Raw genomic sequence first — 138,603 nt, forward strand, 5'->3', positions numbered from 1 at the left:
CAGAAAGCAAAAGAAAAATAAGACAAACCAAACACACTCCCTTTTCAGCACAGTGCTTTTTTTTGCAGGCTCATCTCTCTTTGGAGTCGTGCTTCAGGATTTTTGTATTTATTTTCACCAGAAGACAGCAATTCCTGCACTCCAGTACTCATAAAAGAATAAACCCAGCTGATCTCAAACTGCTCATGGAAAACTATGGCAGGGAGAATGATTTGCCAAAATCTACAACAATAAAAAGAATAAACCTCAGATGTCCTGGTTCCCAGTGCCTACAGACAATCACAGTCCAAATGCTCGAGGGTTTGGTTGGAGTTTCCACTGTCATTGTTTTCTTGCATAAAATAAAAAAAAATTTCTTTCTTGCTATATCCAATGCCCCAATGCCCCACCAGGGACAGGAGGCCAAGAGCTCCCACTGACAACATCCCTCCTTCTCCCACTCATGTTCCAGCACCAAAGAGTGGCCAATGTTCAAGACAAAGCTCAAGCCACAGCCCTCTTGCAGGGCTCCTGAGGGTCATCCCCCCTCAAATGCAGACCCTGCACGTCACCCCTTGGGTCTTGGGTTGACACCTCCATGATGGACATGCTAATTGTTATTGTTAATGAGCCCCTCTGCCACAGTGAAGCAGCAGGAGATCATCAGGCATTGGTGTGAGAGTGGTTTTCTTTAAGCATGAAGAGGTGGCCGCTTCCTCTCTGCACCCCATTGCTGGCCATATCAGGTCACCAGATTCCTCATAAGTGTCAGGATGTTTTTGCAAAGATCCCTAGAGAAGCCACTGCGTCACTGGGGCAGCTCAGCTGAGTGGGAAGCATTGTCCCATGGACATTCCAGGATATCATCCAGCGCTTCACTGGGCAGCTTGAAGGTAATTATGGCTACCCTGGGAAGTGTGGCCCCACACTGACCAGCTACCAACTAGAGCTGATGGCCCTTGGGGGCTGTTTTCTGCTCCTGGGGGCACTTCCAGCAAGCCATCCAGCCTCCCTGTGTCCCAGCTCCTTCCCCTGAAAGGGAGGACACGTTTGCTGCACTCGGAGAAGTGCCGCAGCCTGCGGCTCAAACCCAGCAGAACTTCAAACCACCCTTCCACCTCTCACCTCTGTGCTATCTCCCAGTGGAATGAATCACTCCCATCTGCCCAGTGCAGCATCTTCATCCCAGCAGAGACAATCTCAGCCCTCCTCCCTGGCCCCTTTCCCTGCGACGTGCTCGTGCAGACGCGTGTGCGCGGGAGGAGCGCCCGTGGCACCGGAGGGGAGCGAGACGTGCAGGGAGAGCATTAGGTGGAATGAGAGATAGCAAAAGCACAGGCATATCAGACGTCTCCAGGCAAGATAACACGATAAATAATCAATCAATCCCTACAAAATCCTTAAGTGCTTGATGTATCCTCCTGCAAATTGAATCACTTCTTCTACCAGGAAGTTCTCTCTTGTAAATAAATGAGAGCAGAAATGGCCCATATTGAAAAATAATGTTGTTAAAACCACTGATTAAGTTTTACACAAGCATATGAGAGCAAACTAAAAGGTTTTAGCTTTTTAATTTAAGAAATGAGGAATATGATATAATTTCAATTTGTGATGAGATAAGATGTTCTCGATATTGTGGCTTCAATTGGATTATATCCTAATGTACTTTTATAAAGTGTCAGGCTAGCTGCAGATTAAGGTATGTGTGTAATATTCTTTATTAACAATTTAATGGACTTGCTTTCACTCTATCCATCTTAATCAGTGTTTCCAGTCCACCTGGGAGATCTAGTTAGTGCAGAACCTGAAACTCCAACCTGATGAAAGAGGGAACTCAGTGATCTGTCAGTGTCAAAAAACAAGAGGGAAGTACTGATAAAAGACTGCTGAGGATCATCTTTAACCTCCTGTCATCAGCATCACTCCAAAAGCTCTCAACAACTCCTCTTGGAGTCACTCGAAGAGACATATGCACCTCCTCAGATCTGCATCCTTCCCCTGCCAGAATAATAAAGGGGCTTTTGGCAACAGGCAGAACTTCCCAGATCACAAAATGTAGTTGCCTGATCTCAAGGGACGTGCTCCTGTAATCCTGTTTTACAGTCAAACGCCAGTGCAAGAACAGCCTGGTTGTGTGGACTCTCCAGAGCTCATCCATAGTCTCTGCTCTGGTGCTTAGACACTTCCATCTCATTTCCCTATGAAATTTATTCATGACTAGTTTGTATCTGCATGTTCTGGTATCAACATTGGCCTTTAGCTTAACTAGCTCCTCTCCCTCTCTTGTGTTTATCTGCCTGTGCAATCACATCTCTCAGCCTTCCTTTCATCAGGCCAAATAAGCTGTGCTCGTTTAAGTCATCTCTCATAAAGGGGCTTCCCAACACCTTCCCCACTCTCATGACCTGGCTCTGCACCTCTTCCAATTTTCCAGACTGCACATAAGCGTGCAGTCCCCCCGTGCAAATGTGCTTCCCCATCCCTCGGGAATGCCTTTTCTCCAGACAGCTCCAAGAACCAAGGTGCTACCCCAGCCAGCTCCTGCTCTCTAAGCACCCACCCCTGCTCTGCCACCCTCAGGCACCCCAGGAGAGTTAAATCCTCCACCCCAACCAGGAGCTTTCCTACTGCAGCTGTTTGGTGAGAAATTGGCATTTCACACACACACCAGCCCACCACAGGGTGACCGGGCTGGCTCGTGACGCGCCGCGCGAGGTCTCACCGCTGGCTGGCTCCCCACCTCCCCCTCCCCGCCACCCAGACTGCCATGAGCATGCACAAACAGGGGCTTGATGCACACAACTGGGAGCAGCAGTCTCGTAAATAATGGCCAATCGGGGAGGAAAAAAAAAAAGTTTATACATCTCATCTCCTTTAATTCCCTTGCAATGCGATGATTCTGCGAGGGTGGGTCGGTCGTAGCTGCAGGTGCTCCCGGACGGGGGAGGAGCACAAGAATGAAGTTGTTTGCGGCTTTTGATTCCATCCCTGGAATTATTTACAGCTGCAGGCAATATTAAACTATGTAGAGCAAGTGTCCTCATTTACATGCTAATTCATTTATACCCTCTGGATTGATTTCTCCAATTCATTTTCAGCCCACTAACTCTTCTGATATGAATTATATTATCACCTCCAGAACAGCAGCAGGGAAATGTGACGAAGCCACCCCAGCTCTTCTGATCTCTAATTGCCCTCGCTGTTCGGAGCCGGCATGGCCAGCTGCAGCTTTGCCTCCTGGCTACCAGCACCCAGCTTCCTTCCATCTCCTGGAGACAAACCAGCGGTGTGGCTCGGAGAGGGAATCATCCCACTGCCATCGCTCATCTTATTCTGGGGAAGACCCAAGCAAGAGGAACTTGGGCTCACTTTGGAAATCATTCCCTCTCTCTGCCCAGGAGGAGGAACCACCACATTTCAGAGTCCATCTGTGTTCTGCAGAGGGAAGTCCTGGAGTAGTAAAGAAATTGAATTAATCCTCGATTTCCCAAGGGACTTTCGGAGGCTTCTCAGCTTTTCACAGCAGCCTCACACTGCACTGGACAGACAAGACACCTTCCCAGCTTTCCCTGCCTTGGAATGAGATACCAGTGGAAAGGACACAGTGCCCAGAGCATGGAGAAGGGCAAGGAAGTCTGTTCACAGGTAGAAGTAGCTGGAAGCAGTAGGGCTTTACTCCCACCACTGTCACTGACAAGGTTTAGTCATCCTTTTCCAGAAGGCACATCCAAGTGTGCAAATGCCTGTCTGGAATCCCTGGTTGAGGTCTGCCAAGGTAACAGCAAAGACCCATCTCCTGCACTACACCTAAGCAAAAGGGTGGGTCTCCAGGCCACCAGATGGGCTGCAGGGAGGGGAGAGAAGCCACCAGCAAATGAAGGAGGGCACATGCAACGATGCAGGTGCAGTGCAGGGCTGCCCATCTCCCTCAAAATAACTGTGAAGTTGGGCAGGTTAATCCAGGTGCAAACCCAAGTGCAGCACCTGTGTGAGGCAGCAGCTGAAGAGCCCATCACCAGGAAGATGCTCAGCTGGACAAGCACCTGAATCTGGGCCACTGTGGTTCATCCTGGCCAGACACTTCCCTCTCCCTTCAGCTCAAAGTGTCATTCAGCACAGGAACCCAACTCGTGAGAGAGACACCAACACTGTGCTACATATAGACACATCCAAATTGGATAGACAGACATGGCATTCAGTATTTCAAAGACTTCCAGAAGCCTTTCTACAGCCTGACTCATTCCTCGCTCATACCCAGCATCTTGTTTGTCAGAGGGACAGGATGGTCCAGGACTGATGGAAGTTAAATGGGACCACTCCCCATCCAAACATCTGAGCATAATGAAAGCTATAGGGAAATAAAGAGGTTTTGTGGTTGGTGTTTTTGTTGGGTTGTTTTTTGGTTTTGAGGGTTTTTTGGTGGTTTTTTTTTTTTTTTTGGATGGCAGAGAAAGGGCAGCTCTGTGCTCCTGATATACATCATCTGAAACAATTAATTTGTGAAATCCACAGTACCATTCCCCTTGACATCCAGTGTTTATTATGCTTCAGACCATTTCAAATGAGCACTTGAAAAGGAGAGCGAGCCCCTCTGCTTCCTGATCACTGGAGGGAAGGAGAGCATTGTCCTAAACAGAACAACAGACTGTCCCTTCTTAATGGCACTTCAAAGCTCCTTGGACAGGAAAATTGATAATTGTGTCAAGTACAGTTTTTCTAAACTTCATCATTTAGCACTGAAAACTGAGCTATTGAATTCACATAGTTCTTTGATCAAGACCAGTTAATTAAGTTATTCCCTTGATATGACTCTTATCACTTTAGTGCCAGACCTACATCACACTTGTGCAATTTACATCCTGGCTTTGATATGCATCATTTAAGCTTCCCAGACCAAAATCACTGGGTTTCTGTAGATTCCCTGCTACCTTGCCAGCTTCACCATTAGGATGGGCTACAGGTCAGTTATTAACAGAGAGCCTGTGCACACCAGAAGGCTCCTGGGTTTCTCTACTTTTGGTGACTCCTGTCCTTCCTGTTTCCTTCCCACCTGATACTTCCTGACCCTTCATCTTCACAGCCATCCTCCATTCACCCTCTGTTTCTGACCAACCATCCAGGGCCTCTTTCAGCAAATCCTCTTCCTCCTCCACACTTCTGCTTTCCACAGGAGAGTGACAAGCTCCAATTTAGGTCTCCACAGTTTTTCTTGGGCTTATCCCCTTAAACCGGATTAGCTAACGTCTTAATGCCAGTGACACCAGTCACAGCTCACCATCTGATCCTGCCTTTCAGGATTTGCTGCATCTATGCACTTTCCATTGCTAAACCAGATCCTCTGATCTTTCCTTCCAAGGCCCCCCAACTCCCCATCACCCATCACCCTGCCACCGGGGCCTGCTCATTTTACTCCTCGTATCTGAGAGTTGCCCAGATCTCCTTTCTTCACCCAGCACCTCCAGGGTCTGAACTCTTCCAACTCACTGACAGCCTGTGCACTTACCGTTTTCACAGTTAGGACTATCTTTTCCAGACTGTTTGGTTCCCTTTGAGACGCTGCAAAACTCACAGCACCCTTTCCTCGGGCCTCCCTTTTCTTCTGTATCAGGTACAAGATCTCGAGGCTTTTTTCCCCACCACCATCTACACACAAACCAGCCCCCCATGGCGATTCCTCTGTGCCTTTTAAACCTCCTTTACAGGCCCACGTCCTTTCCAAGCATTCCTTCATTCTCCACCCATCTTCACTGCGAGGTGGAGATGCTGCTGCTGTAGCTGTCTCCATGCAGCTGTGCTGAGTCCTTTTCCTCCCACCTCCACCCCTTTGCCCTAGACCAGCTCTTAAACACCTTAGGGTCAAACCAAGTATGTCATCAAGCTGTCTGTCCTGACCATCTCTGTGTTCCTGAATTTTAGCTACTCTTCTGCTCTCTGGGTGGAGGGGAGGGACTGTTTTGGCTCAGTAAAAGAATTATTAGAGGGCAAGGACCAGCCTGTGTCTCCTAAAGAGGTTCTGCAGCTGACACCCACTTGTGACCAAGACAGGAGATGTGTGATCTGCAGCTGTCCATCATGGCTCTTCCTTTCTGGAATGTGATGGAGGAACCACTGAGAGAAGTGTGAAGGAAACACAGGCGGTGGGGAGCCCAGGGCTTGGCCTGCTCAGTCCCACCCTGCCTCTGGGTGCTCCCCAGCATCCCCACCATGGCTCATTCTGGTTCCCAGCTCACGGCACGATGTAAAAAGCAGCCACATTCTCTGTATCGATCAGGCTGTCCCTCCACACACATGTTCCCTTTGTCTCCCCTAAAATAAAACCCCGACTGAGTAGAGTCACCAGCTGGAGTTTAATTTCAGACTCCAAGGCATATCTGGAGCCAATTTGCAATGCGCTTACTCCGAAAATCGCCCTCCCCTGTGACGCTTGACAGCTCCAGACCACAGTCCTGCTCTCAGCTCCGAAGGAAAAATGTTTTAATTTGTCACAAACCAATTATAGCGTCTCATCTATCCCTGAATTACTCATCTTGGCTACAGTCTAGGACAAAGGGCCCCTCTGAGAGGAGATTAGACATGGATATTAACAAGAGAAAAAGTGTCCACTGTCTCACCTTGCTGGGGACGCGGCTTCCAACGAGACAGGAAAAGGAAACCCCTCCTGACTGACAGCCAGAGGGAGGGCTCCCATCCCACAGCAAATCCCTCGTTTCACGCGGAAGAATAGTCACGACAAACTCCGTATTCAAATAATATTCATGCATGGCAGATAACAGAGGCACGGCTGGCAGAGCTGCAGCATGAATATAAATAATCTTCGCTCCCTCGGCTGCTGCCGCAGATGCTTTGCCACTGTGCTGGAGCGTGGCTGAAGGAAGGGGCTGTCAGAGCAGGGCAGGGGTAGGGATGCTCCAGCAGAGGCACTGCCTGCTCTGAGCTCCATGTGCCACCCCTCTAACGAGGCCCCTTTCCCTTGAGCCCTGCACTAGGTTGGAATGCTCTCCTATCCAGCTAAGCAGTCCTCTCCAGCCACCTCCTCCCGCTGCCAGGTGTGTTTGTGGCTCTCAGCATCCCTGTGAGTTCCTGCTTTGGAGCAGACTTAGTTTCCTGGGCTCCAAGTTCTTCTGTGGCAGTGCTCCTTCCTTCCCTCCCCAACCCTGCACTCCCTCCATATCAGTGCTCCTTCTTTCTTTCATTAAATCCACACTGGTCTCAGGAACTACCCTTCAACCCAACAGCCACGACCAGGGTGTCACCTTCCAAGCTGAGACACAGCCTTGAGGATGCTTTTGCACTGTCCCATCTCCTGAGCAGCTCACGTTCTGATTCATCCAGCTGGAAACAAGAGGTGAACACTCAAAGGCAGCACCCAAAGCTCTCGGGGCAAGAAGCAGTTCGCATGTACAGCTGCAGTGGTGACGAGTCCCAGCCCCTTTGCTCAGCAGTGGGGACAAAAAGCTGTGGGCAGAATTGGCCTCAGTCAGCTGGAAAAGCTGGATGTGTTGCTGCCCTGTCTCAAAGAGACTCCAAGCATCAGAGGGCAGTCACAACATCCCCATGCTCACTGCAGATCAGCTTCTTACTTGGATGAAGAGGGAGACGATGAAAGTCGATTTCCCTTTGTGCTCATGGCAAATAATTTGGAGAATTCCCCTTGTTTACTCAGAACTGTTAATGATGCGTCAGAAATTACCTCGGAGATTGTAATTAAAGAAAACAGCAGAAGAGAGAGACACACACACACACACACACACACACAGAGAGCCTAATCACTGCTTCATCTGCAAGTCTGGAAGTCACAGAGCCTACAGCACCCCGAATCTGCAGAAGGATCCCCAAGAGCCCCCAAAATGGCAGAGGCTCAGGGGTGCAGCCCCCAGGCCCTGTGCAGCCCCCACACTCCTCTTCAGCCACAAAGAAAGCAGCAGCAGCACTCCAGCTATCCAGGAGCTGGTGAGGCCACGAACCCGACTGGAGGCCATCAGGAAATGAGCAGGAAGCTCAGCCCCCTTAAAACCATTTTGGAAGTGGAGCAGCTGACCTAGAAGAGTAATTAAGCCCTCAGTCATCACCGACACGCAGACACCCACATGCACACAGCAATGTATCTGTCAACCCCCTGCCAGCCTGACCTCGGGGCTCGGCGGCTGGTGGGGCTGGAGCAGAGCACAAACAGCCCTTTCTCATGGAGAAGGGAGAGGAATTTGATTCCCACCCGGCTATAGGAGGGTGCCTGGATTGCCTAATTACTCAGGAGTGACCACTGTGGAGAGGCAGTCGAGAGCTGGTTTCCCAACACCTCCCTTGCTGCTCAGTCCGAAGGCCAAATCCTCTTGGTTTGCCTTCTGGAGCACTTCCACGGGGCGAGCAAAGCTGCTCGTGCCAGGAGAGCAAACAGGGGTCAGGCAGGGGAATCAGCTCAGCTAAAAGCAGCCAGCTGGAGAAAAGCCATTCCTTTTCTCCACCTTAGCCAACAGCTTAGTTCTTCTAGGGCTCGTTTCAAGCATTGGATTAGGAGAATGGTGGAATTGCAAATCCTATGAGTCCCAAATTCAAGGCAGAGGAAGGAGGAACAGCTGGGCTGTTCTCATGGTCACCATCAGCATTTGTCAGGGTGTGCAAGAGCTGTGGGACAGGCTGTAGAGCTTGATTTTGGTATACCCTGGCCACAGCCAGACAGCATTCCAGCCATACAGACAAGAGTGTGGGACTCAGAGCAGGATGTGTTTGGATCACTGCTCCACTATTTACCCTCCCATCTTTGGTGAAGAAATAACTGAGGTTACTCTTGCAGTCAGCCTCACACCAGCAGCATGGTGAGGCAGGCTGGGTTCTGTATCCCCTCCCTCTTAGTATTTTTCTACCTAGAAACTTAAACCTAAACCCACACAGCAATTCCAGGTGAACCTCATATCCCTTAGACCATGGCTACCATCTCACACAGCTCCAGATGGGAGAAGGAGCAGTTTTCCCTTCAAAACCTGCTCTTGGAGCAGGTAGCTAGCAGGTGTACCCCTGCCTGCTGTGTGGCAGCAGCCTGGCCTCCTCACAAAAGCAAACCCTACAGCAGGTCCAACCATTGCCACCACAGGGCCCTGGGGGTGTTGTTCAAGCACTTTGTTATCACACTCCTGCAGAGATCCATTTCCTGCCTGTTTTCAAGGTGGGTGAAGGCTGGAGAGGGAAGCATTGGATGAGTTTGGATGGTGCTGCCACCATCCTCCAAATCCATGCAGACTAAACTTCTTGAGGCTGGAGAATCAGAGCCTGAAAAGATGAAAGCCCAGCACTAATGACAGCCTGGGATAGCTCATCAGGAAAGGTATTTCTCTCCTTCAGCAGAGATGGTTTCTGCTCCCTTCCTCTCAGCTGGCAGCCCACAAAGGCAGGTTTAGTTCTGGGGATTTGCTGCCACTGCCCAGGTCTGCAAGAGGAGCCCTCCTCCCTCCCCTCATGTTCACACACCAGGGAAGAGCGAGCTTCCTGACAAGCAGACCAGGATGGCAAGGCACAGCATGCCAGCCCCTGTGGTCAGCATGTCCCCCCAGATCAGTTTGTCTTCCCCTGTGGGTGAGCACAGGCCCTCAGGGGCAGAGGGGTGGCAGAGCTTTTCACCGGTGACACCGCGGCTCTGCCACCCAGGCACCAACGCCACGGTCCAGCTGTGCAGAACAAGCTCTGCCTCTTGCCTCTCCCACATCTGCTGGCCAGGCTGGGACCCCACGGGCTTTGGGACGTGTGTGATGCTAAAGCAGCAAGGGGGGAATTGTATTTACCTGAGAGCAGGGGTGAGTTTGACACCTAAGCAAAGTCGGTGAAAAACCCGTTGGTGCCACTGCTCCCTCAGGATGTGCAGCTGTGGGCAAGGATTGCTCCACCACAGGTACACCAAGCTCCAGAGAGGGACTATCAGTGCTCCCAGGACAGCCACATCCACAGTATCCCCAAATCACACCGGGATGCTGAGATTTGCTCCAGTAATTCTTTATTGGGTGAAAGCATATGCAGGCTCGGGGTGTCCCAGCACTTGCACACACATGGTCCCCCCTGTGGGCTGCAGGAAGCCCCTGGGGCACTGGTGTCACCCCTGCACATCCCTGCCCGGAGAGTCCCAGTGCCACCTCGTGGGAAAGGGACGCATCGCCTCTGCTCTGCCGCCGGCACAGCACAGCACACCTCCTCCGGCTGAACCCCCGCTCCTGCAGGGCAGCAGCACCCGCAGAGACCTCGAGGAGCTGCCGTGGAGGGAGGAGGTCCACACAGACCAGAGGCATCATGAATTAATCGGATCGTTCCATGGCTGTCTCCAGCCGTGCTCCCCAGGCTGGCTGGGAACAGAGGGTGCACCCAGGGCGTGTGTCTGGCTGCACTGAGGGAAGAGTGGAAAAGCTCCCTGCAACAGCCCAGAACCTGCTCCTAACTCCTGCTCTCACCAAGGTGACCCACAACACCCCTTGAGGGCACTGGCTGTCCAGGGATGGAGCTCAGGAACTGAAATATTGGTCCCATGCAGAAGACTCAGGGGTGAGGCAAACCCTGAATTCCCTTGTGCTCCCAAGTTAGCACCAGGTTATTAAAATAATAGTTCTGTTCATTTTCCTCAGGATAGGCCACAGACAATGAAAACACTGCTTCACTGAGCAGTCAGAGAAATAAGGAGGCTACAAATCTCCCCCACAGAGGGAATGAAGCAGTGAGCAGCCTCTCATGGCTTTGAGAAATCAGCCTACAGCAACTTCCAAAAGAGGTGTGGAAACAAATCACTATTGCTGAAACTGCTGTGGGTCAAGAACATCCCACACCAGACACAGAGCTGGTTCTGCTCTCTGCTCCCCCCAGACATGGAGGCTCCAGTTTGCACTGGTGTGATAAGAGGGAAACCATCAATCCCTCCTGCCCTCTCTGCATCTCTGATCCTGGCCAAAGAGCCACAGCACAAGCAGAGATGGAGGAAGGGAGGGACAATGGCCCTTCCACAGCCCTGTGCAGTGTCCTGGGTGCAGCCCTGGGGACAGGTATGGGACACTGTGGGGTGCCAGCAGGGCCATGCTCCTGCTTTCAGGACTGTACTGACCCGAGCACTGGGTGGGCAACCTGAGCTCTGCCCTCCTGAGCTGCCAAAAAGGCTGAACCAGCTCTGACCCAGAGCCAGAGAAGGAAAACAGTCTGTAAAGTCCCTGTGCTGGCAAAGGTATCTCTGGGCCCCATACCAGGGCCAGAGGGGATTCACACTGTCCCTTTGGCCAGCAAACCTGCAGCCTCCACATCAGGGAGCACAGGAGCCTCTCACAGCCCAAGAGCTCCAGGAAAGCAGCACTCAGGAAGGACCACACCTTTGATAGGCCTCTTGGGGCCTCTCACAGTCCTGCACAGCTCCAAGAACACAGCACTGAGGAAGGACCACGCCTTTGATGGGTCTCTCTGGACCACTGGGAAAAGGAACATCAAGCTCCTGAGCTTTACTCTTGTTTTTTCTGCTTCCATATTTTGGACAAGCGGAACTTGTTCTTCTTCCTCTCTGGCTCCTGGCTCTCAAGAGATCCATCTGCAGGAGAGGGAGCAGACACAGAGCAGGTTGAGACCCACAGCCCCAGTGAGCCCCAGTGCTGCTCTGTAAGAGGAGAAAGGGCCCTTACCCAACCTCTGTATCATGTCTGCCAACATCTGGTCTTCCTCTTTCTCTCTGTAATGGAACACCATGGCATTAGAAAACTTTGCTGTGTTCATGACAAGCTGGTAGATACCAAAGCCCATGCAAATACTGCTCTTATTCCCCAGTAAGAAATTACCAACCTCCACAGCATACCCTGAGAAGGCTGCAGGAAAAAAACCAACAAAATTAAAGTCTTTGTCATTAGCAAATTCCATCTGGTTTCCTTGAAGGCAAAGGCCTGTGTGGGGATTTCCAGACCTTCTCCCAGCTGGCTGATGAATCATCCAAGTTCATGGAGTGGTGAGACACCAGCACACCCCAGGAGATGAATGAAGCTGGGACACAGTAGCCTGGGGTGCTACAGAGGTGCTCACTGCCATCAGGGACAAGCACACTGCTGTCACCACCTTGTTCTGGGCAGTACCAGAATCCACAAGCAGGAGCTGGTGCTCTGAGGTCAAGAAATGAAGGCTGTTCCCAGCATCAGGAGGCACAAATCCAGCTACTTGACACAGCTGTTTTCCTTTGAACTTGGGAAGGATCCAGCTCTTGGCTACAGTTGTTCTTCCACTTGCTGCAGCAGATGAGCACATTCCTGACTTCGTGTTCCCAGATTCCTCCTGCATCTCCCATACTGCCTGCAGCCTCCCCATCTCCAGCCTCTCCCTTCTCCTCCCCTGCATTCCACATCTCCACAGCCCTGTTCTCACAGCAGCTTTAGCTTCAGAGAGAAGAGGGCTGTGGTCCTGATCTCTTCCCAACAGCTGCCAAGGATGCAAAGACAGCAGCATTTAGGACGAGATGGTTGATGACAGGTGACCACCCACCTCTCATGGAGCAGAAGTCTGGACTACAGCCACTCATCCAGCCCTGCAGCCTGGGCAGCAGTGGAAGTACAGTAGTGTTGGCTCATTTCCCACCATCTGAGCACCCTCACCTGAGTCTGTCCTCATCCAGGCAATCCACAATATTGTTCCGATCATTGACCGTGTTCAGGTACGACTCCAGCAGCTCCTTCTCCTGCTCCTTCTCCCTGGGAGTCTTCAGTTCCTCTGCACAAGACAAGGGAAGCCCATCTCACAGCTACAAGCAGTACCTCCCCACAGTGGCTCCTGCCTCCACCCTGCTCCAGCAGGGCTAATTTTACAATCCTCACACTCAGGGGCACATCCTACATCCCCTCACAAAGCAGAGGTGGGCTGGATGTCACAGGGAGTCTGCACCTGACAGGGGACACCTACAGTGCAGTCCCTGCAGTGCCTTCAGATCTGGAGGACATCCCAGGGCTGGCACACAGAGGGCAGGCCCCTGGGGCCAGCAGGACTCCCAGTGTGGCCAGTCCTTACCTGGCTTGCTCATGAGGCTTCGCAGCTCCATCTCAATATTCCACTGCTGCTCCTCCAGGTTCTGCTGCTTCATCCTGGAAGGAATGACAGAAGTGATGAGTTACTGCCCTGCCATGCCCCAGGTTGGATCCTTCTCCTGTCATGCTAAAGCCTCATCCCTGTGTTGCCCACCACCTGGGCAGGGGCTGCTGGGTCAGGGGAAATCTTCCTCCATCACATTTCTGAAGTTTCCCCCCTCGTGAGCTCTTCACAGACCCTGGGTGCTGAAAGCCCACCAGCTAACACATCATGATGCTGGCAGTTCTCCCAGAGACACCCTCAACTCTTCTTGTCCCAACAGGCATGTGATTTTTTTGGGCTGCCACACTCCTTGTCCTTCACTGCTCACAGGAACTGCACAAGCTGACAGGAGAATTTCTGGTTGTACTCACTTGTACATCAGCTCTGATTCCTGCCTGAGCAGCAGCTGTTTCTCATGGATCAGTTTGAACCAATCCACCATAAGGGCATCCTCAGACTCATCTGCAGAGGAGACAAAGGGCAAGAAGCTGCATCAGTTCAGCCCCCCTGGCTCAAACACACAATCTCTTGAGGGAGAGCCTAGGATGACTTATGTGACCCTCAGGCAACCTCAAGTGAAAGCAGGCAATCTTTGGAGCTCCTGGGCACAAGGGATACAGGTCACCCCATGTGGATTCAAGGAAGCTGCTTATGGACTCTGCTACAGGACTCCCAAAACTCTAATCCTCAGCCAAATTAACACAAAACCTTGCTCAAAAAATATGTTACACAACAGCCAGAGAAGGTTCAAAATTCCCCAAGCTTTATCTTTGTATACCAGGTACCTCTGGCAACCTGGTGACTCACATGTAGCCTGAGCTCCTAAAAATGGAGCCAAGAGTGCCCAGGGGTAGGACATGAGCCCCACACCTCCCCAGCAGAGCAGAGCTGGCACCAGGGCTCCCTTACCTCCCTCGCAGGCACGCAGCTGCTTCTCCAGATCCACTCCTTTCAATTCCAGCTCGTCCAGCTGCTTCTCGATGTCACAAACCTTCTCCTGGATTTTCTCCTCAGGGAGGTAGTCTGGGTGCAGCTAGGGAAAAAAAAATGTAGGACCAAATGCAGCTCAGGAACCCTCAGACTGCCTGCTGAGGTCACGACAGAGATGGGAAAGGGCATAAGGAGGCCAGCTACAGAGCCACAGCCTGGGAAGGCCAGGTCAGCAGAGGGGCAGAGCTGGCTGCTCACAACAGAGCAGTGGCCACTGCAAGGCTGTGACACATCTGCTGCCAGGGGTAGCTCCCCCACACCTGACAGTCTGCAGACATTCTCCCTCTGCTGTGGGGAACGCCATCTCTACCATAGTTTTGTTTGGCTGTGTCTGACTGCAGCTCTGATTGTCTCCTTGCATGGAAGATAACCAGCAACTTCTCCACCTGGGCTCTTCCCCAGAGCCCTTCACCCTTTCCCTGGCTATCCAAATAAACCCTCCCAATAAGACAAACTTAGATATATCTGGACAAGCACTCCAGAAGGATATTTAACCACCCCAGCCTGCTCCCCTTACACCTGGTTTCCAGCCATACCTTGGTTGGGGACACCACCTGAAGCTTCTCTTTGCTTTTTGGAACAGGGAGTTTAACTAGAAGAGAGAAAAAAAAAATCACAACAACCTTTAAATAATTTTATGGTGTGGGACAGTGCCTACACCACCAGAGCACAACCCGTCCCAGCTACCCAACAGAGGTCACAGATGGTACACATGCATCCACGTGCCTGACCAAAGTAAGAGACATATCCTCACAGCCTGATTTACTCCTTGTGGCTTGTCACTCAGGTCACAGGTTGCTGCTTTCGTCCCCAGGGTACAGACAGTCACCTAATTCAGGTGTGACTTTGGAACTTCCACCCAAGAATACTGACTTGCATGTTCATTCACTATCTTGTTAAAACCCACAAATATTTGTTGTGGCAAAATCCATTCCTTATTAAGCTTCCAAAGGATAGCACAGAAAGACAGGGTTACTGTCACAGCAAACACCAAGACACACTGAAAATGTCCCTCTTGTGCTCTTTTACAAAGGAATATCAGTAAATACTGATGAAACAAAGATGGTCTAGGGGACCTCAGTGTAGATCTCAGGAAACTAAGGTTCAATTCCTCCCACAAAACACTTCCTAGGTGAGAAGTCCCTTAGGCCCCGCTGCACAGCATTATTTAGGCTCTGGACACCTATTAAAATCAATCCTTAAGCAATGTGTATTTGTTCCACTGTGCCTCAGCTTCCTCTGCCCAACTGTGCTGCAAGGATAACTACAGAAGAGTGTGAGGTATTTGGATACCCGAGGGGCTGGGCTGGATAATTACCACAGAGAGAGAACAGAGGCGTGAGTGGATGATGTGATAAGGGAGGAAAACTCTGCTATCAAAAGAGCAGGGCTGTAACAAAGGCAGCAGCGATGCAGGCTCAGCACGCACAAGCAGAAAGGCAGGACAGACAGACTAGGGGAGCCTCCTGAGAGTCTCTGGAGATTGAGGAAGAACTCAAGGACAGCTCTCCAGCTGCCCAGCCCTTGCTCTATTGTGCTTTCTAGAAGGAGTGCAAAGGGAGAAGATGCTGGATGTGGCTGTGTTGTTCCTGCACTGCTGGGCTCTGTCAGGGATCTCTTCCCTCTGGATGCTGCTGGTTTGCTGCCTGTGCACTGCCTGCAACTCACACTTCTCTAAAAGATTCCTCCAAGAGGGACTTGTCCTGCCTCGAGCTGCCTGCCTAAACAACACTTCCCTCTCCCAGCTCAGTCCTGCACCTGAGCTCCTTCCAGGTGGCCTCTGCAGCACCTCCAACCACGGCAGAAAGCTGCACCCCTGATGGAGAGAAGGCCAGGGTCACTGCAGGGGAAGAGCATGTAAAGTGACACCCTGTGACCAGCTCAGGATCTGATATCCCCTGATACCCTCAGGTTGTGGCTTGACTGACACAGGATGGGTTGGCTGCTTGCCAGCAAGGTGGAAGTAGGACAGTTGGCAGGAAACCCCTGGAGCCTCTTTTCTCAACAGAAAACACCACCGACCACCAAAGAGAATGAATGATCTCCAGAAATGCTCCCCATCCACAGCTCAACACAAGCCCAGGACTGAGGGCAGGAACAGCAGCTGACTGTTCACAGCTCTCTCTGAGTGCTGAGGTAAAAATCTACACAGAGGAGCAACAGCTCTGTCCCTAACCCACAGCCTGCCCCGTGACAGCAGCAGGAGCCAGCCTTTCAGCTGGGGAAAAGTGGGGGGAGACTGCCAGGAAAATTTCCCCATGGCAATCATCAACCTTTAGAAAGACAGATATAAACCCAGCCTCCCTTACCTTAACAGCTCACTTCTTGGGAGAGACTAGTGCTGAACCCTGGGGCTGAGTCTGAGGAAACAGGAGGTGGGAAGTTTTGGGAAAATGCTGGCAAAGGAGGCACACCAAACTTTTAAAAAAGACAACACAGCTGGAGACTGAATATTTGGTTGCTGTCAAAGGTGCTGGCTAAGGACAATGCTGAAACCAGCTGACAAAAAATAAAGCATGAGGCTATTGACATCAGGACCCATCCTGCTTGCTCCAAGACAAACATCAGGGCAGGACTGAGCCCTGCTGTGTCAATCTTTTACTCCAGACAGGTAAGACACAGCAAGATGGGGTAAGGAAAGGGGAGACAAAGAAGCTGAGCAAACAGGACAGCAGCAAACAGTAGGTTAGTTCCAGAAAATTTCCTCAGCATTGTGGTGGGATATGTCAGAGCAAGGATAACTGGGCATTGGAGGAGAGGTGCACAGTAAAGCTGTGGCTGAACAAACAGGGGTAAGAAACTGGATTAAGAGTAGGGACAAACTGGTCAGGACATCTTTGAATATCAAAGAAACAGCAGCCTTGGCTCCTTCTTCTGTGGGTCCTGCCAGCTGGAGTTTCTGGATGACAGTTCTCTGCATTCCTTTTATTTCCTAAAGCCACTCAGCTGAAGGAGAACAGAGACATCAACTAGATCCCAGTTCCCCAAATTAGGAGATGGACCTCTTCATAGCACTAAGTCCAAAGAATGACAGGGCAGTGACCTTGAAAAATTCCTATTTCAATTTCTTCCTTTCCCACTGAATTCTCTGGCCTTGCTGCTTCCAGCTCAGGCCAAGCTGGCTAATAAAAATCAATTACACAGACTCTGCCCCTATGACAGCAGCCACAGTTTTCTGTTAGTCACAGAAAACTCTGGGACACATACCCCATACTGACCACTCAGGCTGTTCCCTGACAGTGCAGGGGAGAGAGTGACTTTAGTAGGCAGAAGAGATCTTACATGTTGCAGTGCTTGTTTTCAACTGGTTGCCATCTTCCTCCTTCCTGGCAGACCCTCCAGGATCTTTCCAGTCTTGCTTTGAATTCTGACAGCTCTTGATAAGATCTGAGCTGGGAATCAACAACTTCTTTGTGAATCCACCAGATGATGCTGGATTAAGAAGCACAGACAGGTTTTGGGTAAGAAATTTCAACCCTTATCTCATAAAAATCCCTTTAATGCCCAATGTCTCTGGCAGTCACCACTACCAAACTCCATTTCTAGTCCTAGTCCTCCTCTCTTGATGACAATGAAGGGCATAAGCCCAAAATAAACAGAGAAAAAACCACTCATTACCAGGCCAGAGTAAAAGGAGAATAAACATTTGGGAGGAGAATAAACAGCTGGGAACCATCACTAATATTTCTCAACATCACACAATCATGCAAGAGAGAGTAAGTGGAATCTTGCTGGCTGTCTTGCAGAAGAAGGGAACCCTATGGATACTGAGTCCCTCTCCCTGGGGAAGGATGGGAGGCCACCCATCAAAGGCACAAAATAAAGGCACCACATGGCTAAAGCAGGTGCAGGGAGCAAAGATCCCTGAAAGCAAGGCACCAACACATTCCTGACATGAGCCTTGCAGTACCAGTGCCTGGCCCCTTCCTGATGAGCAAAATGAAGGCAAAGCTTCTATCCTTCATACCAGAGTCCTGCTTTGCTGGTGGGACAACTAATGGGCTTGGCTTTGGCTCCTTCTGTGCTGGGCTCCCTGTTGCCACCTGGGAGCTATCAGTAGGTTTCTTAGAGCCATCTTGGTCCCTGCAAAGAAAAAAGACAAAGGTAGGAAAAATCCCTCATGCAGAATGGTCCACAGGAAAAGTTCTGGACATCCTGGTGTGGATCTCCACCTGGGATGGTCACATTTGTCATGGAAACCCACCAGCTGCAAAGACACTCACTTGTTGGCCACAGGCTTCAACCGCGATCTCCACCCTTCTGGGCTCTCAGACTTGTTGTCAGCAACATTTGTGCTTCCTGAAGAAAAGAACATAGCAAGGTAAATAAAAATACACAAGAACAAAAACATCCAATAACAAGAAACAAGCCAGATTTGAGTCTCAGGAGAATCCTAGGAGATAAGGCATGCACTGGGGCAGGTACTATGATGTTATTGCAGCAAACCAGCACCAGCTCAACAAGTTTAACATGAACAGATTCAGATACAATAGGTAGTAAGTAATCTAAGTGGCATTTTGTCACTTTCAGATCAATCACAGTTACAGAAATTCAGCCACAGAGTGTGTGAACAGGCACATTCAACAGCAATACAACACAAACAGCTCAAATCTCAGAGGCCAAAAGCTGGGGCAGGAAGAGGGAGAGACAAAAAAGCCCCACCAAGTCACAGCAAACTGCAGACAGACAGTTCTTCTGACCCAAAAAATACAAGCCACCTGAAAGTGCCTGGGACACTGGGAACCCCCAGATATCATCCCCTGGCCTACTGCTAAGTCACCATGATGGAAGCTTGGTAGAAAACAGACAAGCCTGGGTGACCTGCAACTGCAATCAAAAACCATCCCAAAGTTCTAGCAAGGTCTCCCATCTGGGAAACCCTAAGCCTTTGAAAGCCACCACGATCCCAATGTTTGATGCCAGCAAGTACAACTTCAAATACCTGGAGATGCTCAGAGTAGTAGAGCTCACCATGCTAGAGGGAGCAATTGCACAGGGAGAGGGCACACAGGGAGGTGTGCTGAGCCCCACAGCTCAGAAAACACTTACAGACACAAAGGACAGGAGTCATGGACACATTTGCTGTACTGGTCCAAGAGGAAGGCATAAAGTTGGAGTGCTGTGTCCAGGCAGAACTGTGTGAATCATTCATCCTCACCTTTGATGCCTTTTGGCTCTGGCTTGTGCAAAGAGTCAACAGGTTTGCTGGCAGCCTGGCTCTTGGGCACAGGGTCTGTAATCTTTTCCTGCTTCGGTGCTGGGTACCCTGTTTTGCTGGACTGTGGTTTTGGAGCTGGACTCTGAGAACTGGTGGGAGAAAACTTGCCACTGCAAAAAAGAACAACTTGGTGAGTCTTTTTGAAAGGATGGACCTTTTTATTTGCCTCTGTTCCAAGGATTTGTGTCCCTTTACATGCCTTTAAAACTGAGCCACAAGAGCAGTCAGGACAAAGCAAAGAAAGATGCAGGGGCTTCTCAAATTATTCCAAGGAACATCTTGGCAGTAAAAAGGGAAAGAGAAATAGTGCTTACCTGCCAGGTGCTGAGGAGCCAGTGGAACTGAGTCCTCCTGGCCGGCTTGGAGAAGTGCCTGATGCAGACAGAGCCTTTATGATATGGTTACGTGCCTGATCCTTCCCAGCATTCACCTCAGCAGTGCTTCTGGCAGGGGCAATTTTATCAGGGCCATGAGGAGACTGGCCTTGGTTTTGAGTCTCAGAAGATTTATTGCTGGAGGACTCCAAAGACCGAAAAAAGTTTTCTCGGGCTTGCTGTGTTTTTGTTGTGGAGGATGTCCAAGGAGGCTTTGATGGGGTGCCTTCATGGGGATCTGTTTTACTCCCCAACAAGGCACCTTTGCAGTCATCTGATTTATTTACAGCTGAGGAGGACCACGGAGTATTTACACTTTTGAAGCCAGAGCTTCCAGAAGATGAAACAGATGGCTTGGTTGAATTAGGAAGGCCTTCCTGGCTGGGTTTCTTCAACACCTGCTCTGGTTTCTTGGGTTCTGCTGCTTTCTGGAACGCCCTGGCAGCAGCAGGGGCTGGGGTACTGTCAGGCTTTTTCCCAGTACTGTGGAAACCAGAGATCTGGACATTGTCTGGCTGCTGGTGGCTGGTACAGATGAACGTACCGGGCTCAGGCCCAGCTTTGTAGCTTCCAGGAAGGAGCAAGTTCCAACACTGCCTGCACCTGTGGATACAAAAGCCTCAGGAAACATCCTCCAGAGTGCTGGGAGACACGCACAGCTGGGAGCGCAGGCACGACTCCACCATCCACAGGAGGGTGAAGGCACCACACTCGCAGTGGGCAGACCCTGTGTGCACACTCCTCAGGCACCAGGACAAGAGCTGCTGATAGCACAGCCTAAAGCAGGAAAGGCGTAGATGAAAACAGACCTGTGGAGATGGTTTCCCTTACACACAGGTCAAGAGCAAGCCCAGATTGCCTCCACTCTGAATAAAATGTGCCACACCACTCTCTCCAGTCCCAAAGAACCAGGCTGGCCCTCTGTGACCCCTAGGGCTGTGCCCCTGCTGTGAAGAGCTGCTCTACCTGAAGCAGTTCCTGTGATAGAGCTTCCCATCGACCAAGTAGCGCTGCACCAGGTGCACGTGCTTGCCACAGACCCCACAGCTGCTGCTGGGGACATTCCCACTCTCTGCCAGGACCCTTTTCTGTGGGGAGAAGCAGAGGGTGAGCAGACAAGACCATGGCCCTGGACACAGCTCCAAATATCCCAAGAAGGTGAGTGTTTGGCACGCACAGCCAGGACAGAGAAGTGACATCCAGGAAATCCCCTCTCCCTCTAATCTCTTGGTCACAGAAGTCATGGAAGTGGGACAGCCCTCTGAAGGACAGAGCTTGGGGAATATGTTCCCACAAAGCCAGAGGATCAGGATGCTCTGTCTGCCTACAGGCAAAGGTCTCTATTTAAATTAGCTGGGAAAGGGCTTCTACCCTGTTTTCATCCCTATTCTGCTTTCAAGCTGTATCCAGTAATTGGATCAATGTTTTCTAGCAAAAATAACACGACATCCTGTAAAAATCTCCATCCCCAATATTTAGGAACAGCATATCCATGTCCTAAGACACCCACATCCTGTTCAGGAAGTATCCAGGCTGGATAGTTTTCCAGTGACTCCCACCTCAATCTGCACCAGAATCAGACCTCTGGATTAAATCACTCACAGTGAACAGAAAATTTAGGGACTAAGTCCTTACCAGCAGAAGCCTTGAACCAGCCCAGTACTCTCTATCTCACTGGACAGATTTAAGGTATAAGGAACACCCAAACCCACATTTCTTACTGTGGTAACTGGGGAGGTTTCCTTTGGCTTAGCTCTGGCTGGTGGGTGGGCAGGAGGCAGTTTTGGTGGCACTGGCTTAGGAGGCTCTGGAGCAGTTTTCTTCCCAGGATGCTGCTCTGGAGATTCAGAGGAAGGACGCTTGATTCCAGCCATGCCTCCAACTGGAAGAATGGAAGAAGGGAATATTTTTAAGGAAATATACGGAAAACTCACAGGTTTAGCAATAATTTACAAAATAAGAATATCCAGAGGTGCCTGATGGGTAACATGAAAAGCACACAAGGAGACACAGACTTCCTTCATGAGCAGCTCTGTACTGGACTGAGGGGCAAGAGGCAACAGGTGAATTGTAACTACATTCTGAAAGTGATGATTTTTCTCTTCTCAGGGAATTTCATGATGAGAAATGCAAAAGTGAAGAAATGCAATTAGGGAATTTCGTGCACAGAAACACAAAAGTGAAGAAATGCAAATTGCCATCCATCAATGGTGAGAAGAAGACCTTGGGTTTTCAATTCCAGCCCATGGTTTGGCTGGAACTGATCCCAACTGAACCAGGCCCTGCTGCAACAGGCAGAGGTGTTACGGCTAAGGAGCTGAAGGGTCTGCAAACAGAGGGTTTGCTTCATTCAAGTTCTTGTGCTCCAGACTTCCTACACAGTCTGAACATTCACTGCTGCAAGTGTCCACCCCACATCCCAGCTGGGACTCCTACAAAGCAAACAGCCTTGTTGAATGTGGAAATGACCACAAAAATGGGTAATTCTGCAAAGACTTGGAGGTGCCATAGAGGCGCTGGTGTGGAAACCAAGAGTTGCCACAAGCAGCCTGAAAATGCCCAATTCCCTTTCCTGTGCAGATGAAACAGAACCCCTCAAAATGCACTACAAGTGGAGAAAGGAGAATCTCCAACACACTTCAGTCAAGCAGGCACTTCCCTGTGCCCTGGGAAGTGCAGGGAACCTTCCCTGGGAAATAAGGCTTTGTGCAAAGTTCTTACAGACACAAACCCCAAGTGTCTCACAGGGATGTTATTCTTGCACCACTTCCTATTCTGAATGACATGTCTCTGTGTTCCTTGTGGGATATTTGAGCCACAGCTTCACTTTCCAAGTGACACTTCAATGGCCACTCATCTGAAAAGAGATTATACCCTGCTCAGTAAACACAGAAAGGGCAGGGAGCAGAGAGGAGGGAGCCCAGTTCCCAGCAGCCTGCCCTCAAGAAAGCCAACTCTCCAAATAAACACCCAGGACTCCTGCTGCAGGGCCCAGGGGACTGACCCAGCACACAGCTCAGGCTCACATGCCCCTCACTTCCCACTTGTGCCATTTATTAATTCCCAAAGCCCAGCACAAAGATGGGCGGCTTCAACTCTGCTCGTCCACAAAAGCATGACCTCACTAAAACCTTGTCTGCTCAGCCTCTCTGCCCTCCTGTGTCCTGCTTGTTTCAGGGTCCTGCTGGAACCCATCTGAAGGGCACGACTGTGAGTCCATGACTCTGCTTGGTGTCAGAGGGCACATTCCAGGCTGGGCTCATTTTCAGACTTTCACATTCACCCCAGCAACAGGAATGCAACCAAAGTGTTTTGAGGGACACTTGTGGGAGTATAAAAATGTGCTGTGCTTGACAACGTGGTAGACAAGATGCAGGGGGGAGGGGGCAAAGACCCCAGCCTGACCCAGATTCTCACCACTTGGCACGAACATGATGGAATTTGTTTGATTTCAATCAGAACAGTTTTAAAATAAGAAATAAAAAATGAAGAGGGGGAGGGAAGAAGTTGTGGAGGGAGAGAAAAAGCATGCTTAAATGTGCAAAGAGGTGGAGAAGTAGGAAGAGTTTAAACATTAAAGGCAGCTCTGAGTGAATTGTGCTTTCTTTCCAAGATGTAGGACATTTTCAATACATATCTCTCCATTTACATTCACCTTAACCACTTCAGTCATTCATGTCCCACTTTAGAAAGTTTCCTCTGGAGGAACCTGTAAAATTGGTTTATCATATTACTTCATTTTGTGTGAGCTTAAAGCCAAATATAAACCAAGACTACAATAATGCTCCTGTGAGCCCAGCTAAACTCTCTGGTACGTGAATAAAATGCCTTGGCTGCTCTGTTTTATGTTTGACAGAATTTCTATCACAATTATGTCAGTTAGGGTGATAATTTTCTTCTCCTTCCTTCCATCAGAGCTGCTGAGCTGTACAAGCCCTACCACTGATGCTGCCACGTTGGCACAGCCTCACAGACAAGCTCAGCCTTGTTCTGCTCCATGTTCTCACCAGCCCTCAGGAGTGCCAAAGACTGAAACGGGGGTGGAGGTGCTCAAGAATGGAAAGCCGAGGTGGGGACCATGGAGAGGAACCTTCAGTGTTCCTCTCTGGCTGGACCATAAGAAATTTTAGACTGTATTTTAAATTTTAAGGCTGTAGTTTCAAAGAAAAGACATGGCCCTGTACCCTTCCAAAAGCACTGCTGCTGGTGTGCAAAGAGTTCAGCCCCCCCCAGTGAAACAGTTCTGGTACCAAAAAGGCCTCTGTGCAGTTTATTTTGCTTTTTTCAAGCTTGTCAGGAGGCAAGGGAAAGCATGAAATGAAGCCCTGATCCTTCCCAGCCCTCCAGGGAATATGGTACTTACTAGGAGACCGTCCATGGAAGTAGTTATAATACTGGGAAACATAGGTGAGGATGCTCAGCCTGTCTGGTACCTTCAGAGCAACCATATCCTCTGCATCCAGCAAGGCTGGGATCCCCAGCTCCTCCTCTGCCACCCGAAATGCCTGGAGAAGGGGGAAAAATAAAAATAAAAGTTGAGGGGTCTTATCGACGGCAGGCAGCAGTGCTGCTCCTCATCATAAGTAAGAAAGTGCACTGCAAACAGCCCCACTCAAATAAAAATAACTCTACTGGGGAACAGCTGCACCAGTTTAACTCCTACATCATAGGAACCAACAGAGTCATGGCTTCCAGCCACTGCCTTGAGAAATCCAGGCAAGGAGCCAAAAATCTGGCCTGGCAAGCTGGCCATAGCTCAGCGCACAGTAACTCACCTGGGCTTGCCTTGCTCTTCCTCCAGCCTGCCTGTGTGTGTGAGTGCACAGCTGCAGAGAGCCAGGCTGGCAGAAGGGGATGTGTCAGTCCAGGCTGGCAGAGCTGTTTCCAGGCTCCCAGCCCAACCTGGAGCTCTCCCCAATTAATGGTGGGCTGGTGGGTGCTTGCAGGCAGCTTTCATCTCTTTCAGCCTCCTACTGCCTGCTCTTCTCCATCTGAAAATTGGGCTGCAGGAGGGACCCTGCTCTCCCAGAGCAGGAAGGGGGAAAAGAGGTGTAATGCAGAAAAATTCCTGATACATAGTTTAACTGTTTCCATGCTGCCTAACATGTACCGGGGGTAAATATTCCTCTTTGTGGTGTCCTCTGCTTTGAAACTGCAGGTAAAGGAGGAAAAAGCTATTTTCTCTTGCCTCTGAAAAAAAGCCTTTAATAGAATACAAAAAAAAAAAAAAAAAAAATACAACAACCAAACTTCACCCTTGCCCAGCTCAGTTTAGGGCTTTTACTAAGGACCTTCTCCAGCCTTGTTCCTTCCCAACTTACGGGACAAAATCCTTTTTCTCCTCCTTTGGAGCATCCCTGATGAAATGCCAATACAGCAAAGGAAAACAGCACTTTTAGGACCAGAGGCACAAGGAAGGCTGCTGCTAAAGTCCACAGTGAAAGGGTTAAAAAAACCCCTTGAATATATTAAACCCCTCCGCATCTGACCTCTGGCACGGACACACACAGTGTTGGTGTACAAGCCAACCATTCCTGCTTAGAAGAAACAAACAGCCACTATTTTTCAGCAAGATAATTACCATTTTTTTTCCATTGGGTATCCCAGTAAAAATGTAACAGAGCTGACATTAAAAATGCTTTCAGCCAGTTACCACCGGCTGTGTCACCCCAGCTGCCAGCCCAGCCTGGCACTTTCCTGTCTGGTAAACTGGTACTTAATGCATTCTTTGGAGTGCTCCCCACAGCACTGGCTGCACAACTGGTCTGACCAGTCAAGTTTGCTTGCTGGACATTGCTGGTGTGAGGTTTAGTGGGAACACAGGTCACGCCACCTCCTGCCACACTGTGCCACGGGTGACACCAGCCACGGGCACGGAACGCGAGCGAGGAGCTGCCTGGACCACAGAGAGGAGGATGCTCTGTGCACCCACCTGCTTTGGCCAGAGCCAGGTGAGCACTGCAGAGAGCACCACTGGGCCATGGTGTCCCCTGTGCCTGCAGCACCCTCGTGTTCCTGGGAGCTGCTCTTGCCTGGAGAGCCAACAGGGTCAGCACCTAACAGGACCCAGTCACCCTCCTCCTCTGCCTGCCTGCCCAGGCTGCCCTTGAAAGGACCAACGGGTTGTTTTTGCATCATGGTTTTCATCAGTGCAGCTCCAAGGGCTTTCCAGGGGAAGAAAGTGCCACTGCTGTCCATGCAAATAGGAAAGTGATATGCTTGAGGCCACCTGAGCTGGCCTGGCACAGGTTCCCTCTGGCACAGGCTCCACCTGCTACACCACACCACCATCCACCACCCAAGGCCTCTAGAAACTTTCCTCCTCTTTATATAATCTTAAATCTCTAGCAAAAATGTGCCACCAACTGAAATTTTTCTATGGTTTGGGGCTGGTCTTGTGGCGCATGAGAAATGACACATTCTTCCTTGACAGATGACCTTATGTGGCAAATTGCAGCTCAAACAAGGCTTTTTTACATGCACAATACAGCCCTTGAACAGAAGCCTCTGATGAGCAAGGCATCAGGGAGGGTCTGGACAATAGCAGAGCAATAATGCTGGGAGAAATCAGACCCAAATGTATCCCGAGGACAGCCGAGAGAGCAAGGCAGTGTAGGAGCAAGGATGGAGAGCAGCCTGAGGGGGAGGCCAGCCCAGGAAGCACAGAGAGGTGCAGGGGCAGTCCCACAGACAGCACAGCCAGGGCAGCAGGACACCAGCAGGGAAAGGACAACACAGACAAGTCATCCCACAGCAGGTGGAGCGAGGAAGAGAGAGCAAAACAAAGGACATAAAAGAAACTCAGAAAGGGGGAGGAGGGGACACACGGACTGCAACAAAGGAGGGGAGCAACTCTTTATGAGAAGCACAAAGAAGCTTTTCATTAATAAAAGCAGCAGAGGCAGCTCACAAAGCTCATTTCCCAGACACAAGCAGCCACCATCAGCCCAGCTGGACAAGGAGCAACACTCAGGCATCCCCAGCACTTCAGCCAAGATATGCTTCCATGGAGAAGAGGCCCCAGCTCCTGCCAAACACCAAAGCTCCAGGGCAAAATGCATGGTCTGAATCTCCCCTTGAGGAGAGGAGCACATGGGGCTGAGCCCCAGAGTGTCACTAACTCCTCACAGGCTGCAGCCCCAGCCTGGGCACAGAGGGTCCCTGATGGGAGCTGTGGACATGGCCAGGGATGAAGGGGAGCAGAAGCTGAGCAGCCATGGGGGCACAAGTTTAGCTCTTCCAGAGGCAAGAAGCACTTCAGCCAGCTCCCTGCCTGACAGCATGTCACTCCTCCAGCCCAGACAAGGGTAAGCTGCCATGGTTTGTTCATATCCCCAGCTCCTGCCAAGCAGCCATGAAACTGCATGGAGCAATGCCAAGGGAAGAGAAGCGTTATAATCCACTGCCTCTCCTTTTGCAATGGAGAGAGGCAGAGGAAAATCCTTCCTTGGATCACTAAGACCATGCTAGAATCCAGTGCAGGAGGGGGTTGGCCTGCCTAACTTCTATTTTCTCTGTGGAAAGAGCACGAGAAACTCCAATACCAGGCTGGAGTGAAGTGTCCAGGCAGCATCCAGACAGGTTTTAGGATGTGTCCATCTTGCTCCCCTGCACCAGGAAGGAACACATGTGGGAGGACACTCCCTGTGCTTCCCCTCTCACACTAGATTTTTCCCAGCTCCTGCTTCACCCCTCAGGAGCATCTCACACTCAACATGTCCATGTTTTGAGCTCTAGCAGCTCTGTCTGAGCTCCTGCTGCCACAGGACACACTGGGAACAGGCATCACTGTGTGGCCAGCTAAGAAGAGTGAACAGTCTGAAGGTGCTTTCAAGCAGCCAGCCAGGCTGGATATTGCTGTTCAGAGAAGGCTGGAGGGTGCAGAATAAGGCAAAGGATTGGAGCACAGCACAACGGGCACCCTGTGTCTGCAGGGTTTAAATCACATGAGCAAAGTGCCAGGTCATAGACTAGACCAAAAGTAAACATCAAAAGTCACTTACCAGCTTGTTGTTCTCGTACACATTTTCTTTTCTGAGTGAGTCAAAGTTTCTGAAATACAGAAAGAGGAAAAATCTCAGGTTGGTGATGTAGAGTGTGCTGCTCCACTTCCAGCTCTGGCTCAGGGGACAGAGCACCCCATCCACCCCTGGACAGCTCCAGAGAGGGCAGCATGGCAGATCCCACCTGAGAGTCACAGACCTGCTGTGCCCAGGACAGAGATGTGCAGCAGGCACAGCATCTGCCCACAGGCAGCACAAGACAATTTTGGCACATCTGCCTTTGCAGGGACAGATGCCTGTGGACAGGACATGTTGATGCAAAAACATCCCAGGCAGATTGAGGGGTTCTGCTGAGACAGCCAGGAGCAACCTCTAATTCCTGGGGTGGTTTCTTGTCCCCCAGAAAAGTTTTGCTTCCCTCCCACCTCAAAGAGACACACCAATACCTGCTGGCCAGGTATGAAGACTCTCTTTCCATGTTCTTCTCCTGTCTTGAAAGTTGTCTCCACACAGAGAGAGCTCAGCTCCAAGGAGGGCTCTCATGGATCCCTCACACACTGCATGTATCACATGCTTTTCCAACACACCCATAGCCTCTGATCTCAGAAGCTCCTGGGTCCAGCAGCACATGAATTCTGGCTTCAAATCCTCTTTTTTCCTCTGGCAGAACTCCACAAAAACAGCACCAGGGATCTGCCTGGGAAAACCTCTGCCCACACCATCTCGCATCTGATAACACCAAAGCTGCCAGTAGAAATTTTTGTCTGCTTTCCCTAGGGCTGTAACTTTTGATTTGTGCTCATAATCAGTAACTGAGAAGGAAGTGACAATTACTGTTCACAAACGCAAGCCAAAGTCAACAACTCCTTTCTGCTGTCTCCAGACATCACTTCCTTCTTCACCCCTCCCCAAATTTGCTTTCCCTCTCCTGGTCCAGCCCAGATGCCACACTCCCTGCACTGTGCTGGGAGCTGAGAACCTGGGATGTGCTGGGACAGGGATGAAAGCACAGGGGAGGGTTTGTGCTGCTGCAAGTAGAGCCTTCTGGAAGTGTTCCCCCAGCCACAGCAGAGCGTGTCCCTTGCTTAGGAGACAGCATCATCAGCTTTGTTTTAAACTGACTGCCACTTGCTAAACTTGCTAAAGGGAATACAAAACTGGCTGCTGGCTGGCAGCCCTGCTCTCCAAAACTGCTTCCTTCTGCCCAGGGAAGCTGGCAGGGTCAATTCCTTTCTGATAACCCCGTTTCACCTTCCAATCCTTGTGTCTGCTGGCACAGAGCTGAGCGAGAGGCTGACACCTGAGAGGGGAATTCTCACTGATAAACAGAAAACAGCACCAACTTTGCATTCCTTGTATGCAGCACCTTTATACCCTGCGTGGACCCACCTTCTTAGCCCATCCCTCTCCTCTGGGATGAGCCAGGGTAACTCTGAGAGCCAGGGCAAAGCTGGCTCACAGCACCCTATTCATGAGAGAAACACATGATCTGTATCACAGCAGGGGAACTTTTTCCACTGCTTGTAACAGCAAGGAGCAAGCCAGGTCCTTTATCTACTCAGCACAGAAAGTGGAGCATTACATCATAAATAAGAGAGGAACCTTCAACAGGCTTGCTCATCATGCCACAGCCTGTGCCTCCACCCTGCTTGCCACATCTGGTATTGCTATGTGGGATAAGGAGAGAAGGAATGGCAGATAAGACCCTGAGGTTAAACTCCCCCAAAGAGCACCTGAAGACAAGGCACATCCCACCTCTAAAGCACAGAGTCCTTCCTGTGCAAAGTCAAAGGGAATTGCAGAGGTTTTTCTTCAAGCAGTGCTCCTGCCCAAAGATTTCCCTTCCCTGAGACAATGATTAAAAAGAGCAACAAAAATAATCGTGCACAACAAAAAGTCTCAGTGAAACAATAGATACAACTATCCTTGGGTTAAGTCAGGCCAGAAAATTGGCTTTTTTTAAGACCTAGCTGAAGGAGGTGATATCAGCTCTTTGCCTCACTCCCAGTTCTACTCCCAAACAGTCTCTGTAGCATGGAAATGCAGCAAAACACTACAAGAACAAAGAGGAGCTCCAGCTTCCTTGGTCATTCCGACACGTAATTCTTACTGGAATTACTATTTATTGTCAGTCAGGGGCCTTAGCCACACTCAACACTGTTTGCTGTGGTGGTGTGTGCACTCCCTGGCATGCAGCAGAGACCCAAAAACCCCAATCTTTTCATGGTGAATGTCTCAAATCCCCTTCTGTTCCTCAAAAGAAAGTGCAAACAACCAGGTTATTTGGTCATTTCAAGAGTCCCCTGACCTCAGCGTCGTTCTTTCCCTGGCTAGGGAGGTGAACTGCTTACATCTAATATTTCTTTTGGAAATTGATCTTGCTGGTGCATCTCCTATCTTGGAATATCAAAGCTCTCTGCACCAATGTAATCCTAAGACAGCAAAAGGTAATACAAACAGAGAAGTAGGAGTTCTCCACTGAGAAAACACAGGCAACTGAATTAATTGGAAAATGTGAAAAAATATAAATGTGACCCAAGAGAGGCCTCCAGTGTTGGAAACAAATCAGAGTGGAGTTCACAAGCAAAAGAATAGTTTTATTCCTGTTTTAAAACAGGAGAAGTTTTTAGCTCTGAAAAAAAAATTCTTCCCTTAGCAAATAAGTGGCTGAGCATTTCTCATGCTCACAAATCTCTGTGAGCACCCCCTGCTCCAGCTGCACAGACCCAGCACTCACAAACATGCCACAGTCCTCTGCAAGCTCATGTGCTTCCACAGGAGGAATCCCTGCTGCTGCAAGCACTAACTTGATTGGAAACTTGACCTTGGAGCAGACCAAGAAAAAAAATAAAAAAAATCCCAGAGCCTCAATGGCACCAAAAACGTTTCTGCTTTTTGGCACTCTTGTGCTACTCTCTCTACAGACAATAAGATGTGCAGTCAAAAGGATCACTGTAAAAGAGTGAGGCACCCTTTGCCAGCTCACAGCCTTGGACAGGGGGCTCCAATCCAGCATGCTCTGCTGGGAACAGGACCTTTCACCTGTGCTCTTTCTGGAGATGCAAAGCTGGGGATGTGGGACAAGGCTGGGAATTCCAGGAGGGAGATGTGCCCCATGTGCTCATCCTCCTCTGAGGAATGCCTGCTCCACACTGCCATGCTCTGGCTGGCAAGTGACAGAATGCTGCCAAAATGAGCCCCAGCCATCCTCCCCCGCCTACGCCTGTCACACAAACCACAAACCCACCAAGCCAAGCAGGCAGCTCTGCTTCACCCCAGCCTTCTGCTGGCAACCCATCCCCAGCAGGGCCAGCGTGACCTCATCCTGCCCTGCTGAGCTGCCACTGACCTGGAAATGCTGCTGGGGGAAAGAGCACTGCTGCTGCTCAGCTGCCAAGGGGGATTTCACCACCAGCCCGTTCCCAGAACACCAGCCTGCAGTCTGGGAAAGAGCAAGATCCTGGATGAAGAGAAGGATCTTAATCAAAACCTTTCCTTGACATCTGGCATTAATATCTGAGTGAGTGTGCACAGCTCCCCTGCCTCTTCTAACCCATTTATCAGGACAAGGCAGCTAAAATCCTGGCTGAAGCTGGCACAGCCTTCACCACCACATGTGGCAGCTGCTGACCTCAGCCTCCTACCACAGTGCCATGAGTTTTCATGTTCCTCTGACAAGAGATGTCCCCAGGCTCTACAACCATCCCAGAAAATGGGCTGGAGCCTGCCTGAAACAGCGTGTGTGCCCAGCTGGGACTGACTCTGAAGCACTCTTTATCTGGGACAAAAAAGAGGATTCCCATGGTAATTCAGCGTGGATCTTCACTCCCCCAAGCATCCTTGCATGAGTGGGAAGTGAGTGGGAAATGCATTTCTAATTTTACACAGCTTGCCCTGTTCACTGGTAACACACAAGCCAACACTGGCTAAGTTTGAGAGAAGTTATCATATTTTCCATATGTTTTCCAGCAAGAAAACAGGAAGGAAGGAGAGACCCACACCAGCCTGTCCTCTGAGCCACATACTTCACAAGAGAAGCCCATGTTTACATCCATATTTTGAGCTTGAAGTTTTCCTGGTAATTTTTCAGGCTCCTGCAGGAGAAATCCCCTGCACTCAGCCCAAGAATGTAATTTGTTTAAACCAAGACAGAAAACACACTGTTGCAAAACTGATGCTGTGACTGAATCATGCTCTGCAAGTGATCTATGCAGCAGAGCTGCTGCAAACACACCAGGAGCTCCAAACACCCCTTTCTAGTTTTACTTTCAGTCTGGTGTTTTTAATCTTTAACTAGGTCCTTGGCAGAAGCAAGGACAGGAGCCCAGGATGGACCCCTGGGAAGTAGAAGTGACAGACACACGCGTACCCAGCTGCACTTCTCCACCTTTGTACCCTGCACCAAGAACACTCAGAGGAGCTTTTTGGGATACACAGAGAATCTGCACAAGTATTCTGCCCCAGGATCTGACACATGGCATCAGGCAAGTCCTGGCCACCAAGCCGGGCCACCAAGCACCAAGAGCACCATTTCCTTCCAGCAGGACTTTGCCCAGTCAGTAGTACACGTGGTGCTTTCCTGTATTACAGCACTGACACGGATAAAGGAGGTGACACATAAAGGCTTCTCTTACTTTAACCTTCAGGCAGCCCTTGCTGAGCTGGCCTGAGTCAGAAAGAGCTTCTGTGATGTCCCAAATAAAGTCAGGCAGAATGTCCACCATAAAAGAAAATGAATGGCAACAGAGAGATGCCTCAAGGAACATCTTCCCTCTCCAGCACAGGAAAATTTATTTAAGAGATGTCTATCCACAACCCTTTTTGCACAGTTCAAGGATTATAAACAACTCACTAAACTGGGCAACAGGATTATTCCAGCTCCCACCTCGCTGAGCCCCTGTGTACAGCCGTGTCCGGATGGGCCAGCTGCAGGAAGCTGTCACAGCTCCTCCACGAGAACACCTCAACCCTTCTGCCCCGGTGTTTTGTATTTTTGGGACTGTGAATCAAAGGAAGGAAAGGAAGTATTTGGAGTCACATGGACATGACAACATGTCAGGAAGTCATACATGGCAACACCACGGTGACGGCGCAAGCACTGGGACAATAAAGTGTGCCTGGAGCTCCTGAGCCAACCCCTGCCGCCCAAGCCTGCTCCAGCTTCTGTCAAGTTTCAAGGTAACAGAGGAGAGAAAACAAGAGGTCTTCTCTTGGGTTCAACCAGAAGCAAGACACCTGCAAGAGGGATGGTTGCACACAAACCCATGCGGCAGGCTGTCCTGGGAGCATGAAGAAAAAGGGAGAAGACACAGGACAGGAGGAAAACTGCAGACCACCCAATCTGTTCCTCACCCAGCTGGGCACGTCTGACCAGGAAAGACCTAATGCTTAAATTAATATTCCTGGGCACTCTTTCCAGGGCTTGCCTTCATCTTGCCCCTCAATCCCACCATCACAAACAGCCCAGAAGAAAAAAGAAAAAAAAAAAAGAAACTCAAAAACCCCCAGCTATGAAGCAGGATCTATGGCTCTCCATGGCCATTCACCTTCCCAGATGTCAACATTTGGGCAGAGACAGTTCAAAACCCACAGGGCACCAGAAATGGCCCCAGCAAGGCATGAAAAGCACTTAAGCTCCCACAGACAGAGCTCTAGATGGGAAAAACAAGGATGTGCAGGAATCCAGAGGCTGTGGGGCCCTGCCCTTTTACTGCATTTTGTTTAAATATCCCTTGCCTCACGACTTGTGAGTGCTGTGCTGCTGTTGGGCTGAGCGAGAGCCCAGCCAGAGCAAACACAACAGCAAAGAAGGAAATGCTGCCCCAAAGATCAGTGCCTGAACTTGTTCTGCAATGGAAAGGACGCATTTGGAACATTTATAATCCGGCTACTGAAGGAAGAAAAGGGAAAAAGGAAAAATGTATGGAAAAAACCAGCACGTAGGCTGGGAGAGTGGAGCTTTTCTCTTGGAGATTCTCAGCGTGGGCGTGAGCAGAATGCTGCTGGTGATGTGCCCACAGGGAGGGCAAGAGCCCAGGGAAGGTGGAAGACCAGGGTCCACAGCTCGATGGACAGCAGGACAGCCACAGCCCATCCACAACTTGATGGATGGTGGCAGGGCCACAGCCCGGAGAGGGCTCTTGGGTGGATGGAGAACCTGAGGTCTGCAGCTCGATGGATGGCGGGATGGGCACAGCACATGCACAGCTCGATGGATAGCAGGATGGGCACAGCTCAATGGATGATGGTGGGATGGGCACAGCACATCCACAGCTCGATGGACGGCGGGATGGGCACAGCCCATCCACAGCTCAGTGGAAGGCGGGATGGGCACAGCCCATCCACAGCTCGATGGATAGCAGGATGGGCACAGCACATGCCCAGCTCGATGGACGGCGGGATGGGCACAGCACATGCACAGCTCGATGGACGGCGGGATGGGCACAGCACATGCACAGCTCGATGGATGATGGTGGGATGGGCACAGCACATGCACAGCTCGATGGATGGCAGGATGGGCACAGCCCATCCACAGCTCGATGGATAGCAGGATGGGCACAGCACATGCCCAGCTCGATGGACGGGGGGATGGGCACAGCACATGCACAGCTCGATGGACGGCGGGATGGGCACAGCACATGCACAGCTCGATGGATGATGGTGGGATGGGCACAGCACATGCACAGCTCGATGGATGATGGTGGGATGGGCACAGCACATGCACAGCTCGATGGATGATGGTGGGATGGGCACAGCACATGCCCAGCTCGATGGATGATGGCGGGATGGGCACAGCACATGCACAGCTCGATGGACGGCGGGATGGGCACAGCACATGCCCAGCTCGATGGATGATGGCGGGATGGGCACAGCACATGCACAGCTCGATGGACGGCGGGATGGGCACAGCACATGCACAGCTCGATGGATGATGGTGGGATGGGCACAGCACATGCCCAGCTCGATGGACGGCGGGATGGGCACAGCCCAGCGCCGGTCCCGGCCCCGCCGCCCCGCAGCCCTGGCGCGGCCCTCACGGCCGGCTCGGTACTCACATGAGGTCGGGGCGGTGTCGGTGCAGGATGGCGCAGAAGGCGAGGCCGTCGCGGAACGAGGTGGTCATGTTGGTGATGCTGACATCGCGGTAGCCCTCGCACTGCTGCCGGCACCAGAGCTGCAGGTTCTGGATGGCCGCCATGGCCCGCGGGGAGCCGCAGGGCACCGCGGCCGGGGCTCGGCGGGGCCGGGCAGGGCCGGCACCCTCCGCGCCGCGCCGTGCCCAGCCGGGCCGAGCAGCCCGCGGGTGGCGGCCGGACCGGCGGCGGTAGGCGGGGAGAGAGGAGGGCCAGGGGCGGAGAATCGGCGGAGGAGGCGCCGCCTCGCCTCGGGGACCGGGCAGCGGCACCCCCGGCAGCCGCGGCGCAAGGGAGCCCGCACTAAGGGCAAGGGAAATCTCCTCTGCTCCCGCACCAAAACTCAAAACGTCCTACCCGAAGGGGCGGCGTGACTCATATTTGGTCACTGGGAGGGATGTTTTCTCCACATTTGGAGGAGAAAAAGTTGAAAAGCACCATAAAGCGCCTAAATGTAAGTGTCCGCTGGATTATCCTGAGCTGGGGGGGCGGACACATCCCCAGCATCACCGGGTAACACCGCGTGCGAGCGGCGCCGGAGCCGCCAGAGCCCCTCTGGAGAGAGAGAACGGGGAGGAGGAGGAGGGAGGACGAAGGTCGGCTGCCAGAACCTGCCCAGACCCTGCCCAGACCCTGCTCAGACCCTGCTCAGAACCTGCCCAGACCCTGCCCAGACCCTGCTCAGAACCTGCCCAGACCCTGCCCAGACCCTGCTCAGAACCTTCCCAGACCCTGCCCAGTCCCTGCCCAGTCCCTGCTCAGACCCTGCTCAGACCCTGCCCAGACCCTGCCCAGACCCTGCCCAGAAGTCTCGTCGTGGCGAGGCAGGGAGGCCAGCCGGGAGCAGGGGGTCTGTCCCTGCTGGGGCAGCGCATCAGGCATCGGCAGTGCCATGAAATCATGGAATTTTCAGGCTGGAAAAGACCCGCGGGTTCCTCCCCGCTGCCGTCCTGCCCCGCCGGGCTCGCTCCAGCCCTGTGATGGCCAGCAAGCAACAGCTGCCCCGCAGCACACGCATCCCATAAAATAACTCAGCAGACCTCATGCAGCTGGCAAAACATGAGAAGAGACAAGGTAACACTTAAACAGCTGCCTATAAATTAGGGGAAAATAATCAATAATACATATAATACATTAACGGCATTTCTGTGACATGATATGGATAATATACATTAATATATAAATACCTCACAAATAATTCAGAGTGTTTCCATTTCATCAACAATCACTGGCCAATGTATTTACTTTATGGTAAGGATTATACATTTCATTATAAATGGCTTGCTGGGCATGTCAGCAACTTTTACATCTCCATTCACTTTATTATTAATGGTTTCCTGAACAGTAATGGCATAATAATGCACACAATGCAGCATGAATATTTGATGTGGCATCTATAGTCTCCCATTTATCATTTATAACAGGCTACAAAAACATTATAAAACATTTATTACAAATTTATAGATCACTTTATACTAAAAAAAAGTTGTGTTATAAATACATTATTAATCCTTTATGCCATTTATAGGAATCCCTTGTAATAAGGCCTTAGCATATGTTGCTGCACAACCATAACAAGAGTGGTGTGGTGAGGGGGAAATACGGCACTGTGAGGCTGCTCCCAGGTCCTGGGTGTATTCTGTGGTGGAAAGCAGAAACATCTGCACTCAAAATTAATCACACTACCAAGGGACTGATCAAAAAAAATGCTGGATTAACTCAAAGTTGGGTTTTTACCCCTCTCTTCCCTCAAAAAAGACACTTGCTGGAACCCTGAAAGATGAGCTGCCCCACATTTCCACAACAACTTAATAAAATAGTATAATTTACAAAAAGCCTAGCTAACAATGAGCAGCCCCTCCCATCCTCAGGTATCTTAGGGCTTGGTAAGAAATAAAGAGGAAGTGCTAGGTTTAGGAAATGTGTCTGTGGAGTTTCTGTTTAGCAGTGTGCATCCCCTGCTGTGCTTCCAATCGACACAGTGCAGCTCTGGGAAAGGAAGAGAAGGAAATGAGGTTTGGAAATGGAGTGGTTACAAGTTGCCAGTCATACAAACAGTGAAAATCAGCTCCTGAGTGCAGCTTTGATACAGCTGTATTTCCCCTTTCAGATTTAATGGCCCAGATGGGGCATGGCCCAGGAATGAGCCAGTTTTTTTAAAGTATATTTGTTTAACATGACAATGTCTTCTAACAAACCCAGCTCAATGAGTCAGTGCAGTCAGTCCCTTCTCACTTCCTCCTGCTTTGGGAAGGGGCAGTTGGGGCTGGGTGGCAGGGGACACAGACCCACAGAGTGGAAAGCCAGGCTGGGCTCAGAGCAGCTGTGATTTTCTGTGTGTCACAGGCCACCACGTCTCACCTCATCCCTCCCTGCACTGAGCCCTGTTTTTCACCGGGACGGTCAGATCACAAATCCAGGCTTGCAGGCACCAGAAGAAACTATTAGTTGCTGGCTCCAAGCTGTGCAGCCCAAGAGAGAGTTAGTCTGGAGGTACAGCCCTTGGTACACCAGACGAATCAGGTCCACATTTTCCACTAAGGTGATTAAAATGCCATTGCTGAAGGAGTTTGCTAATACAGTAAGGGTATGACTGCTGGCCCAATAATGGCTTTCCAAAGTACAGGCAGCAGAGACTTGTGCAACCTCTGGGGGAGAGCTCTGTGGGAGTTTGCAGCTCTGATGAGCCTTTAATGCACCAACAGGTAAACCAACACACACTGAGAGAGGAAAGGGCAGGAAGGGGGCAGAGCTGCCTGTGCAACTGCCTATTACCCACAGCTGCTGTTCTCTGAGGCTGTTCCTCAGGAGATGATGCTTACAAATCCTTACTCTGGATTGTGCCTCTCCTTTCTACATCTTTTCGTTTGAGGGAGCCTTATAGGTCCATATCCTGTTTTGCAGACCTTGCCCCTGCTCACTGAGCTTTTCCCAGAGCTGCTGGGTGAGGTTTCCCACCTGTGATGCACAGCTGGCTCATGGAGCAAAGTGTGTCCTGCAGCACAGTGCCTGCTCCCCTAGCTCCCTTCCCAAGGTGTGTTTGGAAGCCTGCTGGAGCAGCAATCCACAGACATGGACTGATTTATTCTTCTCTTCTTATAGACACTCTTCTTTCTCTTCCTCAGTCCTTTTCAGTTCTCTTCTTAGATACCAGGCTGCACCAAAGAAATGTTGGTGCTTCCTGACAGTTGCTATGACTATGACTAGTGGGGATTACTCTGCCACCACCTCTTAAATTTATCCAGCAACCAATGGATTTTACCATTAGTAGAGAAAAAACTTAAATATCTGACTCGGCCACCCTAAAGCCCAAAGAAACCCAACCAGCATTTGTCACCTTGAAGACTCAAGAGGGTGAAGGGCCAATTCCTTGTATCAGGAAATGTGGGGCCTTGTGAAGCTGAGAAGCAAGAGATGCTTATTTTTTTTTTCTCATAGGAGAGTGTAACATCATAGAAAAAATCACATCTTTTAACTATTGTGAGGAATCAGCTGATCAAATTGAGCTACTTCATAATTTTGCCTCAGGCTGTGTGCAGGGCTGTTCACTCCCAACAATAGGAAGTGTGTGTCGTAGCCAAGAGCTCTCATACATCCCCGTGCCAATGGCTTGAATTAAATGGAGGGATTTAAAACAAGAAGGAAAAAGCATTTGTCTCATCAGTAACATGCCTCGTCAGCTCTCTCTTCCCAGAAGGCAGCCAGGCTGACTCCACAGAGAGGGAAAGGCCCCAAACAGGGAAAAGAAAGCCCCAACAATTTCACAGCTACTCACGCAGAAATGCTTCCACATGATACCTGCCTCCCCTCAGAGTCTGACTAGTCTGACCTGTAAAAGTGGCAGAAAAAAAGTTATTATGAAATTCAAGTCTGAACAAGAATTTCCATTTGTTCCATTCTTCCAAGAAGATGAAAGAGAAATGTGAAGTTACAGGAAAAGGCACTTTGGTAAATCTCTCTGCAACACATCCCCCCCCCGAGAAGCTCATAAATGGTAAACACATTATCCTAAAATCTTAAAGGACCAAAACCAGTGAGCATCAGAAAAAAGTGTGTCCTATCACCTAGGTGTAACACAGTATCACATCAAAACAGAAAGAAGTCTCTCTCCCTTGTCCCTCCTACCCACCAGCCAAATGTCCTGCTGGCTTTTGTGTCCCCCAGTGCAGTGAAATGAGGGGCAGGCTAGAGGGTGATTTCAGAAAGTTGTTTCCAGGCAACAAAGATAAGAGATTACTCACACCCTGCATCCTACACACCAGGTGATGGGAAAAATGAAAAGGGCATAAACAGCAGCTTGGTGGGTCACAAGTCCCAGGGAGCTGAAAGGAGCACTCCAAGAGGGTTGGAGGTGGTCCTTATTTCGTAAGGTGATCTCCCCTTGTCTTCCAAGGAGGGGAAACAGATGATGGTGACCCCCAGTCTTTTCAGCACCATGGCAGAACACTCTCTCTGGTCCTCCAGGAGCTGCAAACATCCCCATTCTTATCAGAAAGTGAAAGCAAAGGTGTGTTTTGCAGACCAAAACCTGTTTGGATCATGCAAGTGGGTGAAGTGACCCCAGGTTTATCAAGGCACCTCCATGGGAGCAGAACACACCCTGGAGCAGGAACTGGCTTGGGCACTTTGAAATGCTGTGTCTTATCAGTAAAGCAGAATTTAAAGCCTGTAAAACCAATAAAATTTGTTAGTGATTAACAGTGTGAACGTGCTGAAGCAAAAAAGCACCTCATGTTTTCCAGGCCCATTGTAGACATGAGCAAGTGAAGTTTCCTTTCTCTGGTAGTGAGGGTAAGTCAGGTCTTGTTGTTGTTTCAAGGAACACAAAACCACTTGCTCATCATTCAGCTTATTCCTGTACCCTGAAATCCAGCTGGAACCTCACCTGAGAAGAAGCCAGCTCTTACCTCAGGTTATGAACTTCACAGGAATAAAATCCTTGAGACAGCAACTCCAAAGGCCAGAACTTTCCACTTCTGCACTGAATTGACAGAAAAACTACAAATTGCTTTGTTTTCACCCAGACCAAACCTGAAGCACTCTGTGCTTTATTAGGAGGAGAACAGGGACTCCCCTAGAATATCTAATGCAGTACAAAATTGTGACTCTCCAGTCCTGGCCACCCTGTGTCCCTGTGTGGGTGCTTTGCTGGGTGCAGAACCAGGGGATGTCCTGGTGTGGGGCACTAGAAGCTCTGCAAGAGAACTCATGGTAGATGTGTTTTGGGATGCCCCAGAAGGGCTGAGCACCCTTAGAGGTCTCACTCCTCTCCAAAGACACTCACAATAAAACCATATGCATCGCTTTCAATTTTGAATATCATTATTGGTTTTTAAAAATAGAGAGAGAGAAAGGGAGGTAATTTTATTACTCTTATGGTATGTTTTCCATTATTTGCATAATTGCTTAATGCTAATAAGACAATTAGCAATTCTTACAGCTTAATAATTACCAGCAATGACTGGGCTACTGTAGCTTAATTAATTTTTTAATTGTTGCTGGGGGTCTTGACATTTTTTGTCAGTATCTTGTGTTAGAGATGGTGTTCCTGCAAACAGGCTGATACCAAAACACCACCGGCAACATGGGACAGGCAGATATGTTGTTATAGAGGTCTTCTGATATTAAAATGATGGGAAATTTCAAACTCTATATTCTGCCAGTGTAGGGGCAAATAATGTAAATACAAGGACAGGCAACACAGAGAACAGTCAACCTCAGGCAAATGCTACCCCTAGAGCAGCCAGGCTACTTAGCTGGCATGGGGCTGGCTTTGACACTCCTGAAGTTAACAAAAGTCTTACCATTTCTAGCTTTTAGCAAACCAGTCCTCAAGTTAAGTGTGAACCATACTGTCCTGAACTGTGCTATGGCCAGAAGGAAGTTAATTGAGGGCAGGCAGGGCCAGGATTGCATTTGTCACTGATGGAGATCACAGATGAGGTTGGCTGGAGGAAGTGGATGGCAGGGCCCCAGGGAGCAGTCCTGGGAACAGGCTCCACTCACAGACCCACTTGTGTGCTGCTCCTTGCAAGGTGAGGCTTCTCTTTACCCTTTCTCATTTCTCATGGCTGGCACAACATCAGCCTTTAGCCATGAAATCCCAGTTAGTGGCTGTTACCTGCACACCTCTCCCTGTGCTTCTGCTGTTGGCACAGCAGGTTGGGCAGATTTTCCTCTGAGTTCAGTAGTGGGACTTGTCCAGCTCCCCAATGCCAAGCATGTCCCAGAGGCAGCAGCCACTGAGGCAGGAACAGGCAGGCACCTCCCTGCTTAGTCACACTCTGCTCAGAACCAAATTTACATGCTCTCCAGGATACCCCTCACAGTTCCTGGGATGCACAACCTTGCCCAGAGCTGTGCCAAAAAGCCACGAACCTCCAGGACATTGGCACATGTGAGGGGCCACAACTGCAGCCACACAGGGCCTGGCAGGTGCGTGGCATGGCCAGCTTAGAGGTGCCCACCTGTGCCCAGCCAAGCAGTGGAGGTCCATCATGTGCATGCTGGACAAGAGCCAGCCTTGCCCTGAGCTGGGTGCAGCCACAGGATGGGAAACAAACCTGTGGCCAGTTTTTTCTTCCCCACCACGCCTCCCCCTACAGCTGGCAAGGAATTCTCAGTGTATCTGAGAAGACAAAAAGCCTCCCCACGAGCCAGTGTTAAGCACATTCCCCAGCCCCAGACAGCAGCTCTGGCAGCCCAGTTCTCTTTAGAAAGCTCTTGACTACAGGAGATGATGGTAAAAAAGTGTCTAAAACGAGCATTTTGCACCAGTTTGGGATGTGCTGCCTGTAAGGCAGATGGGAGCAGTGACTTGCACTGGGTGGGTCATGGAGCCCCATGAGCTTGGCCAGAAAGACCCTGCAAACCTCCTCACCATTCCTCTTCTGAACAAGGCACCACAGAAGATGGCCCCAGCCCCAGGTGGGGTTGGGATGAGCTGTGAAGGGTGACACTGTCAGCTCAGCCAGGATGGGAGGAGAGGAGGTGTTCAGCCAGGCAGAGATGGAAATTACAGAGCAAGACTACAGGCAGGCAAGCATCAGGGCATCAGTACCACTGTCACCAACCACTTGAGACGTGTCACAGCTGCCTTCCCCAACAGCAGGGATGGAGCCCTGCCCTGAGCAGTCTTCACACAGCCAGGCACCCTCTGACAGCCCTGTTTTCAGCACTGATCTGGTTTTGATGATGTGCTTCAAGCCAAGGCAACCTGCTTAGCTCCACTGGGTCCAAGCAGAGGATGGCAGCAGAGAAAATGCATTGTGGGAACCTTCAACACAGCAAAAGGGAGAGATCAACAAATCACAAGATGATTTTTGTACCGGGAGACCTATGGGAAGTCTCAGTTCTGCAGAGTAACTTCCACCCACAGCATCTCCATTTGACTTCATTTCCTGATTTCCCAAAAGGAGATTCCTGCTGCTGCTAAAGAGATGCTCCTTCCACATTCCCAGACATATCTCCTTCCACACAGCTCTGCAAAACCTGTCTGCTCTGGACTGAGGGGTCCTGAAGTAGTTCTGCCAACATCCAAGCGTGCCCTGCTCCTGTGACCCAGGCATCCTGGAGCACGTCTGCTCACCACAGCCATTGCAAAACTGACACAGGATAATTTGGGACCAACCACATTGTTTGGTTTTGCCTGTAAATGTTTCTAGTTGCAGTGCCAGAGTGGAATTTCTGGAAAGCCCCAGCTGCAGAGAAATTTACCAAAGCACCACTATCATGTTTGACTCACTGTCCTTGCACAATAACAGTCTTGAGACATCTTCCTTGCTCCTTGACTCAGTCCTTAAAAGCCCTTTTCCAGGAAGCCCCACAAGCTCCCAGCTGCTCTAGGCCCACAGCAGCACCAACAGAACTACCTCCCTGCCCTGACAAACTGAGCAGTGCCTTAATGATGTGTGATAAGGGACTAAAGTAAGGGCTCCCAGTGAGATCACTGGCTCCCCTTGGACAGGCATTAATCCTGCTGTCACTGAGCCCCTCAGGAAACCCATTCCACTGACTTGATCTCCTTCAGCTGTTCCTCCACTTAATTTATATGGAGCTAATTGCCACAGTAGTGGCTCTGGATGCAAAGCAGATGCTGCTGAGGAAAAGAGCATGTTGCATCCATAACTGATGGCTCTAATCTCTATTTAAAGACAAGGCTACTTAAGAGTTGGTGGGAGGTTCAGTTCTCCCCCTTTTCTTCTCCATTTCTTTGCAAAGCCAGCTGGACATTCATTCATATTTTGACACATCAGCTAAAGTGCTCAGCTGTGGTATTCCTCATGTGCAAGAATAGCCAATATTTCCCCACCCAGCCACCTATGAGGTCACAACTGTCCCTGCCACCAGCAAGGAGATATAGATAAAATTCCTCCAGGATGTTTGTCATTACTATACTACAGTGTTTCTCTACTAACAAATGGAGCACCAGAGGAATAGAGACAAATGACAAGAGAACAAACTGGTGATTAGAATTAAGTGGGGCTGGAGAACAAGCACAAGGAGCAGTAATTTCTCTGCAGCAGGGGAAAGGAAGATTTCCTGTCCCCAAACGACAGCTGGCAAATAAACCCTCACCCCAATCAGCAGGCAAGGACCAGAGAGCAGTGGTCAGAAGAGTCACAGGGAGGAACTGGCAGATCCCAACAAGGAAACCCAGCTGCTGGTTCAAAGCCTCCACTGTGACAGTGGCCAGCTGCTGGGATGTTTGCAGATGTACCAAGAAGTTTGTTTTATTTGTTTTTAAACAAAAGTTTTCCAAGGAACCTTTTAAAAGTTGTCCTGTCAGCAGCTGGTACTGACCCAACTCATCCATGGTACCTCACTGACCCTTCCAAATCTGTTCCATTTCTTGCATATCCTGCAAAAGGCCTAGACAGCCCTGTGAGCACTTGGCCACAGAGACAGGTCTTCCAGAGATGCTTTGTCTAGAGCAACAAGAGACTGAAGAACAGGGTGAGAGGGATGTCAAGCTATGCCCAAGGGAGCAGAGAAAGGCACAATGGAAACAAAGAGAATTTTAATTATAAAATAAAAAAACCACCCGCCCCCAGAAACCAAAGTGGTCTCTCCCCCTGCACAAATCTGCATGTTCTCTCCAACACAGAGAGTGCAGACACTTCAATTGCAAGGGCCATCACTCACTCCCTTCTGCTCTCCGAGCAGCTCTGCCTTCTTGGAGAGACAAAAAACCCCAAACAACAAACCAACAGCCGCTGCCCCAAGACCCCAAGAAGGAAGTGGTCCCTGTTTGGCACAATGTTTAGGAGATTTTTCTCCCACAATAATGGCATCTTAGCCAGCCAGATTGATCCTTGCCCTTTTCTGATCTTCAGGCAGCACCGTCTTCTTTTCCAGCACAGTCTGGCCTGCCACATCCCCTCTTTGATCCTCCAGCACATGGGTTGCAATACACTGTTCTTCTTAAAGGGCTGTAATGCAGCTGATGAGTCCATTAAATTAATTCCTCTGGAAGTGGAACTCCCAGAACCACGTTCATATCATGGCCTCCATGTGCAGGATCTTCAAGGCCTCTGAGATCTGAGAGCTGGTGTCGATCTGGCCGTACATGCCCACCAGGAAGGCCCTGTGCAGCAGCACTGCTGCATGTTCTGGGAAAGGGAAAGGCAGAATGAGGACTGGCCCCAGGGCTCCATGTGCAAGAGCAATCCACCAACAACCACTGGGTGAGCATTTGCAGCTGCACAAGAGATCTCCCCTTCCATAAGAACGTGGCACAATCCCCCCTCTAACAGTTCTGTGGCTTTGTGATCATGTGAGAGGTCACAACTCATAGAAAACCATAAGGGAGCAAATCTGCTTCAAGGAAGCCCCCCTTGTCTCTATGACAAATCCCCCTTGTGAAGCTCAGCCCAAAGCCACTATTGGTATTGACAGCCTGGTCTAAGCAACAGCAATCCCTGGCAACTTCCCAGGGGAGCACAGCACCCCAGCTTTGACCCTTGTGAGGCCAACCATGGCCCAAAGGTGGCTGATCTCCAGGTACCTTGGCAGAGGAGGGTGTATTCAGGCAGGTTCCTCAGTGCTGTCTGCACCACCTCGAAGTCTCGGCTGCCAAGGCAGTACATGTAGGTGGGCAGGAAATCTGCAGCAATGCTGGGAGTGAAACATGACAGGGTCAGTACATGTAGGTGGGCAGGAAATCTGCAGCAATGCTGGGAGTGAAACATGACAGGGTCAGTAGAGCCCCAGATCAGCCAGCACAGCCTCAGTTGCAGTGCTGCTCACCTGGGGTTGTTCTGGATGGAGCGCAAAGCCAGGCTGAAGGCCAGGTTTCGGCAGGAATCCTCTGATGAACTCATCAGCTTCTGCAGGTTTGTCTGAAAGATGGACAAATGTGGATCACAGGGCCATTCAGGGAGCACAAACTCCTCAGACTGGCATTACTCCCCCTCCACACCAATCCAGCCCAACACAAATCCAGCAGGTACTGGCTGACCCTAGAAATCCCTCTTTGTAAGACAGATTATCCTGGTTTTGAATACTTTAAAGTACCCTTCTGTAATCTTATTTCATGTGGGACAGCTGAGTTTTCCCTAGTTTCCAGCTTATTCAACAGAGCTGTTCTGTTCTCTCCTTGCCCTGGGAAGAGGACAGAGGTTTAATTCTTCCTCTGACATACAGTAGATGATAGTTGAGGCAGTATGCAATGGAGGGAAATACTGTCTGCCCTCAGCAGGGCTAACTGAGGACACTTTACTCCTGAAGTGCTGCAACAACCAAAAAGCAGAGGAAGGGTAGTGCTTAAGCTGGCTGTGCAACAGACTCTGGTGAAAAGAATCCCTTCCAGTTGCAGTTTGAGACACCTATACTCACAGCAAAAAAGGCAAGAATTTCTGGCCTCCGTCTGGACATCTCATCGATGTCTGTCAGCACCTCCAGGATGTCTGGGAAAAGACACAGGTTGAAAAGGTGAGTGAAATTCACTGATCCAGCAAAGAATCTTTTCTTTTTCCACACAAAACAAATCTCCCAAGCCATCAAGTTTTCCCACTTGCACACAGAGGTAGTGTAATAAAGGCAGTTCTTCATAAAGGGATGTGCCAGATCAACACATCCCAACCTGTCTAGGCAGAGGAAGGAATGCAATGGGGTGAGAAGTTTCAGTTTCAGAACACCTTCTTCTGTAACTAAAGACCTTCAGAGTGTCTCTTTAAAACACAGGGTACAGGCAGGACTTTTTTGTCCTATTCTACCTTGGAAGGAAAACTGTCACAACTTACAACAAACTTAGGTTTGAACACAGGACACCTGTAACTTCAGAAGACCTTTGGAGAATATTGTTCCCATATGCCAGATTAAGATGTTTTTCTTCCATGAAGGCCATTTGGGGATTTCTAGCAAATCCTGCTTCTCCTCAGTTTGGTATTTCATTCCTATCAGCACTTCAGACCTGGCTCGAACTGCAGCATTCCTTGATTTATTCATACTATCTCCCAAAACGCTTGAAGATTCTTGAAGAGCCTCAAAGGGGCCATCAAATGGCTCAGAAGGGCCAATCTCAAATGGCCTAGAAGGGCCATTGAAGTACTGCTGAGCTCAGGGATAACAGAATCATAGGAAGCCTCTGTCACAGAATCACAGGAGGCTATGGACAAGTTAATCCAAAAATGGAACAACATCCTAACTGCTGGTGACTTCCAAACACAAGACTGAAACAGGAAACCAGGCTGCTGCTGACAGATAAATAACAAGGTTGACAAACGTCTGCATTTGCTCTGTGTCACTACACAGCAGGTCCTCACTCACCCTCCACTGTCTGGCCTCTGGAGAGCCTCTTCATATAGGGAGCCATTTCAGCCGGCGTGAGGGGAGTGAAGAGGGACACGCTGACCAGGGGGAGAGAGCCAGCAGCTGCTTCATCTGGGGGGAGAGAGACAGAGCAGGGCACTCCTGACAGCCCGTGGACTGGCCAGTGTTCCCCACCAGTGCAGGGGTGTATCATGAGCCACCAGCAATGCTGAGATACAATTGTCTCACACTGTCTCTAATCTCACTGCACCTCCTGTAACCCCATCAGCTGACGCTGAGGAGGAAGCTTTGCAAGCTCTTTTAATGCTGAATAATTTTCCCATGCAGGCTGTGCAAGCTGTCAACAATGGAAGAATGGATGTACCCTTAGAGTCCCCCCAACAGGTCAATCCTTAAGTGTGGATTAAAAGGGCAAAATCCACGACCAGGAAACTCACCCTTGTTAAGAGCTGTTCTGCTCCAGTAGTGATACCACTGGCAGGAAAGCAAATTAACCCATCCCAAATACTGTTTCCCAACTGCTGAGCATAGCAGTGCCATTCTCCACTCTAAACACATTGAGCTGCTACAAGAACAAGCACAGTATACACCCCACAAAACACCTATTCTCCAAAACAGAGTGCAGGTTCACCAGCTGGAATAACTCTTCTCCCATCCAGACTCACCATCCTTCTCTTCATCAGAGCCCCTGTCCAAGCTGCCACTCTTACTAGGCAGACTCAGCCCAGCCAGGAGGGACTTCAGCATTGCTAGGTCACTGTTGTCTGATGAGAGGTCACTGGGAAAAAGAGGTGGAGTGTTTGGCTTTCAATAGCAATAAGGTGAGCACAGATACGTACACTGAAACAAAGAGCTTCTCAGAAGCAGAAACAAGATTTTTCCTTTCTTCATAACTGCAACTCAAATGCATTTTCCCACCTTATCTGTAGGTGGGACCCTGCAGCCACTGCTCTAGGCAAAGACTCTCCAGCTGCCTCTCTGGAAAGGTTGTAGGGGCACCATAATACCTCAATATAACATTTAGGCCATTATGTGAGTTAAAGTCATTATGGGACTTCCTTGGGCTCAGTTTTCACCTATAAAGAAGAGATATGCTGCTCATTTCAGTGGAGACTTAAGGGAGCCAAGGGTAAAAATGTGCCATATTAGCAGCTACTCTGTCACATCCTCTTGCTATCTTCTGTCTGATTAGCTTCTGGCAATCTGACTGTGCATGGCTAACAGGCATAAGGAAGCTTACTGGAGTGGATCCGAGTGCTTCTGCAAGAAGGAGACAGCTGCCTGGGCATTGCACGTGATGTACTTGTGGATAAACTGCACAAACTTGCTGATGAAGGCAGCCAGGTGCCGTGAGGATTTTCTGTAGTTCTGGGAAAGGGTCAAAAAGGTGAGAGTTAGAGAGTTAACCAAAAAATAGCAGCAATGCACTGCCCCATCCTGCACCTCTGGGTACCAGGGAGCAGTTTCTTGATCTGCTACCTCCTTTTCAAGCTCTCCAAGGTACTTAATGCACTTTTCTGTTCTTAGACATTTAGGAAGGCTTTCCCTTCAAATGAGAAGCACCAAGGTTGGCCCTGTGTTACACGAGCTTCCCCATCTAGCGGCCAGCAGCCGGCACAGGGAGGGAAGCAGGGATTTTCCTACCAGCAGCAGACGGATGAAGGACAGGAGACAGTCCCAGAGTGCCGCCTGGTGCTCGTTCTGGAAGACCTGCGGCTGGAGCAGCTCCAGGATCCCCAGGACATGGATGAAGAAGGTCAAGTGGTTCTGCTGCCTGAATTCCTGGAAATTGAGGTGAACGCGGCCGTGCAGCAGTGCTGCAATCATTGGCAAGTGCCTGAAACACAAAACAAGAAAATCTAGGCCTAGATCTTTCAAAGGTACATGTTACCTCAGTTCCTGGAAGGCAAAATCCCGTATCCTCTCTCAGAGTTCTTGTCTTGATCCCTGTACAGAAAGACTCAGTCTCCCCATTTCCCACCCATACTCTGTTCCCTAGTCTCCAATTCCAAGATTATTTCCTGACAGACGCAAGGTGGTGCCTCACTGTAAAAGATGTCACTTTGCCGCCTTTTCTCCTGACTTCTGTACATGAAGGTGAATTCTCTCACCACTACTGCGATTGCTGCAAGTTTGTTCCCTTTCTAGGACAAGGGTGGATGCTTTTCAATAAGCCCCAGCCACACACAGGGAGAGAGAGGTACCTAAGGAGGAGGATGGGATGAGCCACAGCCAACTTCCTGCAGGCCATATTGGCATCCCACACGCGGCTTTCCGATGACTTGGAGTCACTGGTGTCTGCGAGGAGGTTAATGAATCTGTGAACCAGGGCATCAAGCTGGAAGAAAAATAATGAGCAAACTGTTAAGAAGTTTAATGTACAAACCAGCCCCTGGCTCTCCAGCAGTGCTTCCCAATTCCTTTCCAGCTACACAGGGGGGTTAACAGAAATTATTTTCAGGTAGAATCTGTGAGCAGATGCAGTGATCCAGCTGGCATGGGATCTGAAGTCCACAGTCCCTACAGACATCAAAGCAGGATCAGATGCCTGCACACTTGTGCCTTACAGAAGCCTTTGGCACACAGAAGCTTGTGGAGCTTATACTATTTTATAGAAGGACACTGCAAAATAAACCACAACAGAACTCTCTGCTCTAGAGAGTGCAGGCAGGGAAGGGGTAACAGAAAAGCAAAATAAAGAAACCAAAGTCACCCAGGAAGCTTTTGCCAGCCCTCACCTTCTAAACTGGGCATCAAGGTAGCATCCATTGTGCAAACACAACTGGAAAGGGGCTTTCCTATGCCTCTAACTTTACCTTGCAAGTGCTGCTGTCTCTGGCTCCTTCACTGGTAAGAAGCATCTCTGGCATAGGCACAAGGAGCTCAGGTAGTTGCAGGTATATCTGCAGCAGAAGGTCCTGGCAGCATTTCCCCACAGAGCTAAAGGAAAAAGGGAGAGGTCAGACACTGGACACTACATTAGTTCAACCAGCAAACATCCAAGACCCATCAGATTAGTAACGCCCTTCCTGCACGTGGTAAACAGAGCATGTGAAAACACGGATATCAATAATTTCAACCAGTGTTTTTTAAGTCTTTGCTTCTTTTGAATGGCTCAAATCATTCACTTTCTACAGAGATCCATCCACAGTCTATGGGGATCCACCACGAGGCCATCTGGAGTTCAAAGGGCATAGGAGAAGAAAGCCCTGCTTACATCTCCAGTGCAGAGTTCCTGCATGAGGTACTCACAGTAAGCCCCATCCCAACTGGAAAAGAAGTCAGAACCACAATTATTCAGACTAAAACCAGCATGTTCTCTACACACCTGAAACCCCTGTAGATCCCTGGCATAGTCTGTACTGGGAGGCAGTAGAAAGCAACAGTTACTTAGAATCTTTCTTAGTATCACATAAGCAAGGTTGGAATTAGGTCAGTTCCTTTCACTGCCACAAAAACATCATCTTCCTGTTCTTTCTACAGTCTTAAAATAGCTGTTAGGAAACAATTTGGTCTCCATTCAGCTTTGAAAGCAAGTCAGAAGCAGGATGTATTACAAGCAGTGACTCAAGGGATGAGTAGACAAGAAATCCCACGTTAGGAACTAGTAATTAAAAATAACCACTGCCTTAAAGAACAAAAGAAAAAACTCAAGCATGTCAAGAATTTCATTCTAAAGTCCTAAAAGCAAGAAGGTCCTTAAATTTCACTTTTGCAGTCAGCTTCCTGGGCTGAGTACCACTTAAAACCACTTGTTATTTCCTCAAACCTCGGGAAGGATAGTGTGCATTTTCATAGAGGCTCTGGAACATGATATTCTTAATGAAGACATACTGGCAAGTCATATCATTACCTGCCTGCCTGTGCCCAGGAGCTACAATTCCAGCAGACAATGCTCCTCATTTGAACCCTCACCTGCTTCCCCACTGCTGGATGCAGCTGGTCAAATATTCTGTTACTTTTTTGACGTTCTCAAGGTCTCCATGAGAACAACTGAGCAACAACGGCAGTCGAGACTGGATGAGTGTGCAGGAGGCCTGGTCAGTGTTCTGGTATCTGGTCTCTGCTTCAGCCAGGATCAGCTCCACCATGCTGATCAGTTCTGATGCCTTCAGGTGGAGCACAAATTCCTCACGGCGCTTCTGTAATGCAAGAGAACACCCCAAATAATTCCACACCAAATCCCAAGATCCTTAGTTCCTTCTAGTCACACCTTCCCCCACTGGAATGGAACATCTTAGAACCAGACTTAAGAATGGCTCCATATCTAGAGCTCTGAAAGAATCACAGCCCCAAATAAAATCTCTTTATCCCTACTCCTTCATTTACTTCCGTCTCAGCATGTGTGATGGGTCAGAAAGCATAACTCAGTCACCAGTTCTGTGGAGAAGAGACACAGCCTCCTTTTCTTTGTAAAATGGCAATTATCCCATGCTGAGTTTTAGCTTGCTTGCCACTCTCTTGTGCCTTTACCAGATATTGTGGCAACTTCTGCAGGGGAAATGCCAAGTGGGCAAACTTTATGTGTTCCTATCAGCTTTTTGGACTCTAAATTGCCACTGTAATATGTAACAGCAGAGCAACTAAGTAATCAGCTGAGGTACAGACAGCAAACTTGGCACACTGCACCTGAATCACTCCAGCCACCTCTTGGCCATGGAAAAATCAGGCACTGTGAAAACACTGCCTCTCACTCCATCCAGATAGGAATCTTGGAAGAACTGAACCGATACCTGAGGAGTTCTCTGGTCCCTTCCCTGCCAGATCCGAGGAATGTGAATACAGGCCCACAAGAAATCCAAGGATGCAGTTGGGTCAAACCTGCCAGAAGACAAAAGAAGACAGATTTGCAATTAGAGTTAACACAACCCTCAGGCAGCACACAAACACATGGAAGCATCACTAAACATGATGAGTGCTGTGAAGAAAGAAACATCTGCAAATGTAAAAATAGGACCTATTAAGTCCCAAGAAGGGGTTGGTTCTGTTCCCAGATTATGACTAAATAGTTGTTGCAGTAAGCACAGCACAGGGTACAGAACAGAACAAATGGCATTCAGCAAGTGTGGGGGCTACATGGAGCCTTCCACCAAGGCCAGGAGCTGGTCATCAACACAAACAGCTGGTACAATCAGATCAATGACCTTACTGTTCCCATCACAGCAGTTACGTTGAACTGAGAAAGTAATTTAATTTTGAGCAAGAAATTAAGAATAAAATAATAAACTGAAATACTCCCAGTTTTACAAGTCTTGCTGTTACTAGTTTTTAGCATAGCCTGGTCCATAACTGTAACAATACTACTACACTGGAACTTCAGTATTTGAAAGCTGTGTATAGAAGCTGAGAGCTAGGGCTGCTGCAGAGATCAAAACTGGGAGGCTGATGCCATGAAAGGGTTAGAAAAAAGACTGGAAATGGAGTTTAGTATAACCAAAAGATCCATCAGAGCCTGTCCAATACAGAGAGAGCCCTCAGTTTGCTATCCAAGCCACCTTGCAAACCCTGTGTTCATAAAGACTACCAACAAGGGCAATGCAAGATGGATTATCCACAATTAGCACTTCCTGTTTAGAACACAGCCAAATCTTTATGTGCTGCTTCCATCAAACAGTAGGTAATATTTATATCAAGGTACACAAATCAGCAGGACTGAAATCTGCATCCTTCTCACAAAGTCTATTTTTGGCTGACTTACATCTTCTGGCAGACACACCATGAAGATGGAAGAGGTCTTGTTCTCTCTCAGACAGAGCTGCCCAACTCAACCCCTTGGCTAGGCCAAACAAGACTCACCTTTGCTCCCTGTTCCTGCCAAGCAGAAGCCGGATGCACTGGTGCAGTGTGGTCCAGCTGGACTGGTGAGTCAGAAGAGCCAAGAGGTATGGGCGGAAGGAGGGCACCTGGGACCCTGCCTGCAAGCACCGAGAGAGGAAGAGATGTAATGAACAGATCATGGTATCAAGGTGGCTGTAGAAGATGCCAAGTGCATTGCAGAAGGATGACAGCCCAGGAGGGCAGACAGCACAGACAGCACGAGGATTTAGGACAGCACTTTCTGAGAGAACATCGCATCAGATGTGAAATTCAGTTTCAGCCTTAACTTTGGCATGGCACTTTGGGCAAGCTATTGATCTGTCTGCAAAAATACCAACCAAAACACAGCTGGCTGGGTTGTTATGGGACTGTGCTGTGTCTGTAAAGCACTCTGAAGTCCTTAAAAGAACATAGCTGAGGAAATATAAAGATAAGAGGAAACATAAGCCCTGCACTGAGAAATGCGAGCCTTGCACAGAACTGTCCTAGTCATCCTGTACTGCTTTGGAACTCACACAGTAACCTGTGGCAGAATATAAAAATAGCCCTTGCCCTGTTTCCAGGCGCAGGTCAGTACCCCAGAAAGTTGTTTCAGCACAGCAGTCCCTCTGCCCAACAACTCTTACTTTGTTCCAGGAGAACAGCAGCTTCTGCTGTAGATCAGGGCAGCTGCTGATGACCTCAGGGTCCAACATCTCCAGCCAGTCATTGAGAAGGCCAGAGGCAGGCCCTGGCCAAGCTGATTCAGCACTGTGAACAAAGCAAGGCCAGTGTCACTGGTGATACCATGCACCCAGACCTACCTGTGAATTCCCATCATTGCCTTGGCTCACCTGCAACTCTCCACCTCCTTCTTTACTGGTGTTTCTTCTTTGTCCTGGAGCAACAAGGAGCACACCACAGCAATTGGTTTCACGGCAGGACACCTGGTCTCAACAGTAGCTGAGAAGAGGACAGTCAGGAGCTCCTCCAGGTACGGAGAGTGGGCTTCAATCAGACCTTGAAGGACTAGCAGAGGGAGAAAGATGCCACTCATTAACTCCAGGATGTGGTGAAAGGTATAGAACCTTGCAAGTATTATTCCTGATAGCCAGGCCCAGTGAGGAAGAGGGAAGCCATTTTTGTCTGGGATAGTAGGCTTCCATTTCTTTTTGTTAGTGGAAACCAACAGTTTGCTCAGAGACTTAATCTGAGCCCCAGATCACAGTTTATAAACCCACATACAGTGGGGGAAAGGAGGTGATACAAGACAGGACCAAGCTTAGATCAGTTCACATTTTCTGGTCCAGGCAGATTCCCACAGCCTGCACAGTAGGCACTGCCTTGCTGGGCTGGAAGTTCAAGCTGCTGCTACAAAGAAGGAGAGGAGAAGGACATCCATACCTTTGCTGATGAGCTCTGGCTCCACATTACACTTCTCTCCTGATTTCAGGGTTGCAATGATGGCACAGACTGTGGAGCTGATCAAGTCCGGGTCACGACGGAAAGAAAGAGCTTCTGTGAGGTGCAAGAAGCCACCTCGAACTGTAACAAAATCACAGCACTGGCATCACAGGGACAAGCCAGCCCCCACATCAGACTTCCCTCCTACAGATTCCCCATGTGGCTCCAGGGCACAACTACTCAAACATACAAATATACATTCTACTGCCACTTATGGCCACCACAATCCTTGACAGCTCTCCTTCATGTTACAGGGACATGTGGCTAAGAAGCTCTCTAACCACAAACCCATTTCCACGCCCAAGCTCTTGGTTAGACTCCTGCTCCCATGGGATGGCAGATGATAAACAACTCTCTAAGTCATGATGTGACCTTGTTCCAGAGGCATTCCTGCATGCTCATCTACCAAAACTATAGCTCACACAGAATTCCCAACCTGAGAAATTATAAGTTTTCCCTGAGAGATCTGCTGTGCTTGGTGAGATGCTACCAGGTGTCTACTGCAAGCCCTCAGAGCTAAGGCACTGGTTCACAGCCTCAAAGAGTTTCTGCAGCACAATGTGCTACTTTCGTAATTCCTTATGACACCTGTCTAAAAGGCTGCCCGTGACACTTCCTGCTCCAGCTGCAGTTTTGTCTCTTTCTTGTCCCACTTTGTCCCCTCTGAGTCCCATAAGCTGCCCAGTGCCAGTACCATCACTGATCCTGTGCCTTGAGGAGTATTGCACAGCAAAGGCCTTCAGCTGAGCTCGCAGGGGACCATCTTCCACGGCAGGGTTCTCCAGCCACTGCAGCATCTGCATGAGCACTTTGAAGAAGAGCGAGGAGAAGGCAGTGTCCTGTGGCATGGAGCGCTGGGAAGAAATTCTTTACAGTGAGGGTGGTGAGACATTGGCAGAGGTTGCCCAGAGGCTCTGGACTCCCCATCCCTGGAAATGTTCAAAGCCAGGTAGGATGGGCTTGGAGCAACCTGGTCTAGTAAAAGGTGCTCCCCCGGCCCACAGCAGGGGAATTGCAGCCAGGTGATCTTTAAGGTCCCTTCCAACCCAAACCATTTTATGACTCTATGAATTAGACTTCTGCTCTCAAACTGTCTGCAAATGCCCTGGCTTGCAAGACATGTCCAACACTACAGAACACCACAGAATACAGACCCCAAAACCAGCAGAGACCTACAGCTGTAAATCCAAAAAATAGTTACCAGGCTAGGTAAGGTACACTAACTCTGCAGGTAATCTCAGCAGTGCCAGGCTAATGCCGCCAGCCCACATCCACATGCCCATGGCCAGGCAACCTGAGCTGAGCATTATGAAGTGTGCACACAGCAGAGCAGATGCCCTGCAGATTTCCCGTTTCTCCCTCACCCCTCTCTATGAAATGCTCCCAGATTTCCCGTTTCTCCCTCACCCCTCTCTATGAAATGCTCCCAAAGGCACTCACGTGGTACTGGTAGAGCTGGCGCATGAGCGGGCAGGAGATGAAGTGGTGGTGGTGCATGGCCATGACCAGGGCGCCGCCGTGCGCGGAGTTGAGCAGCGCAGCCAAGGCCTGCAGCAGCCGTGCCGCGACCCCGCTGGCCGTGACCCCGCTGGCCGTGACCCCGCTGGCCGTGACCCCACTGGCTGTGACCCCACTCTCTGGCACAGCTCCTTGGCGGATGTGGGCCAGCTCCTGCCCCAGCGACTGCTGCAGTGCCAGGGCCAGCGGCCGCAGGCTGGAGTTCTGCCACCGCGGGTCCGGGGTCAGTGGGAAAAGCTGGGGAGATACAACAGGGAGTACGTTTAGGACAGACAATGAAAGGATTGCTGTACCATGAACACCCCGAGGCAGAGGAGTGATTTACCTTGTACAGTTATACTGACTGTAGGCTAACAGGAACCTTCTGATACAGCTTTCTCTATATTCTAGTGCCTGGCACATGAACATAAGCAGCATCTCTGCAACCCCAACACGATTATCAACACTGACACTGCAGGGGAATCCTACTACCCAAACACCAACAACCGACTTGGCCAATTAATTCCCTGTAGGCTCCTTCTGGAGTCGATGGAGGGAGGGAAGCTCTGTAAGCAGACAAGCCAGAGTACAAATGCTGTTTGCACACAGCTTTGCTGCCAGGGCCCTGTGAGCATTTCACAAATCCTGCATCCACTGCTGAGAGGAAAGGCACTATGCACAGAACAAACAAGGTGCAGAGACAGCAACATGCTAGTAGGTACTGACAGTACCAGGCATGATCAAAAGCCACATCACGTTCCAACTACAAGAGAAAATTCCTGCCAGTATCAACTCCACCAGGCTGCAATGGCACAGTCTCATTGCATCAGGGCTTTCATATTTATTGCCTGCAAACACTGCAGGATAAGGAGTCACAAGATGCAAGTATAGGAGAAATGGATTTCATGAAGCTGCTGCAGGGAAGCAGCTACTCAGCTGGAGGTTATAACAGTACCTGCAGCAAGATGCCTGCCAGATCATCTTCTGGGCCCAGAACACGGACCTGGCTCAAGGCCCGGATCCGACTCTGACTTTGAGAGTTTTCAGGACTAGATTTTGACCTTGCAGTCTCAGCGCTGTCTGCAAGAGGAATAAAAGGAAAGAAAGGAAAATGCTGTTATGGTAGATAGCATCTGGATCCCCAACACCAGATCACCTTCAGCTTTACAGTCTCTAACCACTGAGGAATTCAGCAGCTTTTCTCTTAATTCCAAGCAAGACCTACTTTTCCATATGACTCAGAAAAACTCACTGTAATAAACTCCAAAAATACTGGAATTTCTCTCTTTGCCAGAAGCAAAAAAACTCTAGCAAAGGACTGGTGTCTAACTGTAGCTTGCTGGTTTATTACAACATGTCTGCTTTTTAAGACATCTCTGCCTGTTCCTCTCAACAGCAACAAAAGAGGGAAGTTTGGAAGATGATTTTGATATTCAGGCTATCCTGGGCAGTACCTCGGCGGGCTGGTAGGGAGGCAGTAAGCAGGGAGTGGAAAGTCTGGCCTCCTGTCGCTCCTCTCTCATGTTGAACCTCCACAAGATGAGCCATGTAGTCTGAAAAAAGAAGGAAATAAGAGCACATCATCATCTTGCTCTCTTCATTAAAGCAGGACAGAATTGGCTGTTTGTACAGCTCCTACAGACAAGAGAATCTGCTGTTCCCACAGGCTTTGTAAACATGATGCCTTGAAAGCTTTGTTTCTTTTACAAAGTACCTTCCAAAGTACTTTTTGACTCTGTACATTCCAATCCAAAAAATCATCCTCTATTTTGGGAAATACAGCCAAGGGCCACCCAGGTGTCTACAGTGACAACAAGCTGCCAAAGCAGCCTATGCACAAAGTTTGCTGAACTAGCTTGGATTTTTCCAAGGAAGTCACAGGAGATACTCATGGAAACCATTCAAGAAAAAGTTAAATGCCTAGTCAGCCTCCTCTGTAACTCTTACTTTTGTCCATGATATTCTGCTCCAGCGTCTGTGGGTCATGAGATACTGCCTGATCCAGGTACTGCAGAAGTTTGCTCATGCTGGAAACTGGGATTCCAAAGGACTGAACAAAGAGAAGCAGCTGCTGTGGCTCCAGGTCCTGCAGGGCTGCAATAGACAAACACTGAGTCCTCAGACCTCTGAACTGTCCATGGAGGTAATCTTTATTACCTGATCTTTATGCTTTTGTCTGGACCAACAGTGACACATTAATGACAGGGCTGCAGAGAGCCTAAAGCCAGAAGTCTGACAGCTGCCTACTATATTTTCTTTCCTCTGCAAATCATTGCTGCCTTATTGCATCTTCCAGTTAATTCACTCACTGGCTAATCTGATCTTCTGTTTAATTTTATTAGAACCTCAGTAATGCAATCATTCGTATTAAAAAATAACTTCCACCCTATCTCTTGATGGCTGCAGGCAGGAATTATTGAATAATTCAATCACTGGCTATAGACAGCTGCCATTTAATTAGTAAAATGGGATGAAAGCTCTGAATACCAAGAAGAAAGAGAGCCCTGACGAGTGGTACAAGGACCAGAGTAACCAGAGCTTTAGCTTACATACTATAGGCACAGCTTTCCACAGTGCTGTGCCTGTTGTCTGGTGATTGCATAGCTTAGTTCCATCTGCATTGTTGTAAAAGAGATGAGACCTCAATTCAGAGTCTCCCATTCCTTTAAAATACACAGAAAGGGGAATATCCATTCAGACTCACTCCCCTCTTTAAAAGTAACGGTGACAGATGGCTACATCCAAAGGCATCCAAATAGGACGGCTGGGCACACTTGAGCAAGGAAGCCTCTCCCTTTCCTTTCTGCAGGGTTTGAAACACCAGCAGCCACAGCACAGGCTCACCTGCATCCACGAGCCGCGGGACCTCGGAGCGGATCATCCGCAGCTTCAGCCAGTCGGGGAGCAGCAGAGCCTCCTCGGAGGTGTCAACCAGAAAAGCAGTAGGAAGGGGCTTTTTCTCCGGGAACCATATGTCCAGTAAGGTGTAAAAATCACCATCCCCTGCTTAAGAGTGGATAAAAAATTATTTGCCATGTTCACAATCACCTAGAACCCCCCTCTCTGTCAATACACCAGAACACACCATTGTTTTGGCATTTCCTGCTGTCTGCAGAAAGAAAAAAAAAAGCAAAAAAAACCAAAACCAGCCTGCAAATCCTTCACTCTTTGCAGCAATATTCTGATAAATCTTACAGCTACAGACAAGTACTGCAAGGGTCAAGCCTGTGAGTAGAAGGATTAACACCAGTCTGACCTGTTAGGAGGCAGCAGACAGAGAAAAGCCGTCCTGTATTGACCATTATGCCCCAAAAAAATCCGAGCATACTTCACTGACCTTGAGGTGGCCCCAGTGTCAGGAGAATAACCATGGCATGGACCACAAGGATGTGCATGGTGGCTGTTTCCCCACTAGTCCAACGAAGGAACACCTGATCCTGAGACTCTGACTGGAAAAAGGCAGGATAAGACAGGATGAGCAAAGGTGGGTACATAAAGGAGAACATGAGAATGGACAAATTTATTCAGACCATAGTTCCCCACAACTCCAACAGTGGCAACAAAAGATACTTGGGGAAAAGTCTAAAAGGCATTTTACAAACACATAGGCTTGGCTCTGATATTATGTCACAATCAGATTATTTTCAGATCAGGGAATTCTTGAGCTAGACTTGGTTTATTCAAGTTGAGTAACCCACAAAGGGCTTCTGTTCTGTTAAGCTGCCCAGTGTCTGTGAGCTGCTGGGGCAAGGCAGGAGGCACTCACCCAGCTGTACACCTCCTCGCCCTCCTTGCTCTGCCGCATGCGCTTGATGTAGCGGGAGAAGATGGAGAGCAGAGCCACGAGCACTGCATCTGACTCAGCACTGTAGGAGAGCTTGGAGAACAGGTGGGACATGATGGTGGAGCGCTCCACGATCAGTCGGGCGACATCCTGCAGGGAGAAAACATCCAGCAGGTCTTTACTGCAAAACACAGCCAGGTCCCACTGTTTCACTGCATCATGTTCTGCAGCTCCCATCATCAGCCCAGTACAAACCACTCTGGAGATCAGCTTGTGGAATCAAGAGTAGAACTGACACAGGAGGGAAAAGGCCAGTGCTTTGCATGCATCTTACAGAGCCCCAGTGGAGCACAGATGCATTCTGATGCACCCCATTACAAAACAAGCATTTACATAGCATTTCTCTGAAGAGAAAGGTCTCCTGATGCTTATCACTCAACCTCCTCTGTGTATCCAAACAGAGGCAATATCACCACATGAGTCTTAAAAGCAACAAAAAAATACCCAGGGAGAAAAAAGAAAAAAAATCCTTTAAAAAAATTACCAAAAGCTTTTCTAAAAAGAAAAAAACTCACACAAACAAATCAACCTAGAAATCTAGTTTTGGTTATAGGGGAGTACATATCCCACCACTGAAGTTCCTGACTTTCCATTCTCTCCCCAGACACATAAGACTGCAGGTTTAGCACCTGCTTATTTATGAAACACTGCCAGGTGGTGGGATTTCCATCAAAACACTATCCATTCTTGTACTCCCCATTCCAGCTGATGGGCTGCTGCACTGAAGGCTATTGCTCTGACTACCATTTCATTATATAAACCAAAGATACAGGTTTGCCTTTCAACCCATCACAGACATGAACATGCAGCTATTGGAGTAACACACTCCCCAAAACTCATCCTGCTGGTAGAGCAAGTCCCATGCCTACCACTGTCCTGGAACGTGCCATGTGTCCCCCACACAATCCCTCCTCTCACCAGAGCAAGGTCGTTGTGCTGTCCCTGCTCCTCCACTGGGGCGTGCTGGGAGAGGTACACCAGGTAAGCACTGATGGTCTGGGGATCTGTCTCCATGTGGATGGCCTAGAATGAGAATTCCTCTCGTTAGAAATCAGGATGTAATAAAAACAAGCACCAGCATAAGCAAAATTCTTCTGCAAGCACACAAACATGCCAATATCATAGCCAGATCCAGTTTGTTTAGATCTGTTTCAGCACTCATAGAAAAAGAACAAGCCTGACACTCCTCCCTTCAGCTGCTTCCACCCACCTGCTGCAAGGCCAGAGCTGTCGTGGCTCTCACACTGTCAAACAGTGGCAGCCTCGGGAGGTCTCTCAGCAGCCACTGGTATCCCTGCAGCAGCTCAGAATCACCAGAGTCTTCTTCCATGGGGTGATCCTTCTCCTCCCCATCACGCATTCCTCCTTCCGACAGCACCAAGGACAGGCCCTGCACGAGTCACACACATACAGCTGGTGCATAGCTGGACTGCTTGTTTCATACTAGTGAGTATAACAGAAACATGCTTCAAACACCACAGAAGGATCCAAATGCAGCACACAACAGGTTTCATTTCATAGAATGTGTTTTCTTGACAGATAGCCTGCTTGAAGTTTCAGTCTGAGCATGATCTTTGTCGGGCTTCCTGCAATTCTCTTTGCCTTGTCTATGCTCCAGAGCACCACGCACTCACTCACTAACAACAGCCTCTGCCAATTACTCCACATGGCACGCAATCTCCTGAGCCTACACCTGAACTCCACGGGAAACAAAGTAAAATCCAGCTCTATCTTCAGTACGACTTAGCTGTTGAACAATAACTTCTGAGCAGCAGGGAGAAGTGTATTTGATGAGTTTTGGAGATTGAGACAAGTCACTGAAGGAAGATGACATGGAACAATTTCACTGTGCTGGCTCTGGACTCAAGATAACCTAGGGCTCTGCCCTGGGCTTCCGACAGACCCTAGTCAAGATGATTTCCATTCTGCTCACCTTCATGGCCAGGACCCTGGAAGCCACCTGGGAGGAGCTCAGGCGCCGCAGGAAGTAGTCAAGCACCTCGCAGGTTGTCTGTTCATCTGCTTTGGGTCCCAACAGCAAGTCTTGCAAGCGTCCAAGCAACTGCCTTTGTTTCTGCTGTCTCTGTGGGATAAGTTGGTCTGTCCAGTGAAATCAAGTCTGGGATGCACAGAAAGTAGGTAACAGAAGGGATTCCCAAGAGAATGCTCACCTGGCGTTTCTTGGCACGCTGGTCCTTACTCTCACCCTCCTCTTCTTCTTCACCTGAGGTAGACTCATCAGCAGCATCATGAAGCAGGAACTCACAAAGACACTGCACGGGCAGGACGTCCAAGGAGCCCTCACTGGACTGAACCAGATCTGCCAGCCATGGCATTGACTGTGATGAGGCCTGGGAAGGATGAGACTTAACAAGGTCAGCAGAACATAGATGCATTACACTGATCATTTAATTCCTGAGCAGCAAACCACCTTCCCCTGAATCTCACTTAGCTTCCTTTTGCCCCTCATTCTGCTCAAGTTTCAGAGGCAAAGGATCCAGTCCCACCACAGCTCACCTGTCTTTGGATGATGTTGAGAAGAAAGTCAGGATGGCGACTGCGACACAGAAGGTGGCCCAAGCGAAGAGACTGGTTCAGGCTTTTCACCTGCTCCAGGACGTGTGGTGGAGGTCTGCGAGGGGGGCCCCTGGCACAGAAACAGCAAGTTACAGGCTGACAGAGCTTCACTCTGATGTGAGGAGGATCAGCCAGTTCTGTAGTGCATGAGGGGTTTGTAGGAAGGTGGCAGGCACGTTGGAACCAGATGATCTTCCAACCAAAACCATTCTATGATTCTGTGATCCCATGGGCTACCACACCACAGAGCTCTTCTTCCCCACATCAACCATCCTGTGGGGGAGCAGGGTTTCCTGACCTGTTAACCAGGATTTCATAATGATATTAGAATGCAGAAGGCCACTTACTGAGGGTCCAGACTTGTCAGCTGGGACAGCAAGAGGCTGCTGCTTTCTGTAATTGTTTGTTTTGTGGATGCAGCTGCCAGATGACCCTCAAATGCAAGAATCTCCTGTTTTTCTCTCTGGGAGATTTGAAGTTCACGATTAATCATCTCTGTGCGTGTCTCCTCATCCGTCAAGGTACATTGAGGATAAGAATAATTACTGAGGAAAAAAAAAGTTTAGAAAAGAAAATGGTTATCTTGTTCTATTCAAAATTCATGAACCACAGTCAGAAAGAACACAGCACCTCAGCTCTGACAGACAACATAGAAAAAACCAAGTAGTTTCTCAGTGGAGCCAGGAGACTGAGACCTTCTCAGCAAGGCACAGCAGTCATCCCCCCTCCCCCTTTTTCTCAGCTTTATTCCCTTGCTTATAATATTCTTGTTGAGGGAAGGCACTTTTCCCACTCCAACTGCAGTGTTGATGCCAGTTTATTTTACACAAGTCCCACTGGAAAGGAAGGAGTTGCATGGCACAAACTTAATTCAGAAATGTGTGTTTTCGGTGGTCTGTTTGATATACATAGGGATTTAACCATACTAACTTGGTCATGACCATTTCCATGAGCATCTTTAGAGAGGGGTACTCCTCCCATGCAGCCAGACCTGCAGCAGAGAAGAGAAAAACAATAAGGAATACAGGAAAAAAAAACAGCCTTTAAATATACTCTAACACATTGCAAGGTGGGGAAACACAAGCTCACTTGAGAACAGCTCCTAACACTCAGAGCACAAACAAGGCAACTCCAGCCACATGCTGGTCCAAATCCCACCTGCACACATTTTTCACCCACAGGGGATACACAGTTATTTAACTGCAGTTACCTCACTAACCCAGCACAGGCCTTGCACACAAGCAATCAGACTTCTGCAGAAAGCACCTTGGCCAATTTTTGTAGCAAAAATGGTATCCTAAGAAATGTCCAAACTCACCAATATTTTCAGGATTGAACGCAGCCACTACCAGCAGGAGAGGCCAGGCTTTCCAGTAGAGAGTAGAAATAGCTAGATTTGGAGGCTGGTACCTGCAAAAGCCATCAATAGAGATACGTGGTCAAGTTTGGTTCCTTAGCCCACGTCAAGTCTGCTTTTCTCCATAATCATGCACTGTTTAGATTCAGTCATGCCAGTTCAATGCTTTTCCCAACAAAAAGACACCCACACACACACAAAAATCCTTTCAGGAGGGAAAGCAGGATTCAGCTGAAAATTTCTAGGGCAGAAATGTCAGTGTTTGCAGACCAAAGTACATTCCATGACTCAGGTCTTCACTGCTCTAGAGAAATACTCACCTGAATATGACCCTGAAAATCCTTGTCATTTTGTTACTAAAAAATTTAATAGAGAAAAGCATCTAAAATCTGTGAGCTAGGAATGTTAGTCACAAGGTGAAACTGAGCTAGATCACAGCAAGATTATCTATGTGATAAGTCTTACCCTGGAGGTAGCTGGATATTCTCTGGATGGTGATAAGTGCAGAGATTTAAGACTGCATCGATCAGCTGGATTCTTTCTACCCTCAGGACCTCAACATCTGGAAGAAAAGAAAAGACTGAACAAGTTATTGACCTGTCTACCTGCCTGAAAGTCCTTCAAGGAAAGCATCACAGCATAAAAAAATTTTACTTCAAGCGACTATGTTATTGTGGGCTTGCTCTTGTGATATTACAAAAACTAAAAATCAACATTTAAAGAGCAACAACACTCAAAAAATCCTATAAGTCAATATATAAGGATATGGAGCTTTTCAGCAGCAATCTGGTTTAAATTCTTAAGGGTACTTTTTTTTTCCCAAATGCATCCAATATGATACTTGTAACTTTTTCAGAACTTGGATACACTCCTTCAGGTAAGCAACAAATCTGCTCAGAACTTCTGGGGCTTGGAGGAACTAAAAATGCATTTCAACTTTGTTGCAAGTTTTCAGATTCACTCTGAGTCTTCCAGTGCATGAAATGGGGCAGGATTTAAAATCCTATATGAGAAGCTGGAAACATACTGAACAGCAACAAAGCAAATAAAGTCTAGATCCTTCCACAAGCACTCTTTGCCATTAACCAGTCAGCACTAAGAGCATGTAAGATGCTTTAGAATCAAACTCTGACAACGCCCTCGATTCTGCCACAAAAACATACAGCTCAGCTGAATGCATGTGTTTACCAGCAATGCAGGAATTTAGACAAATGCTAAATGAATTCATAAAAGGAGTAAGAGTAAAGATTGCTTTTGTAACTGCTATTCTGTAAGTGTCCCAATAATGGACTTGAGAAGAGCACACAATTGGTTAATTAATTTAACTTCCAATCCTTCCATTTTTGCATAGCCTACAAATTTCATTTTACAATACGTACAAAGGATTAAAATGAATTTAAAAACGCTGACTCGAAACTCTGGGTGGTTGTTCACAGTCCTTCATTCTCCACACAACCAATAATTTCCCAAACACTCCACAATACAAAATTAGTAACAGAGAGAAACAGTAAGAAAAAATAAGAAGCTCCTCTAGTGAGAAAGCAACAGCAGCACAGCTGGCTTTGAGCCAAATGTTTAGCCATCACGACTAAAATATGCTTAAAGTGATGCAAAGGCTCTTTGGTAGGTGGTAGGAGCTGTCTCAGCCCTGGGTGGCAATAGGAGGACGTGGAGACAGAAGCCAGCACTTGCTGGTGGGAGCTGTGTGCAGCCTCACCATCTGCTTGCACAGCTGCAGCCCTCTTCACCAAGTGGTCGGCGAGCTCCATGGCATCGGCGGGGCCCAGGGGCAGGTCCCGCGACAGCCCGATCACGAGGATGCGCATCAGCGTGTCCTCCAGGATGGGCACCTCGGAGCACAGCCGAAGGAAGAAGCTGCAGGAGACACGAGACGTCAGTCACACCTTGGACAGCAGCGTGAGGGCTCCCGGAACCCTCCACAGACCTCACAACTCATCTGAGCAGAAGATACATCGCAGCTTCTTTCCCTGATCCCCAGCTCCAAATGCAACTATTTGCAACAAATTATTTTCTGAGTATCACTTGCAGTGCCTTGTACCTCTAGGCTTCAGCCACCTTGAGTCTGAGCTCCTTAACCTTACCCCAGTTACCCACACACTGTGGGGCTGCTCTCCTTACAACTACAGTGTCAAGATACAGAACAGCTTGGCACAGGGAACAGGAATGAAGGAGGAAGAGGAACAGATGGAGAGTGGAACAACACCCCCCAGTTTTATGGCAGTGTAACAGATGAAGAAAATCTGAGCACAGTTCCAAGCCTTTCCAACACAGAGCTATATAAGGATCACCAGAAAACACCCATTCCTCTGCCTCCAGCTAGAGCAGCTCCCCACCTGCACCCACCACACACTCACACACTCACTTGCGGTCACTCTCAGGGGGCCAGTTGTCCCATTTGTAGTAGGTTTCTGGCTGTTCTGTGAAGAGCACCTTGTGGAGGCTGTAGAGATGAAGAGGACAGTAAACACCATCTGTGAGGCTTAAGGACACATACAACAGTCCAGTCTCCCTCAAATCCTGCCAAAGCTTCCCATCCCGCACATGAAAGAGCCCCCTCAGAGAAGTGAGTCTAGCAACAGTAACAACATGATTCAGAACAGAGAGGACTCTGCAAGCAATACGGCCCTGGGCTCTGGGCTTTTATACTTTCAGTAACCTATCTTGCTTACTATTAATTCTGGCTTGAACTGCCTCAGTAATGCCTTGTGTCAAGACCCCAGGATACCACCTGTGTTCCAGAAGACAGAACTACCTGTGAAGCCCTCAGCCACACAGCCTTAAAAAGGATGTCAATCAAAAAAACAAGGAGTCCACAGGGAATTTGTTTGGTCAGACAGCTAAAAATCCCCAACTGAGTGGACCCAAATAATATAAGTCAGAAATATTTTCCATTATCATGTATTTCTGGTACAAGGATGCATCTGAAGGAATTTCCGCTAAAACTGTTTCTGCTTCCTGTCTGAAAATGGGAGAGAAATCTAACCAAACCCTGGTGTATACCTGGCTTTTCATAATATATCGGTGTTGGGGAAGGGACTGGTTATGCACAGACATGAGCAGGCTGACTCTCACCAGTGCACATAGTCCTTTGGAGCCAGCTTGCTGATAGATGGAACAACTGTATGCAGCCACCAGACAGCATCACGCTGGATAGCAGCAATCTGGTTCTGGAAAGAGCGCAGCACTTCCAGGTCTGAAAAACACAAAATACACACATGGGCCTCATCAGAACTGTGGTGGTTTCAAGACAGTAAACAGAACTCTGAGGCATCAACAGAGCAAATCACAGAATTACAGAATGGTTTGAATTGGAAGGAACCCTAAAGATAATTTTGTTTCAATTCCTGCACCACAGGCAGGGACTCTTTCCACTAGAGAAGGGGAATCAGAGGAGTGTATGAGAAGGACTTTAGTCCCCCAGCTCTGGCAGAACATGTTCTTTGCTTTCTGAAACGTGCTGCAGCAAAACTCCCAACACAAAGCACAAATGGGTTAGTTTTGTGAGAAGGTGGCACGTGGGCAGTCATGTCAGTGCCACACCAAAGGCCTGTCTTCCCAGCCCCTTGATCCTTACAGCTGCCCCTTGAGGCCTGAGGCCCCTCCACCCACAGCTCCCTCTCCCCAGCCTCTCAGCCACTGCTTCCACAGATTCAAGAAGCACTGGCCATGCAAATGCCACATCTCCAATCTCTGTCAGCCCCAGGATGACAGCAGGCTCCCAACCCCAGCTGATGGTCTCCCAACATCAGGGGCAGATATCTACTAAAATGCTCATTGTCAGAGAGAACCTAGGTTCTTCTGCTTACTCTTTTTCTCTCCTTTGTCCCAAGCAATTCCAGCCTCCTTCACCTGGGCAGTGATACCAAGCATCATGGAGACAGCTAGCAGGTCGGTGATGTGGATGACAAACCGCTCCTTAAAACAGAAAAGAAAACAAAAGAGTTGAATAGCAACACCCGGAGCTGCCTTCCGGAAGTGTTTTGTCATCAAAAATTATGAACATGGATGTTTGGAAATAAGATATGGAGTGCTGCTATGAGAGACACAAATAATGACTCACTCAGACTGCAAAGAGCAAAAGAATGGCCAGGAAAGCAGCCACAGAAGAGCTCAGTGCATCACTGGCACACCCAGCAGCACAAGGGTCAAGGTACCTTGAATTCCATCTCTGCATACAGGGCCTCCTTCCGTTCCTGCATGAGACCCAGGCAGAAGGCCTGGAAGTTGATCTCATGCTTGGTCTGTTTGATGATCTCTCTCAGCAGAGCCCGTGAAGCCCGCAGGTAATCGTCCTTGGTGGTCAACAGGTCCTGGAACACCATTGCCAGGTACTGGGGCAACACAGAGAGAAAACTTTCAGTGCACTGTAATGGGTCTGCATCCACGAAATGAAGAGACACAAGGAAACCGTGCTGGAGCTATCCTGTCCTTCAGACCCCTGGGGAGCTGTAATAATGTTTCTCTCGTGAAACTGCAATATCACCCAGAATGTGGGAGCTGGAAAATGCCCATTTATGTTTATTCCTACCAAGAATAATTATATAATATTCAAAATATTATGATACAGATCAGACAGCTGTCTGTGAAAAGATTCATCTGGGCCTCAAAACAACTAAATCTGTCAGGTGGGGTTCTGGGGTTACCATCAGTCATCCAAGACACTGCACCTACCTTTGGAGCTTGCTCTGAGCTGTGCTGAAGCACAGTATACAGGATCTGCATGTTGTTGGGATTTCTTGCATTTGATAGTTCATTGAAAATCACAAACTTAATGGTGGTGCCCAGGTTATCCCTGTGTGCATTCAGCAGCTCCCTGCAAGGGAAGACCAGGGATACCTGAACTGACATTTCATTGCAGCTGGACACATTCTTTTCATTTCTCCTTGAAGTATTCAACATACAAAAAGTGAAAAGAATGCAACAGCATATATCAAAGGACAATATCAAAGGACTACTGAAAGACTTCTAGGACAATGAAATTAATTTAAATGAACACAAGACACTCCATGCCCCACGCTGGTATTTAAAACCACTGTGCAAAGACATTGAGACAGTCAATCCCTAGGCACATCTCCCACAGTGCTATCCCTTCCTGTCACAGACCCAGTCACTCACCTGACACACAGCATGTAGTGGTTGAGAAGGACTTTTGGCTTGAGACGAATTTTGATGAGGTTGGAGATAACTTCCATGTCCTCTGAGCTGTGGGTGTTACAGTTCATACACACTGACATCAGCAAATCCTGAGCTGGCTTGGTCAACTGCAGAAACAAAGCAGAAAGACTCCAGCCACTCACCATTACAGACCAGAAACGTAACTGGAGTACAGCATGCAGCCCTCCTGGCTGGATTCCAGACCAGGGCTGTGCTTCAGCAGCTCCTCTCCTTACCTTTGGATTCTGCAGCCACATCTCCAGCCTCTGCACAGCCATCTGGCGCACCTCTTTGTAGCCACAGGTTGCTGTCAGCAGCCGCAGGAGGTTCCTGGAGACGTTGTCCATGGGCTGGCGCCGGTTCAGCTGGTCCCGAAGCATGTCTAGCACATACTCCTCCACACTCTCTGCAAGGTCTTCATACCTGGGCCACAGAAACTCAACTTTACTCATTTCCACAAAAGCCAGTCCAGAGATCAGCACTCTTTCTTGTTTGTGGTATGACTTGCAAACCAAGAAAATCCCCTCTTTTCTCCTGGAACCAGTTTTATCTTTTGCTTAACATCCCCCAGCAGATGCCAGAGGAGCTTCCTGCCACAGCTCTGCAGGGTGGGTGAGCACAGACACATCCACAGACACACCTGCACACAACTGTGTTAGGAGAGGAAGAGGCATTGTACCTGGGCATGAGCTGGCCCGCCTGCTCCGGGCTCATCTTCTCCTCTGCAATCAGCAGCTCACTCTGGCTGTCCTCCTCCTCTGTCATGGAAGGGTGTGGGCTACTCCCTAAGAGAGACCAGGACACGGCACACTCCATGAGACAACTCCTCTCCCTAGAGGTCAATCACTTGTGCTCTGGTTTGTTCAGCTTCTTTCAGGGATCCCTTTCAGCAGGACCACAGCCTCTCACACTGCATCCCATACAGGCCCATTTTTCACGACCCTCAAATATCTCCTGGACATGAAAGAGCCCCCAAAAGAAGAAAAGCAATGCCTGGAACTCAAAGGCTGGTCTATATGACTCCATCTAATACAAAACTATTCTCACAGTCAATAGGCACTGCAGGCTCCATCCTCTCCCTAAACCTTTGCTCCTGGTTCCCAAACATCTCCTTACCAGCACTAAGGTCCCCTCCACTACGTCCAACTTCTCCATGCAAGAGCATGGTCTTAGGAGGCATCTTTGTGTTAAAAGCTGTCTGGATGTTATCCACAAATGTCTTGCAGTGAGGGCTGTCCACCCAGATGCGCTCTCCAAGGGAGTCCTCAATGTACACCTGCAGCAGGGAGCACAATTCATTCTCACGGGGTTAATTAAAGGAGTATTTGTGAGGTTTTATGAATTTCCAATACACAGAGTAGGAACATAGCATAACCAGTGCATGGATGAAAACCAGACCAGATGGTCATAAAAGAGCAAAAATATACACCACCACATCCCAAGCTCTACTGGGCACCTTCTCAAGAGAGACTTTACAACAACTTCTGCCATCAAAATATAGAAGCTGGTCAGCTAAGCCTTTTTAAGTTAATGAGCTATTTTAATCCCTACACACCAAAGAGAAAGCAAGGAGTCTCTGCAACACTTACATCAATACAGACCCTCAAAGACATCTCAGAAAAGAGCAGAGTTAAGGCAACAAAAGGCAATGGAGGCTACATTCCAGAAACCCATGGAGACTTTTCTTTACAAGGATGGGCCCAGACTCCAATTTTGGCCTCCTCCAGCTGCATTCCCACAGTAGACAAGAGGACACTAGCCACCCCCTTCCCTACAGCTGTAATAAATCCTGTGCTGCTCTCCTACTCCAACACATCCACATGTCCCAAACCAGTCTTCCCACCACTGCCTCAGTCAGCAGAAATTTCCTCAGTTCACCAACCTTGACAAAGATCTCTGGCCAGTTCTCATCCTCTTCGTAGGCTGCCATGAGAAGGTTGCATGCCAAGACAGACACAAGACTATTCCCTTTGGCTTTGAAATTGATGGAGGCATCTCTTCGGAGTAGGCTGCACAGTGCCTGGAATAACGTCCACAAAAAATAAAATAATAAACAAGTCTATTGTTTCTATTGAGAAAGCATGCAGAGAAGCTGCAGAAAGAGAAATACAAATTGCAGCAGCTTGCCACAGAGCTCTGGTATTTACAAAGCCATGCAGACCACGCTCTGGCCTGAGCAGAGAAAGTGAAACTCTGCTCAGTTTGGCAGGAATGATTTGTTGGTGACTTTGTGAGTCCTCACCTCGATAACCCCTTCGGTGGCAAATATGTTGGGTTTGATTTTTGCCAGGTACATGAGGCTCAGGTAGAGAGTGGTGTCAGGTTTGGCTCTGTTCATCTTCAGCTGCTTCACAGCTCCACACAGCACCCCCTCAATTCGGTCATCGTTGCCTTCTGCCTCTGCTGCCTCAATCTCATCCAGCAGCACCGTGGGGACAACTGCAACCACCAACACACAGGCATCAGCATTTACCCTCATGCCAAATGACCACCCTGAGGTGCTGCAGGACAGTCACAAGGGACAGCAAAGCACAGACCAGCTCACTTCTAGCCCCTGCAATAGCTTTTCCCTACTCAATTGCCATTAAAAGTTCTGTTTCACAACTGATAATGCCCCTTCATCGTTTTACCATGCTAGCACACTCCTCTGCAAATGTATCCAATATCAGAAACGGAATGACAATTCAAAAGGCAACATCCAGACCCAGAGTTTGCTGAAGAAGTATGTGAATAAAATACCACAACCCAGACTTTGAGATTTCCTCAGAGTATTTCACGTACAGCTACTAAACAGCTGTCAGACACAATGAACACAACCCAATGCCAACTGAAAACCTTGACTTCAGCCCCATATCGAGGGAAGGAAACTCTCGAAGGCAGCACATCATTAAAGTGTGGGCTTCAAGAAAGACTCCTGGGATGAGACTCCAGAGAAAGTTTCCCCGAGGCTTCCGTGTGACGGCAGAGCGCAGCGAGGCCTCACCTTCGATGGGGATGACAGACGGCTCCTTGATGGACGGCGAGATGGCTCTTTTTTCCGCCACGGCCGCCTCTGCCAGGCGTCCCAGGGCGCTGAGGGGCGGCGTGGAGGAGAGCTTGGGCCGCTTGGTCAGCCCGGGCAGCCCCGCCGGGCCCGCCAAGGCGGCGGCCGCGTCCCGCTTGCGCTCCGAGGGCAGCCCGGGCGGCGCCGGCTTCAGCAGCGTGACGGCGGCCTTGCCCTCGCCGCTCTGCCCCTTGGAGCCCAGCGCGATGAAGTCTCCGGGCGGCGGGTGCGCTGCGAGGGGAGACACAGCCACAGTGAGGGACAGCGAGGGACAGCGCCCGCAGCCCCCCGCCCGCCCGCCTGCCTGGCCCCGCGGGACTCACCGGAGGGCTTGGGCACGGCGCTGGGCCGCCGCACGGCCGCCGCCTTCGGCCGGTTCATGGCGCCGCCGAGCACCGGCCCAGAGACGGACCGAGCGGCGGCCGGGACGGACAGACAGACACCGGGCACCGACGGACGGCCGCGGCCACACGGAAGCGGAACCGCCGCCACAGCGGCACCGCCCGGCCCGGGCAGCCCCGCCGGGCAGCGCCGCCTGGCGGGCGGGAGGCGGAACGGCACCGCCGGGGATCGCGGCTCCGGGGCAGCCCGAGGGCGGAGCGGCTGCGAGATGCGGAATGTGGAAACACCTTCTTAAGAAAAGATGTTCTTCAGTGCTTGATTCGTCTCTGCTCCCGCGCCGCTAGCAGCAGGACAAGAGGACATAGTCTCAGGCAGCACCCGGGGGTGTTAAGACAGACATCAGGAGGAATTTCTTCGTGGAGAGGGGGATAACATATTGGAATGGGCTGCCCAGAGTGGTGATGGAGTCTCTAGAGGTGTTCAAGACATGACTGGACGTGGCACTCAGCGCCATGCTGTATGAAAAAGTGATTAGTCCACGGCTGGACTTGATCTTGAAGGTCCTAAATGACTCTGTGATTGGGGGATCTGGGATCAAAGAGGGGAATCAAGGAGGTGGGATTGGAGGCTGGAGTCAGGGGCTGAAATTGGGGAGCTGAAAGTACTGGCTGAAATTGGAAGGGTGGATGTGGGGCTGGAATTGGGGGTGTTGGACTGGGGCTAAAATTGAGCAGCTGAAACCAGGGTGATGGAGTCAGGAGAACTGAGATCAAGGACTAACAGCAGCAACTGGCTGCCCACCCCCTCTCCCTATGCCATCCCTTCTGTCCCCATACCATGCTCCCAGGACAAGTTCTCCACATGCCTTTATTGCACTGGGGACCACAGGTACCCACACCTCCACCCACACCACCCACCCACCCAGGACCATGCAGGGGGCACCCAGCAGCCAAGCCCCCATCCCACGCCCCCTGTCCCCAGCTGTGCTGGAGGGGGACGAGCAGCAGCAGGTGACAGTTCCCAGTGCCCCTCCGTGGCAGCATCCCGGCTTCAGGGGCTGGAGCATGGATCATCTCCCAGCAGGGTGTCCTGGTGAGGTGGGGGTGACCCCACAGCCCCCTGCTCACAGCCACTGCAGGGAGAAGCCCTGGCTGAGGCTCATGCCAAGGTCACTCACGCTGAGAATCTGTGGGGGGAGAGGAGACATTTTGGGGTACAGCCTTGACAGGAGGGAAGTGGAGAATGCTTTCCCCTAAACCCTGGCACGGCAGGAGAGCCACAGAGAGTCCTCACCCCCTCTTTGGTCACACTGTGACCCTGGAGGAGGAGGGGTGGAGACCCTCAGGATGGGGACCCCCACCCAGCAAAGGGCACTCTGAAATGGGGCCATACCTGGTTGTCCAGGTAGGAAAAGGGCTTCTCCTGGCCATTCAGGAGGACCTTGCTGGGCGGCTTTTGCACCCCAAAGATGCTCAGTGTGCCAACGGTGACCTTGGTGGCCTCGGTGCTGGCATGGAGGACGGTGGAGGTGAAGATGTTCTGTAGGAGGGGACAGCATGAGTTCAAGGTGACCAGGCACCATGGGACCCCCCCACTCCTGCCCTCCCCACCACATCCCACCTGTGTGACATTGAACACCACATAGGAGTAGGTGCCCTTCTCAAAGGTGTCCAGGCTCTCGCCATCATCCCAAAAAAGGTCACCCCAGGCAGTGGCATGCGAGGACAAGGCCACGATGAGACGCAGGGGATTCCCTCGGGTCGCCTCTGTGGTGGTTCCTGGTTTCTGGGGTTCAGAGACATGGGTTCTGTAGGGCCATGACCACTGGGTCCAGGAGTTGAGGTGCTGGGGGACACACACACTGTGGGCAGCACCCAGGGAGGTGATGGGTGGGCACTCACCTGGGTGGGCAGGATAGAACCTTCCCGGATGTGCAGGTTGAGATGCTCCAGAGGGGCCGACATCTTCAACATCTCCCCACTGCTGTTCACCGAGGAGCCCTGGGCAGGCGGCGAGAGACATGGGTGTGAGGGACCAGGGGGCTCAGGCACGGGTCTGCAGAGCAGCCATCCCAACCCTCCCTCCATTAGGGCTCACTGGTCTCAGCCAGGGCTTCCCACCCACAGCCCCAAGAGGGTCAAGCAGGGATCACCCAGGCCTTGGCCAAATGCTGTGATGCTCCTCACCGTGTAGAAGTCATACCACGTGCCTTGGGGGACATAACCTGTGACTGAGTCCACCCCGGGCTCCAGCACTGGGGTGACCAGCAGGCTCTGGCCCCACAGGAACTGCCTGTCCAGCTCCCACGTGGCCACATCCCAAGGGAACCTGCGGCGGGATGGAGATGCCGCTCGATCTCCCTGGTTCAGTCCAAGCATTTCCCCAGCTCCCAGTGGGGATGGCCTTACTCAAAGAACAAGGGCCGGGCCACGGTGTCCCCTTGCAGGTGGGCACGGTGGAAAAGGGTGTAGAGGAAGGGCAGGAGGGAATAGCGGGTCAGCAGCACATCCTTCATGGCTGTCCTGGCTGCGGGGCTGAACGCTGTTGGGTCCTGGGCCTGGGGGAGACACGGGCAGTCAGCAGCTGTCCCACCCCTGACCCCACCTCCTGCATCCCCCATTCCCTATCCCATATCCTGCATCCCCCATTCCACATCCCACATCCTGCATCCCCCATTCCACATCCCATATCCTGCATCCCACATCCCATATCCCGCGTCTCCCATCCCATATCCTGCATCCCAGCCCTAGGATGCCTCCCACTGGGCACGCTGCCCTCGACCTTCTCGTTCTGGGTGTTGTGGTTGCGAGCGAAGGGGTAGAAGGCCCCGAGCTGCATCCAGCGGGTGCACAGCTCCTCCGAGGTGCTGCCGGAGAAGCCGCAGATGTCTGCCCCGACCAGAGGGATGCCAAAGAGGCTGAAGCTCAGCAGCCCTGAGGGCAGGGACAGTCAACAGGGCACAGTTTTGGAGACATCTCCAAACAAGCAGAAAGCTCTAGGAGTGCTGGTAGGGGCTCTGTGCCACCCACCTGGAATCGAGTAACGCATGTCCTTCCACTGGCTCCGGTTGTCACCCAGCCAGTGCCCCGAGTAGCGGCCCTGGCTGGGGAAGGTGGAGCGGGAGATGACGAAGGGGCGCTTCCCCCGGATCTTGATCAAGGCGCTGGAAAACAACAGCAGAGCTGGGGGCAGAAGGTAAGAGCAGCCCGCCAGGTGTTTGCCTTATCCCACAACAGCTGAGGGAAAATTGCAGCCCCCTGGCAGAGACTCAGGGTGGAGACTCAGTCCAAGCAGTATGGCAAAGGCTTCCAGCAGGACCAGCCTCATTCACCCATTCCTCCCAGAGCAGTGTCAGCTCCCCTCTTCTCCTGGGTTATTCCCATCCCAGAGGCTGTGAGCAGTCAGAGCTTCTCTGCTTCAGATCACACTCAAATCCCCATCCTTATCCTATTCACCTCTGAGAAGGATTTTGTCCCAACCCATTCCCAGGCTGTCAGGAAGTGGGATGCTCAGGTACCTTGCTGTGGCTTTGGCTTCCATCAGCCCATAGAGGTTGTGGAGGTTGTAGTGCACTGAGACTTTCTGCTTTGCTGAGGCACACACCGTCTTTGCAGAGAGGGAATCGCCCAGCACAGCTGCCAGGAGGGAGAGCCCAGTTGGACTCAGTTGGGGTACAGGGGACATGGACTCCCCACACTTGCTGGCTCTGGGTCAGCCCTCCCACAGCCAGCTGTCACTGCCAACCCAGTGCCAAAAGCTCATGCAAGTGGCCCCATCCTGCATCCTGACATGGCTCTAACAAGTGTGCATGGATACTGGCACATGAAGGTAGGGGTGGAGGCATTCAGGGTGTAAAAGAGACACAATGTCTCTTAGAAATGGTTTTCCTTCACCACACTCAGTTGGCAGCCATCTCAAAGCACACAGTACCCACGAGCACAGCCTCGTTCCTCATCTCCCTCCTTACCTGGAGTGTAGGGTGGGTTGTCCAGCTCTCCTGGGGGACAGCCATCTTCAGACCCATCCATGAAGTTGGATGGCTCATTCATGTCCTAAGCAAAGAAAATTCCGCTGCAATTCCAGGTGTCTGTTTTTGGGATTAGTCATAAACCTGGAAAAGCTGCACTTGAGGCACAGTCCTGCCAGGACACACACTGGGCATGAGCTGAGCTGCTGGCAGGGAGCAACCCACGGGCAAGGAAGGACTTACGATCCAGAGGCCATCAAAGGGCACGTGGGCGTAGAAGTGCTGCAGGTTCTCGAGCCACCACTGGTGTGTGTCTGGGTTGGAGAAGTCTGCAAAGGCAGTGAAACCAGGCCAGACCTGTGGAGACACCACAAATGCATGGGTTCAGCGAGCAGGTGATTTGTGGGGAGCCACCATGAGGAACAGGGTACCACAGCACGCCAGGGATTTCAACTGGGGGTGAAACAGGCAATGAGACACAAGATAAACCCAGCCAATGCTTTGAGTCCTGGGTGCTACACACACAGAGCATCCCTCCTACCTCCATGGTACCAGGAGTACCAGGTGCTGAGTCCCCACAGTCTGTGGGCAGTGGCAGCTGATGGAGGTGCTCTGCCCTCACTCACACAAGACCTGATACCACCTCACCAAGAACATGTCAGGGAAAAGCCATGATTTCTCTCTGCTTTGCCTCATTCCAGGAATTTTATCCAATTCATTTCCCTCCATGTTTTCAGGCTGCATCAAAAGCTCCCTCCTTGGAGATGGTGAGAGAGAGCAGGTGGGAGAAAACAGCCAGAGGGGTCAAAGTGGGAGGGAACAGCTGCAGAGCAGGTCTCGAGGCACACTGTTCATCACAGACAACCTCCCCTCACCCCAGAAACAGGAAGGGAGAGAAATCAGATGATCAGCCTCAGGCAGCGCTGCTGACTCTGTTAAGCTCATATGACTTCCAGAGGCTCCTCTGCTGAGCAGAGGCTGGTCCCCAGGCTGGTGAAGACACCAGGAGGTGACACACGAGGAGGACAAGGGCTGAGCCAGGCTCTGGCAATTATCCCAGAGAAGTCACTTGGTCACTTGGCTTTCCCTCTGTTGTGGTGAAATCCCAACCCTGGTATTGCACAGCCCACTGGGCTGGGATTTCCCCCTGGAGCTCCTCACCTGCCCGATGAGTGGATGCCCTTGGGTGGTGTTGAGGAACAAGCCCCGTCTCAAGCCTTCATCAAAAGGCCAGTAGGAGCCGTGGGGGCTGGTGCTGCTGATGCCAGGATCCTGGGGATGGAGCAGAGGGTTAGTGATATTCCAGGCAGAGCATGGCTCCTTCCCCTGGCCAGACCAGTGTGATTCACAGAAGAGAACCCAGACAGGGTCAGCCAGAGCCCACACACGGCAGCTGTTTCCCCCCAAGGGGAAGAGAAACTTGTGTTCAACGCTTCCAGGCATGTTCTCTAAAATGCCACTTCTGCAAGTCCCCAGGACCCGTTACGGTGTTTTGGGAAGGAGGTGACAAATACAAGAACTCTTGCTCTTATGCAAGAAATGTCAGGTCATGGACAGGGCTACTACAGAGAGTTCAATGAGGAGGAAATCCAACTTCCCCCTGCAAGGATCTGATGGTCCCCACTGCCTCCAGCAAGCAGAACCCACACCCCAACCCCTTGCAGAGGGAAGAAGGGACATCACCGCCAGGTCACAAGATGCCAGCACTTGTGGGGATGTGAGGGCACCTGAGCTGAACAAGTGAAACTGCCTGACCCACAGTTCCTCCATTCCTTCTCCCACAGGGATTGGGGCCATCCTTGTACCCACAGAAAGACAGGAGCACAGCACAAGAACCTGGCTGTGTCCCCAGGGTCCCTGCATTAGGGGGATTTCCAGTCACAGTTTACAGCTGCCTGACCAGCACTGGGAACTGGCCTCCTACAAAAATCCCCAGAGCCAGGAATGACCAGCTGGGACCAGGAGCATCTATTATGCCCTTGTCTGACATCCCTGCAGCAAAGACAGCACAGCGGGAGAGGAGGGGGAATACCAAGATCATAACGTAGCGCTGCCCGTGTTTGTGGAGGTCTTCCACCAGGGAGGGCAGGGAGGCAAACTTCTGGGAATCCAAGGTGAAGTCCCGGTACCCATCCATGTAATCGATGTCATTCCACTGCCCATCCTGCAGGAAAGAGGCTCAGGAATGGGTGACGGAGACTGCACTCCCTGCCCCACAGGCCTGGGGATTACCTGGGGGATCTGGTAGTTCCTCATGGCTCTCACGGTCTGCCAGGTGTCATTGCTGGATCCGTAGCCCCAGCGGCAGAGGTGGAAGCCAAGAGCCCAGATGGGTGGCATGGCTGGGAAACCTGCAGTGGGACATTGGGAGCGTGGATGGGGCTTCCCAAGATGACAGCAGCATCTCAAAAGGATGGGAAGGTAAGGGCAGAGGGAGGATAAAAGGTGATCACCAACCGCAGTGTGCTGGAAGGGCTGGGGATGGGACAGCTGGGGGATGCTGATCCCTCCCCAGATGAGAGGGATGGGCATGGTGGTAAAGACAGGGTGAGACAGGGATGTGGGCAGGAAGGAGGTGCCTGTAGAGAGCTGTGTTGGGGTGTGGGCACTTACCTATCACCTGCTGGTACTGCTGGATGACCATGTTGGGATCAGGCCCCAGGAAGACGTAAAAATCCAGCACCCCTCCAATGGTCCTCCAGGTCAGGCCTGGAGCAGGCTGCAGAGCCACCTCTTTGAGTGGGAAAACAGAAAGGGGGAGAAGAGAAGAGAAGAGAAGAGAAGAGAAGAGAAGAGAAGAGAAGAGAAGAGAAGAGAAGAGAAGAGAAGAGAAGAGAAGAGAAGAGAAGAGAAGAGAAGAGAAAAAGGTAGTGACAACTGGGGAGCAGCCCCCAGACCTTAGCCCCTACGATGGGGCCCAGGCAGCACCACAGGCAATGCTCAGGGGAATAGGGAAATCCCTGTCTTGCACTCAGCAGATTGCACTTGCACTTGCACTTGCACTTCAGGCTGGAAGCTTAAATTATCACAGCCCTGAGAGATTATGGGTTTATGGTATCTTGAAAATCTGCTCTTTAATGTCAAATCTGTGCCAGCTTCTGGACCAAGACTAAGCACTTCAATGCAGTGCTTTCCTTCATGTCCTCCCCTGAAATCCCATCCTAAGTGAATCGAGAGCCACTTGTACAAGCAAGTACATGGGATCCAGGCCTTTCCTGGGAAGGGCTCCTCACATGGAGCAGCCTTTTCACCTCAGCTCAGGTGGCTGCATCTCACAGGAGCTCCTCCTCGGCAGCATCAGGGCCACAGAGCTGAGCACAGCTGGAGCCCCAGCGCGAGCAGCATCATCCCAGCTGGCTGCAAGAGGCAGCTGCAGGCAGCATCATCCCAGCTGGCTGCAGAGGCAGCTGCACGAAGGGACGGGTGGTCCTGGTGCTGCCCTTGGCACAGCAGGAGCCCGCAGGAGCTGCTGTGTTATCAGCTGGCACACACAGGCAGAGCCCATGGCCGCAGCTGGCGCAGCACAGCTGGGAGGAGTGAGGGTGACAGATGGCACCCCCGGCTGCGCCCCAGCCGTGCCCTGCTGCCGGTGCAGGGGAATGGGCATGGACCTGCATGCAGGGGCCTTGCCTTCCTGATGGCAACTCGGCAGCTGGGCGTGTGGTTAAACTGCTCAGCAGTTGCTAAAGAGCCTCGCCGTAGCCAGGAAACAGATGGCTGCACTCAATAACGGAGCCATCAAACCACATCTTTCCTTTTTATGGCTTCCTCTCACCCCAAGGTCCCAAACTTGCCACTCCAGCAGCTCCCATCTGTCCCAATCTGCCAGGTCCTCCACCATGGACAAGCAGGCCTGGGGTCCCCTGGACACCTACCCATGGCGTTGCTGTTGAGTAGGAAAACACCATGAGCATTTCCACCCTCCTCCATCAGCAGGTAGAAGGGGTGGGCACCGTACAGGTTGAATGATTCCTGCAAGGAGAGGTGCCCAGTAAGACAGCAAAGAGGGCAAAGCAGGAGAGCCCCATGTCACTGAAGGTGAATAAATGACCCTGAGCTGTATCTGCTGCCATCACCTAACCAGGCATCTGTCACTCCTCTGGAGCATAAGGCAAGGAATGAGGATAGGTTTGGAGCTTAGGGCCATGGGAGGCTGCTTCTTCCTCCAGCTCACGGGCTGCTACTGAGCTGGGCTGGGTGAGGGGGAAACCTCCTGCCTCACCATAACACATTGCACGAGGAGCAGGGTGGAGCGGAAACACCCAGCGCCCTTGGAGCGCCAAGAGCATTTTGCAATTGCTCTGAAATCCTCCCTGGCACATACCTGCTCATCAGCCTCAGCCATCCCCAGCCTCTCCCAGCACTGCTGCCCACCCCTGCCATGCTTTCCCTGGGTTTGTCCAAGGCACAGGAGAGTGGCATTCCTGCCCTCACCCCCTGCACCCCCACGGGGAGAGGGCAGATGTACCGTGGGAGAGACGTCGCGGGCCCACAGTGTGAGGGTGTTCCAGTCCAGGCTGTGCAGGAGGCTGTCACGGTGCTCCCCCAGCCCATAGAGGAACTTGGATGGGAGTGATGTGGATATCTGGAGAAACTGGTCAGCAAAGATCAAGGGGGCCACGGTAGTGTTTAGCCTGCCAGGGTGACACCAAGAAAAAGAGAAGGTCAAGAGAGAGTTCTGGGACTCATTAGGATCCATTTGCCCATCAATAACTGATCTCTTCCCTCTCAAAGCATCTCAAGGGGCAGTCTAGCAGCACATCCCACCCTGCATCCAGCCCCCAACACCCTGGCCCAGGAGCAAATTCAGGTCTGGCTGGACACAAGGCATAGCCCAAGCCAGCCTGACCCAGCACAGCACAGCCTTCCCTTTGACACCAGAAGTTTCCACCCAGGTTATTATTAACCACTGAGGTGATATGGCCATGGGGTTTCTCAGCCTGCTGTCACTGATAAGCAGCTCCCAAGTGCAGAATGGACAAAAGCCACCAGCAAACGGGAATGAGGAGGAAAGGATAGGATACCAAAACACCCTGACCAGATATTGTCCAGCTGGTGGTGCTTACCACCAACTTAGTGTGGGCAAAGCTGTGGAGGTGACAAAAGCTGTACAGCAAAGTCACCCACAGACCTTTTCCACAAAAAGCCTGAAGCTGTGGGTGTCCCCATAGCTTGGACAGCCAGGGAAACCCAAAAGCAGGGAGAGGGCAAAGCCACAACTGTTCTCTGACATTTTTCCTGAGCCACCAGATCATACATTGGTGATGTGCTGGGATCTACACAATGTTTGGCTTCTGTAGCACCCTGGGAGGAATCAGAGCACTGGGAATTTTTTGGAGAGATGCTGATCCCACACAGGTCTGGCATGGCCAGAGCAAGCATGTGGCCAGCTCCTGGGGCCAGGAAGCCACCTGCTGCCACATCCCCATGCCAGCACTGCTCAAAAGATGCAAGACAAAGAGCAATAATTGGCTGGAGATCTCACAGCATGGACTTTCCTAATGAAAAACCTCACGGAAAGTAATGCTGGATCCTGACTAGGATGGGAAAAGCTTCTCTCCACCTGGCACAGTGTGAGCATGAGGTGGGTTCTTACAGCACTGTCCCTGTTGCCTTGCGCTGCAGCAGCACCCCAAAGGGGTCCCAGGAGAAGTTCAGACTGTAGATGGGGTTTTCTGCTCTCTTCATCACCCGGGGAACATCGAGGGGAACCTCATAGCGTGGGTTGGCTGCATCTGTTATCTGCAAAAGGGAGAAAAAGGGCTTTAAAGACCAGCAAAGCAAGAGAGCAAAGTGCTGGAGACGCTCACTGGCCCCACACAGCCATGCCTGGAGCACAGTAGATTCCAGACTTGATCCAAGCAAGAGATGGTCACCTACAGGATGGCAGGTGCGAGGGTCAGGAGCACAGTCACGGGCTCTTGAGGGCAGCCAGCAGGAAGCTCACCTTGATGTGCAGCCGCGTGTCTGTCTCAAACTCCACATCCAGCCTCAGCTTCTCGATGTCCCGGGGGTAATAGGCCTTCTCCCTTCGCACCAGCAGCCCCACCATGCCCAGCGCTGTCTGGTTGAGGCTCTCCAGGGTGTAGCTGGGGAAGTCAGGGGGATAAAAGCACCAGGGCACCCCCTGCTTGCCCTCTGCCAGCGGGGGACTCTGGATGAAGCAGCACCCTCGGCTTTCACAGAGCTCCTGGGTCACCACCACACGCCGCTCTGGGTAGCAGTCAAAGCGATGGCTCTCGGGTACCACGAGACATTTTGGGGGTGCTGTGGGTCCAAGCCAGCCCCCCGATACTTGCCGCAGCACCCAGACAGTGATGGTGCTCAGCAGAACAGCGGCCACCAGCAGCCCACTGCCCACCCACCACGGGGCCAGCTTCCCGTGGCCAGAGGGCATCGGGGCAGCCTCCTCCTCTTCCACCCGGCATGCTGCTGGCTGTGCTGTTGTCAGCTTCTGGTATGACTTCATTGTCCTGGTGCTGCATGGAAGGGGAGATGGTGGCAGGTGTGAAGGAGACAGAAGGGGAGAGCTTGCCCAGGCCTCAAGGACAGCTTTCCCCCCTTTCCTAATGCCTGTGGTTTGGGCAGAGCCTGCTCCCTCAGCACCCTGCAGCATCGCATCTGCACCTTCAGCCAAGATGCACCTGGCAAACTCAGCAAAGGAAGGCTTTGCCAAGGTCAGGTGATCCTGACCCTGCTAAGTGTGGGGAGACACTGACACCCGACCGTCCGCCAATCCCAAGGGTCAAAGTGTGCCTGCTGCTCTCTGTGAAGAGGTCAAAGCACCATTTGTTTTGGGAGGTGGCAGAGTGGCCCCTCAAGGAGTTTTTCCCAGGTCTGACTTAATGGGCTGCAGTGTTTCTGGAAGGTGCAAGCAAAACTGAGCTTGCTCTTCCTGTGGGAACAGAGCTGTGATGCTGAGAGCTGCAGCTCCGAGGTGTGGAGCATTCTCTGCTCTGAGCATTCCTCTGCTCTGAGCATCCTCTTCGAGCATCCTCTGTCATCATCGTCCAAAGCCCTGACTCAGAGGTTTTCAACCCGAAGAGGGCTGGACAAGGGATGGCTGGGAATATGTCATTAGTCCTTGCTTTCTACTGATAAATGCTGATTCTGACAACCTCTCAGGCAAACAACTCCCGGACTTTAAGCGAAGAAGACCCCCATGCTCCTGTTAAGTTTGCAGGCAGCAATGTCAGCATCTTAAAAAAAGACACAACTTTCTTGTCTCCATCTCCTCACTCTCAGACCCTGCTCCCCTCACCCTCCTCCCTGCAAAGGCTCAGAAAACAGCTCCATCCCCCACAAGCACGTTTAGTCCCCAGCCCTCTCCCAGCTCGGGCCACCGCGACGGCTCAACCCGCCGGGGCCCGACCGCGAACCTCCCCGAGCGGCAGCGCCTCCGCCTTATGCAACCGCCCGCCGCTTCCCCGGGCGCGGCCGGCCCCGGGCGGCAGCGAGCCCCGGGGCCCTCTGCACGCCACGGCCACACGCACCCAGGGGCACTGCCCGGCCGGCCCGCAGCGGCGACACTGCGGGGGGGACACACAGCCGGGGAGTCCCCGAGCGGGCGCGGGCAGCGGCGCGCCCCGGGAGCCCCTGCCCGCCTGCGGGCCCCGCTCCGGCCGTGCCGGCGCTTACATACACGTGTCTCCTCTTGACATTGTGGCGGCGGGCAGCGGGCAGCGGGCAGCGGGCGGGCAGCGCTCCCGGAGCTGCGGCTCCGCCGGCCCCGCCGCCGTAAACACCCGAGGAGCCGCTCGGCCGGCCCCTACCGCGCCTCTCTAGTAGCAGCGCATCCCCACACGCCCCTCCTCCGCTCGCTCTTCCGCGTTGGGTGCTTTTTTTGATTTTATTTTTAATATTTGTGTCTACGCTCGGTGCTGTTCAAGGGTGGAGAGGATGGGAGAGCGGCGGGTTTTTTAGGTTTTCCACAGTTGATGCACGCAGGGTGTCCAAACCCAAAGAACGAACGCCTCTGTGCCCCCTTGCAGGGTGAGAGCACTTTACCCCTCCTCAGTGGCTTCAGGGAATCGTGATGCTGTGTGTGTTTTGGCCACATATCCCAGAACCTTTCTCCATCCAAGTTTTCACCGCAGGTCCTGTCTCCCATGCACTCCTCTTCATTTGCTTAACAAGTGTGTGTGTGTGTGCTGCACAGGCTTTCCCACTTTTTAAGGGACTGGAGAGCTGCTTCTTGTTTACTATTGTAGGCCACCGCTGTCTAAAGTTCAGCAGCGAATGAAAACAGACCTTTGGAGCACAGGTACTTCCCCCAGGGAATGAAAACGAAAAGTAACCTGTTGTGAACAGGGCAATTCATCCAGAAACAGAATTTCAGGTGACACATCTGCTCCCCTCCTGCCGTATGTGATCTGCCAAACCCCATGTTGTTGCAAAAACAGGGGGAAATACCTCAATTCTGGTGAGCCCCATGTGTGGGGCTGTCACCACAGAGGGTGAAACCCCCATCCAGGACGCAGCCAGCCCACTCCTCCTGCCCTTGAGGACCATCATCTCGTGGATGTCTCAGGGATAAACCCTGGATGATTTAGGATGGCTCTGACCACTCTTGGTTATCACCACTCAAAGCACAGGCGCAGGTGGCTGTGTTGGGGACATCAGTGGCCCCAAAGGCTCCCACACCCAGAATCCCTCTCCTTGCTTGTCTTGGCTCTCTGAGCCACTAGAACCTTCCTGGATGGAAAGGAGATCTGGAGACAAACCTCAGAGGCATCAGTGGGGACCACAGTGATGGCTGAAATCTGCCCTCTAGCCCTTAGCTCAGGGTGTCCCAGCACCCAGTGCAGGAATTCAACCAGTGTCTGCAAATCTGGGAGAGGTGAAGGCCAAAGCTGTTGCAGCTACACTGGACAGCAGCTTCATGCCACCCATCACCTGGGAGCTTTAGCCAACCTCATTAGCTCAGTTCCAATGATAAACAGGGATTTCTTAACGTCAGGGAGGTGCATTCACTAAACCTTCCTCTGGCTGCCCAGATCCATGGGGCTGTGCCAGATATGAGGCTCCCCGTGTTTTGCAGCTCTTGTTGTTGAAAGGGAGCAGGGAAAGATGGGATCTTATTCCCAGCCTCAGTTATGGCCCTTAGGGCTGCTCCAGTATTTGCCCCAAGGCTGGAAAGCACAAACTGCACAGGGCTGACACAGACTTTCTGACATTGTTATGGACACAAAGAAATCAAAACAAGCCCAGCTTCATGAGATTGAGGCAGTTTGGTTTAGTCCATTGCCTGTTATTATATTTTTTTTATGCATTATCATCATTGTTGGATGCTCCCAGGGTCCAAAATGCTGTTCACACCATTGGGGTCAGATGTTTAGCAGCTCACACAACTGCACGAGGAAAGTGCAAAGATTGAGGCTCCATCCCTGGGCAGGATTTGGCCCTGCTGCAATGCTCAGGGGGCTGCAGGACAGGCAGTGCTGGCAAAGGCTGGTCCAGAGCTAGTGGAGGACAAGGCTGGTCAGTGGCCACCTCAAGGAGCCCAGGGAACAAGCGAGTCTTCCCAAGAGCATTGGGATGCCCAGGACACGTTTCCCCACCATAACTTGCCCTGAAACAAGGCCAAGTGCTGGTGCTGCACCTGGGTCAGGGTAACTCCTGGTATCAATCCAGACTGGGGGATGAACGGATCAAGAGCAGCCCTTCCAAAAATTTGGAGGTGCTGGTGGATGAGAGGCTGGATATGAGCTAACAAAGCACTTGCAGCCTAGAGTACCAGCCATGTCCTGGGCTGCACCAAAAGCAGAGGGGCCAGCAGGTCAAGGGAAGTGATTCTACCCCTCTGCTGTGCCCTGTGAGACACCACCTGCAGTGCTGTGTCCAGCTCTGGGGTCCTCAGCACAGGAAGGACATGGAGCTGCTGGAGTGAGTCCAGAGGAGGCAGCCAAATTGAGTAGAGGGATGGAACACCTCTCCTATGAGGAAAGGAGAGAATTGGGATTGCTCAGCGTGGACAAGAGAAGGCTTCAGGGAGATCTTATTGCCATCTTTCCCTGTCTGAAGGGAGTCTGCAAGAAAGCTTAAGAGGGACTTTTGACCGGGGCGTGTGGTGGCAGGACAAGGGATAATGGCTTTAAACTGACAAAGAGTATGTTTAGATTAGAAATCACCCTTTTCCATGAGGGTGATGAGGCACTGGCACAGGTTGCACAGAAAAGTTGTGGATGCCACATCCCTGGAGGTGTTCAAGGCCAATTCAGGTGGGGTTTGGAACAACCTCGTCTAGTGAAAGGTGTCCCTGCCCATGGCGATGAGCTTTAAGGTCCCTCCCTAACCAACCATTCTATGATTCTGTAAAACGCACCCGCGGGTGAGCGTGCAAAATCCCCGGCCACGCTGCTCCACCGGGACTGATCCGGGCGGTAGGGAGCTACCGGAGAGGGGTGAGCCCCGCAGCGGGGCGGAGGCACGGGGCGTGCTGTAGAGGAGACGCGGCTGAGGACGGGGTGAAGGGGACATAAAAGAGGAATGAGGATGGGGAGGAAGATGGAGATGAAGGAGGGATGAGGATGAGAATAAGGATGGGGACCAGGATGCAAATAAGGATAGGGACGGGGATGGGGATGAAGGGGGCATAAAAGAGGAATGAGGATCAGGGTGAGGATGGCGAGGAAGATGGAGGTGAAGGAGGGATGGGGACCAGGATGACAATAAGGACGGGGACGAGCGTGGAGAGATGAAGGGGGGCGACTACGTGCCGGCAGCGGCGCCCCGCCCGTCCCGCGCCCTTCCCCATGAATGAACGGCGCGGGCGGTCCCGGCGGTGACGCGGCGGGCGGGCGGGCCGGGCGGTGACGCGCGCGGTGACGCGCCATGCCGGAAGCGGCGGGGGCGCTGGTTGGTCGGCGGCGCGGCGGGGGGGAGGCGGCCGCCCCGCGCTTGTTGTTGTCCGCGGGACTCGCTGGCAGGGAGGGAGGAGGGAGCCGCGCAGCGCCCCCGCCGCCGCCCCCGCGCCCCCGCCGCCGCCCCCGCCGCCCCCGCCACGGGGCGCCCCCGCCGGCACGCAGGTGAGGAGCCGCCCGGGCGCGGCGCGGAGGGGGCGGGGGCGGGGGGGTGGGTCGGAGCCGGGAAGGGGGGGTGGCCGCGCGTTGCCGCTCGATCGCGGGGGAAGGGGCGGCTCGGCCCGGGTCCGGCCCGGGTCCCGCTCGGTCCGGTCGGGTCCGGTCGGGCGCGGGCGGGCGGGGCGGCGGAGGTAAAAGTGCTGAGTCACCACCGCGCCGGGCACGTGGTGCCGCCGCCCCTCGCACCGGGCCGGGCCGGACGCGCACGTGGGGGCCCGGCGGGGGGCGAGGGGCGGGCGGCGGCGACCCCGCCGTGCGGGAGCGGGAGGGCGCTCGGGGAGCGCCGCCCGCCCCCGCCGAGCGGCCCCCGAAGCCCCCGCGGGGCGGAGGCGCGACGGCCCCGCCGTCACAGCTTCCCTGTCACCTCGCACCGGTGCCGAGCCGGCACCGCTGAACCCCCGTGGGACGGGGCTGGCAGCGCCCCCGCACCCTCGGGGACACGGGGCTGGGGGGTCCCCTGGGTGTTCGGCGGGGTGATGCTTTCCCTGTCTCTTGTTGTTATTTTTCTTCCCCTCGAGGATGAGCGCGCTGCCTGCCTCTGCCTTTGAATGGCTCTTAAAATACATGTGAGGAAACCTGTTGTGACGCCGCGCGCTCCGCCGACTAAAAATAGCAGCTTTTGTAGTACGGAGGGAGCCGGGGTGCAGCCGGGGCCGGGCAGCGTGGCCGCGGCGTGCGGCGGTGGCCGGGCGTGGTGGCGGCTTCGTGATCCGCTGTCCGCCCCGGGTTATCGGGCAGGAGCAGCCGCCGCCACCGGGAAATGCCAGGCGGGCGCGTCGCTGCCCGTCGGATGGGCTGGGGGTCAGGGCTGCGGCGGGTGGGGGGCTTATCTCTGCTGAGCACAGCTGCTGGTCGGGTCGAAGGAGGGAGAGGTGCGTGGTGTGTTCGGGCTGGTCCCGGAGCCTGTGGGGAGGGAGGGATGCGTGTGCATGGGGCCGCCCTGGAGATGGGGTGCTCTGCGGCCGCCCGGGCACTGGCCGTGGGAGGAAAGGGGACGGTGACATTCCGGGAGCGGGCAGTGCCGCGTGACTGTCTGGGGGGTGCGGGACGGTTTGGGGATTTAATCAGAAGTGAGGAGGTGGGTGGGGGGAACCTCTTCAGTCTCCCCGTGACGGCAGCGGCACAAGGTGGGGAAACATCCAGGCCACGAGCGACGGGAACTGAGATCGCCAAACTCTCGCAGTGTGTCAGGGTCTGTTTCCTTCCTCCTCTTCCTCGGGCTGAGAGCCCGCTCCCCTCCCTCGTGGGTTTCTCCGTGGAGGATTTATTTTACAGATTCTGCTGAAAGCAGGCCATGAGGTCTCAAATTAGGAACGAGCCCCCTTTGGGCAAAGTTGTTACAGAAAAGGGAAAGGCCTCCATTTTCGCTTTCACCTGGCCGCCCCCTCCTTTGCTAGCGTGCCTAAAGCTGAGCTGGGACTGCGGAAGGTGGAGGGAGCCAGTGAGAGCAAAGTGTTTCCCTGAAAAGCTGCACGCCTTTTTCTTGCACTTTCAGTTTTTGCGAGCCCTGTGGCGGGCGCAGCCCAGCGCCCCGTGCCGTGGCTGCCGTCGGGGTTTTAGCAGCGAGCGGGTTTACCTGCTGGCTTTTTCTCACTGATGAAAGGAGCGTGCGTCCCTCCGCTCTTCCCCCCTTGTCCTTCCGTGTGTGTCCGCGGTGCTGCCTGCGGAGAGCCCTTCCTCAAGCCTTCCTCGTGCAGTCACTTCCTCGGGCTGATGGACGCCGCGGCTGCCCAATGGCTGCGCGGCCCCGGAGTTCGCTCCGCGCCCGCCCGGCCGGGCTGCCGGACCCGCGGCTGGCGGCGAGCAGCGGCGGGCACTTGCCGCAAGGTTGGGCACACGGTGACTCTGGCCACCAGGACACCCTGCCCGCTTCTGCGGGCTCTGAGCTTGACAGGGCTTTGAGCCCTGTTAAGTGTTCCCGGCTGTATTACTCCTTGCTTCACAACTGTTTCTGAACCAGAGGTAGAAATTTGTTGGCTTTTTTTTTTTTCCCCTGCTTGCCTGTCAAGGACAGCGTGCTTTGTCATGTTTTATGTCATTTCTGCGCCGTCGCCCGTCTCAGCAATCTGTTGCGGCATGGAGTTCAGTACTGCTGTGTGCCTCCTGAAAGGGAAAAATACAGATCAGCTTGATACCCCCTGATTTCCATCAGCATTGGAAGATGATTAATGGCATGGAATGTGCTGCAGGACTTGGTATTGAAAATCTCTAGCTGCGTGAGATGTTTGGGAAGCGAAGAAAGGACAGCTGGGAGCGCTGGCCCCTGCGGCAGTTGGGGTTTGCGGGATAAGCTCGCTCGCTGATCATTTTTGTAAACATCCAGCTGTGAAATACTTGAGCAGTGCTAGCACTTTCAATTATCAGGAAGTTTCAGGCTCAGCACCCTGTAGAGATGAACAGGCAATTTCCACTTCTGTCTCAGCTATTGTTTGAGGCTATCTTCAAACTTGGGCAGAGAGTCTTCCAAGCATGAAGCAAGCACAAGTGATGCAGTGCTCTGTGACCATCAGCCAAAGGGCTGGGGGAAGGCAGTAATGAGAGCAATTACCCTGGCACTGTGCTCCTGAGTTGAGGGACGGGCTGCATAGTGGATCCCACTGCTTTGCAATATTGCAGGACGCCAAATAGCCGTGCTATGTTCTATTATTACAGTTAGTGAAGATATCTGACTTGATGGCTGGCACTTGGGGTCAGGAGCAGCAAAGTTAGGAATCCCAGTCCCAGTTCTGCCCCAGAGTCTGGCTGTGCATCTGAGCAAGTTATTTGTTGCTTGGTGGCTCAGCTTGTCCGGCTGGGGAGCTGCATCTCTGGGCTGGTGATGCTGAGGTGTAATTCCAGTATATCTCTGTCACCGCGTTTTACAAGCACGTGATGGAAAAAGTGCTGTAAGCTTGTCAGTACCAGGGCTGGCTGTCGCATACCTTTCCCCTTCAGCCTCCTCCTCCATGGAGTTTCAGAGGTGACACACAGATGTACCCGCCTGGTGCTCCATATCCCTGCTCCCTAACCACAGGCTCTTTGCAGCTTCTGACTAGGTTGTTTACCAAAGCACTGAGGACTGTCTGATCCATGTCCAGGCTTCCCCAGAGAGCGCCTCAGAGAGCTGTGTCCTGGCAGCTCTCAAATGTGCTCTGAAGGTTCCTGAATCTCCCCTTTGCTGCTGGATGCTGGTTCCGATCCATAAGGGAAATGGAAAGCTGGCCAGCTGGGCGAGGGCTGCGTGGAGCTCCTCTAGAACAGTAAACAGTGACTCACCCCCTCCTTGTGTCTTCTCTCTCTTCATGTCAAATATATTGCCTCGCATATGCTTCTCTACTCTCTGATTCACACCACCAGCCCGTCCCTCCCCGCTCTCATTACAAATGAGTGACAAGCGTCAGTCTGCATTACAGGATGTGTGAAGGTTGTCAGAGCAGGAGAATGGCTTTTTGAGTGATGGGGAGAGGGATGGTGCTCTGCCTACCATGCTGCAACGTGCTGGAAATCTGTGTCGTGCCTCCGAGCGGCAGAGGCACGGCGATGAGGATTTAAGCATCTGTAGTTGCCTTCACCTGTCAGCTCAGATGTTCCCCGTGGTAGGCACATCCGTTTGGCTAGCGCTCTGGAGCTGGGAACAACTTGAGGATAAACGAGAAATTTAAACAGCTGCCTAGGATTTAAATGGCTGCATTTGGGAATGAGTAGAGTATTCCCTGCGTAGCTGTCGGTGCCGAATTGAGACGTGATGGCAGAGATCCCCGTCGCCGCTTGAACCTTGCGCTGTTTTTCTGCCCTCGGGAAGTCGTCGCTGGCCTGGCGGAAGGTGAGGCTTGCATGTTTTCAGTTTGCTCTGTGTGTGTGAGGATGGAAGCTAAACACCAGCAGGGCTGTCTGCCAGGCTCTCATGTTGTGGCCGGGGTTGTCTTTTGGTGTAGAAAGAGTTTTAAAATTCAAGTTCATCTGCAGTTGTCGGGTGTCGGCAGTGATTTTATAGTAATTCCTTAATGTGTAACGCGCTTGGAAAGCCCTGTAGCGTGGAAAGTCTGAAATCTCACTCTGGCATGTTTTCTTTCTTAATTGCAAGCCTTGTGTGGAAAGCTCTGTCCTACCTCTGCCTGAGTCAGGCTTTCTGCTGCCTTTCCCTTTCAAAGCGAAGGAACTGAGATCTCTAGATGCTCTTAGCTGAGACTGTCAGGCTTAGGATGTCAGCTGGAGACTTCCAGGTTTTTGGGAGGATGCTGCAGGAGGCATAGGAGCTGTCTGAGAGAGGGAGAGGGCGTTGGCAAGGCTGTCAATGGGTAACTTTATTGCAGAATTACAAGGGCTCTTTATGTAACCCACAGTCAAAACACTTGCTGTAAATACGAGCGTGGAGCAGCTCTGGAAAAGCTTTTTCCCCTCACGGTTGGTGTAATACTACTTGCTGCTTTATTGATGTGGCATTCGGAATGTGTCGTTCTGCTTACAGAGCAGGGATGTAGCGCGGTCCTTGTTCCAAAAAGCTGAGCTCCTAATTTTAGATGTGATGCAGCAAATGCAATTAAGGAAAGAAGGGCAGGAGTAGGGTAAAGACTAAAAGGGTTCTAATAATCAAATCGCAGGCAGGGTCCCAGAAGACCCCTGTGCAGCATGTTTAGGGAACACTGCTGGGTATGACTTGTTTGCAGAGTGGTTTATGATTTCATTGCGGGGTTTTGCTTTGTAAGTAACAAATGTAAGGGAGATGACATGCTGATTTTTAGTGTCTTCTTGCTGGCAGCTGAATAGTCCCGAATAAGCCTGATGGGAAGGATTTGGTAGATGAGATGAGGCCCAAGGCCCTGGAGGACTGCTGGTGAGGATTGCGAGTGCTCTTGTATCGGTTTCGAGCGGAGCCTGGACCACACCTGTGCCTTCACCTAGTGCAGAGATAAGACTCACCCTTGCACTCATATCTCACTGTGAGACTTGAGCCTGTTTGAGTGTTTCTACTTGCTCTATGAAATCTTGCCCTTTGGGTCAGGTCAGCCCACAGTCTCCCACCATTGTTTTAAGAGGGTCTGGCATCACAATTCCTGATGGTGCCTTGAACCTCCTCGTTAATCCGTGTCAGCAGCAGCTCTGGCCGTGGCCCCTGGTGCAGTAGGGTGGATCCCAGCCCATGTCTGAGGGATGCTGGCCCATCCAGGGTGTTTTGGTGTGGGGGGGAGACAGGTGTGCAGCAGGAGACGCTGAGCCAAGCGCCTGTGCTGTCCTCTGAGGAATGTGCAGGGTAAGGAGCTGTTGCTTTGGTGACATGGAGCAACAGGTGACCAGCAGGGTTTCATCACTCCGAGCTGGAGCGTTGCTCAGGGTGGCAGGTGAGCCCTCACGCTGACCCCCGCCGGAGGCAACCTCACCCCTCGGCTCTTGTTTTCCATGATACTTTACATTTCTTTCCATCTCCGCGCGGCCAAGTGGCCGCGTTCAGTTTTTCCATCGGCTGGCGCACAAAACGCTTTGAAGACGCGCTGGGTGAGGATCAAAAGGCTTTTTGTGCACTCGGTGGGTGTGACGGGGCTCTCGTTGGCCTCCCCCTCCTTTCTGCCTTTCCTTTTCCGGCGCTCGCAGCGCGGCGAGTGGCCAGCGCGCCCCTTCCCTTGTAGGGATGGGGGCGGCGCGGGAGGGGGGATGCCGCCGGGGGAAGGAAGAGTTTCTGATGCTGTGGGAATGTGAGCGCTCAAACTCTGTAAACAGCTGGTGACTCACTGCATAACTATGGCACCAACTGCCTGCGGCCCGGCTGCGCCTCTGCAGGGAGGGGGCTGCCGGCCCTTTCCTCCGGCACTGGCAGCGCCTCTGCGCTCCTCAGCTCCGAGACCTCCCGGCCAAGACAAGGAGCTTCTTCCTTCCCCCCCCCGGCTGCCAGTGCCTACGGCTGCGGCTCCGGCCGGGAGGTAGGGCTGGGCAGCACATGCCTGGTGTGGAGGGGAAGCGATGGACGGTGCAAGGGCAGTGCTGGGGTCGGGAGAGGTGCCTGTGCTCGCAGGAGACGGTGCTCTGAGGAGCGCGCAGACACGGGCTGGGCACATCCCCGTCCGTCGGAGGCAGCTGAGGGGGGCTGGGACTCGCCCCCCTGCCCCGTGCCCTGCCCACTCCTGCTGTGCTGGCGAGACAAGGGGCTGTGGCTGGAGGTGTGCCCGGGGTGGGGCTCAGTGCTGGAGGAGAGCAGGGAAGGACTCGCTGATGCTCTAGAAAATGCAGCGCACACCAGTTGCTGTAAGTGGTCCATTCATCACGGAGCATCTTGGCTTGTGTGCTGTGCGGCTGTCCTTGTCCCTCCTCCAGACATGGAGAGCTGTGCTGTCTCAGGCTTAAAAATAGAGGAGGCGCCTAAATACACTCCCTAATATCTAGGATAGTATCTTGCAGCTCGGCAATTACAGGATTATTTTTTCCCCCTCCTGCTCTTCATCTTGATTTTTATGTAAGTCGTGTGATGATGAGGTGCCTTGACTGATAAAATTCAAGTGACAGCAGCACGGGCTGAGCCAGCACCTTCACCCACTTGGCTCCCGCTGGTCCCCACGCCCCACCTTTGCACCCCCCCAAATCCCGCCACCCCTGTTTGCAGATATGAATGAGTTTGTTTACTCTCCGACGACCTCGTGATGTCTTTGCACAGACATGACCTGAAGTCATTATTGCTTTTGGGCTTCTCTGTTTCCATGGTGACTGTCTCCGGGTTGGCTACTTTCCCAAGGTCACCATGGCAACTATCAGAAGGGAATCATGCTTGGGATGCTTTGGCTGGATTTTTCATGAATGATTAGGATGTGTGACACGATGCAGACGTGGAAGTGGGGAGGGTTTGGGCTGGGCAGGAGAAGGTGGGGGCAGAGAGAGGACTCCCGCCAGACAGGAGCTCTGCGGTGCCGCGGGTGCAGCCCTCGAAGCCGCCCTGTGTCGGGGGCACCGGCGCCTCACCCCTCCCCTCTGGGGAGCCATAGCAGAGGCTGTGATGGTGGCACGGCTGCTGGTGCCTCTCCCGGGGTAGGTACCATCAGACCATGGGGTGAAGGGGCTGGGTGGAGGTGTGGGCAGGTGGATTTTCTGCAGGGCGCTGGTCGGAGTGGTGTAGTCTTGGCTAAGGTGAGAGTGAAGGGCAGTGTCACGGCAGGGGACGGGCTGGCTGTTGATGGACATGCCTCCACGTCACTAGAAATATCAAGCAGGTCTGCTCTCGCAGTCTGGGGTTGGAGGATTGGGAAGCAACAGTCTTGGTGTGTTGGGAGAGGTGAACTCCTTCCTGGCTTTGTTAACGGGGGGGCTTTTGTTTCTGTTGTTTGGGTTTTCTGGTAGCGTCTCCTTTGGGTGGGGACAGCGCTGGAAGCAGGTTACAAACCAGGCAGCTTCTCTCTGGGTTGCTGGCTCAATTTCGAGCCGAGCTAGTAATCATCAAAATGAGAATGAAGGGAGTTGTTGTCTTGTGGCTTTTCAGTGCCTTTTATGAGCAGAGGTAACTCTTAATTCAGTCCCTAATAGGCCATTTGGAGCGTCTGGGATGCCTCCAGAGGGAGGTGAGCCAGTGACGGGGCCTTGGAGGCCACGCTCCATTCTCCCCTTGGGAAGGGGTGGCACATGGCAAGGTGGTGCGTGATGCTTAGTGTGACTCTTGTTTACAGATGAATGTGGGTGTTCTTCTTTCCTCCCTGCCCTGTCTTCTCTGCTGCATCTTAGTGTGGTTAACAGCAAAATACGAGGTCTGGGTGTTACAAAGCAATGCACTTGTCAACACAAATTTCTCGTTCTCTTGTCTGAATAGGGTAAATGATATCTGAATCCTTCCCAGTGCTTCAAACAACTGTGTGCTTATTTCTTTTAATGGTGTTTGATCTGGGGGTTTGGGCTGTGTGCTGGGTATCTTCATCCTGCCCTTGTCTCTGTGATTAACCTGGAAACCTTGTTTTGTTTTTTCCAGTTGCAATTTCTGAGCAGTTTTGTCCGGAAGACTGTGCTCAGGTTATGACGACTAATCCCAAACCGAACAAGGCATTAAAGGTAGGGAAGAAGCTGAGTGGGTGGTGCTGGGTGGCTGGGGAGGCTGTCACACAACTGTGCCTGCTGCTCGTACGTGACTGTTCTTTTTCATTCCGAGAGACTCCTAGAAATGGGTGCTGATACAATTTCCCACTGTCTACAGGAAGGGTTAGGGTAGAAGAATACTGGCATTACCCAGAAAGAGGCCTGAAGTCTCTGGGATGGCATGGAGGCTGGCATATCCCAGCAGCTACCCAAGAGACTTCTGACCACAGGAGGTATTGGCAGCATCCTGAAACCACTGCTGCCAGTCTTGGCAATGAACTACTTTTACTCTCAGGACTGGGAGGCACTGGGGAAGGGACTTTTTCAGCTGGTGTCTCCCAGATCCATGACAGTAAATGCCTCAGACATACCAGCTTGATGGTGGTCTGGGCTGTTCATGCATGGTTGAAATTTCTTTCTAGTGTTTTGGCTCTTCATTCTGTATGTCCTGCAGTCTCTGAAAAGACAAAAGGATGGTGTCTTAAAAGTTCTGTGTTCAGTGATATTGAAGGTGTTTTTCAGCCTAAACAATTTTGTGATTTTGAAAATAATGGTGGCAAACGTGCTTGAGGAAAGGGCAAGGCCTTGGTGGTTTTCTCATGTAACTTCAGTTACTACATGCTGTGCCCTAGCAAAACCAAATCAGGCTGTCCTTGACGCCAAGCATGGTTGGTTTTGTTCACGACTCAAATGAGCAATCTTCAACGAAAAACCACAAAATGCTGAATTAAGCCCTGCACAGAAGCAGCTACTCTGCTTTTGAGATGCTGCACTGGTGTCCCAGCATAATGCTGGGATAAGGTGTCATCTTTAGCATTCATTATGAATTCCAGGTCCTGACAAAGGACTTCACAAAAAAAGGCTTCAGCTGACTTAACATTTATCCCCTTGAAAATCTTGCTGTTGGGTTCACATTGGTGTAGAGATCACTGCTTTCTGTGACCTAAGAGGCTAACCCAAACCCAGACAACTAGAGTGCTCAGATCTCTGCCATGTTTAACCCAGATGTTTTAGTGGAACTTGTGCTCTCCACAGCACATCAGGAGTGTTTTCCAGGTAGGGATGTCATGTTGCTGAGGGGTGGCCTTTTCCCCTTCTGCTGCCCAGAGCATCCGCTCCCGTCGGGTTGCTGCTACCCCTGTGCTGTTGGTGTTTGCAGGTAAAGGAGGAGTCAGGAGAGAATGCCCCAGTGCTGAGTGATGATGAACTCGTGTCAATGTCCGTACGGGAGCTGAACCAGCACCTGAGGGGTCTCACCAAAGAGGAGGTCATCCGTCTGAAGCAGCGGAGGCGCACGCTCAAGAACCGGGGCTACGCTGCCAGCTGCCGCATCAAGCGTGTGACTCAGAAAGAGGAGCTCGAGAGGCAGCGGGTTGAGCTGCAGCAAGAGGTGGAGAAGCTGGCCAGAGAAAACAGCAGCATGAAGCTAGAGTTGGATGCCTTGCGCTCCAAGTACGAAGCACTCCAGACCTTTGCTCGTACTGTGGCGCGAGGGCCTATTACCCCGACCAAAGTTGCCACCACCAGTGTCATCACCATCGTGAAATCAGCCGAAATCTCATCCAGTTCTGTGCCCTTTTCAGCAGCCTCCTAGTGCCCTCGGTGGGGGGAACTAGCAGCCTTTCAGAGGGGAGGGGATAAGGCTCTTATGCATTGTTCCGGAGTCCTTGGTCACGTCAAGAATTGGCATTTTAAGAAGTCTCTTCCAAAAGTGCAAAAAACCAGAAGAATATAAAAAAAAGAAAAGAGAAAAACAAACAAACCCAAAGGGTTCCTACAAAGGGAACTTAACTGGCTGCTTCTGTCTGGACTCAGTGGCTCCATCAACCTCTCGTGTCCAGGATTTGAGCTCTGTATGCAGTACAAATTGCAAGATCTGCTTCCTCCTTCCCTCTGCCTCCACAAACCCCTCTCAGCTGTGGGCAGCTTTCCAGGTGGGAGAAGATACCTGAGGAGCCTCCGGAGTCTTCGTGAATGATGCTCAAGAGCCAGGAAACATATGGACCGTAGAAATCATCATGAGAGATGAATGTATGGGAAAAAGAGTTTCCTTTAGTGGCCTCCTACTCCTTGTAAGAAGGGTCTCCCTTACCTTCCCCACTTCCACCTGATATTATGAGGGCAGGAATATAGGCTTTTTGGGTTTGATTTCATCCTGCTAACAGTGGATGGGAGTGGGAGGGTGATGGAGATAAATGCTTGGGTCTGACCACACCCATTAAGAATAACCTTTTGTTTTCAATCCATGCTGTTAAAATATGGAAAAATATATATTTTACATATTTTAATATGCCCCATTACCTGTGTGGCCTGTAAAAAAAAAAACTACATTGCAGCCTCCTTTATTCCAAGCCCAAGTTTCCTGATAGCTCCTTCCCAAAGGTGTGCCTGTGAATTGGGTATATTTATGCAGTTTATTTCTTCCAAATGATCCGCAGTCTTGAAGTAGCAGCTTTTTTTTTCCTGGGTTACCTGAAGCTGAAGGGAGGGAGGCACAGTAAATGCTGTGAAGAGCAGTGTGGTGAGGAGGAGAAGGGGAGATGAGGAGGAAGAATGCTGCACGTATTACTGGTGGAGGCAGAATTGGCTGGGAGAGAAGGTGGGACAGTTCTGCTGGGATCAGCACTGCGAGAAGGGGTTTGTGCAGAGCATGTTGGAAGGCGTTCTTAAAGCACTGAAGTGTAACTAGAGGGCAATAGCATTCAGCCAGGAGGAGAGAAGTTTGGAGTCTCCTCTTTGACAAAAGCATTGGTATGTTAGCAATGAGCATCCTTAGCTGGAGAGCTGTGCTCACCAGTCCTTGGTGATCAGAGAAGGGCTATGGGGAGGTCACATGGGAGCTTGGAAGAGTTTTTCCCTCTCCATAGCACATCAGATGCTGAATTTGGGATCCAAAGAGTACAGTGGACAACTCTCAGTGTTCAGACAACCTGTGTGAATGTGACCCTGAAACTTGATGCTTTCTCTTGCAGATGGGTGAGTTATAATGAGGGCAGGATGGAAAATCAATGTGCGTGTAGGGGACAGAAGAATTGGGATCAAGAAGTTGTTTGTTTGGCTCTGAGCAGTGGTTTGGGAGAGGGATTTCTGGCTTGGCATTGGGCAGGATTTTGGAAGCTGAAAGGAGAGATTCTGCTGTCACGCAGCAGTGATGAAACAATGAATGTTTCCAGGTCACTGTAAAAAAAAAATAGCTATGTTGGTGTTTGTGTGTTTTGTTGTTGTTTTTTTTTTCTTCTTGAAGTAGGAAAGGAAAGGGACTGTGTGTTTTGTAGGGCAGGTCAGAGACTTATGGAATGGACGATGCCTGTTGTCATGCAGGTGAGAAGAGAATGAGATTGCTGAGGTTTTAAGATGAGGAGAAGAGCTTAGAGAATTTGGGCTCCGGAACAAAGATCACGGAGAATTCATAAGTGGCTTGGACTGAAAGAGAATAATCAAGTGCTACCGTTGTTGGAAAGAGGACAGTGAACTGGCATCTGACACCCAGTATAATTTGTTGTTTGAGGCTTTGTCTTGCCTTGAATGGCAGTAAGTTGGTAGAAATTTAGTGAAGCCCTACTTGTCTTTGGAAGAAGTTGTTAGCTTGCTTTTTCTTTTTTTTTTTCACCTTGTCATTGGAGTCTCTGGATTTCCCAGGAGGATCCTTTGTGAAATAGGTTAATGAAAAGAGAAACCTCAGACATGGTTCTCATTCAGTCCCCAACATCGACGTCCGTGACTTTACTGAGCCAGAAAGGGTGTCAGTGAAATGCTTCCTGAAGGCTCGTTCCCCCTGCCAGGTCCACGTTTTGGAGGCGAGCAGGGAGTTTCCTTCAAGTGATTTTCCAACATGTAGAGTTTGGATGGCACTTAGTGTTACCTCATTTCTCCTCCATTCCCTCCCTATCTCCAAACAGGCAGATCGATGTCCTGTGTATCAGTACCAGTTATTGACTCCCACAGCAGAAGCTGAGGAAGAGAAAGATGTTACGGTCATTTCCTGGTCCTCTCATGTTCTCCAGCTCACAGACATTGGACACTTTCCCAGACCTTACAGGTGCCTCCAAAAACAGGCAAAATGGAGACTCCTGGCACTGTTGGGGCTTTAAATGAAAACTTTATTGAAAAAGGCCAGTTGACTTGAAAATGCCCAAATGCTTCCAGTCTTTAAAACAGCTCCAGAGCTCCATAACATTCCTGGCTAGATAGGAACACCCTCTGGCTGCCCTTGACACCCCTCCGGGGAAATCAGACCTGTCTCACTGAAGGGGACAGAGGTTGATCTTTGTTCCTGGGGTCTTCTTGCTGTTGGAATGAGTTGAGAAACATATCTTTATGTGGCACTTCCCTTGTGGCCAAGTATTTCTTTTTTTTCCAGTTCTTGGAAGGGTGCCAAAGGCTTGTCCAAGTGATTGCTAGTTTAGTGCTGGTAGGCACTTAAATCTCTGGTCACTCGATAAAGAACAAGAGGCCTGGGTGTTGTTAAAGCTGTTGATACCATAGCCATGGTAGGTAATCCATATTGGATATCCATAAGGACCACGTGGAAATATTTAAAGAGAGAGAAATATATATATAAATATATAATTATATACATTTTATCGTACAGATTTTTCGTAAAAAAGAAAAAAAAATAATTTTTTTTCCAAGTTTGATACTGTAAATCTTTATTAAAAGAAATTGCCAGTCCAGGGCTCCCTGGGTGGTGACCTGGAGGAGAATGAAATGTCCTGGCTAAACTTCCACAGAGGGATCAGAATTGCAAGGTAACGTGGAGGGAGGAATGACCCGAAAGCTGTTGATCGCGTTGGAGACCCAGCTCCTCCACCCTCCTCCCTGGAGGGCCCTCCAGCTTGGGGTTGTCGCGTTGCATTCCTCTGGGGTTCGGTTTGTTTCTGTTGTGTTTTACTTTTTGTTTTGTTTTGTTTGTTTTTCTTTTCTCTCCGTCCTGCACTTGCCAGCCTGACACCCAGGGCGAGCGCGGCGAGGGGAGCCGGCGGCGTGGGACGCGTCCCCGCGGCCGCACCTCCCGCCTCTCTCTGCTGCAGTACTTTGGATGGCTCCCTTCTCTGCCCCTCTTAGTTTGTCCCCCCCGACCCCGCTGAGGAGGAGCGGGGGATCTGATTTTTGGGTGCTGGGATCCTCTCCCCTGGGCCTGGCCTTCTTTGGTTGCTCCCCATCCGCAGAGTGACGAGGGAAGCGAGGCTGGGTGGGAGGCAGGAGAAGACGAAGGCGTCGGGAAGGGACACCTCTGTTCTCGTACTCGTGTTTGCTGTGCTCTCTGCTGGGAGTGGGGAACCTTTCCCTCCAGGGCAGCTCCAGATCCCTTTGAAACAAGGCAGTGTCTCTGCTCCTGCCCAGCTCTACATCTGCCAGGAGGAGACCACAAAGTGCAGAGACCTGGGTGCCACGGCAGCTCCGGGACGGCGGGGAGGGACGAGGCGCTGGCACTGGGCCGGGGCGGAGGCGAGCTGTGCCACGGGATGGCTCAGACCCGGGGAGGAGGAGAAGGTGGCAGTTTTTTCTCTCTCAAATCATTTAAACTTCATTGTCATGATTGTTTTTATTTAAAAAAAAAAAAAGGAAAAAAAGGAAAAAAAAAAGGAAAAAAAAAGAAACAAAACAAAACTGAAAAACTTTTGTAATGTGGATTTGTTTTCCTTCGTCTGTATTTCAGTCTGCTGGGGTGTTTCTGTAGATGGTGGATACTTGCTTTCATTTTTTTAATGATAGAAGTCTTCTGTTTTAAGTTGTTTTTTATCACCAGCTCATTCTATCCTCTGTGGTTACTCAGTAATTTCATTTCAATATTTATTTTTGTGCTGCTTTTTTATTATAAAATAAATTATTGATATACCAAGCAATGTGGATTCCTGTTTGTAAGGCGAATAGCCCTGTGTATGTGTCCATTACTTCTCTTGACAGCCACAACGTAATTTATTGCTGTAAATTTAGCTGCAGTGACTGGTTTTTTTGTACCTTTCCAATAAAGCATTTTCTGGTTTCAGACTTGCCCTGGTCTATGGTCAGCGTTTTGGAGCCTGAATTGATCTTCAGTGGAGTGTTTTCCTCGGGTTTTCTGCTGCCTGTCCCCAGTGCAGCGCGCGGCTGGCCATGGCGCTGCGGTGAGCGATGTGTTTTTTGGAGGCAGGCTGGGCTAAGGCGAGTGGGATGGCAGCGTGGGCTTTTGCAGTCATCTGACCCAACCTCCTGGAGCCCATCTCAGCCTTGCTGTGGGGCTTTCTTGGGACACTTGGCATGTGCTCCAGGGCTAGCTCTTGTCCGAGCTGTTTGTCAGGTCAATGCTGTGCTCAGACCGCGTGTCTGTTCCTGACCCAGGGGCTCTGTGCACAATCAGAGGGTGTCTGTGTTAGCACAAGCAGGACTGACAGCTCAGCAGGCACCTGCCTGCAGTCGTGATGCTGAGCAAAGCCACTTGTGGCTTGGAGACACTGTGACCTGTCTGGAAGTGCTGGAGAGAGACACTCCTCTCTCTTCCTTTGGGTTGTGAAATATCCCTTCATGGTTTCCCTTTGTGACTGCTTGTGAATAAACTGCTTTAACCTCTTACATCAATACTTCATCTTTTTGCTTTTCCCTGCTGGGGCTTTTAAAAAGGTGGTACGTTGTGCCAGTGAGCTTTCAGGGGTTGTGTTGGCTTTAATTCCCTACTTCAAGGGGTAGAGTTTCTTGAAGGAACAGCTGAAGGGGGTAAAACACTTGGCCTGTGTTGAGGCAGTAGGTTGGAGACAGATGGGTGTGTTGGCCAAAGCTGGAATTAAGAGGTAGGGCAAAGTGAAGAGGAGCAGGGCTGAAAGGCTTTGTGTGTCAGCAGGTAATGGATGGTCATTAGGTGGGGCCAGGCAGGCTTGGCTGAGCAGGCACGTGGGTGAAGCCTGAGGGGTGATGGCAGTCTGTGCTGAGCAAAAAAAGCATCATCAGCTGCTTTGGCTCCTGCCTGGAGTCATTGCAGCGAGGAGCTGGTGACAACAGGGGGGACAGGGAGGTAGGCCAGTTGTGACTGTTGAAAGGATGGAGGAGCATTAGTTCAGGAGGAAAAGGGCATCAGGAATGGGCCAGGTGAAGGTTCAGAATGAAAGGAAACATTCACCATGCATAGAGAAGGAGCACAGAAGGTCCCTGTGAACAGGGTGACAAAAGCACAAATCCTGCTTTCTGGCACAGGTCTGCTCCCTGTCAGCAGCTGGGCCCAGGGACTTGCTGGTGAGTGCTAGCACCCAAAAAAAGAAGTGTCTGTCTCTGACTGGGCGCTGTGCAGCGAGCAGCCATGCATGAGAGCTGCTTCAGCTGTGGTGCCAGTGGCTGCCTTCCTTCCCCTCTGCTTTTTAGGGAGCTCCTGCAGGTGTAGTGACAGGATTTGCTGTGATGATCATCCCTGACATGACTGGGGTATAAACCTGCCTGCTCCAAGCCCAAAAGGCACCAGGAGATCCAATAGCTGTAGCTCAGCCTTGTCCTTGGGGAAAGCCCGAGGACAAGCGACAACGGGAAAACAAATCCACCGACCACTGGAGCCTGCTGCTGGCAGTGAGAGACGCCTGTTCCTCTCGGGCTGCCTGCTGGCGTGGCTCCAGGCACAGCAGGCTCCTGTGTAGGTCACCCGTGTGCTCGCCGCCAGCTTTCCCCGTGTCCTTGTTGAGGAGGTGGAGGAGATGCGTTAGCAGAGGAGACCGCGTCCAGCCTACATCACCGTTGGCATTTCTGTTCCCCATGGATGCCTTTTGACAGCCTAAGGGTTTGAGGGCTGTGACAGCGCCCAGCCTGAGCCATCAGCTCTCGCCTCTCTCCCCTCTCCAAGAAGAAGGACGAGCAGGAGGCCCAGCTACGCCGGCTGGAGCAGGGAGGGTGCCTGCTGTTGCCGTCGTGGCAGCCAGCTGGTGTCCAGCCCAGCACGGCTCCTTCAGGCTGGTATCACACTGCTGACTTGCATGAGTCACAGCTGACTTTCTTTTTTTTCTTTCTTCCCCCCCCCTTGTTTGGCTTGCAAGAAAGATCTGTTTTACATATAATACAGTAATCAGGGCTTGACATAAATAGGCAAATGTTATTGTCTGCATTGGGAATTGCACCTGCTGGCAGAGCAATGGAGGCAGCCCATTATGCACCGGAGTCGATCATTTGTGCAATGAAGTACAACCACGGTTCTTGCTGTGTTCTTGTGCAAGTCTTTATCTCAGCGGCTGTGAGAGCACCAGCAGATGTGCCATCATCACCTTTGCAGTCTGTCCTCACCCCAGGAGCCAGAGCAGCCTCTGTTCCTGCAGCTGTGGCTGTCCTCTCCCAGAGGAGTGAGGACCAAGATGTTCAGCTGAGATGTCCCTGCTTCTGTGCTGGCTCCATTACAAAGCCAAGCAGCCTTGTCCCTGAGTACTGCGGCTGCACTTTCTATGCAGGACAGTCTTGCTCCCAGGATGTGCAGGATCCTGGATGAATGCCTGGATGTGCACAGCATCTGGCTCTTGTTTATGGACCTCCTTGCAGGAAAAGTGGCAGCAGTCTCACCAGCTGAGCAGGTATGAGCAGTGCTCCTTCAGACCAGAGGGACTTGCAGGACTGGCTGAACTATAGGTTGCTCATGTGCAGTCTGGGCTATAGCATGGTAAGGTTTCTCCAGTAATAATAATAAACACAGCTTGTCTTGTTGGTGCTGGAGTCTGGGTTTAGCTTAGCTAAACCAGATTCAGCTCCTCTGACCCACTGCATGTACAGCTTAGGTGAGGCGTGGAAGAGGTGCTGTGCAAGGAGGGGAAGCGGGAGACACGCACGTTCTTTGTGGAGTGAAAAAGATGAGCACAAATCCTGTAGGAATGCCAAAATGTGCAGGATGCTGCGTGTGCAGGTATTTCTGCTGGGCCAGCATTGAGGGGCAGGGAGGACGTTAAGCTTAAGAGCATCAGCATTATAGCAGGAACAGGCAGATCGTGGGCTTTGCTTGCTGAGCTCAGTGAAAATGCTTGCTTGCTCTGTGCTAGAAATTGCTGTTTATTAGAAAAAAAATAAATAATTTTGTGTTGTGATTTACATTTTGCAGCTTAAGAGCAGGGAAAAAAAGATCCAAATTCTATGAGTTGTGTTTAAAAGGGCTCCAAGCATTACCCATTGGTTTGTTTGCCACATGACTGCAAATCTGAGGCTATAGATTTGCCTTCATCCTTCCACTAGCCTGCTACCATCCCAGACAACAGACCCACCAGTGCCTAAGTTCATTCCCAGGGAACCTCTCATTGTCAGGAGAATAGAAATTAGACTAAAAAATGGGGAAGAAAGGAGAAGAAGTCGTAACAGAAGGGTGTGAGCTCACCATCACTGATACAAAGAGCATCCCTCCATACACAGTCTTCCCTTGCCTGTGGTCTTGCCCCACGTGGCAACATCCCTCAGCACCTATCCTCACCATCATGGTCACCCAGCTGGGCTCAGCTCCTGCTTGCCTTCCCACAGGTCAGGCAAAGCCCAGGGATAGGGAATAGTGAAGGGTTAGGAGGAACAGACAGTTCCCAGTAAGTGAATTCCTACCACCACCAGTCACAGTCTGGTTCCCTAATAAAGATTCTGATAAGGAAGATGGAATCCCTTTTAACTTCTGATCCGTTCAGAGATAAGTTGGTTTAGACATAAACAAGCACTTCTGTCACCGGCAGCTCTCAGAAATGCAGCTGCAGACCTCTGGTTAGTCCCAGTGAGGTCCTGCCACACTCCCGGGGGAGTTACTTGGACAGCTGCATCCACATCTGGAGGGAGAAGAGGATGACTTACTCTTGCTCCGTGATAAAGGTTTTTTGCACATCTCTATAAGCTTTGCTGTGAGAAGGAGAGGGGGAAAGATGTAAAAATAAGGAATGACGTCTTTCAACCTTTACCAGGTTTTGAGGTGAAGCGAAGTCACCTTCCTGGGCTGGTTTTCTCCACGGAGCCCTTGGAGATCATTTTTTACTCAAATTGGGAGAAACTAGAGCAGAACTGTGCTGAGAAAAGCATTTCTCTCAGGCCTCAGCACTACTCGGAGGTAAGAGTAGGGCGAGGGCAGCTGGTCTGTCCTGCACCCCGGCTCCCCTCCCTGCCTGGCATCCCCCAGAAATGGCACAGGGCTGGCAGAGAGACAGCAGCAGTGGGGCAGCAAAGCCCAGGCTGCAACACAGGGTCCAACACAGCTTCATCCATGATAGCAGAAGCTGCCACTTATTTCACTTAACCTTTTCTGGGTTATTGCATCTTCCCTTTGAGAGACTGGCTTTTTGGATAGAGTTCCTGGCTTCTCTGTATTCTGATTAGCCCAGGCTGTCTCAGCCTCAAGACACCTCTGCATGGGTTTAAACCTCTTCAGTCTCAGTGTCTCTTCTGATACCTCCTACAGCTCCTCATCTGACAGGATTAGCATTCTCTTTTCAATGTTTTTGCTCTTCCTGCTGCTCTGTCCATCTATCTTGGAGGCCACGTGCCCATTCTCCCCCGGCGCTTTGCGCTCTGCCTCCTGCATCGACTGCTGGGTGTAGTGCTGGTATGCGGGTGAGAAGTTGTGGATGGCATCCTGCACGATGTCCTGGGGGCTGATGGTCTCCTTCAGCCCACTCGAGATGCTCTGCATCGGGGCGAGGTTTGCTGCAAAACAGGGAGAGCAGGAGGGTGATGGGACAGCAGCCAGTCAATGAGCACAAGTGATCCAAGACACTTCTACTTAGAAATTCGAGACCAGGGGCTCATTGTGGGCTCAGCTTGTGGTTCCAAGTTCCAAGGAGAAGGAAGGCAATCTCAGCTCCATGTTCCAAAGGATAGATCCTCTCCAGAAGCATGTGGGTAATACCAGCATCTCCTAATCCTGCCCAGCCACACCACGGTCTCCTTACCTGCCCCCTTGTTTTAGCTTGTGGGTGTCATGAGGGAAGAGGGAGAAGAAATGCATGGAGTACAGGATAAAGAAATTCCTCTTGTAGCTTTTAGCATCCCATTGGTAATAGGATACTAATAAAATAAGAGAGGTTTCCTCTTTCCTTAGTCATTGAAGAAAGGAAGAAGTGAGGAAGAGTTACCTGTTGAGTTTTCTTTCTTCTCCCTGTACACGTGGCAGGTGAACGCGTAGCGCAGGGCAATGGAAGCGAAGAACATTTCAATGCAGATGATGAAGTTCTGGTAGCCAGCAGCCACTGTCCCAGCTCCCACCTCCTTCCCATCAATGATCTGAACTTCAGGGATCACCCCACATTTCTCCAGGATTGCCAGCAGTGTTCCTGTGCGAGGGAAGGGAGAGGGGTCAGTTCTGTTCCTGTACCCCTGATCCAGGTGGGGCTATAGGAGGAGAAGCGTGGGGCATCCGTGGTGGGACCCACCTTGCCAGAAGGAGAGGAAGATTACAGCCTTGATGGTGATGAACTTGAGGACTGGCTCAAACGGGCGCAGCAGGTCCATGGTGGCGAAGTAGAAGAGGAAAAGGGCGTAAAGGGCCAGGCTGACGGAGAAGTTGTAGATGATGGTGATGTACAGGTATCCACTGTGGACACTGCAGGCAGAGAGAGAGAGAGACCTGCTGCCCTGGGCCGTGGGGAGCAAAGCAAGTGCAGCTGGGGGCAAAGAGAGATCAAATGGGGAAGGGGAGGGTGCACAGCTTTGCTGTGGAGGGCAGAGGTAACAGCTCTTCCTCTGCTAGTGGGTCCTCATTGTATTATTTTTTTATTTATCATTTTATTTCTTATGGCTCACAGGAGTTTTGTTCCTCTATTGTTTGGGGGCAGTGTGTCTCTGCTCCCCAGCACTTTGGGCTCACAGTGCTCTCACTATCCATGGAGCAGCTTCCTGGGGAGACTGGCAGGACACACTGGTGACAGAGCAGGGATCCATCCTCTCCCATTTAACCCCCCCCCCCAGCCACACCCAGCATCCTCACTTGAAGTCTCCATCGTGGTACTTCCCGAACGCCTGCAGGATGATGGTGACAATTGCCATGAGGGGTTTCACAATGCAGAACTGCAGCGTGGCCTGCACAGGGGAGAGACACAGTGTAGCACGGGCAGCAGGACATCTCTGCTCCAGGGACACACACACAGGAGAGAGCAGTGCTCTGGGGTGAAATATGAATCAGCACAAGGTCTGCAGATGTGAGGGAGTGGGGCTTCCAGAAGGCAGCTCTCAAAAGGCAGCATAGCCAGTCCAAGGTGGGGGGACCAGAGGGCTTGGGGACAGACGGGTGACAGGATTCAGCCCACAGTGCAGTGCTGGAGAGTGAGACAGCGTCCAGGCTAACCTGGGACTGGACAGAGATGGCAATCTGAGCTCTGCAGTGGGAGGAGACCCTGACTCAGCAGTGAGTCAGAGGCAAGGACAGCAAGCAGCCTTGCTGCTGGCCAGGTGCCAGCAAGCTGGTGACCTGCCTCCCTCAGAGGAAAAAAGCCTCCAAATCCAGCATCTTAAGTGAATAATGAAGCTAAGCCCCCTTGGCAGGGCAGTGGGGAAGGAACCTGCCACCCAGAGAGCCCTCATCTGAGGGAAGTGGAGTCCATGCTCCCCACAGGGTACCCACCTGCTTGCAGAAGCGCAGGAACCCGATGGAGTAGGACATACCCTGAAGGCAGCAGGTCCCGTAAAAGCAGCTGGACCTGAAAGCAGAAGGTGAGAGGATGCCATTGGGGGTGCTGGGTGGGGAAAGTGGGTGGAGGAGGAACTCACAGGATGCTGGGACTTACGCAATGGGCTTCCCTCGGATCTCTGTCATGATGGTGCTTTCCCCTCCAAGGTACTCAAAGCACAGGCTCAGGAAGCTGTAAATCACAAAAGCTGCCAAGGCAAGGGCAGACAGGATCAGCAGGACTGATGGAAGTCCTGGTGGGGGTTGTTTCATCTCACATTCCTTCCTGCTCAGGTGTTTCCTCATCCAACCTGGCACTGCATCAAGATTTGGGATGCTGGTGGGTGGGAGCCCAGTGAGAGGAGCAGCAGGTCAAATCTACCTGACTTCCAAGTGGAGTCAGACCCATTGCACTATGGGCACAGAGTTCATTACAGACACAACAGCTCCTGTGGAACACACAGTCCATCCAGGGACCATCTGCATGGAAGTACCTCAAAATTGCTAAGGGGCAGCACAAATGGCTGGTGGCCAGCAAGCAGCGGGTCCTGAACAGTTTTCTCGGACATCCCCACCACTTATTTTTCATATACATTAAACCTGAAGTAATGCAAATGCCCCACAACTTCATTCCTGAGGAAGAGAGGACCAAGGTAGAAAAGCCTTAATCCTGACAAATTTCCCTTGCACTTCAACACACCCCAACTCCCCAATTTCTTGGGTACATCTCCCTTATGTTTTAGAGAAGCTGCACTTCTATCCCACAGGCAGCCAGGAAACCTCTTTCCCAGGACTGTGGTACTGGGGTCCCTCCAAGCCTGTGTCTGAAAGGCAGCAGCTCATGTTTGTCTGTGGGGCATCCTCTCCCTGCTGCTGCTAAGAGAAGGAAGGGGAAAACTTCATGGAGGAAGGGAGAGTGGGAAGCAAAAGTAATGGAGATTTGCCACTTCACAACCCAAGATGCTCCAGAGACAGGCCAGCAGGATGAGAGCCCTGCTTTGCCTTCAGCCTCCCTGCTGAGCAGATGCTGTGCTCACCTTCGTAGCAGTCCCGCACCGAGTCGAAGTAGACGTAGTACTGGTGGCTGCCGAGGAGGAGGAGGCTGAGCCAGGAGTCGAAGGCATAGACAGGCACGATGAAGAGGATGCGGATGATGTAGCGCTGCTCCTTGGGGATGGTGTAATTCCTCAGGTGTGTGTAGATCTGCAAAGTGCCCAGCATGCAGAGTTGTGGCTGACACGGGTCAGGATGGGAACTAGAGGTGCCCCCAAGGCACAGGGTGCTGTGCTAACCCTCCTCTCTGTGGTGAGAGCTCTGCCAGCTTTCCACCACAGACCCATCGCAGTGAACACACACAACAGGCTCCATCCCAGTCCCTGGGCCCATCCTTTGCATGAAAACATGTGGAAATCACGTTCCTTCCCTGGGCTGTGTGAGGAATGTGCCCTCCCCTGTGCAGCCCCATCCCAGTGCTTGGATACAGCCACTTGCCCCAGGACTGCCTTCAGCAGCATGGACCTACACAGCCCCCTAAACCATGCCCACTCGGGGTATGCCTCAAGGCAGCTGGTGCTGGGCACCCCAAACACCCAAAATGCCCACTGGGTGTTGCCTCTGGGCAGTGCCAATGCCCTGCAGCCTCTCCTGGCTCTGGCAACCACCTGGGGAGAGTGTGGGCAAAGTCCATCCTTGTGAGCTGCCAGCACCAGGCTCCTGACAGCAGGGATATCACCTCTGGGCAGCAACAGGAAGAAATACTCACCAGGAGCTGAGTGATTTGCAATGGACTTGAGGGCAACCGATAGTTTTGCTCTCAGGTCAGCCCCTGTGCTGAGCCCCACCTCTGCTGCAGCCCATACCTGGTGGAAGGTGACGATGAGTGCTGACCACACGAAGATGCCAGAGATGACCTGTGCTGCTGTCGTGGTCAGGAAAAGCTGCTGGCCCTCCTGGGAGTTGTTGTGGGCAGCCGTAAGCAGGGCAACAGCTGAGAATGGCGGGGCTGAGGCCAGCCTGGCTGCTGTGCCAGGCCCCGGTGTGCCAGGTGCCAGGGGAGAGGGCACAGCACGAGTGGCATTACTCATCTGCAGGGAGGGAGAGGGAAGGGGAGTGGTGCAGGACAGGGAAGGTCCCAGCAGATTTCCCAGCCCACACAGCATGTACAAACCTCCTGTGAGGTTCATCTCCTCCCCAGAGTTTTTCCAGACTGTCCTTCACCCAAACCGGCCCCTTTGCCATGATTGGGTCTGCTTCTCCCAGCAGGAAAATGCAAATATCCTTCAGGAGCAGACCCTCTTTTCGCTGAGGAGGTCTATGCAGTTCCCATGTCTCCCAAAAGACACACTTCTCCTTCCCAGCTTTGCTCCTTGCTTTCTCAGGAATCACTCCCACTTGAAAGGGAATGATCTGTGCATATTCGCACCCCTGTGAGTTCACACTTGTGGCTCAGGACCCTTTTCCCTCAGAAACCAAAGACTTAAGGGTTAAACCAATCCCTCACCCAGGATAATAAAGAGTCCCTTACCAACAAGCCATCAGGACACTTGTGTCATCTTCCTTGGGAGTCCAGAAAACACCAAGTCCCCCCCCCCCAAATTTGGCTCCTTTCATCATGTGTGGCCTGCTGGGGGCAAAACCTGAGGCTGCGCAAGGAACCAGACATTTGGTGTCACCCACATTCTTCACCCAGTTATTTTGGGATTGTGGGGGTGTCAGTGTGCCAGTAGTGCCAACCCCAAGATCTGAAGGACAGCCAGCAGTCCCTCCTGCACCCAAATTAAGCACAAGGGAGCAAGCCTGCCATGCCAGAGGCAGAGCTGCTGCCCTTTGGGGATGCAGGAGTGCTATGGCACCTCTGTGCTCAGTGTGTGCTCCTCAAAGCTGGCTGTCCCAAGGCTTTGAGCATTCCTGGTGCAGAGGGTGGCTGGGCATACGGACACTGTGTACCCTGTGGTTACAGACAGCAAGGACCAACCTAATAATAAGCAATTATTTATAGGGCAGCTTCATATCTCAAGGCCAACAGATGCATAAACTGCCATGTTTGGGTTTTCTTTCTGGTAATCTATGGAAAGCTGCTTTTTCCCAAATATAACAATAGTGGTTTAAAAAAACAACAACCTGCAAGCTGAATTCTAACAATATAGATGCTTCTCAGTGCATTGTTAATAAAAAATATTTTAGCTGCTGGGTAACTATTGCCTGTGGTAAAACTGTAAGCATGAACTGGAGAGAGAGCATAAAAATATCTGAGAGAGCATAAAAATATCTGCCACAGATAAGAGTGGTAGGGAATGACCTCGGGCCAATTAAACACTGAAAACAAACCAAAGCAAGAGCTGACCCTGCAGCTCCCTTTTCTGCCCTCTCACCGAACCCCAACCTCACAGGAGAGCAAACTCAGCTGGTGTCAGATCAACAGCCCTAAAAATACCTTTCCCTGGCTCCGCCTGGCAGCAGTCGCGTGTAAGCGGAGATGCCCGGGCGGCAGCTGGCGGGGCCCCAGGAGCTCACCCCGGAGTACCTGCGCTGGAGCTGGAGCTGGCTGCGGGCACCGATAGTGTTACACGGGCAGCAGGGAGCCGCGTTCTTCCTCCCTGCCACCATCCCGTGGTCCTGCCCCGGCCAGCAGGAAAAAGGATCCCGGGAAAGCCGGGGCGGGATCTGGTCTTTGGACAGACTTGGATGCTGCTGCACCTGCCTTGTAAACATTAACAGGAGGACAGAGATAGCTCGTGGCACAGGGAAGGAGATGAGAGTCCAGCTGTGCCCTGTTCCCCAGTCACTCCTCGCTCTTTCTGGGGGCTGCCCTCCCGCTGGCTGGGGCTAAATGGCTGCATTTGGCCACGCTTTGCCTCTGCCAGAGCATCATGACAGAGCAGGATGAAAGCTCACTCTTTCTAGCTGTGTTTTTCTAGTCACTTTTCTAGTGATCCAGCTTACTCCCCAAGACATGGCAGAGAGCTGTGCTCTTCACTAGATCCATTTATTCTGTTTTCAACCCAGTGCTGTGCCACAGACGCTTGGCCCAAGACATCTTGTCTCCTATTAACTTTCCCAGCCATCGCGGTGTGAGCACGGTGGCACCAACAGCCAGTCCTGGCAGCCTCCCCGACATTGTCACACTCTGAACATTGCAGAACAAGTCATTAAAAGCAAAAGCCTCGGTGCTGTTCAGAGACAGGGCTCTCAGCTCCACAGGTAATTAGATCCCGGCCATGCAAGGTAGTCAGGCAATTCAATGCAGTTAGAGAGCCATTTGCTTCCAAAACAAAGGCAGCAAGGAGACACCGGGAATAATACCAGCTGCAAAATTCAGCTCCTCGATGGGACTGAGCCATATCCAATCTGTCTGTTTTCAGACACCTTGCAGGTACCTGCCATACAGTATCTACCTGTTACATACACTCCCTGGGATATTAGAGATGCTAAGTGAGAACTGAAAAGATAAACTGAGCAGTGAAGCTTGTGTTCAGGCAGGCCACCTGCAAATGGGGCTTTTCACTTTACCAGGGATTCCCCTCCATCTGCAGGCTGCCAGAGCCCAGACTCCCAGCTCACATGCCTCCCTGTGTCCTGCAGCACACAGGACACATCCCCATCTCAGCGGCAGCCCCCTGTGGGGTGAAGCAAGTCAGCAGGGAAAGGTGAGCCCTCGCAGCCCCCCAGCAGCGCCTCTGAGATCCTCGACCCATATCCCGGGGAGGGGAGCATCCAGGCTTAGCCCCACCAGAGCAGGAGGCATGCCTTTCCTCCTGATTGCTGCCAGAAAAAGCCGGGACACGGGTTATTCACGGGACCAGCCTCTCCACACCACCATCAGGCCACTCAGGGGGAAGGACCTACAGCACACAGCTACAAATCGCGGCAGGGCAGCATCGAGCCCTCTCTGAAGCCCATCTGGAGGAGTGGATGACGCAGGACAGGGCTCTTAGAGGAGGCTCTGCCCTCCCAGCGGCTCCCACAGGTGCTCAGAACCAATTGCTGGGGCGACCCTGATTTGTGGGGTTTCCCCCAGCTGCTGTGCAACCCCCAGGGCCCCACTCACCCTTTGGGGCTCCTCCGGGAGGGAGTCTGACTGCCGTGCACCTGCCTCTGCATCCCCCGTGCCCTCCTCCACCAGCACCGCTGGAGACTCCTCCTCCGGACACCGTCCCGGCCCTGCCCGCCCGCTGGCCGCGGGCCCTGCCGCTGCCCCAGTTACCCTCGCTGCTCCCCGGCTCCCACCAGCGCCCCCTCAGCACCCCACTCGCCCTCGCTGCTCCCCGGCTCCCACCAGCACCCCGCTTTTCCCACCAGCGTCCCACTCTCCCTGCCAGCCCCCACCGGGCCTTGCTGTGCCCCGCTTACCTCACCCGCAGCCGCTCGCTGTGCCCGGCTCACCCTGCCAGCGCCCTCCCTGCGCCCCGGGCCCCGCGGGAGCCGGAGCAGCAGGTCGGGCTTTGTCTCCCGCAGAAAAGCCACCCAACTTACCTTTCCAGTCCGCCGTGCTCGGCACCCACGCCCGGAAAGCAAACACGGATGGAAAGCTGCGGCCCGACGCCGCGGCCCCCCGCCCAGCACACGTCCTGCGGCCGAGGACAAGAGCTCTGCCTGGGTGGCGGAGGCAGCTTTCCCAGCAACTGGGAATTAATCCCTACCTGGAGAAGAGTGATGAGTAAAAGGCAGGCAGCTGGTGGCACCTTGTGCCTGTTGTTTGAGCAGGCCTTCCCCTTGGTTTATTGTGCAGCAGAGAGGAGCAAAGTCGAAGGACCAATTGCTCGTGCTCTAATTTATCGCACATGGAAAGGCAGCAAGGTAAGTCTGTCCTGGCTCTGAGCATCAAGTCAGAGAGGTTTCCACGTCCTTTCCTCACCCACTGCCCTATGCAGACCAGGTGGCACACACACAGCCAGGAAATGAAGGTGCTTAACTTGTGCCAGGCTTTTAGGTAGTAACACTCAGCTCTTGGGGGCACAGCAGTGGTATGCCACTGCATCACCACAGCGGAAGATGCAATTTCCATCCAATTTGCTGATTCATGTTCTCCTCAAGCTGCTGGAGCTATGGACACAGTAAGAGCCTCAGTTTTGTGTCAAGAGAGAATCCCTACTAGCAAACCAAGATTGACAATAACCAATTCCACATGTCTCTCTCAGCCTTCCTAGACAAAAAAAAAAGGGAAGCGTAGAAGAGGAAAAATTTATAGCTCTGACAGATGCGAATCTTTGATTCTTGGAAGCACAGTTTAGTAAATTATTTTTAGATGAAGTTTCTTGTCAAGGGCAGCTGGAAGCCTGCAGCATTTGAACATATTTTTAAAAGAGAGTTTCATTTCTCATAATGCCTTTAAATGCCGTAAATAACTCTTACTTCAGGGAAAAGAGTCCTTTCAAAATCCATTTTCTGCTTTTCTACTTCTAGGGGATTTTTTAGCAACAGAATGACCTGGCAGCTGGATCACCGTGGTGGGGCAGGCACAGGCTCTGTGCTGATTCTGTTGTACAAACTGGTCTTAGCACAACTCCTCCCTGCCCAGAATTCAAGACCTGGCCTCTGTCTGTGCTGTCAAGTTCATAAGTGACAAAAGTGTGTAACAGCTCACTTAAAAATTTACTACTTGTTGTTGTTTATTACAAGAGGTAAAAACAAATGTGCTTTCCAAGCAAAAGGCAAAAGTTTGTCTATTAATCTTTGCATCAGCTCATACAACACAATCTGACACTTTTTGGAAATGACTTGTCAGAAACAACCCTGTGTAACCCCTCAAACCATCTGTCCCCACGTCTCCTAAGACAGATGCTCACTGCAGGTGATCAGCCTATGGATGTTCTGTTTCTCTGATGTGTTGGTACCACGTAATTCATTGGCAGAGATTATTTTCTTACCACTATTTTGGGTTCCTGTCTTCCACCCTGACATCATCTCTCATGAAATTTGCAGAGCGTCATGATCTGCCTCTCTTTAAAATCAGAGTGAAAGTAGAAAATTAATTCAGACTACATCCAGAAAGGAATGGACATAAGGACAAACACAGCCATCTAGGACTCATTTCCTAAAAAAGGGCAAGAAAATCTTTCCCATTATACAACTGTTGATTTTTTTACCAAGGCTTGTATTTCAATTGAAGTGATTCTCACAGAGCAAAAAAAAAAAGAAAACAGGTAAAATTTGATTTGACAATGTTTCTTTTATTCCCTCTGCACTGGGTGTTCCCCTTTTGCGGTATGGCACAGCTACAGAGCTTGGCATCTGCTGCTCCTCAGGACACATGTGCAGAGCCGAGCCCTTTCCCAAATAAATGACCCACCCAACATGATAAAAGTAGCCCTTCTCTCCTAAGTTGAGACAATTGCTCTTGTCTCACCACTGTCTATATGGACTTGCAAACCTGTCCCAATAATAAAACCCACAAACGTTCTACACAGTAGAGAAAAATTCATGAAATTCCTCAGGACGTCCAAAACCACCACAAAGACATTCCATCATTTTCATTTCTAGTCCTTTTAAATAGGTGGTGATGAGTCATGGGCTCAAGATCATTTCCTTGAATCCAGATGGCACAACTTCACCACACTTGGCAACTTCGGATCACTTCTCGTAGAGCCTGTATTCCTTCCATGGTTTTGTCCTTTAAAGCCATGGCGAGGAGAACAGGTTTGTTCCCAGCTTCCTGCGACACAAATGCCACCAGGTTTTTGGCACAAACATGAACGAGGGGCTGAAAAGCAAAGGGATACAGATGTACACTCCTACAGATGGGAGAGTCCTCCTGCAGGAGTTAGGAGAGGAAAAGCCCTGGAGTGCTGTGCAGAACCTGGTGATCCTGGACTCACAGTGAGGAGTTCCAACATGGTCAGCAAAGGCAAGCCATGAGACACTGAACTTCAGAAAGCATTTTCTCAACCAGCTTAAAAGGGAAGAGTTTGGTCCCATGAGTGTGCCAGCCACCCACACCACCCTGAAACAACTTTACTGGAGCTGCACTTGAATTGAGCTCAGCACTGTCTGGGAAACTTGGAAACTCAGTATGGAGAATCCTTTCTTCCATAATCCTCCCACCTGAGCTATGGCACCAGTGTTAAATTATATGAAATGCTGTGGATCCAAATGCCTTTATTTCCTTCACAGCCAGGTTTCTAAAGAAGTTTGCAAGTACAGTTTTTTATTGTTTAAAAACTTGTTCTGAATAGGGGATGTTCCACTGACAAGCTCTGGAAAAAAGCTGTTATTTTTGTAATTCCTAGAGATCCCCAAATGGTGTTATATACAACATTTTTGTAAGCCTGGTGTTACAGACATGTTGCTTTTTATTTCAATAGAATAATGAAAAGCAGAAATAAGTATTGAGGCTGAAGGGGGCAAAAAAAAAGGGATAAAACCTTTTCCTTGAGGTTTCTTTAACAAGAAAAGATCAGAACATCATTGACTATTTCACTTGGAAGGCACCTACAATGACATCTAGCCCAAATGCCTGACCAACTCAGAGCTGACCAGGCTAAAACATTATTCAGGGGACTGTCCAAATGGCTCCTAAACACTGACAGGCTCAGAGCATCAACCACCTCAAGCCTGTTCCAGTGTCTGACCACACTCTTGGTGTGAGGTGTTTTCTCATGCCCAGGCTCAACCTCATCCAGCACAGCCTTGAACCACCCAGCTTGTCTAGGGTTTATTTACACCCATGCTGCGTATCTGTTGGAAGGATGAGTTTCCTTGATTTTAGCTGCTGTTTGGAAGCGTGCAACATCCCAAAGAAGGATGTTAGCAGTGACAAGCAGGAAAACAGCAAACTAGTGAAAGTCTTTTCTTGAACTTTAGATCAGTTAGTTAAAATTATTTAAAAATAGAATGAACAAAGTAAACATAGCACTTCCCATTTCCGAATAAAACCCAAAATAAGCTTAGGGGTGGAGGTGGTCAGCATTTGCAGATATCAAAGGAGAGAGAGCAAAATATCTCCCAAAAAGGGAAGGCTATTGCTCAAGAGAAAGAACTCCACAAGGGGAAGTCATGGATAGAATCAGGAACTTGTGTTGCTATAGCTTGTCTAGCTAAAGCCAGCAAGTAATATGTGATAGCTTCAACCCTGATGGAAAGCCTCATAATCTTGTTGCTCTGTAACTTTCTGTTTTAATGTTTGACCAGTTGATGCTTTGCGAAACACATTTGCTTCTGCTTTGTCTCTAGCTTTGTGAAATGGTCGATAAAAACCTCATTTTGTTGAAGCAAAACAAATTAAACTTTATCAAGGGAAGGTGCTGGCAGGCACACTTGGGAGTGGGCAACTAAAGTCCATTATGGGCCTGGCATAGACAGGGGAGGATAGGGGTGGGAAAACAGACCTGAAAAGGAAAACAAACTCACTGGAACAGAAACCCAAAAAGGTTATCAATGGCTGCATATTTAATCTTGCAACCCTTAAATCAACAGAGCTTTATCAAACTTTCCATAAACATGCAGAAGCAATCCATATCCTGTAGGATAAAAACAACAGATCGCTAAACCACTCACAGTTAGTTAAACTTTTATGTCCAAGAGCAGACGAGCACACATACTTTTCTGATGAGCCCCTCTTTCCTCATTTTAAAATTAATCTTATCACTATTCAAACACTGCTTAACTGCTGTGATTCATCAACTCCCTGGCAACTTGCACAGCCCCACCTACTACATTTCCCCCTTATCCTTGCTGCCTCTGCTCTTCGCATCCGCTCTCACCTCACCTCATCCTTGCCCAGCAGCACCTTGGTGGTGAGCGAGGGCCTGCCCACGTTGTCGCCGATGGTGTTGGGGTCCACGTAGACGATGGTGCCCATCTTGCCGTACTGTGTGACCACCACGAGCACCGAGTTGGAGAAGGCCGTGCACACCACCTCCGTCGGCACCCCGTGCACCACCTCCTCCCGCTGCTTGGACGTCACGATGGGACTCGCTTCCATCGCTTCCGAAAAAGAACAAAACGACAACAACAGCATGACAACATTAGATTAAAAACATGCGCCACGAGCTACAAAAAGACCCAATCCTTCCCGTAACTTGAAATACCCACGGTTAAGTTAATTTCAGTGCAAACCCCCACCCCTGACGCGGGGGGACTTCGCAGCCCCGCAGGGATGGCATCACTGCCCGCGCACGGCCCCGCTGCCTCTGACAGGGGCCCCGCTAAGGCGGGTAGCTGGTACCGAGGGGGAAATCTCGAGCCCTGCTTTCCACCCCGGCTCCACCAGGCTTTTCCTGAGAGAGACATGGAGACAGGGAGACAGCCACCCCCATCCCGCCGGGCCGCGGCCCTCACCGCCCCTACCCTTGGCAGCCCCGCCGCGCCGCCGCTCTCCGCCCGGGCCCGCCCCACCGTGGCGGAAGCGGTGCCTTTCTTTCCTTTCCCTTCCCATCCCTCCCTCTCTCCCTCCCGCAGCCGGCTGGGGGCGATGGCGCAGGGCGGCCGTGCCCTCACGGCCTGTCCCCTCCCCTTCCCTCAGCGCCGCCGCCATTACCCGCCGCGGCAAGGCGCCATCTCCGGCCCCCCCGCGCTGCCCTCACGGTCCCTCGGCGGCCCCGGGCAGAGCTGCCGCGCCCGGTCCCTCCTCCGGGGATGAACCCCTTCTCCCGGGGATGAACCCCTTCCTCCGGGGATGAACCCCTTCTCCGGGGATAAACCCCTTCTCCGGGCATGAACCCCTTCTCCCGGGGATGAACCCCTTCTCCTGGGGATGGACCCTTTCTCTGGGGATAAACCCCTTCTCCGGGCATGATCCCCTCACCCAAAGATGAACCCCTTCCCCCAGGGATAAACCCCTTCTCCGGGGATGAACCCCTTCTCTTGGGGATGAACCCCTTCTCCGGGGATGAACCCCTTCCCTGGGGATGAACCTTCCTCCGGGGATGATGCCTTTCTCTGGGGATGAGCCCCTTCCCCCGGTCCAGTCTCCACGCCGGTTTCTCCCCATTTCACGGCGGGAGCTGGGAGGAGTCACAGGGCAGGACCCCCTGCGCCATGAGGGGGTGGCTGTGAGGGGACCGGTGACCCTGGGGACCCAGAAGCGCTGTGAATATTGTTCTTCCCTCCATTTCCCCATGGGATATGATCGCTCCCAGTGCTGCGTTTTGTTAGGCCACACTGTAAGACCCCGAGTGTGCTTTCCCGTCTTAATAAAAGTAGCTTATAAAGGGGGCTTGTGTGAAAGCGGCAGCTTTTTACATAGGCAGACAGAGATAGGACAAGGTGAATGCTTTTAAACTTAAAGGGAAGAAATATATATTGTTAGGACTCACACTTCCCCATAAGGGTGCTGAGGCCCTAGCACAGAGCAGCTGTGGTTATCCCATCCCTGGAAGTGCCCAAGGCCAGGTTGGACAGGGCTTGGAGCAACCTGGGATGGTGGAAGGTGTCACCCACAACGGGGTGAAACAAGATTATCTTTAAGGTCCTTTCCAACCCAAACCATTCTGTGGGCTGGTTTTGGTCATGGAAATGGCCTTGACATTAGCTGAGGCTAATGGCAGATTCCTGATGGAGCTGTATGGGGGGATAAAATAAAGACATCTGTGTGAGGAGAGTGGAACCAAATGTGTCTGTCCCAGGTGCAAACATTAGTTTATGTTAGTTATACCAAATTAATACAGTTCTACTTTTTTTCCTTTGAAATGCTGGTACTCATGAATAAAATTTTTGTATTCTAATTTATACAAAGCCCTGAAAATTGGCATTTCCCAGAAGTTTGCAACCTCCTAGACTCCTGCAATTGCTACAGTCAAAACCTGCATTCCCATGTTTTAGGTCTACTTTGCCAGCATCCTAACCACATCCCAAATATCCTGGCCATGGGTACAGCAATAGCTACCTGACCTGTGGGTTTTCTGTTCAGGTAACATCTCTGAATTCTCATGAATTCTTCTTTTGTGTGTTTTGCATTAAAACTTTTACCAAAACTTGATTACAGGAGGAACACATAGACTTTGTGCTGAGAATCCTTTAAGGCACCGTTAGAGAGCAGCAGAGATCCATGGAAAAGCTTTTCATTCAGTGGGTTATTTTTGTGGTTAATTCAAACAGAGAGACTCGATACCTTTTCGGTACTCTTTGCAGTCTGGCAAATAGTCTGTTTTCCAGCACTGAATAAACAGCATTCCTCTTTCTTGCTTACCACAATCACTCGAGGCTTTGCCTGTTTGACAGAGATAATAGCAGCTATTGTGAGTAAAACCTCCTGACTCATAAAGAAGTTTATTCCTGCTCTGCCTTCTCCAGAGAGTAACTTTACTTCAGGACACAAAGGACTGGATTCTTCCTGCCATCCTTGCCAGACTTCATTTTATTTTTTACATGACAAGGGAACAAAGGGAGTCCACTGTAGTTCAGATTTACATGGAAACACCATTATTTGCTGTTTTGCATTAGTTTGGGACAAAAAAAAAGTTGTCTTTCACAGTTTCAGTCAATTGGATGTCTCATTTTGGCATGTTGCTGAGATGGGATATAGCAAGCTGAAGCAACTGAGCACTGAATCCTCATACTGAAAGTGAAAACATTACAGAAATGAACTAAGGAGAAGACCCCTGTTGTGTGACTGAGTCAGGGGATGGGGATTTGAGAATACACACCAGGACAGGTAATGGGACCTTTCCTGGGGAGGTCTGTCTGCCTGCCATCTGCTTCCCAGCATTTCTGGCTGAGAAGGGTCTGTATCCATACTCACGCTCCTGGTTTCTAGAACACTTTACCTCCACAGATCCCTGATCACATTGCAAACGTTATTCCATTTAGCTTCATAAACTGTCTTTCATCATAACAGATTGTTATTATAACCCATTTTATGGTTCGAGGGAAATAAAGAATCGAGACCGACAGCAGTTTCAGAGCCATCAAATCCTCAGCTGGAGATTTCACAGGATTTCAAGATCCCTTCATCCATTCCCATGCACTTGCTGCCAAAGAAACATAAGTCATGCATGTCACTATCTCAATTATAAGAGAAAATCAATGACTGTGCAGCCCCATACTTTGACAAGCAAAACTACTCCTAATATTGCAGCTTAATACCTTTATTATTATTTATTCAAGCAGTTTAGTACTGCTTTTCTTTTTAAACTGCTTAAGTGCCGCTGTGTGTGTAGACTGGAAGGAGGCTGCTCTTATATTAGTCTTTGCATTTATCTGAACTGATTTTATAAGAACATATGTGTAAGATCCACAGAGCATCAGAAATATTTCCCACTACTCTCGAACATAGACACACAGTGTTTCAGGACATCCATTAATAATCCCTGCTCTGGGGAGTGCCTCACTATCAAAGTGCTGGCTTGGTTTATTAGTTTACAGGTTATTACTTCTCTAGTTTAGATTTCTCTCTTGTATCTTTTATGATGCAGAATATAGACTGTGAGCTGGAACCTCGGGTGCAGCTGGACTCTGGGCTGCTCAGCCGAGGAGAGAGGAAAGGAATTAGTTTGCTCCCTGATGCAGGAGCTGCTTGGGAATTATTCTGACCCTTGTTATAAATCAGGTGCATGAAGTGGAGCTGCCTGTGAGTACATTCCTCGGGCCAGACAATATCAGAACTCTCCTCTTCCTCTTATTACTGTCACAGCAAGGTCGGGGGTGTGGGTGGTGTGGGGTTGTGTGAGGGCTCTCTCTATGGGGGGCCATTGTAAAATGAGTAGAAGAACAGCAGAAATTCACCTCCTGGATTTCTCCTTTCAAGCCATCCCCACTGCATTTAATTAGTCTGGAAGAGACCGTGTTCTGAAAATAATAGTGAATTGAGGCCCTGGGGGAGGCAGGGAGTGGAGCACACCTGGGGCTGTTTAGCCCAGCAGTCGGGTCTCCCTGGCTGGCTGGCTGCAGTCAGCAGAGAGAAAGGCTTTGGCCTTTGGTGCAGAGTGGAAACAGCTTTGAACCTGACTGTCCACAGTCAGGAGTCACCCCTGCTGCACTTCAAGTTGGTTGGTTTATCTCTGGGTTTCTAGAGCTCCTCCTGGCAGAGTTATGAGCCTGCCAAACATGACCACAGCTCAGCTGCTTCTGCACATCTGACATCAGGTGTGCAGCGGAGCCTGAGGTTGGAGTGTGAGCTGCTGAGGAGTTCACATGTGTCCAGGATGAGGTGATACCTGAACAGCATCTCAGAGTTAAAGCTCTGAGGTTCTCAGTTTATGTGCTCATATTTTGAAGGAAGATGAGGGAACTCTGGCTCTTTTGTGTGTTGGTCCCTTTTCTGTGCTCCCTAGGATAACAAGATTATCAATTCTTATTCTGAGAGACAATTCTAAGAGGTTTGCTTTGTTCTGAAGTTGTCCCCATGGCTCTTATTGTATGGAACACCTCTTATTACATTGACTGTGTGAGAGGAAGGCTCAGCCAATCCATCAGGCATTGCAGAACCACTCCAACCCACTTTACTTTGTTGTTGATGAAACATTTTTTCCCAGTGTAGAATTCAGCCAGCAAAAAACATAGTCTTAGAAGAAAAAACAAACACAACACTTTAACCCAAATTGTTCCTTTCTTAGTGAGCTGCACTCAGCTGCACATCTGAAATAGAAGTGCTGGATGTGCTTACATGCTTCAGACTGTCAGGTCATGTTATTGTTTTGGTTTCTTGCACTTGCAGCTTAGTCAGGAAGCAATAGGGGAATGTTCATTAATGTTTGTGTCAATAGTAACAGCCCACATATGAGCACTAGCAGATTTTCCTGAGAAAGCTCAGTGCACAGGGTAGGATTTAAAAACATGGCAGTAAGCCAGCATGCCATGCCCTGGCTGGGCCTGGAAACATCTAGGTAGCAATTTGACTGTGCTCTGTGGAAGTTTTTTTTAGTCAGATTTAGCGACCTATAAATAGAGGAGTACTCCAGCCCTTGTAGGACTTTTTTATGCTGCGTCATTGGTGTTTTCTGAGCTGCTCTGCAGGCTGAGGGAGGAGGATTACAGATCCATGGGGCTAAGAGGGGAAAGGATCAACCTGGGTGCTGGGGGAGAATTTTGGGAAGGGGCTCCTGCTGAGATTGCAGAGCCTGGCAAGAGTGAAGCGAGTCACACCTGCAAGAGGACTTTGCTGAAAGCAGTTTCTGGGGTGCTTGATCTCAAACAGCAGTGTTTTTCATATATTCAGTACCCTTAAAACCAGCACATCTTAGATTTCTTTGCAAAAAATTCTGCAGAAATTATTTCAACAACCACTGAAATGAAAATTACTTTTTGGAAATGTGTGAGATGCACCTCCAGGAACACTCCAGACTACCTAAGAGAGCTAAAAGAGCTCCAGCTACCTAAAAGAGTCAGGATTACATCATGCAGACAACCTGGTGCTGTCTGATGATAATTTTATCCTCGATATTTATCATGAGATAACAGCTGGCTGTTCTGGGCACTGTAGGCAGGGGGTATGGAACAGACAGAGTCATCATGAGGCAAGATTGAGTTTGAGTACTGTTTACATAATTTTCATTTGTCAAATAACAGCTCCTCATAGATCACAACCATGACAGCGCCTGTGGATGGTATCATCCATCAGCAGATCTACTCAGAGAGCAGCAGAAGCTTTGTATTGCTGCATGGCCAAAGGAATTATTTCCATGGATCAGTAAAGACAGCAGTAATTGCCTTAAAGCTCACTATAGTTTATGCAGGAGATTTTCAGGTGCTTGTGGTGATTTGTCAGATGGAAGACAACATGCAAATGGAGTGGATTGTAAAAATTACTGTGGCATACCTTCTAAGAGTAAAACTCATACCCCTCTGTTCCTGAGAAGTGTGAAAGCACTGAAAATAACTTCATGGCCCTTGCAGAAGTAACGAGACTGTCAGAGTATTAGTATGATGCTAATAGTATAGTCAGTCCTATAAATCACTTAATTGTGACAGCAAATTAAATAGTGTTGTTGTCTAGAATTCACCCACAGTTAAAATGATATATCTTGATGAGACAAATGCCTTCTGTGCTGCCAGTAATAAATTAGCTCCTCTTTCAAGTGAGAAAACAATTAAAAATGTGGTTGAAAAGGGCACACTTTCTCTGTGGCCACTGATCCCTCAAACTCTGGAAATAATAAAGTGGTTCTAATAGTTGTTCATTGTTACACTGTTGAAAGAGGAAAAATCCATTGCCTCATTATGTTCAAGACAGTTATGAAATTACATTGGGAATATTTGAAAATGTAAGAGGCATCTAACCAAATGGTTTCAACTTTGACAATGTGTCATCATTTGCAGTTCATAATGCTGCTGTTAACTTTTGGAGATATCAGTCAGTGCACACAGTAGAAAATGAGAATAAATATTTACCTTGCATTTATATATTGCATAAATAACAGCAAAGTACACAGTAGACAAGTCATGATTCCATTTGGAGGGTTGTGTAACAAAAGTTTCAGAAGTACAGGAGTATTCATTTTCAACACTCAAATATGTGGAAGCGCTCAGGCAGTTCTCAACAAAATGGACAACAATGCCTTGCCAACAAAACAGTAACAAAATGATTTATGAATTACTTCTGAATATTAGGTGAAAATTTGCCTCATCTGATTTTTAAGTTCCTTGTGTGTTGAAGATATTGAAGGTGGTGGAAATGCCTGGTGTCTGAATGTCTCTTTCATGATACATTAAATTTGTTTGCCACCTGGTCAAAATGATCATGCTGTCTGGTGCTTAAGTTTAGCACATAAAACTGAAGCCACAGCAAAGAATCCAAGTCAGCCTTGCATAGAGACATTCCATGGCAAGGCAGCAGAGTGCAGGGAGGTGTCCTTTAGTGGGCCACAGAGACTCTCAGATTTCTGTCTTCATCTGCCTATACTAAGCAGACTCACTGAAAAGAGAGAGATTTTAGAAATCTAGGAGCTCTATTGAAGGACCTACCTATAACCGAATATTGGAAATACATTTTTGAAGATTATTGTGATTTGAGAAGATTTTGTGAGGCATCATGTGTATGTAGTGCAGGAGTTTGTGTTTAGAAGAGTTTCTAATCCTGGTTATCTCCATTTCAGAAAACTTGTGGAGTTTACTACATCTCCTCCTGTGTCTAGAGAGTAATCAAATAAATATTTCCTCTTGGAAGCAGATTTAATATTTCAAAGCCCTGCAAAATATTGAGTCAGTTAAAGTTGAAGTTCAAAGTTAATTTTAACTGACCATGTAAATTCTTTTATGAATCAACATAAAAAGAAACAAGTACTGAAGTTGTTTGTTAGTGCCATTCTAAGTAATGAACTGAAGGTTGTGATAATTTAATTGTGCTTTTGATGGACTGTACAAATGTACTCTTAGAAGAAAATGCAATTATATACTAGAGAAAATGGCATTAAAACGGAGTATTGTCCCTTATTTCATAGGTGCTTATCTCCTGTTTCTGCACAAGAAACCTGATAATTAAGAAAGGCAGATATGCTATCAACTTTTTAAGTTCCATCCTGGAAATGAGGTTGGAATATTCCATGAGGAAATCAATGCTATTTTCCTACTCTCTTCTGTCTCAGTAAGAAATGCTCTGCTAAATCCTTCTTTGCTCTGCATTTGCAATTCTTCTTCTGTATCTTTAGGGGACTCTAGGCTGAGCTCATGTTTTTGTTCTCAACTTCATGTGACCCTCCTTTTCTAACCCTTCCAAGAGCATTTTGGAACTGGTTTGCCCTGAAACCCTGAGATCTGAGAACACTGGAGGATTAGTTTTAAACTTGTTAAACTGAATTAACACTCCTGCCACATGATTCTGGCCTGTGCCAGCCCTTCTAATCTTGTTCAGAGTTTAGGATAATTTGTTTAGTAGGGCTGATCAGCTGGAGGTTAATTCAATTGGACTTTGGCTATTTATTCATGCCTGGATTTGCTAAGTGTCACAGCAGATACATGAGGTCTCTGTTACAGTTATGAGATGGCTTCATTAGTGTGACGGAGAGTCCATCTGGGTGACTTCCTCTCCTCAGTGCAATAACTGCCTGTCAGGGCTCTCTCCAGTGCAAAAAACCTCCTTATGTAACATCTCCCTTTCATTTGTGTCACAAGTGTATTGATTAGAAGTTAAAAGGCACCTCTCTGTTCTGATTGCTGGCATTGCTGATAAATTTTCTCAGAGATGTCAGTAGTATTCCAGCTCTACATTTTCAACTGTGATACCAGAATTTAAAAGAAAAGCACTGAAGTGTTTTAAAAGCCATTTATTATTAATTATGTGTTTTCATGCAGGATTTTGGTCCTTCTCACTTCAAGGTCCACTTTCCTCCTGACAGAGATGCTGCCAGTGCTGGGTTGGAAGGTGGTCGGTCTTTTGCACTGTCCAGATTTAACTACCCAGAAATGGAAGACAAAAAGGAAGAAGAAAATTCCATCCTACTGAAACCTCTGGAGGAATTTAGGTTGGCAGAATGTTGTTACTCAAACTGGAAGGTGGCCAGGACACCAGGATTAATGGTAGCACAAAATGCTATTTGATTGCAAGTGTTCAGATAACCTTGGATGAAAGTCTTAGCAGAAAAGAGGCTCTTCTAACAGAAAAGGGCTCCCTGATGTTGGCTGGGACTTTGGTTCAGGTTTGACTCCGAGAATTTTTGCTTTTTCCTTCAGCAGTTTTTGAATGGGACAGCACTTGAAGGGTACCAGATCTCCCCTACACAGCCTGCAGCACAGCAGATTATTTCCCAGAGAGAATTCCATGCCACAGACTGATGTCTCTTTTTAGAGATGTTTCCTGATACATCATGCAGACAGGACAAATAAGAGCTTGACAGAACACTTGCTAGATGAAGGTCCTAAAGATTAGAAAGCAGGACAAATGTTCAGTGTTGAGGAGGCACTGGGACAAACTGAACTTCTGCAGCCACATAAATGCAGAGTAGCTATTTATGTCATGGAGTTGCTCCTGAGCGAGACCATCATTTACCCTATTCTTATTTTATTCTCCTCTCTGGTTGTTTCTGCTGTCAGTCCTCTAATACATGCTATGGCTTGGGCTGGCAGAACAAGGTAGTTTCCAGCTAAGGCTTGGTGATTAAGAGCAGTGTTAATCAAAATTTCTTTTCTTTCTCTCTCTCTTTTTTTTTTTTGAATTAAATTGTAAGTCTGTGCTGAGGAACAACCATTAGCTTCCAGGGACTGAGAAGTGTTCCCACATGCTTGGCCATCTTCAGAAAACCCTGTCACAGTTACAGACCATGAAATATGGTTTCCAACAGAACAATGTTCCCCAAACCAGCTGGGACCAGCATTACAACTCAGCATTCTTTTCAGAAGTTTATTTGCTGTTGACTTGGAGGCTACATTAGAGCTTTGGAGAGGAGTTTCTGCTTTTCTACACAACAATGCAACATGGATCTTGCAGCATCAGCTCCCACAGAGAAGCTGGAAACAGCAGAGGATGTGTCTGTAGCCACCCTTGCCCCCAAACCTGCTGCTGGAGGGGATGGCCCTTGCCCTGGGCCTGGGTCCCAAATGCCTGCACAGGGGAAAGGAAAGCATCCAGGGAGGATGTTGAGGCGACTTGCCATAAATTATGAAGGAGGCTGGATCTGCAAAAGCCGGTGTGTGTTCCCACGGGACTGTATCCCTGTCTGGAGGAGAAAGAGAAGCGTGCAGCTCCACCTCTGGGCGCTCTCCTGACACTACAGCTCCATCTTTAGGGTGAGGCAGGAGCTCCGTGCAAGGGACCAATCCTTACAGGGTTGTGTGTGTGGATAAGCTGTATGTGAGCATGAGACTTGCTTTGCTCTTTGTTTTTGAGGGCAAAACACATTGCTGCTGTTATATGGTATGAATGTGACCTAAGCTTTTTTAAGTGGAGCTATTTTCCATTCTACCCAAGCTCCACTGATGTTTTCCCTTGTTTTCCATGAGAAGACACTGATTTTCCTTTTTCCTCCAGCTCAGTCTTCCCATTCCTTTCCTGCAGCACTGAGGACTTGTATATGAGCCAAGATATGATTCCTTTAAAAATATACTCAATTTAATATTCCTTTTTCCAGCCTTCATTATTTTTCATTTATAGGTTAACCAGCACCTGAGATGCTCAGTGCTTTCCCTAACTTTGTTTTGATTAGTTAAACTTTTAAATTAAACATTTTTATTCTCCTCTCCTTCAGTTTGAGGGTTATTGTATAATTCTGCATTTAAAAAACCCAGCAAATGGAGAAGTAATCACAGATACATTTTGCTGAGAAGAGATAGATGACAGAAAGGATTGAACATACTATCCCACAGATATCCCTGCATCTGACAAAATAGGCCAAACTCATTCTTTACGTGGCTCCACCAGGGATGAGCAAGCCTCAGGGGCTGTAAGGAAGACCACGTGCTGACTTTTTGTTTCATGGAGTCCCTGGAACATCAAATATGTGCTTGATATGCAAGAGTAGGCTGAAATCTGCAATCAGCTCCATGAGTGCACTTGAATCTGAGTCAGGAGAAGTGACACCTGCATGATGAAGAAGGGCATTCATTCTGCTCTGTTCAGGTCTGTACCAGCCTTCTGGTGTGGACAGAGTTCAGCATGTACTGTCTTGGGCTGAGGGATCACACAATCATGCTCCAACAATCATCTCCTATATGTATTTCTACTACGTGCTGGACATCTCAATGCTCTGCTGACAAGCACATGAGCACAACCCCTCTTATCTGAGTATGTGCTCTGTACTTGCACAGCAGCAAGCAGCAGCACATTGCACTTACCACTCTGAATGGGGCAAAACCTGTTGTGTGACCTTCACGTGGGGCTGCCTTTCCTTCTGCAAGATCACTGCTGTCTTGGGGACATCAATGTCAGTCCAACCAGTTCCCCCATTATTGCAGGGAAATGTGATACAGCTGTGCAGGGTCTGTGTGTGCATCTCACACACCTGCTCCCCATGCCCAACAATAAGAGCAGGACTTGGTACAAAAGACTAGGAGTCTCAAAGACAGCACATGAAGAGAGAAGAAGAGACCAAAGCATGTCACCACTGCCTTAAAAGGAAGCATAAGAGGAGAAAATTCCTAGGTGATCTCTTCATGTTATCACCAGGAATGGTCCTTTTGGGAACGGTGCAATGAAGAGCTTTTGAGAAAGTGTTGTTAAAGGAATTCTTGTTGGAAATGTTATTTCGACACATCAGACCATATTGTTTTGATCACTCCCTTTTCAAAAGTAACTTTTAGTTACAGTGTTCTGCTTTGATGATTTTTCAAACAAAGTTGCAGTCATTTCACTTCATGTCTATTTTTTAATCTACATTTTCTCTTACATGGGAAAAGTGAGCAAAAGAAAACATTTGATTGACCCAAAATACCTGCAGGACATGCTGGTTTTGTGAAAACCATTAAAATATTTCTTCCTTTTTCCTTATTTGGGTGAAAATCTTAGGATGTCTCACATTTTGGAGAAAAAACAACACACGAGAACATGTGGTACCTAGACCAAGGTGCTAAACCAGGACTGGTACTGAATCACTCTCTGGTGCATCTGGATGAAGATGGGTTTTGTATTTATCTACACAGTGATCCCACGTTTCAGTCCTGCCACCATGTGAGCGCTGTCCCTGGGGAAGGCTGGGCTCAGTGCTTGGCAGGAAGGCTTTTGGGACCATGTGCTGCAGACTTACACCCTCTGAAACACAGCCCAGGACTCCTTGGGGGGATCAGCAGCAGGATTAGCCCTCAAGGAGGGTACTCGGGTGCCCTTGATGGTTGATTTAAATGGAGAAAGCAGAATGTCTTGGTGGGGAGAAAAACAGCCTTGGCAGGTGGCCTTTGTGCAAGACAAGTGCATGGCAGCCCTCCTTTAGAGGGAGGAAATGTGATGGGGTGACAAGTATGAGGGTTAGACCCGCTCCACCCCCTTTGGATTTCCAGTCAAGGCTGGAGTTCCATGTTCCTTCCCTATATAAAGTAGGAAACACCCAGTGTTTCTCCAAACTTTGAGGAATTCTTACCCAAATCCTCTGTGTATACATACATGTATAAAATCAGTTACTGAAAGCGAGAGAACAAAACTACTATGAACGTAGCAAGATCCTCCAGAGAGAGTGATGCAAAATATGTATCCAATAAAACTTTTCTGATGATATCCATAAATACAGAAATGAAATGCTGGCCCTCTGTCCTCTCCAGTACCATTCCACCAGAAATGTGTAACTCATGTCCTGAGTCATCCCCAAGGAGAGCAATAGATGTTATACACTGGAAATAGTTTAATTTCTAACTGGTCCAAGCACAGTTCATCCCTCTTTCATCAGGCAAGAGGAAGATGAAGAATTTTAATATCTCCTGGTGAGATCATGGGACCTCTGAGTCTCTAGGCTTATTCAATGCAGTCAGTGCATTTTGCCACTTCCATGCAGGAAACTGCAGGTGTGGGAAAATTTGGGCTCCCAGACTCCCCTGCAAGGGCGGGAGAGTGATGATGCTTGTGTAGAAAGCTGGACTTTTCTGTTTGCTCTGTGCAGGGCCCCAAGATCTCCATTTTTAGATGAGGGAGACTCTTTTTTAGTCTCATGAGTTTATAGCCAGGTATCCTAATGGCTTTATTTCCAGAGGCAGGGATGATGGATTCCCACTTGAATAAAAAGGTCTCTAGGCAGATTGTTTGGTGGCATCTAACACTTCATTTACCCTGGGAGACTGTAGCTTGCAACATCCATTTCTTGATTACTCCCAGCCTGTAAGCTGAGGTAGAGAGCTCACAGCCTCTGCTGCCCCCTCCAAAATAGTTGTCCCAGCATACACAGAGGGTTGGTTCCCAGGAATCTGCCCTCACCCCACTTTGATGCCCTGTAAATAAGTTTCCCTGGGAATAAGTGACTGATGGCTGCAATTACAGGATGAAATCTTTGGAACAGATCTAGCCCCCTCTATAGTGGAGTCAAAGAGCAAGAAAGATCTTTCAGGCATCCTGCAGCTGTGAGGTGGCTTTGCTTTGAACATAAACAAGAACTACATTTTCAGAGCACTTGGAATCCACAAGTGAAAAGGGAAAAAAATATGAGGAAATCAAATGGCTGAATTACTAACTCATCAGAAGCCAGTAGGGATTGTGGTAGTACAAGCTACATTATATTGTCAATTTGTATTGTACATTGGGAACAACAACAATCACGTTATTTTGAAATTAAGAGTAACCTGGAGGGGGAAAATAAACTAACAGTATACCACATAGTTGAGAGGGAGAGAGAATTTGTACTTGGCAATAATCAATACTCATGTATGTCTTCTAATTGAGTCAGCCCAGTCTTCCTCCAGGATGTGACAGTGACAACTGAACTCCTCTTCCCATTTGATGGATTTGGTTGTGCTGCAGCTCTAATAGAGAGTGCACCAGACATGGCTTTGGTTTGTCCTCAGCATCTGAGCACCAGCTCTGCTGGGTCCCAAATATCAATCAGGGGATCAGGCAGGACAGGGGCACCAATGCTGTGTTGCCTGCGACAGCTGGGGGTCACAACCAAGGACGTGTCACCCATCTATCTCCTCATGTCCCCAGCATGCAGCTGCAATCATGTAGAACAAGCATCTTCTAAAGAATCAAATAATTAGTTCTGCTGGCTTTCTCAACAATTTGATCCTTGTCCTCTCTCCTAAAATATTTTAAAAATACTCTGCTGCCAGAGGCACTGAGTGGGTTGGTTGATCAGCACAACCCAGTGCTTGGGGATCCACAGCTGAAGTGTGTATTGTTCCTTTGGACTCTGAGGTCCTTGCTTCTGTGTGCAAACCTGCAGTGGTTGTTGGATTCATGTTGGAAATAATTGCAAGGGCCCAGGGCTCTCGTCTGGCATGGGGCCAGGGCAGACCCCAGGTGCCCTTTTCTCACATCTCCACATCCTGGCACTTCCTAACTTTATTACTTCCTCTGTCCCTCTGCTGTGGCTGGAGGCACATCCAGTTCAAATGAAAGGCTTCCCTTTTCCCTCCTGAAATTGCTGCTTCCCTTGCCGACTCAAGCTCTTCCCTTGCTTTGCACTGGGGGGTGAGTCAAAGCCCTGGTCTATTCATATTTCACATCATGTGCACGTTAATTGGTGCTTTACAACCCAGGAACTTCCTAAGGAAGCACAGATTTGGTCTCTTAACAATTTTACTACAAACACATTTCGCCCCCTTCCTTTTCCCTCTTTGTCATAGATGAGATTCATTTTTTTCTGGACATGAATCCATTGCCTGAGGTTTCTCAAATCTCTGCTCTGGGACAGTGAATTCTTATCTCTGAGGCAGAGTGGGAAAGGAAAAGTAGTACATGAGGGGAACTGTGACTCATGCAGAAATTGAAATGATGAAGCAGATGCTGCTATTACAAAGACCCAGAGGTGTTCAAAGACCTACTGGTGGAAAGGCAAAAGCCTGGGCTTTTCAGACTTGAAAGCTTCTGCATTTTGAAGCTTTGAGCACCAGATGAGGGTTGCAGACTCTGGAGCTCTCTGCTTGCCTGCTAAGTCCTTTCCATGTCAGCAGCAGTGCAGCGGAGCTGAGAGCTCGACTGCAGGCAGCGTGCAGCTGATTTAACATCTGATTTAAGCCTGATCAATAGAAGATCTGTTAAAACTTGAAATGGTGCTGCCTTCTTCTCTGCAACAGAAACTTTAATTTACTTTTTTTTCCCCCTCTTAAGGGGCTGAATCTGAATGAAAGGAAATAAGGAGAAAACATGCCTGATTTTTCTATTTCAATGAATGAGCTGAAGGAGGCACCTATGTGTCTGTCATCCTGAAAAGCTCCTTGTTTTGATGGAGCCTTAATGGATTTTTCAAAAGACTCTTTGAGTGCCTTGCCCAGCTCTATTGGAAACAGTTCTGTTTTGAAGCTGGCACCTTGCCATGTCTATTTATATTCAATATTGCCTTCAAAAATAGCATTGCTTCTATCTTTTCCCAATATTCAGGGCAGTGTCAGTACATAGGATGATGAGCTGGCTTTGCCTCCCCTGTGCTAGGGAAAATGCTTCAGGGGAACCAAGACAATCTCCTCTCCTCAAGGATGGGTAAAATTCTCAAATTCCTTTGCCACACAGCATTTTAGACATCACAGAAGGGAGAAAAGACCTGTAGACTGACAGGACAAAAAAGTTTACAGCTCTCGACATGGAGACTCCCCAGCATCCCAAAGTTATCTACTCCAGACCCAGTGAACAATGCTGTGTGTCTAAACTGATTAGCTCTCCCTGCAATTTAAACTTGTGTCATCTTGTCCTGTCTGCTGCAGCTGTGCAGGACAGACTGTTCCCTTCCTCAGAAGGTTATCTTTTAAAGGCCTTAAGGACTGAATAGTTAAGCTGAGGGGAAGACAAGGTTAACATCTCTTCTCTGCAACTTGTTAAGCTACGCAAGGAGAGGAACCATTCCTCATTCAGAGCTGCAGGAGAGACCATTACCCTGTAACTGCCATTATCCCAGCTCCTTTCTGGAAGAAAAGCCATGCCTCTGTTCATTCCCACCCTGGATGTAGCAGCTTGTGCCTCCTGCTGAAATGCAGTGCCTGGCTGTTGTCCCCCAATTGCATTTCACCTCAGTGTTTGGGGCCGTTTCATCCAACTTGTCTAAATAATTCTGAATTCTAACCTTGTCCCCAAAGTGTCCTTGCCATCCCTCCCCAATCACTCGTGTCTGCATGCATAATAACCCTGCTCCTTCATCCCTCACTGTGTCTTTCCTTCAAACCAAGTGGAGCAAACACGGGAGAACATGCAGCCCAGCTGTCCATACAGTCTGGGAGCCATTGGATGCAGCAGATCTGCAGGGCTCTGCCATCCCAGTTTGTGCATGCCTGGGGCCACGGTCCTTTCACTGCATGCTCAGTGGTTTCAGGGGCACTAAAACAACAGGGCAGAGTCTTGTCACCCCACAATCAGGTTGTGATGCAGCACCATTACATCACATGGCTGTGGAGGGGCAAGGCAAGCATAGAGCCTTTTCCCAGGAAGACCTCCCCTCCTCTGTAGCAGCTGGCTGCAGGATGAGTAAGGTGCCCAGTCATGTTGTGACTCCCAAGAAATCCATTATCAAAAGCCTTTTTTCCCTTTGAAGTATCCTCAGCTCGGTGAGCGTGCAGCCTTATCTTTCTCTGTGCCAAATTCTCCTTAATGAGGTTTATCCAGCTTTGCCAGCATGGCTTAACATTGTCCATCCAGTCCGGCCAGAAAGGATCCTTTATTTTGCTAACATAATTAAAAGCAATAAGCGGCCCATGGTGTGCAGCGATAATGGTATTGATTCTGTAATGCCCCGCAGACAGAGCTTGGGATTTAGAGAAAGTTTCATTCTGTGTGCAACGTTAGCAATTTCCCCAGCTCCCTTCCTGAACAATTTCTCTTTCTATTTCACATCCTATGCTGGAATTTTGCCTCATGCCTTTTACATTAAAAATGCATTATACATGTGTTGAAAACATTGAGTTCTATGTTGCTGGCAAGGAAGGATGCTGTTGTGTTTAAGAAGCACTCCCTTATATTATTATCACTTTTGTTTAATTTAGTAGGATTATTTTCTCTAATTCCAAAGCTGGGAAAAGACTCCTGTAAATATTCTTCCCAGTAGCCAATTTTTGTATCATCCAAACCCATGTATAAGCTGACTTGCTTATGAAATGCCACATCACCAATGCTGATTAAAATGCTGATTTCCCTCTGTTAGCTTTCTCCTGTGCTTTGGATCAAAAATATACAAAGAAAAGGTAATGTCATTTAAAAGAGCTCTAAAGGGCTCGCTGCAGCACGGGGGAGCTGGGATTTATGCTAGCAGCAGAGCAGTGCTAGGCTGGGGAAATATTGAGGTTTCTAAACTCCACAGAAGAGTCACGTGGAGTAGGAGGAGTGAGACTGAGCAACTCTGCACCTGTAGGGACTGGATGTTCAAATGCACTTCACCATCCTCCATAAATAAGCCTCAGAGGGATTTCCTATGGGTCTCACTGGTGTCATATCTAAGCACCTTATTGTACAAACAGAGTGTGTCAGGGAGGGGAGTTAAACCCCTGTCTCTGAGCCCCAGAGCTTTAACTACAGAGACATTTCTAGTCTTTGTCCTATACCTCAATCCTGGTAAACTAGAGGCCTAAAATGAGGTGTAATGAGGGGGAATATGACAGAAATTGTGAGTGTGGGTTGAAATCAGAGCACTCAAATGAGAGGAGATGAGAAGAGAAGAGAAGAGAAGAGAAGAGAAGAGAAGAGAAGAGAAGAGAAGAGAAGAGAAGAGAAGGAAAAGATCCTGTGGAGAGTGATGTACCACTTGGAGGTTTTGTGTATAAGACCCAGGATCTGTTTGCATTGTCCAGCACAGGGGATGCTACAGATGAATCCCAGATTGGGGCATGTCAAAAAGGGAAGTTGTAGGGAGGAGTTACAGGACAAAAGATTAAGGAAATTAAATCTGTAGAGGAAAGCAGCAGATATTCAGCCCAAGATATAAGGGTGTAAGGAGCCCTGCCTGAGGAAGGAAATACATGATTTTGCTTAATTAGTGACTGACAAAACTGTGCCTTGTGGCCATGATCTGCAAGAGAAAAAACCAATCCATTTACGTAACTGAAACCCACTTTTCAGCAGTGAGACTGGCTGGGGTTTGGGCCTGCAGTGGAATTGGGCAGCAGATCCCCCAGTGCACAGCACACGTGTCCCCAGGTACAGCAGCTGGAGGATGCTGTGGGTAGGATCTGTATTTGCTTCCACATTTTGAGAGGCAGTGGAGGATTGGGTGCTGGCATGAGGAAACCTCTCAGGGGGCCAAGTGGCAGCTGTTCAATGGCAGCTGGCGAGAGCACCTTGGGAAGCCCAGCAGAGCCACGTGTCTGCACAGGTGAGCTGGGACAGAGCTGCCACGTGTCTCAGGCTGGCCAGAGAGTGGGGTCCCTTCCTCCCTGGGACAAAAGGCAGAGCTTGGGATGGCTTCCCTCGGCTGAGACATCAGGTTTGTCTCATTCCAAACCCATCATGCCCAGCAGCACGAGGCCATCAGAGACCGGCACGAGCTGTTGGTTATCCCTCAGCCTTCAGGAACTCAATAACATGTCTGTTAGATCTTCTTAAGCATTCACCAGGCCACTGCTTTATCCTTGAGGGAAATAACCTTGTGCTGAACAGTTTGATTGTCCAGTGTTAATATAACAGGAGAAAACCTACTAAATGTTAGCCTGGAAGGTCCTTTAGGTTTGGAATAGCTTCTCTTTTTCTTTCCTTTTCCCCTTTCCCTTTCTTTTTTCTTTCTTTTTTTTTTTTTTCCTCCCTTTTCACCCTTCCTTTCCATTTCTTTCCCCTTTTTTTCCTTTCACCCCAGACCAGAAATGAGTAACAGCAATGAAATTAGCTCTGTTGGTCAGAGCATGGTGCTAATACCAGGTTGTGGGTTTGATCCCTATATGGGCTATTCACTTAGGAGCTGGACTCGATGATCCTTGTGAGCTCCTTCCAACTCCATCATTTCTGTCATTCTGAAGTGAAAGCAGGGAAACCAGACCTGTGTTCTGTTTCCCTGCTCTCCCAAAGGCTGGCTGTCCCTCATGTCTCCCTCAGAAAAAATCCCTACCAAATATTTAAGGAGTTTTCCTGCATTTGTGCAACGATCTCTTTCTTCTGCTCCTTGCTCGAGAAACCTACACAGCAGGATTGTCCTGGATTGCTTCCCACTCTCTGTGCAGCAGCCGCTGCCCAAGAAGAGCTGGCTGAGACCCCCAGGCTCCTGAGGCCAGGCTCTGCAAAGACAAAGACAAAGACATCCCATCCAAACAATGGGTTGACCAAGGCGACACCTGGACCAGCTGTGGCTGATCTCTCCCTCTCTTCAGCAGAGCTTTCCCTGTCACAATAGCACATGGCACTTCAAGGGGAGAGCCTCAGGGCATCTCCTCTCCTGGCACTGCTGAGACACTGGTGGCCTGTCAGAAACAGCAGGAGAGGGACACGGTGGACTCTAGAGTGCATGTCTCATGCAGATGTGACTCTGAGCATTGGCTGGTAATTTTAAAAGGAGAAAAGAACAAGAAGCCTGTTCATTTATCACCTAGGTGAAACATCCCATGGAGAAGCACTGTGATGGCAAAGTCTCTTTCACCTGGAAGCTGGAGAGAGAGAGGCAGTTTTGAAGGCCATACAGTTAAAGCAAACACTTGTCCTGCTAACAGAAATGCCAGGAGGCACTTTCCTCCTGCAGTTGTGTTTGGGCATTGGGCACATGGAGTAATTCTCTCCAAGGAGTGAGGAGTGTGAACAAGGCCCTCACAGCACTGAAATGAAGGTGTTTGTGAGCTTATAGGCTTTGATAGAAACCAGTGCAATCAGTGCTGGGAAAATGTCACTGCAGAGAGCACAGATAGCTCTATAAGGTGATGGCCTTACTGTTAAAGTGGCTTTGTAAAGAGATGATTCCCCAAATCAACTGATCTTCTGTGTCCCTGATTGTTCATGGGTCTTTGCACATCTTCCAGGGCAGTGAGAGATTCCTGTTGACCCTCTGCAATTAGTACCCTGGCTTAATTGACTTTAGCATTCTCCCAGGTTCCTCAGAGATGAATGGCTCCATCTGCTCATGCAGGACAAAGGTGGCTGTCCCCAAGATGCAGTTACAGATGAGAAGCAGATGTGGGGCAAACCTCACACTCTTAGCACATGTGAGGGAGAGCTTTAAGGCTGCTGTCAAGGGGTGAGAGGCCCCTGGGACCGTGCCATGGCCATGGCCTGCACAGCATTGATCCCAATCGTCCTGTCTGCTCTGGCAGGGATGTGGGGGGATGCTGTGCCAGCCCCTCTGACGGCAACATTTTTGAGCTTCAGAGGGAAAAGGCACTGGAGCTCGCTCTCTGCTTGTGTAACTGCATCCTTCACGTCTCACTGCCTTGGTTGGGGTCTGGGCAGGCGCACGTGAGCTGAGCTGTGTTTGCTGCTGCAGCCTTGAGGGGAACTGGGAACATCCATGCATGTAAAGCCATCAGCTCTGGAGTGAAACCTCTGCCTGACCCAGTAATCATTGGCAGGGATGAGCAGAGAAACCACTCCTGACAGGCTTTGCCAACCTGGCTTTTTGCAAGGGATGCGTTCAGAGACCTTAAAAACCCAATGACTGGGCTCTGGCTTCAAATAAATCATTCTCCTGCCTTTGCTGTCATTAGGGGATGTGATGAAGCCACCCCCCAGGGGCTGAGTCTCATTTAATCCCATGTAAATCTGCTAATATGCTATGCCTCAGATCCCCAGATTTTGCTGTCCCAAGCCCTGGTTTGGGCAACAGGGACACAACTGCATCTTGCCGAAGGCCCTGAGATGCTGCTTGGTTTTTTAAGGTTGGCTTTGTGCCTGCTTGGGAGCCTGACCTTCCAGGAGGAGGTCTGCCAAGATGATCTCCAGCCCCTGCTTCTGCAAATGCCACACACGGAGCCTGGCTGGGACTGAAGGAGGAACAGCAGGGCTGGGAAGAGATACTGACTCCAGACCATCTGCCTGACACCAAGGAAATGTGCTCCTGCCCACCCTGCAGACAAAAGTGTTTCTCCTATGCAGAAGTTGCAATGTGCCCCAGGCCTTGGCCCCTTCCCCGTGGTGCCTGGGCACCCCTTTCAGGGCAATTGCTGAGAAAGCTGTGGGGCACAGCAGTCAGTGTCACCCTTGGCATGGGCACAGTGACATCCTATGGAGTTGCTCTGTGTTGGCATCCTGTGGCCCGTGTAACCTGCCATGGTGTCTCAGTGTTTCAGGGTTCCCTGGTTTCCCTGGGCACAGAAATTGCTCAACTTGGCCTCAGATATCTCAGCTCTTGTCACTCAATTCCACAGACCACGTCAGTGTTCAGCACCCGTGCTGCTGACTGGCTGCTGTAGGTTGGAGTTCACCATGCAGGCTTCTCCAGCAAGGCCAGGGTCGCTGGAACCGGCAGAGCTCTTGGCTCTCATTCTGTTCTCTCCCTGAAACCAAGAGAGTTAACTTCAGAAGAAGCAGGCTTGGGGCTTGCTTGGGAGGATGCAGCAGGAGCATGTCCTGGGAGCAGGTTTTTTAGGTGCTGGACCTCTTGTCCTAGTGCTGTTCCTTCCAGGTGCAAGAGGAGTGTGGAGTGACCTGCAGACACCCTCGTTTCCTCCAGCCTGCCCCTCTCTAACACCCTTGAGCAGCAACAGGACAAGGGATGCTCATTCACAATTCCCCTTGAGAGCTAAGCTAACCAGCCACTGGATGTCATTATTGCTCCAAACCAATACATTGAAGAATCTATTCCAGACCTCCAAAAAAAAAAAAAAAAAAAAGTGAGTTTTCAGTACTTAAAATGCTTAAAATGTGCTTCCCGAGGACACAAATCTGTTCACCTCTTCTCCTTCAGCTCTTGTGTTCCCTGACACACCTTTGCATGCCCGGGGACAGAGTGCCTGGGGTTTGGCACAGGGAGGATGCGATCCTGGGTGACCTCTCTGCCCTTCCCGGGAGCTCCCTCCTCATCTGCGG

At 50.3% G+C, this 138,603-nt stretch overlaps 6 protein-coding genes across 21 annotated transcripts; 1 reads left to right on the forward strand and 5 right to left on the reverse strand.

The window, feature by feature from the left end:
* Nucleotides 1-10,422: 10,422 nt before the first annotated feature.
* Nucleotides 10,423-35,365, reverse strand: MICALL2 (MICAL like 2). Its single transcript, XM_038151578.1, has 17 exons — nt 34,676-35,365; nt 27,621-27,669; nt 23,981-24,122; nt 21,339-21,499; nt 20,584-20,705; nt 19,558-20,220; nt 19,184-19,353; nt 18,249-18,324; nt 17,993-18,108; nt 17,308-17,457; nt 14,562-14,617; nt 13,945-14,068; nt 13,407-13,497; nt 12,976-13,049; nt 12,567-12,681; nt 11,613-11,659; nt 10,423-11,521 (listed from the first exon to the last, which is right to left on the reverse strand). Exons 1-17 carry the CDS (start codon nt 34,816-34,818, stop codon nt 11,436-11,438), a joined length of 2,385 nt encoding a protein of 794 aa, XP_038007506.1. The 5' UTR covers nt 34,819-35,365; the 3' UTR covers nt 10,423-11,435.
* An 8,390-nt stretch (nt 35,366-43,755) lies between these two features.
* Nucleotides 43,756-71,869, reverse strand: INTS1 (integrator complex subunit 1). Of its 2 annotated transcripts, none has more exons than XM_038150832.1 (47): nt 71,602-71,869; nt 71,219-71,509; nt 70,478-70,674; nt 70,118-70,255; nt 69,352-69,511; nt 68,915-69,020; nt 68,472-68,658; nt 68,197-68,342; nt 67,753-67,894; nt 67,236-67,412; nt 66,888-66,996; nt 66,154-66,274; nt 65,444-65,521; nt 64,778-64,935; nt 63,526-63,622; nt 63,022-63,113; nt 62,634-62,694; nt 62,051-62,248; nt 61,644-61,773; nt 61,298-61,477; nt 61,060-61,209; nt 60,337-60,516; nt 60,045-60,149; nt 59,049-59,216; nt 58,620-58,731; nt 58,127-58,288; nt 57,230-57,376; nt 56,737-56,835; nt 56,238-56,362; nt 55,226-55,540; nt 54,480-54,639; nt 53,726-53,866; nt 53,176-53,350; nt 52,969-53,092; nt 52,322-52,440; nt 51,259-51,346; nt 50,441-50,667; nt 49,342-49,465; nt 48,730-48,863; nt 48,170-48,362; nt 47,766-47,893; nt 47,191-47,303; nt 46,523-46,636; nt 45,590-45,660; nt 45,002-45,093; nt 44,760-44,869; nt 43,756-44,364 (listed from the first exon to the last, which is right to left on the reverse strand). In XM_038150832.1, the coding sequence occupies exons 1-47, from the start codon at nt 71,657-71,659 to the stop codon at nt 44,249-44,251; spliced, it is 6,618 nt and encodes a 2,205-aa protein (XP_038006760.1). In that variant the 5' UTR covers nt 71,660-71,869; the 3' UTR covers nt 43,756-44,248. The 2 variants fall into 2 exon arrangements, with proteins under 2 accessions (XP_038006760.1, XP_038006761.1); XM_038150833.1 differs by having other exon boundaries at nt 58,127-58,285; nt 71,602-71,868.
* A 651-nt stretch (nt 71,870-72,520) lies between these two features.
* On the reverse strand, nt 72,521-88,491 carry LOC119706783 (lysosomal alpha-glucosidase-like). Of its 2 annotated transcripts, none has more exons than XM_038150835.1 (20): nt 88,245-88,491; nt 81,535-82,066; nt 81,184-81,329; nt 80,056-80,221; nt 79,463-79,559; nt 78,201-78,320; nt 77,820-77,938; nt 77,620-77,751; nt 76,749-76,859; nt 75,831-75,944; nt 75,588-75,672; nt 75,138-75,255; nt 74,650-74,783; nt 74,402-74,553; nt 74,029-74,177; nt 73,807-73,948; nt 73,522-73,620; nt 73,241-73,405; nt 73,013-73,159; nt 72,521-72,806 (listed from the first exon to the last, which is right to left on the reverse strand). In XM_038150835.1, the coding sequence occupies exons 2-20, from the start codon at nt 82,054-82,056 to the stop codon at nt 72,744-72,746; spliced, it is 2,781 nt and encodes a 926-aa protein (XP_038006763.1). In that variant the 5' UTR covers nt 82,057-82,066; nt 88,245-88,491; the 3' UTR covers nt 72,521-72,743. The 2 variants fall into 2 exon arrangements, with proteins under 2 accessions (XP_038006763.1, XP_038006762.1); XM_038150834.1 differs by lacking the exon at nt 88,245-88,491 and adding an exon at nt 83,230-83,383 and having other exon boundaries at nt 72,522-72,806.
* On the forward strand, nt 86,423-100,294 carry MAFK (MAF bZIP transcription factor K). 4 transcript variants are annotated; one of them, XM_038150849.1, is made up of 3 exons: nt 86,423-86,614; nt 94,587-94,666; nt 95,850-100,294. In XM_038150849.1, exons 2-3 carry the CDS (start codon nt 94,631-94,633, stop codon nt 96,282-96,284), a joined length of 471 nt encoding a protein of 156 aa, XP_038006777.1. In that variant the 5' UTR covers nt 86,423-86,614; nt 94,587-94,630; the 3' UTR covers nt 96,285-100,294. The 4 variants fall into 4 exon arrangements, with proteins under 4 accessions (XP_038006777.1, XP_038006780.1, XP_038006781.1 ...); XM_038150852.1 differs by lacking the exon at nt 86,423-86,614 and adding an exon at nt 90,337-90,470; XM_038150853.1 differs by lacking the exon at nt 86,423-86,614 and adding an exon at nt 90,725-92,562.
* Nucleotides 98,281-112,876, reverse strand: TMEM184A (transmembrane protein 184A). 6 transcript variants are annotated; one of them, XM_038150842.1, is made up of 9 exons: nt 112,599-112,876; nt 109,109-109,333; nt 108,287-108,452; nt 107,368-107,458; nt 107,205-107,280; nt 106,572-106,663; nt 106,018-106,187; nt 105,721-105,918; nt 98,281-105,292 (listed from the first exon to the last, which is right to left on the reverse strand). In XM_038150842.1, exons 2-9 carry the CDS (start codon nt 109,331-109,333, stop codon nt 105,042-105,044), a joined length of 1,269 nt encoding a protein of 422 aa, XP_038006770.1. In that variant the 5' UTR covers nt 112,599-112,876; the 3' UTR covers nt 98,281-105,041. The 6 variants fall into 6 exon arrangements, with proteins under 6 accessions (XP_038006770.1, XP_038006769.1, XP_038006767.1 ...); XM_038150841.1 differs by lacking the exon at nt 112,599-112,876 and adding an exon at nt 110,773-112,564; XM_038150839.1 differs by lacking the exon at nt 112,599-112,876 and adding an exon at nt 110,683-112,564.
* A 1,427-nt stretch (nt 112,877-114,303) lies between these two features.
* Nucleotides 114,304-117,866, reverse strand: PSMG3 (proteasome assembly chaperone 3). 6 transcript variants are annotated; one of them, XM_038150844.1, is made up of 3 exons: nt 117,724-117,866; nt 116,948-117,170; nt 114,304-114,948 (listed from the first exon to the last, which is right to left on the reverse strand). In XM_038150844.1, the coding sequence occupies exons 2-3, from the start codon at nt 117,166-117,168 to the stop codon at nt 114,861-114,863; spliced, it is 309 nt and encodes a 102-aa protein (XP_038006772.1). In that variant the 5' UTR covers nt 117,169-117,170; nt 117,724-117,866; the 3' UTR covers nt 114,304-114,860. The 6 variants fall into 6 exon arrangements, with proteins under 6 accessions (XP_038006772.1, XP_038006771.1, XP_038006774.1 ...); XM_038150843.1 differs by having other exon boundaries at nt 116,953-117,170; nt 117,724-117,859; XM_038150846.1 differs by lacking the exon at nt 117,724-117,866 and adding an exon at nt 117,534-117,610 and having other exon boundaries at nt 116,953-117,170.
* Nucleotides 117,867-138,603: the final 20,737 nt, after the last annotated feature.

This window comes from Motacilla alba, chromosome 14, assembly GCF_015832195.1.
Source record: "Motacilla alba alba isolate MOTALB_02 chromosome 14, Motacilla_alba_V1.0_pri, whole genome shotgun sequence".
Taxonomy (NCBI): Eukaryota; Metazoa; Chordata; class Aves; order Passeriformes; family Motacillidae; genus Motacilla; species Motacilla alba.

Coding starts and splice junctions, on each gene's coding strand:
- MICALL2 (XM_038151578.1), bottom strand. CDS start 34,818: ATGGCGGCCATCCAGAACCTGCAGCTCTGGTGCCGGCAGCAGTGCGAG. Junction 27,670..34,675: donor CGACACCGCCCCGACCTCAT/GTGAGTACCGAG, acceptor TCTGTATTTCAG/AAACTTTGACTCACTCAGAA. Junction 24,123..27,620: donor TGTACGAGAACAACAAGCTG/GTAAGTGACTTT, acceptor CCCCTTCTCCAG/GCATTTCGGGTGGCAGAGGA.
- TMEM184A (XM_038150836.1), bottom strand. CDS start 109,432: ATGAACCTCACAGGAGGTTTGTACATGCTGTGTGGGCTGGGAAATCTG. Junction 108,453..109,108: donor TCATCGTCACCTTCCACCAG/GTATGGGCTGCA, acceptor GGCACTTTGCAG/ATCTACACACACCTGAGGAA. Junction 105,293..105,720: donor GAAGAAAGAAAACTCAACAG/GTAACTCTTCCT, acceptor CCTGTTTTGCAG/CAAACCTCGCCCCGATGCAG.
- PSMG3 (XM_038150847.1), bottom strand. CDS start 117,349: ATGCCATCCCTGCGGGGCTGCGAAGTCCCCCCGCGTCAGG. Junction 117,171..117,309: donor CGAAGTCCCCCCGCGTCAGG/GGTGGGGGTTTG, acceptor CTTTTTCGGAAG/CGATGGAAGCGAGTCCCATC. Junction 114,949..116,952: donor TGCTGCTGGGCAAGGATGAG/GTGAGGTGAGAG, acceptor TTTGCTTTTCAG/CCCCTCGTTCATGTTTGTGC.
- MAFK (XM_038150849.1), top strand. CDS start 94,631: ATGACGACTAATCCCAAACCGAACAAGGCATTAAAG. Junction 94,667..95,849: donor AACCGAACAAGGCATTAAAG/GTAGGGAAGAAG, acceptor TGGTGTTTGCAG/GTAAAGGAGGAGTCAGGAGA.
- LOC119706783 (XM_038150835.1), bottom strand. CDS start 82,056: ATGAAGTCATACCAGAAGCTGACAACAGCACAGCCAGCAGCATGCCGG. Junction 81,330..81,534: donor ACACGCGGCTGCACATCAAG/GTGAGCTTCCTG, acceptor TCCCTTTTGCAG/ATAACAGATGCAGCCAACCC. Junction 73,160..73,240: donor TGGTGTTCAATGTCACACAG/GTGGGATGTGGT, acceptor CCCCTCCTACAG/AACATCTTCACCTCCACCGT.
- INTS1 (XM_038150832.1), bottom strand. CDS start 71,659: ATGAACCGGCCGAAGGCGGCGGCCGTGCGGCGGCCCAGCGCCGTGCCC. Junction 70,256..70,477: donor CCACCGAAGGGGTTATCGAG/GTGAGGACTCAC, acceptor ACGTTATTCCAG/GCACTGTGCAGCCTACTCCG. Junction 61,210..61,297: donor AGCGTGCCAAGAAACGCCAG/GTGAGCATTCTC, acceptor CTTATCCCACAG/AGACAGCAGAAACAAAGGCA.